This window comes from Ctenopharyngodon idella, chromosome 17 (assembly GCF_019924925.1).
Source record: "Ctenopharyngodon idella isolate HZGC_01 chromosome 17, HZGC01, whole genome shotgun sequence".
In the NCBI taxonomy this organism is placed as follows: domain Eukaryota; kingdom Metazoa; phylum Chordata; class Actinopteri; order Cypriniformes; family Xenocyprididae; genus Ctenopharyngodon; species Ctenopharyngodon idella.
The window spans coordinates 1,070,209-1,192,104 of NC_067236.1; the positions used below are offsets into that span (position 1 = coordinate 1,070,209).

At 37.0% G+C, this 121,896-nt stretch overlaps 6 protein-coding genes across 8 annotated transcripts in view; 3 read left to right on the top strand and 3 right to left on the bottom strand.

Moving 5' to 3' along the window:
* Nucleotides 1-20,631, top strand: part of runx2a (RUNX family transcription factor 2a) — a 70,420-nt gene extending 49,789 nt beyond the window's left edge. Inside the window, exons 5-7 of one of the 2 annotated variants that reach the window (XM_051867845.1) lie at nucleotides 5,446-5,622; nucleotides 6,948-7,109; nucleotides 15,353-20,631. In XM_051867845.1, coding sequence (XP_051723805.1) covers nucleotides 5,446-5,622; nucleotides 6,948-7,109; nucleotides 15,353-15,849 — 836 coding nt within the window. In that variant the 3' untranslated portion in view covers nucleotides 15,850-20,631. The remainder of the gene's footprint in view (nucleotides 1-5,445; nucleotides 5,623-6,947; nucleotides 7,110-15,352) is intronic. The other variant, XM_051867846.1, reaches the window with a different exon arrangement.
* Nucleotides 20,632-44,247: 23,616 nt separating this feature from the next.
* clic5a (chloride intracellular channel 5a) lies at nucleotides 44,248-53,759 on the bottom strand. Its single transcript, XM_051867857.1, has 6 exons — nucleotides 53,522-53,759; nucleotides 51,150-51,259; nucleotides 46,737-46,862; nucleotides 46,548-46,654; nucleotides 46,143-46,324; nucleotides 44,248-45,193 (listed from the first exon to the last, which is right to left on the bottom strand). Exons 1-6 carry the CDS (start codon nucleotides 53,570-53,572, stop codon nucleotides 45,029-45,031), a joined length of 741 nt encoding a protein of 246 aa, XP_051723817.1. The 5' UTR covers nucleotides 53,573-53,759; the 3' UTR covers nucleotides 44,248-45,028.
* A 2,094-nt stretch (nucleotides 53,760-55,853) lies between these two features.
* enpp4 (ectonucleotide pyrophosphatase/phosphodiesterase 4) lies at nucleotides 55,854-64,621 on the bottom strand. Its single transcript, XM_051868442.1, has 4 exons — nucleotides 64,460-64,621; nucleotides 61,798-62,663; nucleotides 60,657-60,827; nucleotides 55,854-58,441 (listed from the first exon to the last, which is right to left on the bottom strand). The coding sequence occupies exons 2-4, from the start codon at nucleotides 62,627-62,629 to the stop codon at nucleotides 58,071-58,073; spliced, it is 1,374 nt and encodes a 457-aa protein (XP_051724402.1). The 5' UTR covers nucleotides 62,630-62,663; nucleotides 64,460-64,621; the 3' UTR covers nucleotides 55,854-58,070.
* Nucleotides 64,622-64,761: 140 nt separating this feature from the next.
* On the top strand, nucleotides 64,762-76,714 carry fam167aa (family with sequence similarity 167 member Aa). Of its 2 annotated transcripts, XM_051868444.1 has the most exons (4): nucleotides 64,762-65,380; nucleotides 65,512-65,547; nucleotides 71,771-72,495; nucleotides 74,294-76,714. In XM_051868444.1, the coding sequence occupies exons 3-4, from the start codon at nucleotides 72,127-72,129 to the stop codon at nucleotides 74,552-74,554; spliced, it is 630 nt and encodes a 209-aa protein (XP_051724404.1). In that variant the 5' UTR covers nucleotides 64,762-65,380; nucleotides 65,512-65,547; nucleotides 71,771-72,126; the 3' UTR covers nucleotides 74,555-76,714. The 2 variants fall into 2 exon arrangements, with proteins under 2 accessions (XP_051724404.1, XP_051724406.1); XM_051868446.1 differs by lacking the exon at nucleotides 65,512-65,547 and having other exon boundaries at nucleotides 65,281-65,380.
* Nucleotides 76,715-76,969: 255 nt separating this feature from the next.
* Nucleotides 76,970-83,508, top strand: LOC127498757 (ras-related protein Rab-39A). Its single transcript, XM_051868443.1, has 2 exons — nucleotides 76,970-77,257; nucleotides 80,631-83,508. Exons 1-2 carry the CDS (start codon nucleotides 77,043-77,045, stop codon nucleotides 81,052-81,054), a joined length of 639 nt encoding a protein of 212 aa, XP_051724403.1. The 5' UTR covers nucleotides 76,970-77,042; the 3' UTR covers nucleotides 81,055-83,508.
* An 8,193-nt stretch (nucleotides 83,509-91,701) lies between these two features.
* On the bottom strand, nucleotides 91,702-118,176 carry xkr6a (XK, Kell blood group complex subunit-related family, member 6a). Its single transcript, XM_051869062.1, has 3 exons — nucleotides 117,507-118,176; nucleotides 101,323-101,519; nucleotides 91,702-98,020 (listed from the first exon to the last, which is right to left on the bottom strand). Exons 1-3 carry the CDS (start codon nucleotides 118,085-118,087, stop codon nucleotides 97,053-97,055), a joined length of 1,746 nt encoding a protein of 581 aa, XP_051725022.1. The 5' UTR covers nucleotides 118,088-118,176; the 3' UTR covers nucleotides 91,702-97,052.
* Between the last annotated feature and the right edge of the window lie 3,720 nt (nucleotides 118,177-121,896).

The window sequence follows — 121,896 nt, forward strand, 5'->3', positions numbered from 1 at the left end:
TATACCATCATTAGGCATTTTTGCATGAAAACAAAGAAAACCCCAAGTTTCTTTTGGAGGAAATAAACAAACCTCTAACCATAACTATTAAACCTCTTTGGCATGAATGATACATTAAATTGCGATTTTTGCCACCCCAAAAATTCCCATAGGCTTACACTATTGTTCAAAAGTTTGGCATTCTTGTTCTTTGAAGAAATTAATACTTATATTCAGCAAGGATGCATTAAACTGATCAAAAGTGACAGTAAAGACATATAATTTTGCAAAAACGTTCTGTCTTTCGAACTTTCTATTCATCAAAGAATAATGAAAAAATGTATAGAAAAGAGTTCTTTAAAATTGTGAAAAATATTTCACAATATTACTGTTTTTACTGTAGTTTAGATCAAATAAATGCAGCCTTGGGGAGCCAAGAGCTTAAGAGACTTAACAACTACCCAGATCACCCTAGCAACCCTGCTAAAACCATTCAGAACACCTTTGCAACATACATAGTAATGCCCTGGCAACCATCCGTAACATTGTAGTATTGTGCCAGCGAGTTTTGTAGAGGCTAACAGACTACTTTATTCCTTTATATCTACTTTAAAGTTTTGTTTCTCAGCCTAAATCTAATATTCCAAATTTTTTGCAGTAACTGGATATTTTTACTTTATTTGAGACGTGTCCATTTGAATATTTGAGCTCTACCTTTGAGAGATGTTTTTGGCACTGATAAGAGCATTCTGCATGTCTCATAGGATATGAGCATTAGGGATTTTCCTCTCCTTCAAGCTGAATCATTTACATCCCTTTTTTTCCATTCTGGAAATTTTGCATTGGACTTCAAATCTAAAGGTCTTTTGCTTCTGTCCTCTCCAACGGTGCTCAGAACATGTTCATAAGACACACTTGACAGTGATGAACATGATATCCATTTGTGTTAAGTGGCTTGGGACAAAAGCATCTGCTAAATGCCATAAATGTAAATATTTGGGTTGTCAAACATTTCTATGCGTGTCCCTCCAGAGTTTTAGAATTGCCAAAGTCCGTAATCAAAAGTCAGGAATCTCATGATGAACATTTCTCATAAGAATCTTAAAAAGATCTCTCTTATAAAAGTTCCATGCTTTTACTGTATGACAATAGCTATGTTTCCATTCAAAGTTGCGTATTTAACTTAAGCGCAAATTTTGAATATCGCATAAAACATTTGCGAATAAAGCACTGTTTCCATCCAGCGAGTCAAAGAGAACAAAAACATCAATTCCTGATACATTGGAAGTTTCTGCAATAGAAGCCATTGTATATAATAATTTTCATGTACCTGTATAATAAATTATTTGCGCCTCAGAGCGTGCAGATGAAACACAATTAACGCTGTCATGTTATCTTGCATTCAAATGCCTGCTATTTGTGAACGCAATTGTGTGAGGCACTTCTGGGAGGGAATTAAACCGAACCACTTTAACGACAGACTTTGCTCAGGCATTACAGAATGACCAAAAACAACATTTCAGATGCTGTGCAACGAGATCGGTCCGCTGGTTGGTCCAGTTATGCTGTTACATTGCAAAGTCACGTCTTTTTTTTATGCACTTCAAGGAATTTATTCGGTAAAAGTGTTTCCATCGTAGTATGTTTTCATGTTGCATAAAAAATGTATCCTATTTGACAAATACATTTTTTTATGCACATTTTTAGAATCTATGCATATCTTGGCGTTTCCATCCAGCGTTTTTTTTTTATTTTTTATGCGATATCCCAAAATGCGCATAAAAATAGGTGGATGGAAACATAATGTCTGCTTTTCTCAATAAATCTTCAGTGATCTCCTTTTGGCTATTAAAGAGCAATATACTCTGAACTGAACTGACTTGAGCTGAATAATGACAGTATTGTCTTTTTGTCTTTTTGTTTTACAGCAGAATTTGTCCCATATTTGATTGCATCACTGATTCTGTTATTTTCCTGTTTATAAAAAAACAGTTTATGACCTAAAGTTGTCAAAACGCACATCAAGCGTTTGAAAGCACACGGAAGTGTTTGAATTTGAAAGCATTTTGAAAGTGGGAGCGTTTGAAAGCAGGCGTCTATCAGCGGACTGGTCCACGATAGACGCCTGCTTTCAAACGCTCCCGTGTCTATCTGTGTAAGCGCTTGGGGAAGAGCGTCGTTGATGACTATTTACAACGTTTTTGAAGTGTTGATCATTGAACCCAATCACAGACTTATCCGATGAGCGCATCAACACAATGGCCAGTCTGTATGAACAATCTGTATTGCAGTGGTCCTCAACCATGGTCCAGGTTCAGGTCATCAGCTCATTAGTAGAGACTCCAAGACCTGGGCTGTGTTCAAAATTGCCCCCTATACCCCTAAATAGGGCACTGTCCAAAACCATAGTGGACGTTATTGAGTGCACTCATTCAATCCCACAATGCACCACAATAACGTACCACCGATGTACGCTCAATGGCTAGAGAATACCCACAATGCACTGTGATAGTCATGATGAATTCCTGCGTTTTGCCAGAAAATGGCGCCTGCAGCTGAATCATCCATCCAGGATCAAGGATGAGAACCATTGCTGTAACCATTGCTGTATTGTATAAAGCGCTATAGAAATAAAGGCTTGAGTTTGTAGACTCACAAAGACCTTTTACATTATGTATTGATGTATTCATATCAGCAGTTTGCAATATGTAACCCTTGCTGATATTTACAGCCAAAGCAACATGACTTTATATCCTTTGTAAATTTAAATTTGGGGAAAATATTGGCAGATTTGGTTTCACGTCACTCATAATAACATAAATAATGTGCGAGCAGCTCACCTTCATGCACACACACACAGGGGCTGTATTCATGCCGGGTGCTTAAACAAAATGAAAACGGTTCCCTTTTATTGATTGTGTTTCTTTTATAGTGTAGTGAGAGGGAATACTTTCAGAGAATTACTCACGCTCCCGACGAAAAGTGCTCTTGTGTGCAGCCGACATTCGCCAGTGAATGAGGAGCTGTGTTTGCTCAACTGAACTCCAGAGCACAATCAGGTTTTGCGAGATTGGAGGTAGCTCTGTCTCGAACCAACTGGAGAGTGGCCAAGCTTTTGCAGGAGTTTCTCTTTTCTTCTGTGTGATATTTACTTTACAGCTATTCAGGGCAACCGACCGGGGCTAGACAGACAAGCATGGAAAAAAAGACTCACAAAGTCCTTCTTTTAACACATATTCTTCTCAAGTATTGACACAACAGTGCGGCTCCAATGAAATCAGGCTCTTTAGTAGAGATGTTGAGCTCCGTATGGGCTGGAAAGGGTGGTTCATGTGTGATCGGTCCGAGCTGGGAAGGGGGTGGACGTGGGGGCATGGCGTGACTCGTACTCTTTATTGCAGGATAGAGGATTGAGTCTGTCCTCTTTTATGGGAAATGAATGAATAAACATTGGCGGGTCATGCTTTTGTTGTGACTCACAGACATACTTTTAAGCATGATAGGAATAATAGGGAAATAAAGCAGTTGTGTAATTTGACTGTGAATTCTTTTGGATGGATGCCACGGTGTAAAACAACAACATGTACGGGCAGGTAGAAAGTCGATTTACAGTACTTCCCCTCCTTTTGTGTGCTGGTCGCTATTGTGAAAACTGAGATCTCTGTGATTAGAGATGCAGAGATCACTGATGCATCTGACCCACACACTCATCTGCACAATTGTTTTGCTGGGTTGTTTGGTAAATAATTAAGTTTAATTGTTGGTTGTCCATTAAAGGGACAGTTCACCCAAATGTGAAACATTTACTCACCCTCATGATGTTCGGAAAAAAAAATAAAAAATTCTATGGATGTAACATAATATTTATGATTAAAGCATCATATATGCCTGGTTTCACAGACAGGGCTTAGATTAATCCAGGATTAGGCCTTAGTTCAGTTAGAACATTTAAGTCGCTTTTATAAATGTGCGTTAGAAAAAAACATTACTGGTGTGCGTCTTGAGACAAAACAATGGCACAATGGCAATGGCAAGTTGCTTTTAGTTAAAACCGCTCAAACACGTGGTTTAGGTTTAAGGCCTTGTCTGTGAAACCAGGGGAATGTATTTTATACAACCTGTGTGCTATATTTCATGTCTTCTGATGTTATACAATAACTTTTTGGTAGGAACAGAGGAACAGTCATTTTAATCTTGCCTTCAGCTGTAGATCTCAAATCTCACACTTCAAGAAAAAGCGGAAGAGTAAATAATGATTTTTAATGAATTTTTGGTCTGTTCCTCTCACAAATCTATCAGGTTTCAACCAATGTGAGGTTGTGTAGATGATGACTGAATATTCATTATTTGGTAAACTGTCCCTTTAAGAGTGCAGTTCACCTAAAAATTGCAGTTTTATTCACTTTGTCATCTTAAGATATTTTGGGTAATCTACAAACTGACCTTTTTCAGACAATGAATGTAAACACTGACCAAATATTGTCCATATGAAGCCATACGATTGCTTTGTGTTCAAAATTTAAGTCATTATTTGAGTTCTGAAATCTCATTGGCTCATTTGATCTGTTTGTCACACAAAACTATAATATAACTTAAAAAGGCTTGAAATATAACATTTATTCATCCTAATGTCATTCCAAGACATTTTGGAGAATCCATAAACTTCACTTTTCATACAATGAAAGTAAACAGTGATCAAACACTATAAAAAATACTTTGGCTTTTGTGCTTTATTGCAAGTGTTCTGAAGCAATACAATAGATGTATTTGAGCTCTGAAATCTCATTGGATCATTTGCGTCACACAAAACTATTGTATGACTTCAAAAGACTTAATAAATATAGAGCACTTTACAGTACTTTTACAGTGTTTTTTCACTTTCACTTTCATTGTAAAGAGCAGCATGAACATTTTGCATAACATCTCTTTTTGAGTTTTTTAGAAGAAAGAAAAAAAAAAACAGCTTTGCAACAACATGAGGGTGAGTAAATAATGACAGAATGTTCATAATTTGTTGAACTATCCCTTTAAGAGTGAAATTTGCCCCAAAATGATGGTTCTGTCACAGTTTATTCACTCTAATGTCATTGTAGGATATTTTGGGGAATCTACAAACTTGCTCTTTTCCATACAATGAACCATAAATTCGAGAAACACCATAAAAGTACCATGATAATATGTCTTTTGTGCTTGTCTGCAAGTGTTCTGAAGCCATACGATAGATTTGTGTCCTAAGTTTTTACTTAAGTTCATATCTGTCCGTCACACAAAACTTTCATATTACTTCAAAAGACTTTTAATATGGAGCATGGACTAGTTTTACAGTGCTTTTTTAACATACAGGTTTGCAGCAACATGAGGGTGTGTAAATGATGATAGAATCTTGGGCGAACTATCCCTTTAAAATTGGTCAGAATCGAGCAGTAGGTGTATTAACTGCAATTTCTGTCTGATATTGTTCGGTAGGACACAGACAGAAACTGGAAGACCCCCCAAAACCGCCGCTGTTCTCCGAGCGCCTGAGCGAGTTAGAGCGTTTACGCCAGACCACCATGAGAGTTGCCGTGCAAACCCAGAGTCCCCGGCAGTCTCTCAACGCCACGCCGAACTCCTTCAATCCACAGGGGCAAACTCAGATCTCAGGTAAACTGGCCCTGGCATTTTCCTTTCCCTTTAACGCAGCTATTTTAGCTTGTCTGGCCGTCGGCCTTCCTCTGGCGTGATCTTTAATGGCGGGTCCCTTGGTTTGTGTTCTGTACAAACATCTGTATTTGGAGAACAGGTAGGTTTATTCAAGGCAATGTCTAGGCCTGATTTGCTGAAGATAAGACTGCAAAGATAAAAAAAAAAAAAAAGAGTGGGCTTACATGATGCAAGAAATAGAAATGTCATTCAGTGGTTTTCAGAGTGAATCAGATATAAACAGGAGATACTGATGGACGTGCCAAGTCTGACAGTATCAAATCCTTTGTCTACTTTACCGGAATGAGGCATTATCTTTGTTTGGGATTGGCTGCTTAGATCATCTTAAAGGGATAGTTCACCTAGAAATTAAGAGTCATTATTTACTCACCCTCATTTCGTCCCAAACTCGAGTTTCTTTCTTCCATGAAACACAAAAACAAAAAAGCACCATAAAAGAACTCTGTTTACTATATGTTTCAAGCATTCAGAAATCATATGATGGTTTAAATTGAGGAACAGACCCAAATTTAAATCTTCCCCTTCGATGTATCTCTCAAATCACACACAACAGGTTCTGGCAAAGATTAATGAAGATTCCTCTTTTTTTTTTTTTTTTTTTTTGTTCCACGGAAAAATAACAGCTTATGGGTTTGGAACGACATGAGAGTGAGTAAATAATGACAGATTTTCATTTTTGGGCGAACTATTGCTTTAATTCCATCACATTTGTCCAAATATTTTCATTAGTTCCTGCTTCACTTTTGACATATTGGAGCTTGGGGTATTTTTTTTTTTTTTTTCGTCTCGTATGCGCTCAGCTTTATTGTTTGCATAATGTTTGCCATTCTCTTGGATGGGCTCCAGTCCCTCTCCTGTCAGAGCAGACGCTGTGTTTACTAGAATACTGTAGAAAGCAAACAGGAAACCGTTCTTGGCTCTGAATGTGATTAAGCTATTTACATACCATGGCCTTCTATACTAGTCATCTCAGTCTTGGTCTTCATATTGTTATAAAAAGAAAGGTCACCCCCTTTGTGTGCACAATGAGTCTCTTTAGGAAGGACTCTTCTAAGGGTGAACTATATATATATATATATATATATATATATATATATATATATATAATTATTTGTGATTTTTTTTATTTTTTTTTTTTATATATATATATGTGTGTGTGTGTGTATGCATAAAAATCACACACACACAAAAAAAAACATCTTTGATGCTATTGCAGATGTTGGTTCTGTCTGTGACTGGTGTCGTCTCATTTATTATCTTCATAGATCCGCGGCAGGCACAATCCTCTCCACCCTGGTCCTACGAGCAGCCGTACACTCCTTACCTGAGCCAAATGACGTCACCCTCCATCCACTCCACCACACCGCTGTCTTCCACCCGCGCCACCGGCCTGCCCACCATCAGCGACGTGCCAAGACGCCTCTCAGGTAAACAAACATAAACCTTATACAAAATCACAAACAAAACCTTTATTGTCTCAAATGTTTCTTTAAGACAACAAAGAGATTAAGAGCAGAACAAATGGAGACTTTGGCTTAGGTTTCCACCAGAATTTTAGAAAGTATTTCAACCATGTCTCATACTGTGCTCAGATACCAAAGTCAGATATATACTCAAGCATTTCTCAACAAGATCAAATGATCTGAGCTGCTACATAGACTTATATACTCTTAGGGCATTACAATGGTGTCTATATTTATTCCTCCTAAAGGTATTGTATGATAAACATTTGAGTCCAAATTGATATTTAAAGTCAAAATTTAGCTTTTCAGTCTGTACCTCAAAGTTAAAGAGAGACTCATTTTTATTATCCAGTTAATTAGAGATGGATAAAAATCACCCTACCTTTTTTAGCACTGAATATCCTGTTTCACACATATATACATCAGATTACAGAAGTAAAATGAGTTGCAAATGGCATTTCACTTGTTGACTCTTCATGAGTCATAATTGAGCTATAAAAGAGCAACCTATGAGCAATAAAATTCTCCTGTAGGCCTTATCGCTTTCTTAGCCAACCTCTCATTTCAGAAATGTGAGAAATATAGAGTGTCTCAATGTGTCTGTATTTACTTTCTTAGCTGATCGTGTTAGCCGTGTGAACATTTGTCTAAACACTCATTTGCTTCTTTCTCCGCTGAAGTCAAATCAAAGCATTTTTCCAGCGTTAACTTTCTGCTTTGTAAGCGTTTGTTACGTCGCCTGTGGGCAAATGTCTTCCAAGCAATAGCACCTTTAAAAATAGAGAGCATTTGAAAGAATATCTCTTCTAACCCCCATCCTTTCCAATGGAGTCTTTGAACTCAACTCCCTTTTGAAATGCCTTAAAAAGGAGCAAAAGTTTCTGACTCATGGAGCTCAAAAGGTAATGGGTAGTTGGCGCATAATGTGTCCATGGACTTTTAAAATTTATATGAATGCAGGGAAAGTGTGTGTCATAAGTTCTATAACTGATCACCATTTCTTTATTTTAGTATAGTACCGGTCAAAAGTTTGGACACATTACTAATTTTAATGTTTTTGAAAGAAGTCTGTTATGCTCATCAAGGTTGCATTTATTTAATCAAAAATACAGAAAAAAAAAAAACAGTAATATTGTGAAATGATATTACAAATTAAAGCAATGGTTTTCTATTTCAATATACCTTAAAATATTATTTATTTCTGTGATGCAAAGCTGAATTTTCATCAGCCATTACTCCAGTCTTCAATGTCACATGACCCTTCAGAAATCATTCTAATATTCTGATTTATTATCAATATTGGAAACAGTTAGAAACATGCTGCTTAATATTTTTTAATAACCTGTGATATTTCTTTCAATAATTTTTTTTCTTTTTTTGAAAGAAATTAATACTTTTATTCAGCAAGAATGTGTTAAACTGATAAAAAGTGATAGTAAAGATTTCTATTTTGAATAAATATTGTTATTTTTAACTTTTTATCATTAACGAATCCTGAAAAAAAGTATCACAGGTTCCAAAAAAAATTAAGTAGCACAACTGTTTCCAACATTTATAATAACTGAGTATCAAATCAGCATATTAGAATGATTTCTGAAGGATCATGTGACACTGAAGACTGGAGTAATGATGCTGAAAATTCAGCTTTGCATCTCAGAAATAAATTATGTTTTAAAGTATATTAAAATAGAAAACCATTATTTTATATTGTAATAATATTTCAAAATATTACTGTTTTTTCTGTATTTTTGATCAAATAAATGCAGGCTTGATGGGCATAAGATACGTCTCATACAAGCTCATAACAATTTATTTTATATATTTGTACGCTTTGTATATTTTATATATTTGTACGAAAAATGCTTTTTTTACACTGCAGGATCGTTTAAAATGATGACAAAGACAAAAATATGGGGAAAAAATGAATTGAAATGATATGTGAAATATTTGTATGTTTTAAAATTGCATTTCAATTCATATGAATGCTGTTTAAAATCGTTTTAGATGGGGTTTAGCTCTCTAAAAGTATTTCTCATCAACTACCCAAAAGATCTTGAGTCCAAACCTTTGGAAGAGTTTACTGTGACTGTGCCTTTATTAATGAAATAGGCACCAGATTGTGGTCCACCCACCCTTTGGGGTTCATTTTGAAACAAACACACAGCGTGGACGTTTTCTTTAATACACCTGTTTGACTCTCCGCCAGGTTGGTTTTTGAACTCTTTTTTTTTTTTTTTTTTTTCTTGCTTTCTTTCTTTTGGCTCCCCACCCTAACTGATTTCTTTGAGCCTGAAGCGAATGTGAAAGTTTAAATGACTTCTTGGTGTGGCTGCTTTTTGAACCCCGGCCAGCTGCCTCGTTGGGTTTGATTAGTTTAGATTTCACCCGGCTTTCATCTTGGAGATGTCAGCCTTTGTTCTTTCCTCAAAGAGACACACGCACCTCTTGGTCCTAACGCCCCCTATTCTTCCTCGGAGCGCCGCTGAATGGCTCAGCTTCGAGAGGACACATCCCGAATGCATCGCACCCTCTGCAGCTGCTCTGCGGCGCTGCACGGCTATTCTTCTCTACCGTGGGCTTGTGTTACACCTTTCAGCTGGTGACTGATAAGGACGCAGATGAAGGCATGAATAATATTACACAGAGAGCGATGAATTATCAGATTGGGATCACAGGACACTGGTGGACCGTAAAGAACTTTGATTTTGCCGGTTGTGAAAGTCTGTTTAAGGAGGGTGATTTAAAAGCACAGTACTTTGAAATATGCAATGCCACAGAATGCATATACAGATCAAATGTATACCTTTTGAACAGTACATGTACAAAAACACAACCTCTTAAAAGGACAGTTCACCCAAAAATTCTGTCATTAATTACTCACCCTCATGTCGTTCCACACCCGTAAGACTTTCGTTCATCTTAAGAACACAAATGAAGGTCTTTTTGATGAAATCTGAGAGATTTCTGTCCCTCCATAGACAGCTATGCGACTTACAATTTGACGGTTCAAAAAGTTCATAAAGAGATCGTAAAACTAATCCATATGAATTGAACGGTTTAGTCCAAATTTCTAAAGAGACTTCATCACTTTATATGATGGACAGTTTGAATTAGTAAGCCTGCAAAGTAAGCAGGCAGTCTTGTAGCAGGCAGACCTGAAGCAACCTGAGGTCAAAGGTTACAAGATCACACTGGTGATAGTTCACAATTTGAAACAGCATGATCCTCTTGGTTACCAGCCTTGAGCTTCAGCTACTAGACCACACCATCCCTGTAATACAAAGTGATTGATGTTGTATTAAGTTTAGCCAAAAAGAGTCTGGCAAGAGCTGATAGTATAATGGGTTCATTCTCATGAATGTCTGCAGCAAAGAGGGACTTTAATGGTGATTGAAGGTTGTATATGTGAATTTCTGTCATTGTTTTGGAAATGTGACTTGGGTCTCCTCTCTTCTGCACTGTCTGCCTGAAGTGTCTTTTTTGTTTGGTTTGAAATGTCAAGAGTTGATAATGTGGAGAGACAATCTGTTCATAATTGGCCACACATGTTCTATAAAGTTTGCCGAGCTGTCACTCATAAAGCAGCGCTCGCAGACGACACGCGACCGCTCCTAAACCAGCAGGCCCGCTGATGCAAAAGACTCTGGATTTATTGTCATAAAAAAGTACTTTACCTGAGCAACATGCTGAGAGGAGAGATGAGATTAGATTAGATGAGAAAGTGTTTGACGGAAAGAAAATTAGAAATGGAAATGGGAAATACAAAGGCAAGGCAGGGAGAAACTGAAAGAAAAGGATTTTGGTTGAAGTATAGGAAAGAAAAAGGGAAATTAAAAGGAAAATATCTTGGTTTGTTTGAAATTGGAAAGGAAAGGAAAGGAAAGGAAAGGAAAGGAAAGGAAAGGAAAGGAAAGGAAAGGAAAGGAAAGGGAAACTAAAATTGGAAAGATCAGGAAAGGGGAAATAGAAAGGAAGTTTGAAGTAAATGGGAAAAAAAGGAAAAATGGAACTGGGGAAAGTCGAAATTGAAAGGGAAAACAGGGAAAACTGAATAAGAGGAAATAGGAAAGCAAAGGTGAAATAGAAAGGTAAGAAAATGGGGAAAAGAAAGAAAATTTTTAGTTTGTTGGAAAGGAAAGGAAAGGAAAGGAAAGGAAAGGAAAGGAAAGGAAAATGGGTTTGTTTGTTTGAAAGGAAAGGAAAAGAAAAGAAAGGGGAAATGGAATGGAAAGGAGAAGAGGAGAGGAGTTTGGGATTGTTTGTTTATACCCTTTAATTTAGCAGGCGGCTCCATTTGAAAAGCAGATCATGATGAATACATGGTGCAAAAATAGACAGATGTGGAGATGAGGAGATGATAAGATGTTCCACTGGGATTCTCTCTCCTGGGGTTCTGGGAGTCACAGCCCATTAGTGGTTTATAATTTAAAAACATCTTGTGGTTCTAAGAGAGAAGATCGGCCCTTCTCTTTGGCTAATCGCAGACATGCCACCACATCTGAGACTGCTCATTATGCATCCTGTGGAAACTGTTTTTTCCTCTAAGCGTTTCCATGTGCGCTCCCAGTTTATTCCGACATTTCTCTTTGATATTCATATAAATGCGAGGATGCGTGTGTTTGTGCATGTGAGCGTGAGTGCACACGACGCATTCACATACAAACCCCTGGACAACCTTCAGTGAAGAAACAAACAGCCAAAAGTGAAACTCAAAACCTTTCAGAAGCATGTCAGCACCGTTTGACAGTTAGTTTGCATATTGATCTGCCCGGTGACATTTTTGCAGCATTAGTCTTTCATCTTGACCTTGAATCAACCCAAGTATTGTGTAATTCAGGCTGCAAATAAACATTTAATTCATGCTTATGTTTTGCTAGAGTAATTAAAAAGCTGGCAAGCAAGATCAGCACTTCTAAAGAGAATCTGTTCAGTACGGAATGTGCAGTTACAAAACTTTGTGAATTGATACGCTTTGGCCACATACACACAGCAGTTAAATTTGGTTGTCAGTTCACCTTTTAGTGCTTAATCCTGTTCTGTGCACACAGTTCAGTAATTTACAGGAGTGAATCTGCATTCTACAACCAAATGAAAAATTCAGGTAGTGACAACCGCATTTACAAAAATTCTGTGCAGTGTGTACGCAACCAACTGAACAACTAGTTGTTAACGTACTTAAATCTGCATCAGGGATGTAGGCTATATCTCTTCTGTATGTGTGTGGTGCAAAAAAAAAAAAAAAAAATCACAAAGAAAGAGGTACAAGGCTTGAAAAACAGCAAACAAGAACGAGCCCATAATAAACTGATTAATCCCAATGATTTCCATTGAAAATTACCAAAATATCGCAACCTGCCTACTTTATTAACTCCGTAAACTGGAACAAAGCTCAAACAGCAAGCCCAAAAACGTTTATAATAAGTGAACACAGCAACACTTCAAGGGCATGCTCTGCAAAGAAGCCTTACAAACAAACAAAACATGACGCCTGTGTAGAAGGTGGTTTAAAATTACAGAACATTTTGAGACTTTGCTCGCTGTAATATTGATTTGGTCAAAAATAGCGGATACCAAACATGCGAAACACCAGAACATTGCTATGGTTACCACACTGTCAACCCAGATGGTTTTAATATTGGGATATACGAAAGTCCATGGCTCTAGCATTGGAAAAAGCATAATGGCTAACTTGGATCACGTGCCTTGATAACCAATCACATTACAGCCTTTACGTCATTCAATTTTGCGACAGTCAATCACTGTTTGAGGATACCGTAGAAATGAATGAGAAGCTCCGTAAGCTGAATCATCTGCTGCAAAACTGTCCATGACTTCTCTTATAAAACAGCATTTTTTAGATCAATCTAAAACTATTGTTTAATGGCAAACATTAGCTGATAGGCTAACACACACAGTTTCTGCCAATCTCATATTAATCTTGAGTACATCTAGAGTAACAATGCATCCTTCATATCTCCAAAAAGTCTTTAATTTTATCATATTTATAAAAGATAGATACGCTAAACCGAGTCTTTCTGAAAAAAGCCAAGCTCCTGGAGGCGTGCCTGCCGTCAGTGCCGTGGGCGGAGCTAAAGAGACACGAGCGCGTAGAGAACGTATGCTAGCTGCGACATCATTATAAATACAAAGGGAACAAAAACATTTGTGGTGTTTACATTTTATGCACTTGCGCGCCGATTGCCAACAAAACACAGACATCTGATGCAGCTTTACTCACCGCCCGTGATCTGTAAATCCAGCGCCGAACTGGGACTTGTTTACAAAGTATTCATCACCGAAATCCCAGGAACAAAGAAACATACATGCACAACTCTGTTGCTGCATCGGAAAACAAACTTCATCCACTGTTCCCTTAACGCTGGGTTCTTTGGGAAGCTAAAAAAGGTCATCTTTCCCTCACAACCAAAAACACACTCCTTTGTTTACAGGAGATGTATCTCATTTCGGAGGCTGCGTCCTTCGGAGATGGCATTTGAAGGCTGAATACTTCGACAAGGACGTCATTTTTAAGAAAAGTAACCGTAATAAAATTGACTGATATTCATTGTGAGGTGTAAAATATTGTAATGTCTGTCTTACGTTGCAATCTAACACTTATTTTTCTTAAGTGAGACTGCCTCGATGATGTATGCAGCCTTCAAAGGGTGCAGCCATTGTTGAAAAATCTCTCGGCTTCCGCATCCCGAACGAAACGCATTAATGGGCGTGCTCTTGCTCTTGCTCTGGGTGGTGTGTGTGTGCACGCTTATCAGGGAGAAGTGCCTATACAAGGAATTCCGCTCTCTTTTGTCATACAGGCCATACTCGAAAAAAACTCTCCGAAACCGGAAGTAGTGTATTTGGCACAGAAATACTCTGTCATACGTCCAACTCATGTTTTGAAACTTTGGCCATGTTTAGCATGAGAATCCAACTCTTTAACAGAGTAAATAAGTCAGAATGCATGAAATAGCATTACACCCCCTTTAAATGATGAGCTGTTTTCCCCACAAAAGTAATTTATTCAGTGTAGTGAAGCCTCCATTAGTCTCGCGTAGTCAGACCTTAATACTGACAGCAGAAGGTCTGGTCTCTATCGCAGCTTTCATTGGCCAAGGACCGCCCAAGAAGACGTTTGACTGACATGTAACGCAACCAATCACAGATCGTTTTGTTCCGCATCAGGTTTAGGGTCGTGAAAATGTAAAGTCGATGTCCCTACAATAACAGACCGGTGTGCATCTAATAATAAAATATTCATTCAAGAACATTGTGCAAGTTTACTGCAACAGTGGAACTGCGAACTTCACATACTTTTGAAAATCCAGCGTTTAGTTGATCCTGGTAAGCGCTCATTGTCACAGTTGTAAACATGATAGCATTCTTCTTCTACGAGGGGGTTTGGCGTCACAGAATTTGTTTCCAGGCGGTTGTCACTCCTGAAACTTTACAGTGTACGTGGCCTATGTGAATTTTTTTTCTTGCACTGTGAAGTGTCATTTTACAAAGATATGATGCTTTCATGCCTTGGGATTTCTCAAACAATGACTCAGTTTATTTATAATAACAAAGACAAAATTGTGTTCACTCTAATCAAATTGTTTGGGAGAGCCTCTTCATTATTACGTCTATTATTTTTCACATGACTCTTTCATTATTTTGAAGCAAAGAGAAATGCAATTTATAAAGGGGAGTTTTGTGTTGACAGGCTAGTTACTTTGAGTTGTATGTAAATTATGTTTGACAGCGCCCTCTTCTGTCTGATTTAACAATGTCCCTTTAATCATTTCAGTCTCAGATGGTGTGGGTGAAGCTACTTTGAAACTCAGGATTAAAGCTACTCATAATTTAAAGTATTTACAGTCAAGCTAGTCTTTTACAAACTACTAACAAAAAGAAGCTAACTCTTTATTTAAAGGGGCTATATCTTTACAAATCTATAAATATCAAATTATATAATTATATAAATATTCAACAATATTATTGATTTGGCTGCATTTGACACTATTGGATAAGAACTGAACTGGATGATGACATCACTGTTTTCTGCAGAACTGCTTTATAGATTAAATGAACTGATGTAATAATTGATTATCTTTACAATGGAACTGAATCAAAACTAAACTGACTTCAGCTGAACAATTACACTTTTATTTTAGAGCTGCAAATTAAATATCACTGAAAAACTGCTCTTTTCTCTCCACCAGGTACGTCGGATCTCAGTCCGTTCTCGGCAGACCCACGGCAGTTTGAACGTCAGTTTCCTGGTCTGTCCACGCTCACAGAAAGCCGTTTCCCCAGTCCCAGAATGCACTATCCTGCGACGTTCACGTACACCCCCACGCCGGTCACCTCTGGCATGTCTCTGGGCATGTCCACCACCACCCACTACCACACCTACCTGCCTCCGCCATACCCCGGCTCCACCCAGAACCAAAGCGGGCCCTTCCAGACCAGCAGCACGCCCTATCTCTACTACGGCGCCTCATCCGGGTCGTACCAGTTCTCAATGGTGCCGGGCGGAGATCGATCCCCTTCCAGGATGCTGCCGCCTTGCACTAGCGCATCCACCGGCAGCACCCTCATCAACCCCAACCTGCCCAATCAGACGGACGGAGGCGAGGCGGATGGCAGCCACAGCAGCTCGCCAACTGTGCTCAACTCCAGCGGCAGGATGGACGAGTCCGTTTGGCGACCCTATTGAGACGGTCTGGTTGAATGAGACCTCAACGCAGCACTGTTAGCCTTAAAGACAGAGTGCGAGAGATAGTTGCATGTAAGCATGATCGGATTTGAAGCACAAACTCATTGGTACTCATTGTTGAATGGTTGCAGTGTATTTTATGACTACACTGATGTTTTTTAAAATTCTTTAATACAGATGACAATTTACGGCATTAGTCTGATTCATCTGACATTCCACATCTGCTATCAGTGATATAACAGACGCCAGTCACTGAATTTAAAGGAATAGTTCACTCAGAAATGAAAATATGCTGCCTCATATCGTTCTAAACCCATCCACTGCAATAAAGGATTTTTAGTACAACTTTAGATAGTTGTACTATCTAAACATTCTCAAATAAACATACATTTACTTGAGAAGGAAATTACTTAAGGTATTAAGTCTTGTTTCCTAAAAAAATAACTTTTTTTTTTTTTTCAAAATTGATTGAGTTTATACTTGAGGTATGGGGTAAAGTTTTTTTCCCGACCCCACTGGCAGATAATTGTCTCATCTCATCTCTCATCTCAATTTATTTATAAAGCACAATTAAAAACAACCACAGTTGACCAATTTGCTGTACAATGTTCTAAAAAGACTTATAAAAACCAATCAAAAAACAATTTAAAAAAATGTATATGTATAATACAAAAACAAAACAAACAACAACAGACAACAAAGGACATCACAAGTCATAGGCTTAAGTGAAAAGTTACGTTTTAACTTTTAAAAATATGTAATGTTGGTGCTGTTCTAATATGGATCGGTAAACTGTTCCAAACTCTGATAGGTAAACCTTAGAGTTCTCACAGGATGGTGTTTACACAACAAGTCAAAAAGGTAAGAGGGGGCGAGGCCATTTAAACATTTAAAAACAAGCAGAAGCACTTTAAATTGATTCTAAAGCGGACTGGGAGCCAATTTAAGACATTAAAACAGGAGCGTTTGCGAACACTGGTTAAAAGTCTTGCAGCCGCATTTTGGACCATTTGTAATCTACATAATGAAGAATTGTTTATTATTACAATATTACAATAGTCAATTCTAGAAGAAATACAAGCAGGAATTGCAGTTTCAAAGTGCTTAAAAGAAAGGAAAGTCTTCACTTTAGCCAGCACTCTTAGTTGGTAAAAACTTGACTTGACAACTAAATTTATTTGCCTCTCAAATTTAAGTGCACTATCAAATAAGATGCCCAATTTTTTACACATGATTTAACTGAAGAAGATAAAACACCAGAATTTAAATGAGAAATGTTTGGGATTTTTGGAAAAGCCAAACACGATGATCTCTGTTTTACTCTCATTTAGATTTAAAAAATTTAACGACATCCAGTCTTTGACATCGGAAAGACAGGCACAGAAGGAGTCTAAGTCATTTGTGTGCTTCAGAGGCAAATAAAGTTGAGTATCGTCTGCATAGCAATGGCAGTACAAGCCATGTTTTACAAAAATAGAGTCTAAAGGAAGCATATATAGAGAAAACTATAAAGGGGCCAAAATAGAGTCTTGGGGGACCCCACAAATCAAGGGGACCACACCCGAGTGGCATCCTTCTATATTTGTTATTGTTTTAAGCATTAAGTCACATAATTTTATGTTTTGTTTTTTCAGGTAAATAAGACTTTACATTATCTTATATCATTTTGCTTCTCAAGTAAATGTTTCTTGATTTAAGAAAGTTTTGACATTTTATTGAAAAAAGAGACGAAATGCAAAAAAAGATATCACTTTTTGCAGTATTTACTTCCTTTCTTTTGTGGAACACAAAATGACATATTTAGCGCAATGTTAACGCTGCACATTTAAATGCAATGAAAGCATATGGTGGTGGTAAAGCTCCAAAATGCTCTTTAATGTGGTTTTTGAAGCTTGATAGCTGATCATGTGGCTTTCACCACCAAAAGAAGGTGGCTTGTGTGCTATATATTCTAATTATTCTAAAAACATTCAGTAACTTTGTGTAAAGAGCAGACCAATATTTAAGAGTAAATGTTGCCAGAATATTCATTTTTGGACGAACTATCCCTTTACCTGTCCTAGAGTAAACTTTCATTGCAATAGGAATGCATACACACTATTGGCTCAGAATATTTTTATACTAACTTGGTCTAATTTAGCATTTCTTAACACTGAAAGCAATTTTTTTATTTATGCGTGTTAGAAGTCAGCTATTTGAAACCTTACTGGCTAATTCCCTCTGATTATTTTAATTTATGTATGAAATGGTAGCAAACGGTACTGACTGCGAAGCAATATAAGCCATATAAACTTTAAATTATGCAATGTGTTAGGAGGGACAAAATCTAAGACGTTTGAATATTATTTTTTGGGACATCTATTAATAACTTAATGAAATATTTACTCGTTTTGTAATTTAAATGTTTTGTTATTATTGTTATTGTAAAGCAACCAAAAAGAAAATCCAATGGTACGCAAGCAATGAAGGAAGGATATTTCATTGTAAGACTATATCCACAATCAAATGTTTGTGGATTTTTCTCGGAGTAATATCTCAGTCTGATACGTTTCATATTAATAACATGAAGTAAGCAAGCGTTAAGACATCCAGAAATGTTTTAGACTGAGTAAATCTGAGTGAATAACATCCATAACAAAAACAATCAATAAATGTACAAAGATATGTTACGAGAGGTGACGTGCTGCACTCTCCACTTGTTTTATTTTGGTATCCAATGTTTAGCAAGTTAATTTATTTTAGATGTAATTTTTATTTAATGTTTTTGGTGACTACAAGAACGACCAAACTCTTGCAGCAGTGGCCTAAATCTCTGCTTCTTCAGATACAGACATGATCAAATCTTGCGCATGCACTTGCAAAACGACCAGTTTCAATACAATTGTCAGCCTTCTCTTCTATAACTGGATGGTTAACTGCACTTTGTAGGTTAGTTAAATACTATGCAAACTGTACTACAACAATCACACTCAGAAATGTCTCTTTGCTGTGTGCTAATGTTCTTGAGGTACAATATAATCAAAGTACTTGGCATTTTAGACAACAAATGAAAACAACAAAATCTCTGATAGAAGTACAGTGAAATGAACTGTTTAAGATGAGATGGGCTGTAAGCAAACATTATACTGAACAGACAATCAAATTTAATTCCACAATGGAAAAGTTTATCATCTCTATTTCTAGAATTTATTTATTGGTCAGAAAACCATAACAAGATGAGATGAAATTATCACTGAAAAGAGAACTCATGCAAATACGTTACCAATTTTGAAACAATTCTGTTTGTAATTCTTTACACTTTGTAGTTGGCATCTTTGAAGATTAATGTACATGTTTCTGGATTCAACAAGTGGTACTTGATAGAATGTTTGTCCATATGTAAGTTAATAGGCTGCTGGCAGCGCCCTTCTGAAACAAATCTCACTTGTCTGCTTTATTTCTGTTTTTGTGTAGAACAAAGCACTTCTTCTTTTAAAGGGATGTAAAACAAATGAAGCCTAAATGCCAGATATAAAGAACAAATAGATATTTTACTCAAGAACTTATATTTTGCATGAAGAAAATGAAGGCTTTTTTGCATAATGACATAATGACAATTAAGGACATTTTCTTCCCTGACTAACCTTTCTGTTTTGGCACAATAAATTACATACATTAACATCAATTAAATCCAGTACAATAGTAACTAAAAATATATATGCATTTTTTCATGTTACAGTAATGAATAATTATTAAAAATAATGTCTCAATGCAAAACATAAGCCAAACATAGTCCTAAACTTCATGCAAAATATGTCATGTTTTTTCTCTTTGATTTTTGTGATCAAATGTAACTTGAACATGTTCTTGATCAGTTTTGAGAGATTCACCCAGCAATTAAACTGAGCTAAAAACAAGCATGTAAGCTTTTTTCACCCCATCTATTTGTTCTGTACAGTATTAAACCCCATTTATTTGAGTAACAAAAACATCACTTACACTGCTGTCCTTAACTGCCCTACTATTTGATTTTGCCTTTTCTTTACCGTGGTGTCTTCTGGTATGAGGAGAGCATTTATGTTTACAGAATGTTTACAAAAACTGCAAGCAGGTAACTGCAAATGTAAAGAACCTCTGCACTGTTAACTTTTTATGAATCCATGTTTAATTGCTTCAACATGCCTGATAACACAAGAACAACATTGGTCTGTCTTAATCAAACATGTCACAGGGCCAAAATATTTCTATGCTTTTGGGCTATAGACTATGTTTTTCATTCACCCTTTTTTATGTAGTACCCTTGCAAGAGTTTTACAACTTCTGGGTCAACTAGCAGAGATTCCTTCCATGAGACTATTTATCTCTGTTCTATACATTAAAACAAGCATTGAGAGTTCATTTACATATGTTTTGTCATCATCACAGACATTCAGAGAGTTTTGGGATTCTCCTTGGAATATCTATTTGCAAATTTCATGTATATTGCCAGTACGCAAGGTCAGTTTAAATATGAAGAAAACCAAATGCTTCTGCGACATATTTTGCGCTTTGTTATTTTCGTTTCTGGACCCTGGAAACACAATGCTATTGAAATATGCATCATTTTGATTCATCACAATGCTTTGTTTGTAAACAACTTCCTTGCACATACTGTACAGATGTTTCAGTTTCAACAGTCCTGTTTGTGAAACTTTAACCTGTTTGTATGGGACAAACAATCCAGTAAAAATATTGTGAGATTTTTGAGCGTTTCTGATGATTGTATCATTTGTCTTTGAGAATAAAAATGGCTTTTTGTTATAACTCATTGTTTACTTTTTTTTTCATTTCATTAATGAGAAGAGTTAATGAGAGTTTGATATACTGGTCAATGACATGGCGTGCATATTTTTGTGTCCAAGTGCATTTGATAAATTCATGACATATATGGCTTTATTCTACAAAACCTATTTAGTTTGAATTACATATTATTTTATATTTTGTTATCTTAAACCCCCAAAATGTCAGGTGGTGCAACTGTCCGAACAAATGAACAGACTAAGAAAACTCTTTAAAATAGTGTCTTGTAAATGTAAATGTAAATGTGTCTTAATAATAAAAAATTAAAAACGAAATACTGTGGCATGTTTTTAGGGTTGAAACCTTACATATAAACAAATGTTAAAGGTATCAGTAGTTTTTAAAGCTGTTGAGATAATTGAAAAACTTTTGTCCAGCTAATTGTATATTCTGAAATGTCAGGGTGGCACAACTGCAAACATGGCATTTTTATTACGAATTGAAAATAACGGTAAACATCATAATGCGTCTTCCAGAAGACCCCAACTGATCCATGCAGCAGAGTGAAAAGTTTTGTCAGTCTCTCTCAAATACTGGTAAGGTTAGGTTGGTCCCAAGCTGCAATCTTCTGTTCTCTCTCTTGAATCCAACATGGAAGTGACTTAAACTGCAATTCATCAACTGGCCGCTAGAGACAGGCTAAAAGGGATTCAATCCCATAGACCCCCCACGTTAAATTGCCCAACTTTACAGCAGAAATGATGATGTGAAGCAGAAATGAAGAGATGATAAGTGTGTTCATTAATTATTAGGGGTGCAACAGATCTCAGTTGATCATGATCCGTACAGACCAGGACCCGCGGTTCGGCATGCATGTGAGTCACGGATTAACTAAGTTTAACCATCATAATGTGAAAGTTCATCATTTGGACGTGTTTTGTCTTGCCAATTTACATGTTCAAACAATTTTAAACGCAGAAGAAGAGTCGAAAATCGGGATTCGTGCTCACACACCCGAAGCGCAAGCACGCAGAGAGAGAGAGGGGCTTTCAGACAGCGCTTGAACACTAAATTAATTCTTCTTTCACATTTACTTGCGCTTGAACGGACATATATACACAAAATTTTGTCAAAATACCCATCTCGGCAAGTATTCTCTCGGTTACGTCATAAGTGAACAGTTGAGAAAGAAACCAGATGTGTGTCAGTATATTCGGTCCGCACATTCGGTCTTAAAGTGACAGCAGCCATAATATTCCTGCTGTTGTCTGTGTCATTAGTGTTAATAAAATAAAAACAAAACAAAACATCATCATCATCATCATCTACCATGTTCGAGAGCAAAGAAGATAGTGAGGAGAGCAGTCAGGAGGAAAGTGATGACGACAACTTGTAGGAGTGTTGCGTAAAGTTTGAGTACCAAGCAGCGTCTCCGGTGCTCCTTTGAGAACCAGACCAAAAAAGTTATGCGCACCCCTTTCTATATAGCTAATTTTGCCCTTCATGACAACTGTGAGAGGGGTGAATTTTTTTTATAACTCATCTGTTTAAATTATATTAAGCCTTAAAGTTCTGCATTATTAAGGGCGTCACTTGAGTGACAGGTGGATTGCCGGTGCTGTCAGTACTAGCTGTTTGTCTGCTGTCTGTTAGCTCCACCTATGTCCTGCCTCTTTGCACATTTTCGGTTATCCGGGGATGGTGCGTGGTGACGCGCTGCCAAAATGGCAACGGCCGGCCGACTCCGCCCACTTTAGGCTTCAAAAATGCTCTTCAGAAACCTACGAGTGACGTCAGGGGCACAACGTCCATTGTTTTATATAGTCTATAATTGGTTCATGTCAGGTGGTACAACTACAGTATATACATAAAACTATTTGGTTGTACCACCTGATAACAGTCAAAAAATGAATTTAAACCCTGAAATGTTAACAACTGTTTTAACATCAGTTTTGAGAAGATTTTTGAACACCTTTTTTGAAGTTTTATTTGTCAATGACCCAAACACAAATGTGCAGTTTTTGTAGAGAAACTTTATGCATTGATTTAATCACTTCATGCATGAAGTCTAAAGGAATAGATTAAATGTGGGGTGACCAGAATTGAATTATGAAAAAACATTATGAATTTGTCCTATTCTAGGGACAATATGCATGAAAGAGTAAATTATATAGGCCAAATATTATACAAGTGCATAAAAGTTATAAATGTAAATTTACTTACCACCCCTTTTCAATAATAAAAAGTCTTGCCATCATGATTGACTTTATTAAAAACACCTCAAGAGCAGGTGCTTCCTAGAAAACTTGAACTTTTGTTGGAAGCACCAAGGGGAGCAAGAAAAACTTCTTTCACTGCTGTTTCACTGAGCTCCAGTTAAAAACAACCCCAGGCACTGCTGGTTTGACAGTTCTCTGTATTATATGGCTGCAATGGAAAACCCCCTCGACCAACAAGAGCGAATCATTAAGGAAGTACTTCATTAAATGTCTGTATTTGAGTCATGCTTACTAAAACATGTTCACAATCTGTTACATTTAAACATGTTGTTCAGCAGCCAGCAGTTTCATGGAACTAAATTACACTGAACTTAGCTGAACCCAACTGTATTGAATTGAAATGAACAGAAGATTTAAATTAAATTTAAGGGAACTGAACTTAGCTGTAGTAAACTGAACTGATCTTAACCAAACTGAGTGGAAATTAATTGAATTGAATTTCAAATGCAATCAAATTGAACTGAACATAGCTGAAATGAATTGAATATAAAAACAGAGAAAATAAGCTACATTTAGTTTTATTAAACTGAACCGAACTGACACTAGACTGAACTGACTCTAAATGAACTGAAGTGAACTGAATTAAATTTAGCTAAACAAAAATAAACTCCACATATAGACTGACTGGAAATGAAAACATGGAACATCTGCTACAGTTAGAAATGTTCTGTTGAACTTAACTAAATCTTAACTAAACTAAACTGAACCTAATTGAACTGAATTGAGCTGAATTCAATTCAAGTTTATTTGTATAACACTTTTCACAATACATTGTTTCAGCAGCTTCGTAGAAAATGCATGTTTCATTGTTACAATCAGGAAGTATTTTGTTATCGGGCAGAGAGCTGAACTAAATAGAACTGACTAAACTAAGCTGAGTTAAATCTAAGGGAAATAAACTTAGCTGAACTGAACCATGCTTAACCAAAGTAATTTTTTTAAGCTGAGTTAAAATGAACTGAACCAAACTGAATTTAACTTAACATAGCTGAACTAAATTAAATAAATAAATATTAAAAACAGGGAAGAAATGACATTTAGCCATCAGTTTACTAAACTGAACTGAACTTAACTGAACTGAAAACATAACGGAACATCTGCTGCAGTTAGAAAATGACATTTGCCAACAATTGAACTTAAACAGAATTTAACTGAACATACTATAGCTGAACTGAACTACAGTAAATATATATATTTACTGTACTGAACTGAACTTGCTTACTGAACTGAACTGAACTCAGCCAAACTGAACCAAACTGAACTTACCATAGCTGAACTGACTGGAAATGGAAACATGGAACATCTGCTACATTTAGAAATGACATTTGCCAGATGTTTGCCAATTTCGTTGAAACTTTGAAACTTGACTAAATTGATCTTAACTGAACTAAACTGAATTTAACTGAACAGAACCAAGGTTGTTCTGCTGGTTTTGTGGTTGTCTGGGTTCTATGAGTTTGCACTTCTTAATCTTTGCAAAGAATGAAAGACATAGCTGGGCTGCATTTTACATTACACTTCCCCATCATACACGCTGAAAATAAATAGGGCTTTCTGAACAGCTCTGATGAAAATCTAAGATAATCCATGAGAGGTTTTCGTCCCTGGCTTACATTGTGCAATGGTACTTCAACTTGAAGAGCATAGCAATGTTTAAACTTCTTCGAGTCAGTTTGTTGAACGGGCCTTATCTGCGCATATCTTGCCAGAATATGTAGGCCCAAATCTCCATGAGATTTTATATGATTTCCTGTCACTTTTCCTGACTATATTCTAAATTTCCACCAAAGACTTTCATAACATACACTTCAAGACAGACAAATGCTCCATTATGCAGCATGTGATGATTAATGCACGTTAATGTGACACATGAAACAGATCGGTTAATGCTGTGAGCTGTTCAAACATGATGCCAACTGTTTGTCTAAACCTGCACTGAGGGTCTTTAAACGGCCCTATCAATGAACGCAAACATCCATAAGTTCAGCTTGGATCAATGTTTGGTTTGGATCACCTCAGCCAGGAAACGACTCAATGGGCTTATTTAGGGCTACTTAGAGCGGGCTCGACACTATTACATTGTTTTAAGACAAAACACGTGTGTTTCCTTTTGAAAATGAACATTGTGCTGAATGTTCTGTCATCTTTATCAAGGCTAATTGATAAAAGTTCTCCAATTCTGTTTCCATTTGTGGGTTGGCACGCTGCCTGATGGTTTTCAGTTAAAATAAACAAGTAGTGATAGTGCAAATGCCAAACGCGGAGAAGATCTAAGTATAAGGAACAACATCTCTGACCTTTTAAAGACAAAACTCAGAGTGGTTACTGATAAATATAGCTTAGTTTCTTGTTGCCACACAATTTTCCACCTTAATTTGTAAAATCATAAATTTGCACTAGGACTACATGAATAAAACCCATACCACCAATACTAGAACAAAGACATAAATAAAAATATAAATATAACAACAATAATGAATAAATTATATATATAAAACGCTTAGTCTAACATAGTTTAATCTCATACTCTGCTAATTAAAATAGTTTTGAAATGGGTTTCAATTTCATTGCATCAGGTAGGAAGCAAAATTATTTTTTATTTTCAATGTTCATTCATGACTTTAACAAATTTGTTAAAATTATTTTGTTGTTGTTGTTGTTGTTGTTGTTGTTGTTGAAAATCCGTAATTTCATTTGGTAAATGCTTTCATCAATTTAATTTAGTTTAATTAAGTTTATTGAACTTTTTTTTGAATGCAAGAACTGAAAAGAAGTCTTTTCACCTCAGTGTCTTTCTTTCACTGATTTACGCATCATTTCCTATAGTTCTCTCTGGATGAAATAGGAGGCTTCTGGTTTCACAGCGTGTTGTAAGGGTCACTCATTTCTCATACAGTTAAGCCCCTGGTTGCTCCAAATCACTTCACAAGCAATCAAATCTGCATTGTACTGTCCCAGTTTGGCTGGAGGTGTGCCAAGGACAATGCTCCAATGCCTTTAACATGGCGAAACCTGCGGGACATCTGAAAATAGAGACCCTTAGTGTCCCATGGCTGTCTGAAGGTTGCAGACTGGCTTGTCGGGCCTGATGATTTATGCTGGCAGTGCTCGTGAAGTATTTGCTGCCGCTGGGAGGTTTCCGTACAAATGAAGTGTGAAGCTCAGGGGAACACGGAGATGGCGGGACACAATCCTTAAACACCTCCAGCGCACTGGCAGTAAATGAGACACTTTATAAGAGGAGGGTGGAACTAATGCATAGAGATGTTATCTAAAGCTGATCGCACCTGTAAGATCATGATTCATCCTCTGTTCTTTGCTGAAAAGATGTGACTGTGAAGTTTCCAATTAGGTTGTGTTCCTGGATCAGCGTCTTTTGTCCATGATCAACAATGCTGTCAAACAAGCACAGTGTTAAGCATAACCCTGACTCAAACTGAATTTGTCAGAGGAAAATGCAAAATGCATTCATATACAATTGAGTTGAATGATAACATCTTATACCTAATATATATAAGGGTTTTAAGGGTAGGGGTAATGACGTTCATATTAATAAAGCTTCAAACCACGTGAATATGATGCTGGTAGCATTATTTACCCGCTGCTGAATTGTGCTACCTACTAACACTGAACGCATTCTCTTTCACGCTTGAACGGAACAAAAATTATGCCAAAATGCCAGTTTTGTTGAGTATCCCCATAGGCAACAGTCTTAAATGAGTTAAATAAACACAAATGAACACAAAGAGTTGTGAGAAAATAGGATGCAGATCCGGAAGGAACTAATTCACTGCTCTTAACTGAATAACTTTTGTAGCTTTAATAAAAATGTATAAAAATTAATCAATATTTTAATCTAAATTATGCAGTGAAGACTGTGAAGTGTTTGATAACTGCTTTGATTCTGGATATTTCCTACCTGTTAGATCAAATATTTAAAATATACTGTCTTTATGTTGTTTCTACATTAATTTGAAGATTAAATGTGAAATTATTACAATATAAAAATATATTAAAAACTTTGTTAGTTGTGATTAATCACCATTAATTACAGAAAAATGTGTGATTAGTTATTTTTTTAATCAATTGACAGCACTAGTGTGTGTGCATGTTTTTGTGATTTATGAGGACACAAATTTGTATAATGGCATGGGTATTACACTGGTATTACGGCGTAAACATGAAATATGAGGACATTTCATGAGTCCTCATATTTAAAAATAGCTTTAAAAACATACTAAACAATGTTTTATTAAAAATGTAAAAATACAGAATGTTTTCTGTGATGGGTAGGTTTAAGAGTATAGGGGTAGTGTAGGGGGATAGAATGTACAGTTTGTACAGTATAAAAACTATATAATATATATATAAAGAAAAACGCCTATGGAATGTCCTCACTAATATAGCAAAACAAACCTGTGTGTGTGTGTGTGTGTGTGTGTGCGTGTGTGTGCGTAAACCATTGTGAATGAATGTAAGACCCTAAATGCAGCATCACCTCATTCCCAGTCCTGCTTCAAGGTCATGTTTGTGTCGAGCCAGGGGGCAAATTTTAAGAAACACTGCCCTCCTGTGGATAATCTTCCTTCCAACTTCCAGTTAAAACCATGTTTAAAAATCAGATGACACTGGGGCCGCAACAAAAACACAACATAAACATTAAAAATGTTGCAGCATCACAGTTTCACAAATATTTCAAAATGTGCATGTGCACAACAGTATGCATTCATGAAAAAGGGATAAATAAAAAAAAAAGTTGATATGCAGTTGCAAGGGTGTTGGCCACCCTGTAGTAAATATGGTATTTTGATGAAAACCGTACGCCTTGGTAAACTTCGGATTCCCTTTAGCTAAGGACAGGCAAGCATGGATAGAGGAGGTGAAGAGGAGATATGAGTGCAAGGAGCCAAAGCTCAGTCATTCACTCTCCATAAATACTGCTATGAGTCAGAGACGGTGGACGGCAGTCCTTAAAAAACAATGAAAAAGCCATTTTCTGATGCGCAAGCATAAATCTTAATCTGTGTCTGGTTATGGATGTCTCTAATCACAGTCTCTATAGTGGTTTCTAAATCAGTCGTTTGGAGAATGAAGTAAACTTTTGATCAAGTTTATGGATTGTGGTGAGTTGTGAAATTAGACAAATTAGATTTAATATAAATAATTATTGCTCTCAAGTCAGAAAACAAATGTCTAATATCTCAATATGAACTCTAGTCGGTTTATGAAGCAGCAGCTAGGACAAAACTATCATAACTCTGCAAACTTTACATATAAAGTGTACATGTAAATATATATATATATACAGTCAAACCAAAATTTATTCAGACACCTTGAACATTTAATTCATTAATACAGTTTATTCACTATAGTGTAAAAAAATGGTAATAAAATATGACAAGATCTCAGAGTTAAACTGTGTCAGGAAAAAATTATCTTAATTATGTCAGATAACACTTAAGCAAAACATGGTCAGGTCAAAGTTTCTGAATAATTTTTGGTTCCAAATTTTTTTATCAATTTTACTGGGAGTCCACTGTATGAAGAATTTTTGGGTATGTCACAGTTTACTTTATTTTGCTATCCTCACTTACATAAATGAACTATAGTGTCCTGCAACCACTAGTAAAAATAGAACAAAAATATAAAAAACGTCTGAATAATTTTTGGTTTGACTGTATATATAAACATGGTCCTTATCACATTATCATTATCGTAGTCATACTAGTTAGATTAATGAAATTTTACTGGTATTGGTATAAGAAAATGCAGCAATGCTTTCATCATTATTCTCAAGCCCTGCATGACATGCACTCTAGTTTCAGAAAAAGGACGTGTGAAACAGAAGTGAGGCTCCATTCTGACACCTTCTCTGGAAGCTGCCGAGTGCAAAAATCCTAAACAAACACACGTGTGTGAGTGACATTGTTCCACCTCATCACTCTCACCCTCTCAATCTTCCCAGCATGCAGCGGGGCCTGACACCACTGGAACCCTGTGCTCAGAGCAGGATGGCTCATATTAAGACCGCAGAAGGGTCATTCCACGCTCTGCAGAGCGATACAGTGACTTACTGCGAGTAGGTAGCAGCTGTTTACACCGACTGCAAAAGAAGATGTAGATCGAGGTGTTAAGTTGATATCACAAGCATTTTGATGGAATGTTTGGTTTCACATATCAAGTTAGCATAGCAGTTCACGTAAAAATAAAATAATGTCATCATGTACTTACTCACACGTTAATCCAAAGCCACTTGATTTTCTCTTTTTTGCTGCTCTTCCATAAACAACAGAAGTATATAGTGAAATGGGGATGTCAAGCTCCAAAAAGGACATAAAATGCACCATAAAAGTATTTTTTGACCTTTATTTGAAGTCTTCTTTTTCCTTATCAGGGGATTTGACTTCAGTCTATTTTTCACAAAGCTATCTAATGACTTGAAATATAGCAGACAAATTTTATAAACTACTGTTATTAAACTTTTTGTCTTGTTGCTCACTATATGCTTTTATTAAAAAAATATTTTTTCTATTTTGTTTTTAATTTTAAAGTTTTAGACATTTTTTTATTAGTTTTTGTTTTGTTTTGTTTGTTTTTTTTACATATTTTTATTCATTTTTATTTAAGTTTTAGTTTTACCAAATGAAAATGGAAAATGTTGCCTGGGCAACTAGCTGAAATAAACATTTTTAATATATATATATATATTATTTTATTTCAGTTAACATTTATTTTATTTCATGTAACATTTTAAATGGGTTACTTTAAATAGTGTTAGTTAACTCTGATACAGAAAACAGAGGCTTGAACATTTTTCAAAATATTTCCTTTTGCATTCCTAGAAATCAGAAACATATACTAGTTTGGCTCAACATGAAACTAAGTAAATGTTGACAGAATTTTAATTTTGGTATGAACCATGCCTTTAAGCTCTCTACTGAAAAAAATAAATTATATTGGGATGCAGATCAACATTGAGATGAACAGATGGAGAACACATGAAAGCGTAACATATATACTGGATATATATAAAGCGAGATGGAAACTTTAAGTAGATAGAAGCGTGGGTATGCAGCAATTTCGTATCCCAAAATCCCAAAGGCAAGCTGGCGATGGACAAAAAAAATATTTCTACCAAAGCAAACAATACCAAATGCCGTTTCATACACTCTCACCATGAAGACTTTTAATTTTCCACCATAAAATGTGAAACCTTTTGGATCTCTTCATGAGGTGCAGACAGACAGCATTGAAGTCTAAATCAAGATCTGACTGATGCATACCCACAATTACCCTGCTGTTTGAAATAGGGGCAAACTTCAACATTTGGTATCATTTAGAGCCCAGGCGATGTCACTGATGCACAACCGATCCACAGTCACAAATCCAACAAGATCTCAAAGGATATTACTGCGCAGCGATGCTTGAATCCAACTCTGTGCGTTAACCTATAATTATAAGACTCAAGCAAACGCTTGTTTTGATAAAACGGTCTGAGTGAACTACAGGTTGCCTTGACTTTACTGCCCTGAAATCCTCTGATGTTGGTGATCCGAGCTGAGTCATGGAGGAATCGCATGCCTCTTGCGTGGTGCGTTGGCAGTGTCCATGGAGTGGGCTCTGCTTTAGATTACCTTTGGGTTTTGAGGTATGAAAATGCAATAGCCACTTCAGCGTAAGTTAAATCAGGTGGGAAGTGAGTAATGAGGCCAGCGTCTACTGCTGCTTTGACACCCTTCAAGAAAGGTAGAAGCATTCAGGAAAAGAATCACTTTATTTTTTTTTTCCACGTAATTGCTGGTTTTAGGAAATATAATGTGATTCTTCCAGGACTGTAATGATATCATTCTTGCTTCCAACCAAACACAGTTTCCACAGTTTCTGTCAAAATAAAACATACTCCAGTTATTGTAAACACTGTAAAATCATTTTAAAAATTAGATTTTTTTATATTTCCTGAAGAACATGTGAGGGATAAACTCGCCTATGTGATGCTCGAGCATCTGCCAGGGCTTTGTAATGCGGCTGCAGAGGTGTTTGTTCTGAGTGGTTGTCAGCACGTTGCTGTGCGGTTGCTTACTGGTCCAAGGCAAAAGAGCCCACCCAACTCTCAATGGTGGTATTTACATGTACACTTCATGCATTTTACAGATCAGACACCTATCTAGACCTAGACCAAGTGTAAATGCATTTGCAATAAAATGCAATACAAGAAGCAACTCTGCTAAATTTAAATGTGTATGGTTTTTCAGGCCACATATGTAAACTTTACAATCCCTATTGCTGTTTATATCAGATAAGGCAAAATATTGTAAACTGTTATAACTTGGCTAGTTTATTTAATGTGATGCTATGCAAACAATGTTGATTTGTGTTTTATAAAGGGGGTACTGTTGCTTTCTCTTTTATCTTGCAAACTCTTTTTGGGTCAAGGGTTCAGTTGTTGTGGCTTTGAGCTACTACGACACCTTCCACTGAATATAGCATAGCCTGATCTTCATTCCTATATTTATGGATATGACATAAACACACACAACTGAATGACAGAAGTATGCCGTTTCCCAGGAAATTAATCCCAACAGCTCTAAATTATAAATAATTAATATACACCGATCAGGCATAACATTATGACCACTGACAGGAGATGTGAATAACACTGATTCCCTTTCGAAAGGGAACTCGCACTGCATCTAGCGCTATGGGGAATGCCTCAGCGGAAACTGGTGTCTGAAACGCTATCAAATCACGGCAATCGTATTGGCCGGCGACAGCCTGTGACGTCACTACTAGTGTGACCCGAACGCACATAAGGGGCGCCTAGAGAACAAGTCGACCTCTTTTCGTCTTCAGGGACTGTTTTGTCTAAACGTTGTTCAAACGCTGTTCTAGGTAAGAATGGCTTTTTTAAGCAGACGTTCCAAACGGTGTGTACATCCGTGTCTTAGATATTTGATGCTTGATGACACTCATGACTTGTGCGTCCTTTGTTAGAAAATGCATGTTCAGTAATTGAGAGTTCTTTACGTTTTTGTGAGAGCTTTTCCCACTGAGGAAGCTCCACTCTCGGTTGTCTCTCTTCCTGTGCTCGATCCACACAGAAGAAGCTCGACTGAAGTGTTTGTATGTGTTTATTTCATATGCTTCAGCGGCTGACGAGAGTGTTGTTCTGTTTGAGGATACTTTGTCTTTTGCATCCTCAATATCGGCAGTCTGTGCTCTTTTACGTTCGAGTGATGTGTGGATTGATTCAAGTTTTTGACACCTAATCACACACATTACTTGTGCGTTGTTTGTTTGGGTGAGGAGTGCGCGCATTAAATTTTTGAGGAAACTGTTTGCTCGCGCTGTGTGTGTTTCCCATGGCAACCCCAGTTGCGTGTTGTTTATCTGCACCTGCGTATATGTGCCTTCCTTTCCCTTTTGATCTCCGTTTGAGATCGTCAGTGCGTGGAAGAATCTGTTTTTGTCCTGCATCTGTTTACATTAGCATGTATTTTATGCAGATTTTGAAAGCTCTGGTCCTGCTCGTATATGGCAGGACATACGCGGCACCCTAAGGCTGGGTCGATGTTGAGTTTGTTCCATCATTTGGAACACTTCTGTTTTTCCGCATCGGGCTTGGTAGTGAGTGCATCCTTTCAGTCTGCATGAGTATGGCATTTTTTTACATTAAGTCCTCCGCTCTTTGTAGTCATAGGTTGAGTTTTGTAGGTCGCCTCACTTTTGTGAGAACGGTTATAATTTTGGCGACCTCAGCTTATAGAAAGGATTAAGAGGGGCATTTATTCATCTCAGGTGCTTTTACATCAGGCCTGAGGCTGGACCGATGGTGTGTTTTTTCCATCATTTGGATCACTTCGGTGTTCGGCACAGAGCTTGTTAGTTAGCACATCCTTTCTGACTGCAGAGTATGGCAGGCCACTTTTACATTTAGGCCTCTGCTCTTTAAGGTCTCAGGTTGAGCTTTAGGTTACCTCTCCTTTCGTGAGAGCCATTAAAAATTCAGTGACCTCAGCTCCGTCTAGAAAGGAATAAAGGGGTTGATTATTCGTTATTATGTGTTAGATTACGATATGTATATATATATATATATACTTATGTATTGGGGCGTTCAACTGCAGCCCTGGAACTCCCATGAATAGGGAAGGTTATCGTGATTCCCTTACTATGTGCCACCTCTCTTGTAAGGTTTTTATATAGTGGGTAACATTTAGAACGAAATATCACCTATAGTGAATGGCATGGCCTCCTCTCGTTCGGAGAGTCGGTTTTCTAGGCTGCCGCTCATCTGAGCTCCAGATAGTCGATATGTCAGGTGCTCAGGCCTTCGGGGCGGCCCTGATAATCCTTCTGGTTGAGTGAGTTGGCTTCCTCTCGTTGAAGAGAGTCGTTTTGCTGAAGCCATCGCTCTGCTGAGCTCCAGGTAATATCACGATTTGATGTGTATGGCCTTTGTTAGGCCCCCTTAATACCTTCCCTAGGTCGAGTGAAGTGGTTTCCTCTCGCTGAGAGAGTAAAAGGCGATATGCTGAAGCCTCCGCTCCCCCGAGCTCTAGATAGATCATGACTGTGGGTGTCGGCCCTCTCTGGGCCGCCTTGACATTACCCTGTGGTGAGTGAGCTGGCTTCCTCTTGTTTGAGGATCTCTATTCGAAGCTACCACTCCATTGAGCTCCAGGTGGTGAGTTCACTTGTGTGTTGTGAGCTGGCCTCCTTTCTTTAGAGTTGTTAGGCTGAAGTCTCCACTCCATTGAGCTCCAGGAAGGTCATGAGTGCATGTGTGTCTGCCCCTTTTTTTGGGCCGCCCCTATATCTGTCTTAGGTTAGTACTTTAGGAGTGTCTTTTAGACAGAGGCGGTTATGCTGTAGCTTTTCCGCCTCCTTGCATGCCGTGGCTTGGAGTAGGCTACACCTAGGTGAACCTCTCCAGCTTAGGACTGGCAGCTAGTGATCCTAGTATGCTTCCTCTCATTGTGAGAGTCGTCCCCGGCCAGGGCCCGCCTTCTGAATTAGGCTATTAATGCGAGTAGCAGGCTTTACGGCCTCCTTAATTTGCCTAGGTCAAGCTAGGGCTCCTCTTGATCGTAGAGTAAAAGCGCTTCCCTAGTGGTGTTAGGCACAGACAGATAGCCAGGTGTTGTAGGCTTTCGTAGAAAGCCTCCCCAGTGGTTATCTTTGAGCGTTGTTAGACTTCCTCTCATTTAGAGAGTGGAAAGCACTATGCTGAAGTCTCCGCTCTCTAGAGCTTTGGTAGTAGCTTTATCTGGTCAAGCTTAGAGCAATCTCTCAGCCATAAGCTCCTTGATTATTATCAAGTTGCGGGGTCGAGTGTTGCAGGCCCCTCCTGTGGAATTTCTTCCTGTTGAGGCCTCCATTCCTCCAGAGCTGAGCTCAGACGGTCGTTCTCATCTTGGAGCAAGAGATTTTGCTCAGGCTTTCACCCTTGAGCCCTTTTTCAGGTCTAGCTCACTTCGCTCCCAGAGCTCTGTGCCCCATATGTGCCCATCACCAGTGACGCTCAGGTTGAGCGTATCGAGTACTCCCTCCTTTCAGGGTGAGTTGAGCACGCTCCATTGGAGCTCGAGCATTAGCCCCAGGCCTGTGGCCGTGTTAAGCTAGAGTGGTAGGCCCTATCAGAGGCCTCCTCATAAGCCCGGTCGCATAGATTTGTACTCCCCTTGTTTTAACGGTAGAAAGCATTATGCTGAGTACACGGCTCGTTATGGCAATGCAAACGAGTATTCCAAGCCTGCAATATCTCTAGTGGCTGTTTCTGCTGGAGTTTGATTTGCTACCAAGTAGTTGGCCCTCCTTGGGTCTCCTTGAGAGCGATCCTCCGGGTTGAGCTAGGTTCCTGAGTGTCCTAGTTCCCTAGAGTTGAGCAGACAGTTATCAGGTAGCCCAGGCTCCAGTGGAGCCTCCCTGATACCAGCCCTGGAATTCTAGAACTGCTAGCAAGTAGTTGGCCCTCGAGCAGGTCACCTTGAAGGTGATCCTCTGGGTCGAGTAGGTCCTTAGCACTTCCAGCTAAGTTTGTATCCTAACTCTCTAGAGTTATATCAGAGTGTAGGCTCTTCAGGAGCCTCCCTGGTACTTGCATTGAGCTTGGTCAATACTCGTCTCGGTTGAGTCTAGTTTGTACTCCCCTCGCATTGAGGGTCATTCCTTAGAGTACAGCGCTCCCTAGTTCTGGTCGGAAGGTCGAAAGTCTTTTGTGAGACCTCCCTGGTAGATCAGTATTTTAGGCTGTAGGTACTCCCCTCTCTTGTGTGGGTCGTCATATAGAGGACCTCGCTCCCTGAGTTGGTCTTAAAGGTTTAAGAGATCCTTTTAGTAAGAACTCCCTTGGTAGATCAGCTCCTGTTGGAGCTGGAGGTATGCCTCTCATTAGGGACCCTATGTAGAGTACTCAGCCTCCAGAGTGCCTTGTTTTAGAAGTGCTCTGTAGATCCTAGGTGGAGCGGAGTAACTCCCCTCGATTGCAAGGGTTTTAAGTGCTATGCTGAGTCCTGCTCCCCAGGATGCCCATCTCTAAGATCAGGTCTGAGTTGGTTACTGCTAGTGTGCAGTCCCTCTTTCTCCTCTGGAGGCAAGTGCTTTAGAGACTCTGTTTAGGTAACAGACAGATTGCTGGCCAGACTAGGTTACTAAAGTAGGACCAGGTCGGCTTCCCTGGTAGCATTAGGGGTAGGCTATGCTCCCCTGAGAAGTGACTGGCTGGGGCTCCCTTTGGCTCCCTGGCAACATTCCCTTAAAGGGACCCCTTCTGTTTGAAGTTGTTGGTTCCAAACTTTTGAGCGGCCTTGGTAGGCCTCTGGATATTTCTGGGGGCGTCTTTGAGGTTTATAGCTTGGGTGTTGGCCATAGGGAATGCTGTCACTGACAGCCTATTAGACCCGTAGGAGGAGTGATTTTGGCATGCACTCCCCTCAGCATGGCGGTGTTGGTATTTCATTCCCCATAGCGCTAGACGCAGTGCAAGTTCCCTTTCAAAAGGGAACGTCTCAGGTTACGCATGTAACCATGGTTCCCTGAGAACAGGGAACGAGACACAGTGTCTCCCTGCTATGCCTCGGGGCCACCTGCTGAACAGTCCCTTCAGACAATAAGTGGTAGACTTGTTCTCTAGGCGCTCCTTATGTGGCTGGCCAGGCTGGGAGATCTGGCCCATGGCTGGCCCATGTGGTCCGATCAAACAGACAAGCTACTGTAGCTCAAATTGCTCAAGAAGTTAATGCTGGTTCTGATAGAACGGTGTCAGAATACACAGTGCATCGCAGTTTGTTGCGTATGGGGCTGCATAGCTGCAGACCAGTCAGGGTGCCCATGCTGACCCCTGTCCACCGCCTGATCGATTACCATAGTGATTTAGGGCAAAACCAGTTTGGAAGATTAATTTATGATGTATGTATTCACTTATTATTTAAAGGGTCATGAACTGCATTTAAAAAAATGTATAATGCTCTCTAAGGTCCAGTTATAATGCTATCAAGATTTTTACATCAGAAAACATCCTAATTTAGAAGTAATAGGCTTCTATACTGGTTTTGACCCTCTCTTTTAAACACTCTGTTTTGAGGCGTGCCGCATTCAAGACCTGGAAGTAAATGGCCACTGCTATGATTGGGTAACAGTTTTGCATATTAAAATAATTTTCCCAACTTCCCCACCATTACACGTGTGGAATTGTTTTGAAAAATATCTTGTTACATAATTGAAACATTAATGCGTGGCCTATAACATACGCTTTATAAGTCTTGGTGGTGGCAAATAAAGTTTAAGTACTTGGAGTTACCACAGTTATAGATGACGGATAACTTACGGTGTTTTGTGAATTGTGAATGAATGTACAATCGTTTGTCGCACTGTCATTCTTACAGGCTATTCATCATTCATCCTTTTCGATAAAGTGAAAAATGTACGCATTGTCTTTTGCAGTGTTGTGTTTTAAATAAAATGAAACGTCTTGTCATGTCTTACTGATGACAAAAAAGAAGACCTCGCTCACTGAAGCTTTTATTTAGGATTACAGCGAATGGCCAAAACACTTCTAAAACCACCAAGACAGTCATCTTGACAGACCAAAAGATTTAGACAGGTTTTATCTGGGGTTTTTTTATTTTTATTATTATTATTATTCTTTTCTTCAGCAGGGTAAAGAAATGTTCCAGGTTCAATACAAAATAAACTCTACAGAACATGTAACATATATAGCCATGCCACTGAAGATAAATTTCTACTAAAGGCCCGTTCACACCAAGGACGAGAACTATAACGATAACGATAGGCTAGTTCTAGAAATCGTTCAAAATATAAAAGAATAACAAATCCACACGATATCACTGGGATCACTTTCAGAATGATTTTTTTCCCAGCTGTTGAACAATAAAACACAACAGCCAATCAGAATTCATTCATATTTAAGGGCTTGTGCATTCAAATGGCAGACAACATTGCGGAGAAGTTAATCTTTTGATCTTTGATTAAGTCAAACTTCCTTTTCAAGGATACTTTAAACAGGCATGTGATTGGCTAATGACAAAAAAGAAGGAAAACCGGACACTACTATTGAATAATTCCACATTTTGACTGTGACCCTACAGTATAGATACTCATCAAACGATCTGTAACAGACAAAGCAATAGTGACAAAAACATTGTTACTCACACTTATTGCTGTCAGATCTAATATAGTCGTCACTGCATCAACTTTTATTTTTAGTCTCTCTGAAAAGCCTGCATTGAACTGCATTGAAATCCAGAACTTCGTTAAAAATAAAGTTAATCCAAGCTTTCTTAATGTTAGGATCACAAGGAAGGCAATGCAAAGACTGTTTTTCCGCATTTACATGACATGCACTAATCGGTGGGTGGGGCTAAAGAGGCAATGATGTAGAAGTAGGTGTTGATTTTCTTCTGCAGAGATGGATTTTTTGTCACACTATGACGTCATAATGTGATAATGTCAATCAAAATGAATGAAGTGACAAAGTAAAAATAAGCCCATATTCTAGTCACTCCTTTAATGCAAGTCTAGTGTAAACAGCAAGTCATAAAAATTAACAAAAATAAATTTGGAAAAAAACAGGTTGACACATATGTTGTTTACCTCACAGAAAAAACTGTTTCGGAGGGAAAAGAAAAGCATGTTGGAGATGGATTTCCATCTGAAGACAGATGATTGTGTTTTTGGTGCATTGATGTGTGGGGTGTGAGTGAGTCAACTCGGCCTTCATGCACTACTTCGTGACTGCAGGACATTTCTTCCAGAAAGGTGCAAAACTTACTGAAGCAATCAAGGAAGAAGCAGAGCGCATGTTTGACCGGCCCTTTGCCCCACTGCCCAAATAAAGACTGCAGACATAAATGCAGATGGTTTAAATTTGCAGTGAAAGAAATGTGTTGGACGGCTCTAAGATGGTGAAAGGGCTTTCTCAACAGGACGTAGGGTAATTAAAACCCATGAGGCCGAGCGACCCTGAGCTACTAGAGGAAAACTTCTCCTGTTTCGGCCTGTGTTCCAATCTGATCTCCATGCTTGTTTAATACTGAAGCAATATTATACTGCTGCCAGCTAAACCTGACATACAGACATCACATGTGCTGGAAATCAGATGGAACGACAGCTTTTTTCACACGTATTTGACAGTTTGATAGAGGGTGACCATTTGGTTTTCATGAAATATTATCTTAAGCTTCTCATATTGTATCCAGTTGTTGGAACTCAGCAGATGTTCGGTTGTAACCATGCCAAGTTATTTATGTCATATAAATATGCTACCAACTACAGCATCATTCAAGGTATATATTTAATATTAATTAATATTAATCTTTATCCTGCTGGGGAACAGAAAAAAAAAATCCAACAGCAACAACAAAAACCTTAAATCAGCTTAGGATATTTTTTAATGTGGTTTACTTTTAACCTGGCAAGCCTGGTGCTTAACTGGTTTAGCTAGTTATATGATCTCCCAGCCTGACAAGTGGCCAAAACACCTCTAAAACCATCAGGACAGTCTTGACAGACCAACAGGTTTTAAGCAGGTTTTTATCTTTTTTCAGCAGGGTAAAGAAAAGTTCCAGGTTCAATACAAAATAAACTCTACAGAACATGTAACATCCATGCCACTGAAGATAATTTGCGACTAACTCAGATAAAACAAACAAAAATCACGGTTTCTTCCAATGGGTCTATGGGGCAAAACAAGCACCAGAAAATTGGTTTTGAAAGTAGAGTAGTATTAACCTGTATTTCCTGTCATGACCACCACATCAAGTCGATAAACACGGTATCTCACAAAACACGAAAGGATACAAAGACAGGAGCTTAATTTAAAGGTGCAATAGGTGATTCTCTACAGAAACATTTTTAGTACACTGGTTGAAAGTCTCCTCGTATCCTGATAGCAATCACCATGTTAAATGGTCTAAATGTATTTTTATAAATATATATCATCTGTGGAAGGCATAGGACCATAAAATGTTCATCTAATCATTATATTCTGTACGAATGAAATAATACGATGCCCTACCTGCCTGTCAAGGTATGTTTCTCCCTGCGTTCCATTCGGAGGGGCTCATCCCTATGCCCTAATCCCTTTAAAGGGTTTACCCTCTGGAGTGAGAGCTTCAAAGGGATGAAGGGTGTAGGGGTCAAAAAAACTCTTTTTTTGGAATGCACTTCTGCGTCATCTTAACAAGACAATCAAGGAAACACCTTTGTCGCACATTTTATACGCTGGTTGACCCCCCAAAAACATGCTCTGAACGATGAGTAGATTGTGCAAGCTGTGCCTTTTGTTTAACGTTGGTTTATTTATTTATTTTTTGTTTATCACACCATATTGTATATTGTGTCTGTGAATTTTAAACATTTGAATGAACTGATAAAGGGAGCTGTAAAGTATTTTTGTTGTACAATGTTGTTTTGACCATAATAATGTACTAAATCTAACTCGTATAAATATTAGTATATAAAAATACTATACATACATTTATAGGTAAAATCAAACTCCGAGCCTCCTGTACCCATTCTATGATGCCAAACATCTTCCCTGTGCAAAGGATCATGGGGGCCTTCATCCTTCATGAAATCCTTCATTCCGAAGGGCCCTTTGAAGTGGCCAGTTTTGAGCACTTCGGTTTGGAACGACCCTTCAATATGGCGGTCATTATTGTTTTCACTCCTAAGTGCCCTTCGGAGGGCGATATATCCCGTTTGGAATGCATCTTTTCTTTTTACATACCCTCGTGCACCCTTTTTGCACAGACATCATACGTCATCAGCGCGACTGCGTTTCATGCTATGCAGAGTTTATACAAAGAATATACACTAACAAGAAGCCACACTCAATAGAACGTTCCATTGAAACACCGGCGCCCAGCAGCGGCCCTGCGTTTCCGCCATTTTGGGGTGAAAGCGAGTCGGCAGTCCACTAGTTTCTATGGCAAGATCAGCTGCCTTGTTAAAAAAAAGTACATTAAAGCTGAAATCCAACCTGAATGATGACAACACAGAATAAAATACTATCACTACTGATCATCAAATCCTTTTACAGTTTATTTTACACACTTTGTGTTTAAGTCTTCCACTTTTTTCACAAAACCTTTGCTCTCTAGAAACCCAGTCAGTTTGGGTTAAAATTCTCTAAAAGGCTTATAAACACTGAATTATTACCAACGTATGAAATTAAATTAAGGACATGCATCAGAAAAATTGGGAATGTTGGACAATAAATATATGAATATAACAGCTTGATTTTTGCAGTGTTGTCTAATGTCCGTTAAAGTAAAAGTGTACAAAAGTGGGAATATGCGATAACGGACACAGCAATGCATCATAGATCATTATGTTTGTAGCGTGATCCATTAAAACGTACAATATAGCCTATTTCAATTCAGACCTAGATATTATTACTATTATTCAGGTCTAAAATATATTGTTCGCTGCAAATATGGTGATCTTAAATTTATTAATTATTAATTTACTATTAATAAATGTGTAAAGTTGCATACAATGGAAATACTCAATAAAGAAGGCTAACTACGTTACCTCAGATGGTTGAATGGTTGGATTCCACAACTGGTAAAATAAAACATATATAAGACAATACAACATTTACTGTAGGAGCTATACAATTTACTGGTGACTTAATTTATATATAAAAAAAAAACTGTTCTATTGCGCTTCTGATTTGGCAGTGAAATTCGCCGATTTTGGGTGCGTAAGATGTGAAGGACTCTATGGTCCAGTTAGTATTTTCAGCCCATAATGACGACCGCGCTACCGGAGCGCTATCTAGTGGCTGTTACACAAAAAGTATCAAACCCTGCGTTCCATTCGGAAGGGCTCATCCCTATGCTTTAATCCCTTAAAAGGGTTTACCCTCCGGAGTGAGAGCTTCGAAGGGATGAAGGGTGTAGGGGTAAAAAAAAAAAACTCTTTTTTTGGAACGCACTTCTGCGTCATCTTAACGAGACAATCGAGGAGGAGTAGATTGTGCAAGCTGCGCCCTTTGTTTAACGTTAGTTTATTTATTTATTTATTTTTGGTTTATCACCATATTGTATATTGTGTCTATGTATTTTAAACATTTAAATAGACTGATAAAGGGAGTTGTAAAGTATTTTTGTTGAAGTACAATGTCGTTTTGACCATAATAATGTGCCAAATCTAACTCGTATAAATATTACAGTAGTATAGAAAAATACTAAACATACATTTATAGGTAAAATCGAACTCCCGAGTCTCCTGTACCCATTCTGTGACGTCAAAAAAAACAACCCCTTTGCAAAGGATCACGGGGGCCCGAAGTGTCCATCAGTTGTACCCTTCGAAATCCTTCATTCAGAAGGGCCCTTTGAAGTGGCCAGTTTTGAGCACTTCTGTTTGGAACGACCCTTCAATATGGCGGCCATGATTATTTTCACTCCGAAGTGCCCTTCGGAGGGCGATATATCCCGTTTGGAACGCACCGACAGTGTCGCCTCTTGGGTTCTAAGCTCTTTGGTTTATACCACCAAGCGTGCCACACGAGTCCTGAAAAGTGAAGCCAAAGTGTCTTGATCGCCCCCAGGTGGCTGGATGCAGTATAGGTCATAAACCCCACCCTCTCCATGTAATGTAATGAACGTGAGAGAAACTGAACAGTCAAATTACACGTCAAATATTTTTCTTCCAAAGATAGTTTCTGTCATTTTAGGCAGTTTTTATCACGCTGATGTTAGTTAAAGTGTTCGTTCTTTAAATAAGTTTGTTTTAAGCTAGTTATTTTATGCTATAAAAACGCGGGTTTGACGTCATGATTGACAGCTGAGATTACTGCTTCTCTGAGCAAAGTCGTCCCTTTAATTTCTACATTTCCAGAACTGTTTATTTCACACTGATATAATGTGTTTTTCTGCAATATTAACCGATTCTGCGGGAGTGCGGGCGGGACCTTGATATTGCGGCTTCACTTCGCGCTCACTACTGTGCAGACTTGGACTCTAAATTCACTATGCGCGCATTCGAGACTCAAGATGTCAGAACCATATTGACACACCCTGGCGGCTTCAGTTACTACAATGGAAGAGAGTGAAGGTGCGTCATCCATCTTTTTTTTACAGTCTGGAGCACTGCAAACAAACAGCAGCCACCTTTTACAGTTCCTACCGAATCAAAACAACTAGCTTATGCTGCATTCACGCCATACCTACCGTAATTAAAGGATTAGTTCACTTTCAAATTAAAATTTCCTGATAATTTACTCACCCCCATGTCATCCAAGATGTCCATGTCCTTCTTTCTTCAGTCGAAAAGAAATTAAGGTTTTTGATGAAAACATTCCAGGATTATTCTCCTTATAGTGGACTTCAACAGACCCCAAATGATTGAAGGTCAAAATTACAGTTTCAATGAAGCTTCAAAGGGCTTTAAACGATAACAGATAAGGAATAAGGGTCTTATCTAGAGAAACGATCGGCCATTTTCAAAAAAAAATAAAAAAAATAAAAATGTATATGCTTTATAAACTCAAATACTCACCTTGCAAGTGCTCACCTTCTGTATTCTTCAAAAAGCTTACGCTGTATGTCCTGCACCTTCCCTATTCAACTTACGGAACTAACGCAGCGCCAGTTCAGTTTTTTCCGTAATTTGAATAGGGAAGGTGAGCATTTGTGTTTATAAACCAATTACAGTTTCAGTGCAGCTTCAAAGGTGCAGCTTTATACATTTTTTTTTTTTTTTTTTTTTTGGAAAATGACCGATCGTTTCGCTAGATAAGACCCTTATTCCTCGTCTGCGATACCAGACGAGGAACAAGGGTCTTATCTAGTGAAACGATCGGCCATTTTCTAAAAAAAAAAAAAAAAAATGTATAAAGCTGCACCTTTGAAGCTGCACTGAAACTGTAATTTTGACCTTCAACCGTTAGGGGTCCGTTGAAGTCCACTATGTTTTCATCAAAAACCTTAATTTCTTTTCGACTGAAGAAAGAAGGACATGGACATCTTGGATGACATGGGTGAGTAAATTATCAGGAAATTTTAATTTGAAAGTGAATTAATCCTTTAAGAGAGGGCAACCCATGACGTACTAAAAATGGAGCTGTTCAGTCAGACTCTGAATTATGTGTTTCCATGTCAACAGTATCAACACCAAAATTAATCTGCAGCAGTCAAGTACAAGTTGTTTACGTTTGTTATTATTGTAATGTTACGTGCGTTCAGTGTTTTTTGAGTGCTCTGAAGGGAGGGTGGGATGTTATGATTTGAAAGCTAGCTCGCTATTTCTAGACTCTCCGAAAATATCCTATTGCACCTTTAACACGACTAAAAAAGCTGTTCCGCAGCTTCAAGGACGATTTCAGTCAACTTTACAGATCACATGATACATTTTTGTATTGTAAATAGCTTTTTTTCTCCTTTTAATTCCATATTAGCTTTGAGGGACGAGTGTCTGTGGCACATTTAGGCCACGCCCACACCGGGGGGTACAGTACAGCAAACAAGCTAAAAAAAAAAGTTTTTATAAGCTACCGAGCCGTAAATGCCAGCTCTTTAAGGAGAAAAAAGTGGATACAGGCAATAAGACGTGAAGCATCAGTAGGAAGAATGGGTATTGTTGGTAAATTTTAGTTTCTTCTCCTCTCAGGTTCACATAGGGTGGTGAAATAATCCTTTGACATGGTTAAAAATAATGTTTTTTTGTTTGTTTGTTTGTTTTTTTAGCATATCCTGTCACCGATGGTGATGGGCGTGGTTTTCAGATTATGACGCGGTCGCTGTCTCTATGATGACAAGCCTTGAGGTTTTTTTCTACTTGAAATATTTGTCTTGCAGTATGACACGTGACCATACACAAAAAAAGCATCACAAGCTTTATAAAAAAATATATATTTAATAAGAGACCATAATTATTGAGTTGATATATGAAAATTCCAGACAGGGCAGAGATACCTGAGACCTAAACGTGTGCCTATTTTGTGTGATGGCTTTGATTTGATTATAGAAAAAGATTAATCTTAAATACTATGTATACATTTTGTGTCAGTATTTGTATATCAGCTGCAGAATTAGGCCAATTTAAATAGCTCAGCTTCATTAATTTTACCACTAGGTGGGGCTGTGTGCTTAAATAGAATTATTTTCAAGCCAATCGAAAGAAATTTAATTCTTTCATTTTTACTTTTTTTTTTCTCCTTCAGAAATTCACAAACATTAACCATAATAAATACTAAAGTTAAATATCATACTTTCAGATAAAGCACACATTTATATTAGGCTACTGTTTCACAAACTAGCAAAAATAATCTATGCAACACAAAAACGTAAAGGGCTTTGCAGCAAGAATTTGACTTTAAACAAAGAGAATCACCATCCAACTCTGACAAGTTGTAGAGAAACAGTGGCACAGTGTTTTTTCTAGTCCGTCAAAGATAGTGACACTAATAGAGCAGTTTATGTCACTTACAGACAGTAAACATAATGGCAATAGTAATGGAAGTATACACACAAGCATGACGAGAGCAGGCAACAGTTAAGAATATTGCAGGACTGAGCCAATATGGCAAATTCTGCTCAAGAACTGCTGAAGAAAAATCATTTTCTCTTTCACCAGTTTTGCATATGATTATTAGAGTCACACTGCTTGGTTGGTGTTCATTTGCCCAGTCGCTTGGCCACGTCCTGATAGGCCAGTTCAATCTCTCTGTCTGCCGCACAGGTGTTGGTGAATTCATCACGTGCATAGGCATTCTGCAGGTACCTCCAAACTCCACTAAACTCTGATGGAATGTCAAAGTTACGGTATTTCTTGGAAACCACCTGAATGTGGGAAGAAAAATAATGATGAAAAGAAACTGTTTTATTCCAAACAAATCATCCTAAAAGTATTTTAATAAATGTCCTGTTGGGGCAAGTTATTACATGTGCTTAAGCTATATGTTGTAATTTTACGGAAATCGTCAATTACTTTATATCTTTGCATGTTGCTTTTACATTTTTGCTTCATGAATTGTTTTAATTTATCCATTAAATAGCATTTTATATATATAGATATCTGTGCTGCTGCTGCTGCTGCAAAAAAAAAAAAAAAAAAAAAAAAAAAGTTTTTCTACTCGTATTTCCCTGTACAAATATCTAAAAATTCTTAAATTAAGATACATTTACTTGTGGCATTGTTTTCTGAAACAGTATCAAAATTGGGTGAGTTTATGCTTAAAACAAGAAAAAAATGGAGTAAGAAAAATAGACTTGTTTTCCCTTTGATTTCTTACTTCACTGGCAGATATTTGTTCTTGTTTTAATATAAACTCACTTAATTTTGATCATTTTTTCAAAAAACATGACTTTATGTCATATGTCATTTTGCTTCTATTTTGATTTAAGAATCTTTATACATCTTACTGAAAAACATGTCAAAAATACAGAATTAGAAAAAAATTGCAGTGTAGAAGATGACTGCTTTTACTTTAGAGAGTATTTCATATTTCAGAAAAATGTATTCTTCTCAAATCAGTGGCAATAAATGACAATTGTGACAATTGTGACAATTTACCCCATACAATATACGTAGTGTGACAACTCGCCCCGGTGCATCTTTTATTCCCGGCAATAATGTTCAAAAGACTTTTAACTTTTTAAAAAATAATATTCAGTGCAATAAAAAGTCTCTCCTAGAATGTTTCAGGAATCCCCATTATTTTATCTTGCACTAAGTGATCAATTAAGTCAAGTCAAGTCAATTACACCAGATCTCCCAGCAGTACATCACCTTCACTACGTGCAGTTTAGGAAGGAGGTTGCAGTCTGCAAGCGTTAATTCATTGCCGTCCAAGTACTTGCGGTTGGAGCACTTCTCCTCCCCCGTACCATTGGCATCAATCTCGTCCGGGAGAGAGGAGTTAAGGAAGTTGTCCAGTTTCTTCAGAGCTTTCAGTAGCCCCTTCTCCAGACCTACACAGTCAACAGTTTGATATGTGCTTATGCTGAATGTTTTTATCTGAAGAAATATGGCGACTTTAAGTCAAGACAATCCCTGTAAAGGACTAGTGGAATGTGAATGAGCTTTGGATAACATGTGGCTCCATATTTTTCCGTTGACAGCAGAGCATGCATAAAGAGCTGTAGATATTCCTTCAACCTGTCTAATAAGTTATAGAGCAGACGTTAAACTCACTTGCATTGGCTTCTGGCTTTGTGTTCTTGACGTAGGCTGAGAACTTTGCAAAGATGTCATTTCCTGCTGTATTTGACTCCTTGTTCTTTGCAGCCAGTTTTGGATACCTTTGGAAGTGAAAGAAAAATATATAATGCTGTTCACATTACATAAACAGTCAATTCATCTATCAGCATCCTGTCAACCTACTTGGGAGGTGCTAGCATCTCTTCCAAGAATTCCTCGATTTTGTTGATGTCTGTCCGCACCTCTCCATTGAAGGTAAGGAATGGTGGGGGAGTTCCAGGAGCGAGATTATGGAGATCAGCTGGTTTCCTTGAAGAATAATAAAAAACTTTACATTTTACTGATTTTGATCATTACACAATGTAGAAGAGAAAGTAATTTTTGCAGACCAATTAAAAAGCACAATTTTCTTCGCTATGTTCATGTATTTCCTATTGAAAAAGAATATTTGGTTGGGACAAACATCTGTCTAAAGCAAAGGTTTTCAACCAGGGGCCGAGGGCCCAGTAGGGGGCCTCAGCAAACTTCCATAGGGGCCTTAAGATGACATGATTTAAAATAAGATAAAATAAGCATTAAAATAACTAAATTCAAGACTTTTATTATTTAATTGCCAGAATTTCCACAATACTGGAAGACCTGGATAGGGTAAATGCAGGTAAAGTGGGCTGTTTAAGCTTGTTTGTAGTTTGCTCAATGGGTTTGCACATGCAGATCATAACAACGGTGTTTAATTGAAGAGACACTATTTTTTTTTTTAATGATAAAATAGTTTTGGCTGATGCAATATGAAATTGGTGGGTGTGGCCACACCTCAAAGGATGAGTACCTCGAGGTAAAAAACCCTTTGACATAAGATTTTAATTTCTAACTTATAAGGTTGCTCACTAAATGTAAACAAATATTATTGTGACAGTTCCTGTTTTATTTTTTGCTACAGTTAACAGGGAATAAAATGCAAAGAATAACTTTTTTTTATTTGTTTTCTTGTAAGGTGTTTAAATATTGCTCGCCCACTTTGGCTGAATGTGATAAAGTGGGCCAGTGTGATTCAGATAAAGTTGGTGACCTTCAGCCTTCAGTAATTATATTAAAATTCATTAGATAAATTGACATTCACTGGTTATTATATAGTTGACATGTATAATTTACTTTTTTTTAGAAACAGAAATGAGTCAGGAAATTCAAGTCAGAAATGGAAGAAAGGAAAGAAAGAGCAGGCAAGGCAATAAATTCAACCTGTGGAGTGAGGAAAGGATGGAGCAAAATGCAGATGCGGAGTATTAAACTTTAAAATATAGACACAATTAAAGCTTATTTACAGTGTTTAGAGAAAATAGATGGGGGACTAACACACATAAAGCTAACACACAAACTAAAAGGCACTAAATATTGACCTCATGGGGTTTTTAACAGTAACCCTAATGCCAAAAATAGATTTTAAATAGGGCTGGTATTGAAACAGATGTCCCAATTTGATTCGATTCTAAATTGCAAGATATCTATTCGATTCGATTTTCAGTTCATTTCAATGAATAATTTTCACTGGCCCTGACACACAAAAATAAAAAACTTTAATAAATGCATAGTCTGTATAAATTAAATATAGATTAATCCTTTCTAAAGTTACAAAAGTTGTTCAGTCAAGAGCAGTGAGTGAATTTTTTTCTGTCTTAAGTTGTTCGATTAACATAAAAAACACAGACAGCAGCAGAAATATTAAGCTGCTGTCACTTTAAGACTAAAGGCCCGTTCACACCAAGAACGATAACTATAACGATAACTATATTTGCTATATTACACCAACGAACGATAACGGACTGATTATTGTAAGCTCACGCACTTCGGTTTCAAAGTGTGAACAACATGTTTTTGCTGTTCTTGTTGCATTTACACGGCTTTAACCAGCAGATGTCCTCAGCATGCTATGTTTCGAGTGAATAACTAGTGTAATCAATCTAATCTAACAGTGAATTTAGCTGACAAAGTCAATATAATGGAATAAAAACAATGTCTAGTCTTTTTCACTGCAACTTCAAAGGAAGCAAGAAAATGTTGTCAAAACTAGCACTGGATACATGAGGTAATTTTATGTTACACTGTTTGCTAACCTGGCATAATGATCTCTTTCCTACTACTAAATTCAGAAAAAACAAAGATTCTAATTTTTGGACCAAAAACTTCTTCACGTAATAACCTAGAATACTGTCTAACACTTGATGGCTGCTCTGTTAAGTCTTCGTCGTCAGTTAGGAACCTGGGTGTGCTCTTTGATACCAATCTTTCATTTGAAGGCCATGTTACTAGCATCTGTAAAACCGCATTCTTCCATCTTAAAAATATATCTAAACTACGACATATGCTCTCAATGAAAAATGCAGAACAGTTAGTTCATGCGTTCATGACCTCAAGGCTAGATTACTGTAACGCTCTACTGGGTGGTTGTTCTGCTCGCCTGATAAATAAACTACAGCTCGTACAAAATGCAGCAGCTAGAGTTCTTACTAGAACCAGGAAGTATGACCATATTAGCCTAGTTCTGTCAACACTGCATTGGCTTCCTGTTAAACATCGTATAGATTTTAAAATCTTGCTAATTACTTACAAAGCACTAAATGGTTTAGCTCCCCAGTACCTGAGCGAGCTCCTAATTCATTATAGTCCTTCACGTCTATTGCGATCTCAGAATTCAGGCCAGCTGATAATACCTAGAATATCAAACTGCAGGTGGTAGATCCTTCTCCTATTTGGCACCTAAACTCTGGAACAATCTTCCTAGCATTGTTCGGGAAGCAGACACACTAAAAAATCTAGACTAAAACTTAAATCTAGACTAAAAACGCATCTCTTTAACCTGGCATACACATAACACATTACCAATTTATATTTTCAAATCCGTTAAAGGATTATTAGGCTGCATAAATTAGGTCAGCCGGAGCCGGGAACACTTCCTATAACACCTGATGTACTCGTTACATCAGAAGAAGAATGACATCTACGCTAATATTAGTCTTTCTGTTTATCCCGAGGTTCACCGTAGTCAACCGGATCCGGGCCGTATCCAGGTGAGACCAAGGACCTGCACCTTGACAGGACCACAACGCAGCCCTGACGTATCAGCAGAGATTGAGTCAACTAGATCATCCACTGTGAGGGCCTCATCGACACGACAGCCACAACACAGTTCCTCAACAACCGTCCATACCGGCGTGATCCTCAATACGATCCTCAATTGGATGGAACTGGAATAAATACTTTTAATGTTGCGATCCTATTGGACTTATGATAGCAACCTGAATTGTAACAAAGCACTGTTGGCCAGAGGAGAACTGGCCCCCCGACTAAGGTTTTTTTCTCCACTTTAACACCAATTTGCCACTTGTCTGCCACCTGTTGTCACCTGATGGAGTTTGGGTTCCTTGCCGCTGTCGCCTCTGGTTTGCTTAGTTGGGGACACTTGACATTTGACTTGACATTTGATATTCAACAGTGCTTTGATCTGCCTGCATTGACACTATTCTTTAAGAGCTGCTGTGCAGCCAAATAATGTACCAGTTATCAATGTAAAGCTGCTTTGACACAATCTACATTGTAAAAAGCGCTATATAAATAAAGGTGACTTGACTTGACTCATCATTAATACTTCTCACCATTTATTCCGAGGGTATGACCAATTGTTTTCCATATATCCATTTTCTATAAAGTATCCTTGAAAAGGAAGGTTGACTTTTCAAAAAGTGGTGGCTTTTCTGGACCTCAGCAATTAACTTCTCCGCAGTGTCGTCTGTTATTTTAAAATGCGCGAGCCCTTAAATTAGAATGGATTCTGATTGGCTGTCAGTGTTTTATCGTTCAACGACTGAAAAAAATAGTTCTGAAAGTGATCCCAACGATATCATTTCTCTATATCATGTGTTGTCTTTCTCAGCTGTTTATGTTCACTTAAGACATAACCGACTGTGTTTACGATACTCACCGAGACAGGCATTTTGATATACTTTTGTGTGAATTTGTCCATTCAAGCGCAAGAAGACGAGAAGGAGAACTCAGTATGGTATTCAAGTGCTGTATGAGAAGCGGTTTTCTGGGCACGCACTTCAGATGTGTGCTTACACAAAGCGTCTCAAACAGAGTACGAGTACCAAATTGAGTTCTCTTTTGCGTCTTAATGGGCTTGAATGTTTAAATCAGCAAGCCCTTAAAAACACAGTGCAAATGATAAACTTTCATGACCATGCAACACTGGCCTGATCGGGACAGTGACAGTTCCTTCAACTGTCCGGAACATCAGCTGAAAGGCGCACCTGCATCTGCCATGTTAAGCATTGAATGAATGACAGGATTCCCATTGTAACATTCCGCAAGGTAAATAAGAAGATGACGTCTAGTGGGGAAGACTAGTAATAAGATTCAAGTTAATCGGATATTATGTTCAATGTTTGCGGGGAAACAAAATACGAAAAAAAAAAGAACGATTCATGGCTTTTGAGAATCAATATTGAATCGACCACATCTTAAAAAACAATTCATTGAATAATCAATTTTTGTTTTTTTGCCCATAGCCCTAATTTTAAAATACAATTGAAATTTCATTACCTTTTCAGATCGACAGTGGTGACGTTGAACACGACTCCCTTTAGCCACAGGATCATAAAAAGCCTCTGAGAGAAAGGACAGTTTCCAATACTTTCACCATCACTGCCAGCCTGAGGAACACAAACAGAGAGATCATTACACCAGACTCAATACATCACATATACAGTAAGATATATGAATATGATAATCATGACACACATCAAAGTACAATAGTTCTACAAGTTTGAACATGTTTTTTTGCCAATCAGCAATATAAAGATTCTTGCAATGAATTATGCCCTAAAAAATAAAAAAAATTGTATATATATTTTTTATATATATTGTTTGTTGTTGCAAATCAGCAATATATAGTATATTGCATTATTTTTAACAACAAGGTAATCCATTTTTTTTATTATTATTATTATTATTTTTTTTATATATATATATATAATTATTCAACTCACAAACCCAGACATGCATGTCAGAGTCATTAGGGCAAATGTGAGATTCTTAAACCCCTGAAAGTCATTCACCATTCAGTGCATGATTTGTAATCTTCAAAACAATAGTACACAATACAAAGAACGAATGGGATTCGGTGCCAAATTTCCATATCTGAAATTAGAAGATCAAGCTACCCAATAGCGTCCTTAAACTGGGCCAGTAACCTGAGCCGGACATCAGATCCGTGCTTGAGCTGAATTATGCATAGAAATTCCATTACCTGCCCCATTAGCCCACAGCAAAGGGGTTTTGGGTCATACTGTACCTGTCAACAGAACTTAGTTAGACATCATCCTCGCCACCTAAATTAATGTGTTTATCACTTGCTAGGATAAAATGCAAAGAGGTTAGTTTTCAAACACCCATCTGAGTTAAACGGTCAACGCTTGACTGGCTCAGATCGAATGTCCACCTTATTGCTGATGTTACACCTGTGGTTATACTCACACACGGAGACATTTACTGAATGTGACATGGAAGTTTTTCAATCTGACATTACTCAATCCACCCAACTTTATACCTTCCCATAGGATAAAAGCTATTCAGAGCAAGGACCAAATATAATTTTACTATTAAAATTAGTTATTTAGATTAAACTGCTCTTAGAATATATTTTATGACTCTCTGTGTATTGGATTTCTAAGTGCTCCTTGTCCATGCAAAACTCACCGACAAGGACGCTACAGTATAAACTCTTAAAAATAAAAGTTCTTTATTGGCATCTGTACCTTTAACATCCATAGAGCCTTTCCATTACACAAAAGGTACTTTATAGTGAAAAAAGTTCTTTTGATTATTAAAATGTTCCTCATACTTTGAAAAAACTGTTGTTCACTGAAAATTTCTTTGAGTGACCCAAAATGGCTCTTCTATGGCATTGGCTGTAAAAACTTTTTGGAACCTTTATGAGTGTCAGTAGTAGTTAAAGCTGGTTGCCAGGGCATTTCTATGCTGTTGCTATGGTGTTTACAGTGCTTTTTTGCATGTTGCTGTGTGGTTGCAAGAATGTTCTAGGTGGTTGCAGGTGGTTACCTACAGGCTTGATTTAAAAGAGCACCTCTAAATCTCTGTGATCAGTAACATTCTTGTGCTTGTTTTATTGTCTCCCAGGTACATAATCGTAAGTCTGATCACTTAGTAAAGTTACAGCACGTCTCTCTACAAGAAGACACATGATTTGAGGAATCATTAATGTCTGTAATGCAGTATATGTTAAAGTTTAATACTAAGAGTTAGGGGTTTCAAACACTAAGCAAATAAGCAACTTGGCAAACATCACTAATAAGGACATATATCAATAATCAGCAATTCTCAATCAAGCAGTAAACACATGCCAGCCAACAAAGTTTTTCTGTCACTATTAGCTCTATTTATAACTTTGACTCATGGAATAAGATGCCACATGAAAGAAATACAGTATCTGACCTTATGCGATTATGACGGTTCTTTGATTTACAAAGCTGTTAATGCTTTTAATAATGTCTTTATCAACATTTTCATTCTTTTCACCCTTTCAGCAATTTCAGCTGTTAACATGTCCTCTAAACGTCACCACATCTGCAAAACTTAATGCAAAACAAACCACAGTATGCAGCAGAAGTTCCCTTCAGAGGAATTAGAGCATGAGGCGCTGATAGAAAGGAAGAAATAATTCAAGAAGGACCCGGAGTTTCTGCTTTGAAATGTTACCTGCCCCTTTTGAGCCCTGTCCTGGGCCAGACGCCCATCTTAACCTCAACCGTTGCCAACAAACTTGAGCTACAATTGTCATAATGCTTAAAACAGGTTTTCAAAAGTAGTGCTGCCATTGATTCTTGACCCCTGACTATTGATTAAGTACACAAAACACAGTAAAATAGCTCATTAAAGCTAATCTTCATGCTTACCTTCACAAAAAGCTCAATATCAGGATCTTTGTCCTCTTCATTTGAGGTCATATCGCTTAAGCTCACTCAGATTCAGAGGCTGACAGAGAATTATGAAAATGTAACCTCCTTTTCCCTGGATGCGAGTTTGCTTTCAGGAAAGAGTCTTATATGTGTCCAGCAGGGTGTTGTGATGGTCTCGGCACTGTAACAAGTTGGTGGATGTGATGACGTTGTTTTGATTTGGCCCCTGCGGTCAGCTGTCAGTGAGAGCCGCTAGAACTGTCACAGGAGGGACAAAAATAGCCTCCACGCGGCGCAGGAGCAAAAGGGAGGAGTTCAGTGTCACCTACACCGTCATCTGTTCTCTAACTCACTCTAGCTCGGGTCCTTTATAGAAATATGATGAATCATATTTCACACCTTCGTTACAAATCCTGAGTCACAAAACACTGACCTCTCGCAGCGCTGGTGTGAAAATCCAAACGGGGTTGAGAAATGACTCAAGGGTCATTCTGTCAAATCAACCAAATTTCAAAAACTTTAAAAATGTTTGGTTTTGTTAAGATTTTTTTCTGATGAAAGACAAATATAAATAGTGATTAAAGCCAATATATTAAATGTCATGGATGATGATTATTTACTTAGTAATAAACTATTTTGTAGCGGAGGAGGTCAAAATGACTATTTTCACCTGAGATTTGGAACAAAATTATAGGTGAAAGAAAATGACTTTAGAAAGATGGAAGCATCATTATGTTATGTTAACACAGAGATTGGTCAGTCTATTAGTAAAATCTGTTGACCTTAGCAATCCTTGTTGCATTATATGCCAACTGTGACAGCTCAAAAATGGGAAAAAGCTCTTTTATTGCATTTTATTGTTAATTTTTTAGGGACCTCTGTTTAGGGTTGCCAGGTCTGTGTAACAAAACTAGCACAAAAGCCAATCAAAAATAGCCCAAAAGTAGCCCAATGACCATATCCCAAATATCAAAACTCAAAATATGCCACTCCCATACCTAAAATACATATTTTACACTGTTATACAAATTGAAAACCACTATATTGTAGTGATCATAAACAGAGCTTAAAGGCTCCTACCCAGCAGCCCTCCTTCAAAAAACTTAACATAGCAAAGTTTTATCATTGGTAGAATATAAAATATTTCAATACACACATCTCAGTGAAATATCATTTATGCAATGTGTCAAACCTTTAACCCTTAAAAACCTTTAAAAAATCAACCCACGGCAACAGTTTAAAAGTAGCCCGATTCCATGGGAAAACCACAGACTTGGCAATCCTGCCTCTCAGTGAGTTGACACGGAATGACCCTCTAGTATTCCAGTACTTTTAAGTCTTGTAAATGTTTTCTTCTCACTAAAATCACTTTTCTTCATAACTTTTTTTTCTCAAAGTCTTTGAATCATCTGGTATTTAGGTGACAAACACAATGCAATGGCATTCTGACATTCTTACAGTAAGTATCCTAATAGGCAATGTTTTAAGAGGTCACTGTCTCTCAGACCCCAGTAACGCTGATAATCAGCTGGCAGTTCTTAATGGATGCTGTTCAGTGTGGGTGGGTAATGGGTAAAACATTCCAGTAAGTTCTCTCTAAATATAGAGCTGTAACCTCCCTGAACACTCATTTACACATGATTACTGACCGACTGTACAGTAACAGTCACACACTAAACTGTTGCTCTGTATTGAACACCAACTAACCAAATAAGTATTTGTGGTACGTAAGTATTTGTGTTAGACTACACACATTATAAAATTCTAATTAGACTATATATACACACTGGTCCAAAAGTTTGGGGTGGGTTATTTATTTTTTATTTTTTTAAATAAGTTAATACTTTTATTCAGCAAGGATACATTAAATTGATCATAATCAACAGTAAAGACAATGTTACAAAATATTTCATTTTCAAATAAATTTCTCTTCTTTTGAAGGTAAGGGTAAGAAAACTAAACTTTTTTTTACTTTTTTTATTAAACAGTGGTTTACTTAACAAGTTGTGTCTCTGTCTATAAATTCATTCAATTGTATTTACAATTTTCTTAAGGATATAAAAATGTTGTTAATGCTGTAAACTAGGCTATTTAAGGAGCCCTTACTTGAACATTTCTATAATATTAAAGGTTACAGAATTAATTACTCATTAATTCTGTACATAAAAACCTTGAAATATCAACTGATTGTCCTCACAACAGTGTCATGATATACAGTACAGTAACCTGTAGTTGTACAATAACATGAAGTGAGACCTCTAGTGGCTGCTTGACATCTACAAAGAACTGCTTATACAACAGGCACACTACAAAAAAGAAACTCTTTAAATATCTGAAATAGATATTTTATTTCATTTTGATGACAAATGTCATGTCATTTTTGAGTGAGAAAATGTTCCATTTAGTTATTGCTTTGCATAGATTCATGAGGATTCAGAAAGCTCATACAAACATACAACCACAAACATTTGATAGCCAAAAACTGCACAAGCAAGGATAATGATTTCAGTAACCTTTCTTTTCAGTAACTAAAGACAGATGTTAAATAATTTTGACCATTGCTAGAGACAAAAGCCACATGAAATATGATTATGAAATGACAAGCCATTTATAAAAATTCAAAAAGAAAAACTCTGATTTCTGCAGCTTTTCAATGTCATTTTAAGACAACAGTATTAAAAGTCAAAAACACAAATTAAAAAGCAATATTTTGCTATTTTCCACTAAATGAACAACACTGTTTAAAAAGAACAACTAATTAAATAGGAAAAATAAAATCCCTTTTAAATAAACCAAATCATTTTGAAGCATGACAAAATTTCAAATTCTTAAATTCTTAAAGTAGCAGCGGATTCCCTTCTTCCAAATCTGACCACACAGATTATAGTGCAACAAGCAAATATAACAAGCTTTACAGTGTATTTACACATACAATAATCTCAGAGAAAGATTCAACAACATCCAAAATCATTCTACTTTACAAGAAACATTCAATCTTCAGGTAAAAAGCCCTCTTAAACCCTACAGAAATATTCCTCAGTAGGGATTCATGAAGAAATGATCATTCCTTTATTAGACAGAGCAACACTGAGATCTAAATGGGTCTCTCTTTTGTAAAGAAAAAAAGATAAGCAACCTATAAAAAAAAGAAATAAATATTCAAATTTAGCTGGTTGTGGATTCCCTGGCATGTAAAAACAGATGTAACGTGACTTAATAAATAAAGTTTCACTACAAACAAAATCAGTCCAGGAGTTTTCAAGTAACCTCAGCATCCTGTTTACAAACCTTAACCAGAAAAACAAACAAACAAAACATCAGAAAAGCTAGTTATAGGATTAATTTACCCAAAAATGAAAATTATCCCATAATTTACTCACCCTCAAGCCATCCTAGATGTATATGACTTTCTTCTTTCAGTCAAACACAACCGGAGTTTTATTAAATAGTATCCTCCTGGCTCTTCCAAGCTTTATAATGGGAGTGAATGGTGCCCGGGATTTTGAAGCCACAAAAAGCACATCCATCCATCATAAGAGGTCACTTATCTGTCAAAACTAGACTCGTGTACAGCCGTTACTGGAAGCCAGTGATTATAGTTTATAAAGTTTTAAATATGGATATTTTTTTTTAAAAATGCATCGCTTCAAAACCTTTATTAACCCCCTGGAGTCCTATGGATTACTTTTATGATGAATGGATGCATTTTTTTGGGCTTCAAAATCTAGGGTACTTTTCACTCCCATTATAAAGCATGGAAAAGCCAGGATATTATTTAATAAAAATACGATTGTGTTTGGCTGAAACAAGAAAGTCATATGCACCTAGGATGGCTTGAGTGTGAGTAAATTATGGGATAATTTTCATTTTTTTGGGTGAACTAACACTTTAATAATTATTATTGCTTATGTTCTAAGTTAAGTGCAGACCAGTTCAAGAGTATAAAGCATGGCACACCTCAGTAACCTGACTAGTAACATATAATATGCATAGTTATAAAGCAAGATTTACATGCTTATGATAATGCTAAAAAACAAGCATTATTGGAAGTTGCACAACTGAATCATTCTGAAGCATGCTTGTGCTTGTGAGGTTAGGAAAAATCTAACACATTCAAAATATTTTTAGTTTTCTTTTGGTAAATATTGGTGTTGTCCAGAGATCTCATAGCCTGGTTAAAAACGAAGCACTAAACATTTTAAAACTAAAGCATTTCTAGCTCAACAGCTGATGTTGAAGACATGTTTTGTCATGTTGTTTCATACTAATGATGACTAATCCTTATTGTGCCTACAGTGTATTTTACTGGTTCTACAACAGTTAAATTTCTCTCTTACAGTTTCAATATGATTGTCATCTCTGCACCATTTCAGCATTTAAAGGAACAGTTCACCTGAAAATGAAAATGCAGTCATCATTTACTCACCCTCATGTTTTTCCAAACCTGTCTGACTTTTTCCCTGTTTGGGTGAACTATTCCTTTAACATTTTGCATGTGCTTGAATCAAGTCAAATTCCCTCCGTCTAATAACATGCGCTTAGCACTTCATTCAAGTAAAGGTTCATCATCAGCGTCGTCATCTAACTCCAAGCGGGCGAATGGACGAGGAGACGAGGCATCTCTGTTCTTCATCAGTTTGAATAGGCAGGTGAAGGTGGTCAGGATTATTAAAACACCAATGACAATGCCCACCGCTAACGCTAGCTCTCCGCACTGCTCGTTAACTAGCGCACAGCGCACGTGAGCGAAGCTGCCGTTGTTGGCCTCTGGAGCAATCCCAATGAGGTGGCACATGAGTGGGTAGAGATCCACACTGTTAAAGCTCGACATCCTGTAGCCTTTACGGAACGCAGGCCCATGGGCGGCCAGGAAGGGATGCATGCTGGGAAGCGTATTGTCATAGCCATGATCGCCCACTGCAAAAGACAAGAAATAGATGAAAAATGCTTAAAGTGTCGATAATGCTTTTGCAGATATTACCTTTCATCTAGTGTGTAATACAGCAGTTTGTGAATGTAAAAGGTATGCAAAGTTTCAAAGATCAAAGTGCACAATAAATGTCTCTCAAAAGAAAGAACCGATTCTGAACTGCCTGAAATGAGTTGTCAGTAATTACAATCTTACTTCTTGCTTGAAACTACCTAGGTTTGTAACACATTTCTATAATGCCAGCCTATGCTCTTTAATGGCTGCCCATAAACAGCGTCTACTCTGACCCGCCCTCAAACACTGTAGCTGTAGCTGAGACTGGAAGAGTTTGGTTTGTGTTGTTGACATGCTGATAAGACGCTGTGTTCTGTGCTGTGAAAGCAAATCCACTTTGATGAGGCTCGAATTTATCTAGTTAAACCAACACCATCGTTACTGTTCCTATCACTGCATCTCAAATGCTGAGAAATGCTGAAATTCAGATATGGTAATGGGTGTTTGTTTCCCACATGTGCTGTAAGCAGTAGACCAATCACAACAGACTGTGCTGTCTGACCAATCAGAGCAGAGTAGGCTCTCGGAAAGGAGGGGTTTAGAGAGACACTTTCAGACACTGCAAGAAAAGAGGTAATGCTGAAATGTATATAATGAGAAAATAAGGCCTGGTCCACACTAATAAGTTTTCATTTGAAAACACATCTTTTTCCGTCCACACTGAGACAGCGTTTTTGTCAAGGCTTTTTGTCAAGCTTTTTGAAAACGCTCTCCAGAGTGGATAAATTTGAAAACGGCATTTTTGCATTGTAGTTTGGATAGTGAAAATGGAGGTACTGGAAAACGATGACGCATGTTAGGCATGTGACACATATTGTACCCATAGATATCTATAGTCATACCGACATTGTTTTGTCTGCTATTTACATTAACAGTATTCCTCAAGATAAATGCTCCTTTGTAGAATCTTCGTATTACAATTCCTGCAAAGATGACAGAGAATATGACAGTTGCATTTTAAACCCGACTTGGACGCAACAGTGAGTGATGCGATATTATGCTAATAAAATGATTGTGCCAGAAGAATAACGAGAACTTTATTATATCTGCTCTCTCGGCATCATCTTGTGAGCTTTTAGCATGTTTTACGCATGTGGAGTACGGTGATTTAAAGGGGTCATGAATTGAGAAATCAACTTTTCCTTGAGCTTTTGATTTAAGAGGTCATCGTACAATAAGAATATCCTGTAAGATTCAGAACTGAAAACTTCCTTGTTAGTCAAATAAAAGCTTTTATTGACACCAGGCCCATTGAACAACTGATCCTGGAATGTGATCAATTGTGCAGCCCTACTGTCATAGATAGGTTAAACGCCACCTACTGTAACGTCGCCTTTCGCTCAAGCCCCCCCGGGCCCCCAACCCCCCAATTTATTTATTTCTATTCTATTTGCACTGTTAGTGACGATGAAAGCATTTGTTAATGTGCAGAAATTGAGTTGCAATGACAAGATCACTGCTTTCATGCACTCAACTACATGTCTGTGATTGGCTGTTTATCACTGCAGCCTTTTAATGCCACAATCTAAATATAATGCCATAGATCTAAATGTAAATGCAGCACTTTTCACGATTAGTTAACCTTGAGAACTTAATAGAAAGCAGACACGCCCCTTAAAACAGAGCATTCAAAAAAGAGGGCTAAAATCAGGGTAGCAAAAATGCCTTTTATTTCTAAATTATGACAATTTTGGATGTAAAAACCATACTAACATTATAAGTGCACCCCAGGAAACATTATAAAACAATAAAACAATGCAGTTCATGACCCCTTTAAGCGTTTTCAGACATTTCAGTGTGGATGAGCAACTTTTGGAAAATGCTAGTGTGGATGAGGAGCGTTTTTAAATGAAAACTTTTTTGACCTTGAATGCATGTAAACCTATTGTAGAAGACCTCCAAAACAAAATTAGGAACCTTTAAAATAGCATAATAGGGGCACTTTAAAAGTGTCAACACAAACGCAAATTGCAACATTAACAATGCAATAGTGATGCTTGCCTTCGCAAATAACATTATTATTACATATAACATTATTTTTTAAAGGTTTAAATAGCAAATATTTTTAACATGGACATATGAATCAAAATAAGATTTCTAGGCAAATGTAACCTTAATAATTACTCAATGCTTTTAAGGAACACTTACGTCGTGGGAGTCTGCCATCTTTGACAATCGTCCAGCCTTCATCTGCCACCAAAATGATCGGCTGAATCCTTTCATTGTTTTTATAGTGCAGCCTGTCGGGAACATCTTCCTTCAGGTACACCTTCATGTGTCTGTGACAACTGGACAGGTTTTTGTATACGGTGAAATTATCTGTGAATAAAAGAAAAAATTAATATGAGGAAAAATGCAAATCCATGTGGAATCTGTGGACTTTTTCACATTTTCTTGGCTGATTTTGGAAGGAAAAATTCTAGAAGGAAGGAAGAATAAATATTATTTTATCCACCCTGATCTCTGAAAAACAAGCTGAAAACTGAATAGCAATAGTAATCCAATTAGCATAAAAGACTAGACAGGTATGATGTTCTATGGAATTGTTTTGATAAAAGGAAATGAGATACACTTGTAGTTTCAACATGATTTGTTCTTCAGACATTCCTCTTTAAAAGAAAGAAAGTATCAGCTGCATACAAAGTGACCCACACTGGTTTTTAACCACTGAAAACCACTTTACTCATGGAGCCACATTGAGATCCGCATATCTCTGGTTTTGAACCATATAGGGCCTTAGATACATCCATGCCATTTAATATTTTGGCTTTCATCACAGTTCATTGTGTCAGGCAAACTTTTTAAATTAAAAAATGATTTAAAGGTGCAATGTGTAAAATTTGGGAGGATCTATTGACAGAAATGTAATGGTGTATAAAGACCTTACATAATGAACCGTTATGTTTTTATTACCTTAGAATGAGCTATTTCTATCTCATACACCGCGGGTCCCCCCTCCATGTCAAGTTGCCATTATGCGCTGGCATGTTTCTACAGCAGCCCTAAACTAACATATGCTCTACAGAGTGCGTTTAGTCGCTATGTTGTTCTTCTTCTAAATCATTTGTGTTTTTAGAGGCAGCCTGCATCATCACTTGACTGTCTACTCTCTGCTGTCTCAGACGATGACATCTTTGTCTTGTGTCAGCCAGACGACCACCGTAGCTTCTCCGAAAGGGAGGGATGCGAGGGGTGTGCGCAGTCAGTTGCAGTTCGCAATCTCAGCACTAGATGCCTCTAAACATTTACACATTGCACCTTTAAATTGAGGATCAATGACAAACTGTACCTTGCAGTGGAATTATGGCAGCCACAGGAGTCAGATCCACTACTGTATAGCTGTTCGGAGTGATGCAGTTATCCAGTTTAATAAGACGCTCTTGAGAACACTGGGCCATACCATGATCGCTAGTGATGATAATGTTTATTTTCCCCCATAATCCCGTTTTGTTGAGATGCTCCATCAAAAAACCTATGTGATTATCCACCTCCCTCAAAACCTTGGCCATCTCTGTGATGTTCTCCGGGCCGTATTTGTGGCCACTCCAGTCGGGTTCTTCCCAGTACAGAGTGGCAAACTTAACAGATCTGTCCGTCGTCATCCACTGTGTGAGGTTTCCCAGCCTTTCTTGGAAGGGCACCTTTGAGTCATACTCATATTTGTATTTTAATGTGTGGTTTTGAATATTCACATCTGATCCTGGCCACATAGCAGATGCTGCCCTGTAGCCATTGTTCTCCACGGACACCCAGATCGGAGTGGCTTCGTCCCACCAGAAAGGGTCACTGTCATTTTTTATAGAGAAATGCTTTTTCGACACTGGGTCGTACATAATACTGGCAAGCATCCCATGACTCTCCGCGTACAGCCCTGTGACGAGACTGTAATGATTGGGAAAGGTTTTCGTCGTAAACACATTGGTTAGTTCATGTACAAGGACACCATCAGAGAAGAACTTCTCGAGATTGGGAAATGAGTATTTGTTTAGGTAGTCTGCCCGAAAGCCATCAAAAGACACCAGGAGTAGTGCCGGTGTGTCGTTGGCAGACTTTAGTGCCGGCACAGACAGGATTAATCCACTACAGATGATGAGAGCGTACAGATAACCGCTGATCTGCATCCTGTGGCAGGGAATGTGGAAGTCACTTTCTTCACTGTGAATAGACAAAAGCAAGTTATAACAGACAGACTAACTTTTGTTAAAGTGAAAGTCCTGTAACGTAATTTTTAACCACAAGCCCTCCCTATAACAATTTGCTACTTAACTCATGATGTTACAAACCATTACCAACCCACCCTGAACTTCACTGATTGCACACATATGGTCTTCAACAGCAGTTTTCAAATTCTTTTAAATGTGAAATATTTTAACTTTTGTAATTCATGTCATGCCATAGGACTATTTAAATGAACAATGACACACAGAGTATTCTCAAGTTAATATACTCAGTTGATTCAAAACATATGGTGATGACAGTGTTGAAATAATGTAACATGTTAGGGAGAAACTTATTAACAAATAATCAATAAAATCTATAATAATCAATAATAAAAATAATTGAACAATGTTTAATTGCACGTAGCCTACATAAATACATTCACTATAGTTGCGTCCCAAATGACAAACTATACACTGTGCACTATACACTATGTACTTATGCACTATGTACTCATCCACGTAGTGTATGAATTTTATAAGTTTATTTTGTCGTTCAACAACGGAACGTAATTAAAGCTGCGACAGCGGAGTGCATGAAGTGTCTAAAATTCCACACTTCGCTTTTTCCGTTAATTTAGTGCATCATCCGGGTATAGTGCACTTTTTCTTTTTGGAATTTTCTGTGTGAACGCACTACTTGCACTATTTATACTTAAAACGTCATAGAATAGTGCATATTTATGCGAATTGGGACGCACCTTATATTTGTTGCCTTAAAACTGCACAATGCTTGGAGGTCAACATTGGACAGGTTGTGGAATAACAATTTTGTAAATAATTTATTGAAATGAATTTTTCAAAAATATTATTTTTATTAATTAATAATTTGGGATTTTTCATCTGATTTATTGATTAAAGAAATGTAATCGATTAACAAAATAATCATATTAAAACCATTTCTTTTTCTTTTTATACATCTAAAGTTAATTGACTAGCTTACTGTTGTGTCAAAGTCTAAGTGTTGTCAAACCATCACACAATCTATATTAAAGCCTTAATTGGATCTTTATTTCTGGACATGTGATTTCACTTTTCACAATTTCAAGCAGTCAAAAGTGCTTTTATTTGAAGAATCATATTTCAAGAATCAGAAATCAGAAATCAAGATACTTTTTCCATACTTTAACTTAAAAAGATATGACATTTAAAATTATAAGTATAATAAATCAATATATAATAATTTTTCAAGTTTCAAGTTTGTCATATGCACAAGATGTCAGTGACAGTTTGTACAATGAAATTGTTGTTGGGATGCTCTCAGGCATTCTACAGCAGTAAATACAAATGATAGGTGTGCAAATGCTCAGGTAAACCATGGAATTGTGTATGAGAATATATGAATAGTAGAACTTCTATGTAATTTATGTGTTCTATGTAACAAGGAAGTGATACAGGAAGCGCCGGAGGACAAAACGTGGTTCTAAAATTAATACTAATGTTGAGCAGGTGCACAACATACAGAGTCCTGGATCACACTTACTGGAGCTGATCAATAATCAATATAGGCCTGATTAAAACTCATTTATAATATAATGCAATTCTTTTATCGGTACTTTCGATGCAAAATAGTATAAATAGATTACAAAAAAGAAGAAAATAACAAGGAAAAAATTGACAGTCTTGCACTGAATACCGCTTATCACATTACTGATTTTGGCCACATTACGTTTTTTGGCCAAACTTAGCCATCAAGGAACTCAAAAAAGCCGAAGGGAAGAAACATTAACATACCTTACGACTTGGGACGTTGGAAAGCGTATAATTTAACTCCAGTCACATTAAACTCTTCGATGATGTCGATGTGTTTTGTAAAGTCAGATATGTTCTGGACTTGATGCAGTTTCTTCTTGCGCTTCCTCAAACAAAATACCCGCATGACGTCATAGCATGACGGACAGATTCAGCAGCCAATGAAAGCGAGGTACGTCCCACTGCAGGTGCTTTTCACTCTCGGTCTCATCTTTTTTTTTTTTGTACATACGACACTGTTTTAATACATCCAGTGTATTCGTCTTAAATTAGAATAATTCATAATCGTTTTTCTCCTCCAAAGCAAAATTTTAGTATCATATCATTTAGCTGTTGGATAAACATGTGAACACAATAAAACCACACTAAAAACTTAAAAGTTTGTATAAGGAAAATTCGACTTTCAAAACAAATCTAGCACTTTAGTGGCCCCGGTTTCCGTTACTACGGAACAGAAAAGTGAGCAGATTTCTGAACAGCTTTTTTGTTACTTTAGATATCACACAAAAACTTGTAATAACGCATCCTGCTGACAGAAATCCAGCAGGTGTGTTAAACAGCTTTAAAGTGATGTTCGCGTTTACATTGTGTTTCAGGACGCAAAAACACAGGAATATCCGTATTCCTAGTCTGTGTCTGGAGGCCCTGCGTTTGACGCAGACAGTAAAGTCTACGAAACGTTCCTGTGCCTGTGTGACGCGACGCGTACACTGCAAGCGATGGAATCCCGACGTCGACCAATCAGAGCGCTCGTATTATAATAAGCAAAGCGCGACGCGTCTATCTGAAGTGACATCAGTACCCAGTCAACCAATTAAAGACCTCGTTTACGCGACGCGGCACGTTCGCGTTTATTTGCAGCAGATGGGGTTTGACTCACTCACTAAATGCGGTTTGGTGAAGGTAGGTTGTTATTCAAACATTTTTATTCCTCATGTCTCCATAATAACATAAAGAGGGACCACTAGGTGGTCTTCTCGAGCGCTGTCACTGCAGCTCTAATTTTTTACAGTATTTCTTCTGTGTTATGGTAGAAACGTCGTCACGGCTGCATTCGAGCTTCTCACACTGTAAGTAAATATGGGTTTAAGTTTTTAGAGAGATCTGTGTATGAATTAAGGATTATGATTTATTATTTTTCCTAAACTAGATCAGGTGCTGGTTAGATATTCTTTCCACCTGGTTTGGATCAAAGTACCATAGACAGAGAGGGAGACTCTGTCAATCTGTCATTTGCACTCTGTATGATGAATGTTTTTTGATGAAAAATATTGTTTTTAATAACAATTTATTACTAAAATTATATTATTAATAAAGTGTTAATATTTAAACATAAATAATTATATTTACATGCTGTAGCATAATTATATTTATTATATAAATATACTATTTTAAATATTTTTTATAATTATTTAAAATAATTTTTCATTTATAATGCCACTGTCATAATCTGTATTGACATATTTTAAGGAAAAGTATTATTTTAATAATATTTTAATAAAATATTGTTATTGAAATAATTACTAAATATTATAAAATAGTATTATTAATACGTTTAAAAGTTATTTTTATATTTTAAATATTTTAATTATTATATATAAAATAATTAATAATTATATTTATTGTATAAATATAAGTATATGTATTATATACATTTAAAATTTTAAATATTTTAATTATTATTTAAATAAATATTTTTTTTTTCATTTGGTATGAATTGTGAACTAGACATGTTCTTTTTGGGAGATTCCCTCATCTGAGTGGTTTTGGCAACATGACAGTGATACTCAGCATGTTCTCATTATAATCATGCCAAAATTCAGATCTTCTTTTTAATGGACAGTATCTTGTTGCTCAGTGTAATGGTGACTTTTCCATGAATCAGGACATTGCAAAAACACTGAGCAGCAGGAATCTTTTTGTGGCCATTCCATCCATTACATTTTCCAAAGTAGACTCTCTGTTTAGTTAGCCAACGTTTTCATCAGTTGGTCCTCCAAGCATTATGAATTTCTAATATAGTGACTTGCATTTCTCCATATATCTCACACAGTTTTGTGAAAAGTCTTTCACTATTAAAGGACCATGACAGAACTTACATAATTTGATGCAAGGCTTAACAGCCATATTAGGAGTTTGTTTGGTGAAGTTTGGTGTGCTCTGGTTGATGAGAACTAGAATCGCATAGAGACGGCAGGACTCAAGGGGTTCCCAGTTTAGCAGGCAGCTGCTGTGTCCTAGTTCCACTGCTCAACCTCAACTAAAGTAAGATGGAGTCCAGCAGACTGTGACTGATATCACTTGTAAACAATCTGCTTCTATATATGACATAGTACATGTACAGTATAAGATCTTTTATGGTGCAGGAAATATGATCATTAAAACTACAGTCCCTAAATCTATGACAAACTGTTTGGATTGTAAAAAAACAAAAACAAAAAACAAATAAACAAACAGTATTTTCTTTTAAAATGTTATCCAACAATGCAAAAATTATTTTCGTACTCAACATTTTTGTCTTGTTTTCTTAAATCAAGATACATTTACTGGAGAAGAAAATGACTTGAGATATTAAGTCTTGTTACCTGAAAAATGTATCAAATGAAGTGAGTTTATACTTTAAACAAGAATAAATATCTGCCAGTAGGGTAAGAAAAATAAACTTAATTCAAAGGAAAAACAAGATTATTTTTCGGGCAGATATTAAGCAAAAACTCACCTAATTTTGATACTTTTTTTTTTTTTTCTTCAGAAAACAAGACTTAATATCATATCATTTTGCTTCTCAAGTTAATGTGTCTTGATTTAAGAATAAGTGCAACTAAGATATTTGTACTGGAAAACGAGACAAAAAATACTTTTAATTTTGCAGTGAATAATCTTTAAAAAAAATCATTTTTTACAGTGCATATGGGAATCTCCTGATTATAATGAAGTGACTGCACAATATAATTGTTCAAATCATCTGTGCAAAAAGCATAGACAAATTGTCATCATCACAGAATTATTTTGTGCAGTTTACAATGGATCGGTTCATCTATTTATACAAAAAGCTGCTGTTTATTCATGCATTATGTTGCGTCATATGATGGCAACTCTGGTTTCTTCTGTTCAGTGCATCTAAAACACATTGCATGTTTGTTTCCAGAGGTGTAAACAGTATCTGAAAACCATACTTGAGTAAAAGTACAGATACCTTACAGCGAAAATTACTGCATTACCAGCCTGGTCTTGTTAATACGTAGGTATTAATACGTAACTTTCAAAGACACAAAACGTACATTTTTGTACGTTTAGAAAGGTGCTAAAATGTACAATACTGACGTAATTATGGCACTAAAACGTAAAAATACTTACGTTTTTACAGCGAAAAAACGTAAAATATTTACGAATCTTATCATGTCTTAATATATGTATAATTTCCTTTATCGTTTTGTAGATAAATGTAAGATCCCGAACCTAAACCTACCCATTTTACACAGAATGTTAAAAGAATAAAACATAATGGGCAGAAATGTGTAGGAAAATTACAATTTTAGTAAAAATATAACATTAAAACGATATTTTGAGCCACTAATCCTACACCTACCCCTAAACCTACCCATAACCATTTCTTTAAACTACCTACTAATATAAATAAAAGAATGACAGACAAACAAGCGTAATCACAATAATTTTGCGAAAATGTCAAAAGTGGTACCAAAAGTAGTTCAAATGATGATGAGTTCCAGTCACAGTCCTCTTTGGCTGTAATAGTTTTTTATAGGGTACAGAGCAGAATTTAACTTATTAATCCATGAAAATATAATGAATCCGGCTTCTCTCCGTGAAGGCGCGACACTCATTTCAAATGTCAATCCACTGAAACACGGCATGTCGTAATCTGTGACGAAGGTGAGAACCAATGAGCGTTTGATATCAGCCATAAACCTTGTCGTAACACTTCTCGATGGTGGCGCTACTTTCAAATTTGAATCATAACGAGCGCGAGCTTTGACTGTGATGGTCGCTGTTGCTGAGAATCAAAATGAAGATCAATGGATAAAGGGCTGAATTTGGATCTGTTCCTTACAAACATATGGATTCTAAAGATTGGGAGTACAGCGAACAAATAAAATGGATGTGATTTGTGAATTTATGTTGTGTTTTGGTGTATCTTATGGTTGTATTGTCAGTGACTGCATAGGAGAAAACGCCTTCTGTGTCGCACAGCAAACAAACTAAATATACAAAATGGTTAAACAATTACAGAAAATGTATTCATAAGGTTTTAAATTGTAGTCTTGTTTAACATTATGCAATCCTCTGAAACGAGCAGCACAAGTCACGAACAGAAATGTTATTTCATATTAAGTAGATGAGTAAACTGCTTTCAATAAATTCGACTAAAAACAACATTAAATCATTAAAGCCACGATTTTAATATTAATAGGCCTACATGGGAATTCATATACATTCACACTTTACGTTACATGATTTACGTTTTTATTGCTGTTAATACGTAAGTATTTTTACGTTTTAGTCCTTTAAATACGTCAATGTTGTACGTTTTTGTGTGTATGAAAACGTAAGTAAATGTACGTGTGGTAGAACCACAATTTACGTAAAAATACACACGTATTCTCATGAGATCACGTTGGCATTACAGGTCACCAATTCTAATACTTGTGTAAAAGTCTCAAGTGTTTTACTCGTACTGAGTGTAGGTGATTTGTGAGTAGAGCAATCACATGGTTATTTTGAAGATAAAAATCAAAACAAAAACTGAACACCTCAAAACTGCAATAAATCAACATCGACAGAACAGCCTCTTTAACATCTACAGACACTCAAGTCTCAGTTAAGCTGAAGTGCTCAAAAAGGGCTTAAGTAAACCAATATCCTTCAAAAAGGTCTCTTATAATGGATAATTAAAATAACTGAGTAAAATTGAATAGTTAAAGCCTACTTGCACTGGACACTGGTTTCGGCCTCATCACCGGCTGCAGTCATGTCCTCTTATATATGAAACACCTTCACATAAAGTACTCTTACAAGTTTGGGTGAGTAATGCTGGGAACACACTAAAAGATTTTCAAAATGTGAAGCCTTGTTTACACTGCACGCGTCTGCGGGGCGTTACGGCTCCAGCAAGGTTTTGTTCCGTCCTCTACACGGTGTCAACTCACACCAGAAGCATTTCAGAAGCGAAGCGGCTTGATTCGCGAGACCAGTAGCGGCTTGGACGCGGCATCTGTAAAAAATAGACTTGGTGCCTATCTTTAGCGAAGCGGCGCGGCGAGCCGCTTCTGAAACGTGCCGCAGCGCGGCTGGTGTAAACACAAGCATTGACTAAAGTGGCCGCGGATCAGCTCCAGTAGCCGCGTCGCAGCCGTGAAGCCTTGTTTACACTGCACGCGTGTGCGGCGCGTTACGGCTCCGGCGAGGTTTTGTTCCGTCTTCTACGCGGTGTCAACTCACACCAGAAGCATTTCAGAAGCGAAGCGGCTGGATTCGCGAGACCACGAGATTTGCCTGTCTGACGTTTTTTTCCTTGATTTTTCGTGGGTTTTTTATGGCTAAATGGTTATATTTTGTCCGGTTTAATTGTGTTTATTGCTATTATTTTGCTGTAGCATACAGATGAAGTTAATACACTTAAATGTCCAGTTATGGAAAACAAGAACAAAAAAAAATTCAAGTTTTCCAACTTCGAATTTCTTGTCATCAGTTTCAGGCGAGGCGCTATCTTTAGCGAAGGGACGCGGCGAGCCGCTTCTGGGACGCTTCTAATACGCGCCGCAGCGCGGCTGGTGTAAACACGAGCATTGACCAGATTGGCCGCGTATCAGCTCCGGTAGCCGCGTCGCAGCCGTAACGCGCCACACACGCGTTCAGTGTAAACAAGGCTTAAATAAGGGGTGAGAGACCACAAACATGAGGACAAAAAATTATCTTGTGGTGTGTACCCAGCATAAGGGGAAAATGCACAAGAGATAGTACCTTGAATGCCATGTAGATGGCGATATCACTTCTTTTGTGCCAGAAATAAACTGCTGCAGAAAAAGTTGTGCCATGCAAAATTTATCACAAATGTATTGGAGTGAAAAGTACATATACATATATGGAGTAAAAGTTGCTAATATCTTTGATACTTAAAGGGTTGGTTCACCCAAAAATGAAAATTCTGTCATTAATCATTCACCCTCATGTCGTAAGATCACACCCGTACAACCTTCGTTCATCTTTGGAACACAAATTAAGATATTTGATGAAATCTGATGAAAGGTACTAAAGACATCATTAAAACAGTCGATGTGACTACAGTGGTTCAACCTTAATGTTATGAAGCGACAAGAATACTTTTTGTGTGCAAAAACGAAACGAAAATAATGACTTTATTCAACAATATCTTCTCCTCTGTGTCATTCTCATATGTTGTTTATGTCCAGCGCTTCTGTGTTCTATGTCAGAATGCCGCCTCATTATTGGCCGGCTCCTGTGTCAGCATCACACGCATGCGTCGTGCTGCTCACGTGATCAGCTTTGACCAATACTGAGCCAGCATTCGGACGTAAACACGGAAGCCTTCACTATGCTTACTGCGGTAACTGCATAAGGATAATGACAGGGAAGAGAAGAGATTGTTGAATAAAGTCGTTATTTTTGTTTTGTTTTGGCACACAAAAAGTATTCTCGTCGCTTCATAAAATTAAGGTTGAACCACTGCAGTCACATCGACTGTTTTTGTCTTTAGTACCTTTCTGGACCTTAAAAATGTTGATTATATTGCTGTCTATGGACGAGTCATATACCTCTCAGATTTCATCAAAAATATCTTCATTTGTGTTCCAAAGATGAACGAAGGTCTTACTGTTGTGGAACAACATGAGGGTGAGTAATTAATGACAGAAATTTCATTTTTGGGTGAACTAACTACAGTAACTATTACATTTACTCAAATACTTTACACCACTGTTTGTTTCTAGGATATACTGTATTTGGCTAATTTTCTTGGTGTCTGTTTGATTTCTCTGATCCACAAGAATTAGTGCTTGTCATTTCTCAAGAATCAACGATGAATCACAACAAAGTTACAAGGAAGTAGATATTATGAAAGAAGACTAACTAGTAAAACAAGTGTTTGTGCAGTTGTTGATATAAACTGTCCTGATTACAGAACTGCACAGGTATGTTTCTTTTACAAGACGATTTGTAGATTCTAAGATAGTTTATCACATTTAAGCACAAATTAGATTTCAGTATTCACTTTTTGCATGGTATGATTCTATTTGTGTTTCTGTTATATTTCAGATCGTAATCATAATTTCAACAGTCTCAGGACTACATCTCTGCAAACTTCATCTGCAAGTCTTGTTTGGAGAGCTTCTAGAAAGCTGCTAGAGAACATCAACAACACCATTTTTTTTAACATATCGTCTTCAATAATAAATCTTAACTAGTGTGTGTGAAATGAAAGTTCTCTAAAACGAAAGATATTTGCATTTTTGAACATCCATGAAATCTGTGCAGATTTTGGCTTGAAATCTGAAGAGCCGGGACAATTGCTGGAGCCATGCAGGTCTCTTGAACAGTTTCCAACAGTGATCTGCCAACTTATCCCACTTTTCCAGTGAATGATTTTTAGTTTCCCTGGACGTGTGGAGTAAATGTCCCTAAAGCCAATGGCAATGTCACATGCAGCTAAGCCCTTAAAAAGTTCAGAAAGCCTTTCTGCATCACAGGATGACCACCTTTCCAGTTTGAAGGCTTTGACTGAGAAGCTGAAACTGGAGACCAGCAAGCCGTCTTACCTGGACTGGAGAGCCCAGCTGGAGGCGATGCTGGCCCAGAGCCACAGAGTCTCAGATGCGTTAGCCGCACCGGGTGACACGGAGAAGCAAAAAACATCAGGTCCTCTTAAGTGGACGAAGCCGTCACTGGGCGCTGGTGTGATCCATGAAGGGAGGCAACCATCAGTGAACAGACTGGGATTTGGAAGTATAGACAGAGCGTTGGAGTGGCTCAGGAAAGAGCTGGTGAGTATTAATGCGTATTAAACAATATATAAACATATAAAATAAATAACATAAAAGTGTGTATATATACAGCACATTACCGGCCGAAACTTAATTGATTTTTTTTTTTTTGAAAGAAGTCTCTTCTGCTCACCAAGGCTGCATTTATTTGATAAAAAATACAGTGAAAACAGTAATATTATGAAATATTGATAACACTTAATAATAAGGTTTCATTAGTTAACTTTAGTTAAACTTAGTTAACATGAACAAATGCATTTATTAATCTTAAATAATGTTAATTTCAACATTTACTAATACATTATTAAAATCAAATGTTGTATTTGTTAACATTAGTTAATTCACCATGAACAAACAAGGAACAACTGTATTTTTATTAACTAACATTTACAAAGATTAACAAATACTGTAAAAAAATGTATTGCATGGTTAGTTCATGTTAGTTAATACATTAACTAATGTTAACAAATGAGACCTATTATTACAATTGAAAAGAACTGTTTTCTATTGTAATATATTTTAAAATATAATTTTTCCTGATGGCAAAGCTGAATTTTCAGCATCATTATTTCAGTCTTCAGTGTCACATGATCCTTCAGAAATCATTCTAATATGCTGCTCAAGAAACATTTCTAATTATTATCAATGTTGAAAATAGTTAAAAGGTGATAATTGTTTTTCAGGATTCTTTGATAAATAGAAAGTTCAAAAGAACAGCATTTATTTGAAATAGAAATATTCTGTAAACATTATAAATGCCTTTACTGTCACTTTTGAACAAGTTAATGTGTCCTTGCTTGCCCAAAACCTTTTAATGGTTGTGTTTGTGTATCACAGTTTACACAAAAATATTAAAGGGTTAGTTTACCCAAAAATGTCATTAGTTTTGTCATTAATTGCTCACCATTGTGTCGTTCCACACCCGCAAGACCTTCGTTCATCTTCAGAACACAAATTAAGATATTTTTGATGAAATCTGTGAGGTATCTGACTCCTCCATAGACAGCAATGCCAAAACCAATTTCACGGTCCAGAGAAGTAGTAAAGACATTGTTAACTTTAATGTTATGAAGCAATGAGAATACTTTTTGTGCGCAAATACAAAACAAAAATAACGACTTTATTCAACAATTCCTTCTCTTCCCTGCCAGTCTCTTATGAAGTTGACGTAGTTATTATTATTGGCCAGCTCCTGCGTCAGCATCACACACATGCGTCGGCCAATAATAAGCCTGCGTTCGGACATAAGCATGAAAGCTCTGCAATGTGTTCACTACATTAACTGTGTAGGAGACTGACATGGAAGAGAAGAGATTGTTGAATAAAGTTGTTATATTTGTTTCATTTTTGCACACAAAAAGTATTCTCGTCGCTTCATAACATTAAGGTTGAACCACTGTAGTCACGCTGACTAATTTAACAATGTCTTTAATACCTTTCTGGGCCTTGACCTATGGAGGAGTCAGACAGCTCTTGGATTTCATCAAAAATATCTTAATTTGTGTTCCGAAGATGAATGAAGGTCTTATGGATGTGAAACGACATGAGAGTGAGTAATTAATAAGAGAATTTTCATTTTTGGGTGAACTAACTCTTTAAAATCAAAATTTAAAGGATTAGTTCACTTTCATATAAAAATTTCCTGATGATTTACTCACCCCGATGTCATCCAAGATAATTAATTACTTTTTTTAGAGTAACTTACCTAACACTGGTTGCCACCAACTGGTGTAACAATGTAAAGGGCCAGGAAAAGTTTTAACGTAGTGTTCCTCTGATATTATTCTTTTTGTTGCAGGCAGAGATGCGTTTACAGGACCAGCAGCTCGCACGTCAGCTAATGCACCTGCGCAGTGACATTAACAAACAGAGAATCGTGCAGACGTGTAACCAACATCGCAAGATGCTGAACGATGCCACATTTGAGCTGGAGGAGCGAGACGATATGTCAGATTTATGTGACGTCCCCATGTCTCCTGGATTAGGCCTCTCCTCGACACTCAAGGTCATCGGGGTCACCAAGATGAACATCAACTCTCGGCGGTTTTCCCTGTGCTAACAGCAGGACACAGAGGACCGTGTTTTTATCTTAAAGGGGTCATGACATGGATTTTTTTTATTATTTTAATATGTTCCTTTTGGTTCACCTATAATGTTATTTATGTTAAATATGCAGAAAAATTATTATTTTCAGCCTTCATCTTCAGCCTCTGTCTGAAAGGCTCCTTTACAGGCCCGTGCACACCAAGAACGATAACTAGAAAGATAACGATAAATATATACTTCTAAAAATCATTCTAAATATAAAAGAATAGCTATAACGATAACGTTATAGAGAAACAATATCGTTGGGATCACTTTCAGAATAATTTTTTTCCAGGCTGTTGAATGATAAAACACTGACACCCAGTCAGAATCCATTATAATTTAAAGGCTCGCGCATGTAAAATAGCAGATGACACTGAGAGAAGTTAATAGCTGAGGTCCAGAAAAAGCCACCACTGTTTGATAAGTCAAACCCTCTTTTCAAGGATACTTTAATGAAAATGGATATATGGGAAACAATCAGTCATACACACGGAATAAATGGTGAGAAGTATTAACGATGAGATCATTATGCCAGTTTAGCAAACAGTGTAACATAAAATTACCTCAGGTGTCCAGCACTAGTTTTGTCAACATTGTCTTGCTTCCTTTAAAGTTGCTGTGGAAAAGATAAGGCTTTGTTTTTATTCCACTATATTGACTTTGTCAGTGAAATTCACTGTTAGATTAGATCAATTACATTATCTATTCACTCGAAACATAGCATGCTGAGGACATCTGCTGGTTAAAGCCATGTAAATGCAACAAGAACAGCAAAAACATGTTGTTCACACTTTGAAACTGCAGCATGTGAGCTTAGAATGAACAGTTATCGTTCGTTGGTGTGAACACAAATACAGTTATTGATATAGTTATCTTTATAGGTATCGTTCTTGGTGTAAACGGGCCTTTAGGCTTGTCAGCAAACTCCCACTGTTATAATTGGCTAACGTCATTGCATAGGAAACAGTATCAACACCCACTCGCTACTGCATGATCTCAGTGAGTGTTATATATATATAATTCTCTGATAACATATAATTCTCTGATGCATTCTGGGACACCATTAAAAATAAACCATTTAATTGCTCCTGATGCTGGTATCCTTCTGAAGTCTGTACAGAAAAGAGCAAATGAGCTGTTTAAACTGGACTCGTCAAAGCAAACGTTCCTTTACGCTTCAGTTTACTCTTCCATTTGTCCTCTTGTCGGCGGACTCAAGCACGTGGAATACGTCAGAAAGTAAACGGCCGTCTGTATACTGTATCCAGTGTAGACAGCGTCAGTGATTATGTTGGTTTCTGTTTGCTTTTGATGCGATGCGGTGCTCACATCCGGTGTATGTCACGAATGAACGCCAGTGGGCGGGGCCTATGGTGAGATGATGCACCCGAGATGACTAACATGCATTAGTGGTTCGGGACCGCCATTAAAAAAAGAGACACCTAATCATGACTAAATGCCAGTGGGAGGGCCCTATGGTGATGATGCAAAACTATTTGTTGCTGTCTTGCTCTGGAGGTCACATGCAAACATATTTGCCCGTGTGACGTCACAGATCCCACAATATCCAAAAAAGCCATTTTTTGCAGCTTGATTAAATAAATGCTTTGTTTATAATGAGGATGCAGCTATGAAACTTGCAGGATGTTTTAATGGTAAAAAGACCTCTTATATATCAAGAGATCAAAGCAAATTTGGTTTCTCATGTCATGACCCTACAATTGAATGATTGTGAGTGTTTTTATAGATTATAGAGCATTATTAGGATAATGGTATTTTCAAAATGTCTCTGACCTTGTGCTTTCATTGCCTTAAGCAAACATGAAAAGACGTTGATTTCAAGTCGACTTTAATCTTAACAATCATGTGTACAGTCAGTGTAATTTGTGTTTGATATTATGACATACGCCTATCATTTTGGGGGAAAACTGATTTTAAAGCTATACAAAACAGAAAATCATATCAAAATTTAGTGAGTTGATGCTTAAAACAAGAAATATATATATAAAAAACAATTAAAGGGAAAACAAGATTATTTTTCTTGTTAAAATATTTTTTTTATTTTAAGCATAAACTCTTAAATTTTAATACATTTTTCAGAAAACAAGACTTAATATAATATCATGTCAGTTTGCTTCTCAAATAAAGGTATCTTGATTTAAGAATGTTTTGTAAGAAAATCCTTTTGCCATGTATTACACATCAAGTTCTCTCACAGATATACTGTATCTTATTGTGCAACAGTAAACTATTTTTTTGTTGTTTGTAATGCCACGTTTCCACAGTCCACTATTGTTGTGAAATAGGTGTGTATCCATCATTATTCTGTAAACCTCTCCCTCTTTTTGCTTTTTAACCTGTTTGTTCAGTCACCAGAGGGTAAGGCCTATAGTAAAAAAGTTTTAACACCAGTTCTAACACTAACAGAACTGCTTGTCATCGTAACAAAGCCGTTCACAATGCAAGTGCCGTGGAACTTAAGATTTGGGATAGTCATTCTTGGAGATTCAGCTGTAGGGAAATCATCTCTTCTGCATCGCTTCACTGAAGGAACATTTGATGAATCCCGTCAGTCTCCACTAGGAATTGATTTCAAGGTGCATAACATGAACTTTGACCCTGATGTTGTGATCAAACTCCTTCTGTGGGACACTGCAGGCCAGGAAAGATTTAGGTGAGTGTTTGTCAACTAAACACACCCAAAATTATACAGGAAAAGTTTACACTGATGGTTCTCTGTGCTCTTTGTTCTTATTCAAGGTCGATTTCTGCTCACTAATTTAGTTTCCTTTCTTTTTAAGACATGTATAAAGTTTATGTGAACTGAAAACCTGAAGGTAGATTAGAAATTAAAGCAGAACTGTGCTCTTTGGGTAAGTGTTGGGGGTAATATTACAAGTACTTAATAAAGATTACTTTTTTCAAGTAACTAGTAATGCAATGCTTTACTTTTAAATTTACAACACAATATCTGTGTTACTTTTTCCCCATTTATTGACACCTCTCTTGTCCCCATGTTGACAGAAATCAGATAGTTAACCCTCTGGAGCTGTTCGTTCATTTTTGACCAAAAAAAACTTGGTACGAAACTTGGTAAAGGTTTTGGCACTTGCTATGTGAACACACACACACACACACACACACACAAAATCATGGACATATTTGAAAAGGTCCTAAAAATAGTCACAATTGTATTGTTGCATTGGAAATGAATCAGAGACAAATTTCTGATTCAGAAAAGTGGAAAAGTTTGGTACTGCACACAAACAAAATCCTACTGAAAGCTCATTTTTTAAGATACCAACCTCAAATTTGGAGCACATCCTGTTTTACATTTATGGCTTTGATTTTCACACTGTTTTAGAGTAGAACATGTTTTAGATAATATATATATATATATATATATATATATATATATTTATTTTATTTAAAATATCTATATAAAAGTCTGTGCTCAAGATTTACTATAGTTTAAGTTGGAATTTTCATTTTTAGGTCTACAGTATGTTCAAAAAGTGGGTAACAGGTAATAAATAGATCATAACTATTCCATAAATATAATTTCTTACCATAAAATCCCCTAAAAATACAAAACATTACAGGGGGGTTCTAATGCTATTTCATGCATTCTGACTTATTTACACTGTTAAAGAGTTGGATTCTCATGCTAAACATGGCCAAAGATTCAAAACACGAGTTGGACGTATGACGGAGTATTTCTGTGCCAAATACAGTACTTCCGGTTTCGGAGAGTTTTTTTCAAGTATGGCCCTTTATCACGTAATAAAGGGAGGAATTCCTTGTATAGGCACTTCTCCCTGATAAGCGGGCACACGCACATCACCCAGAGCAAGAGCAAGAGCAAGGGCACTCACATTAATGCGCTTCGTTCGGGTTATGGAAGCCGAGAGATTTTTCAACAATGGCTGTGTCCCCATTCAAGAGCTGCACCCTTCGAAGGCCGCATTTGAAGGCTGCATATATCATCGAGGCAGTCTCATTTAAGAAAAATAACCGTTAGATTGCAAAGTAAGAAAAAAATTACTGTATTTTACACTTCACAATGAATTTCAGTCTGTTTAGTCTCCATTAAGAAATGGATGGCAGACAATTTTCTGCAACTTAATACAGGTAAAACTGAGGTGTTGATTATTGCCCCAGACAACATTACCCCTAAGATTAAACAGGTCATTGGTGGTCTATCATCCTCTGATTGTGGTGACATAAGAAATTTGGGTGTCATTTTTAACAGATCTATGTTTTTTAACAATCATGTAAAGTCTGTAGTTCGTTCCTGTTTTTTCATCTCAGGAACATTGCCAAGATTAGATTTATGGTTTCGAAAAAAGAAATGGAGATTGCTTGTATTGCTTGTTCATGCTTTTATTTCTTCACGATAGGACTATTGTAATGTTTTGTACATGTTTGAACAAATCTTCTATGGATCGATTACAAATTGTACAGAATGCAGCTGCCAGGCTTTTGACTAGGTCCAGCAGGAGGTCACATATTACTCCTGTGCTTAAAGCTCTTCATTGGCTTCCTATTAATTTTAGAGTGAATTTCAAAAATTTTAATTATTACTTACAGGGCCTTGCATGGTCAAGTACCCTCGTATATTCAGGATCTTTTGCATGCACACACGCCTGTTCGGTCTCTGAGGTCTTCAGGCCAAGTCCTTTTAACTATTCCCAGAACACGTCTTAAGACAAGAGGTGATCGTGCTTTCTGTGTAGTAGCTCCAAGACTCTGGAATTCTCTTCCTTTAAAGTTGAGAACTATGGGTTCTGTGGAGTCTTTTAAAAAACATCTAAAGACGCATCTTTTTGGACACGCTTTTAATTAATAATACAATTTGCCTGTTTGTATTGATGGTATTTGTAGAGTATATTTATGTTTATTTATTTTATTTTTATTGCAAAGCACTTTGTGACCCCTCCTTGTCTGTGATAGGTGCTATATGCATAAACTTTACTTACTTACGTCAATTTTATTACGGTTACTTTTCTTAAATAAGACATCCTTGATGATGTATGCAGCCTTCAAATGCGACCTCTGGAGGACGCAACCTCCGAAATGAGACACGGCTCCTGTCACCAAAGGAGTGTGTTTTAGGTTGTGAGGGAAAGATTACATTTTCCAGCTTTCCAAAGAACCAAGCATTAAGGGAACAGTTTGTTTTTCCGGGGCAACAATGGAGTTGTGCATTTATGTTTGTTTGTTACTGGAATTTCGGTGATGAATGCTTTGTAAACAAGTCCCAGTTCAGCACTGGATTTGCAGATCGCAGGCGAGTGAGTAAAACTGCATCAAATGTCTGTGCTTTGTTGGCAATCGGCACGCAGGTGCATATAATGTAAACAACACAAACGTTTTTGTTCCCTTTTTATTTATAATGATGTCGCAGCTTGCAGACGATCACAAAAGCTGCGCACGCTTGTGACTCTTTAGCTCTGCTCACGGCACGCCTCCAGGAGCTTGGCTTTTTTCAGAAAGACTCGGTACAGCGTATCTATCTTTTATAAATATGATAAAACTAAAGACTTTTTGGAGATATGAAGGATGCAATACTACTCTATAGGTACTCAAGATTAACATGAGATTGGCAGAAACTGTGTGTGTTACCTACCTTTTAAATAAAAAACATAATCGAACTAAAATATAGGCTTATTCATTTCACTTTTTTTTTTTTTAAACAAACAAGCAAACCCAGCCCAGGTGAGAAAAAGCAACACAAAAGGAACGTAAGTTATTTATTAGTTATTTATTACTTTGCATAAAAAATAACTAAGTAATGCAATTAGTTATTAGGGAGTCAATATTGTAACGCATCACTTTTAAAACAATTAGTATTTCTCATAAATGTCAGGTTGGGCAAGTTGTCACATAAGTTTTAAATGTTGTCTATATATGTGTGTGTGTGTGTGTGTGTGTGTGTGTGTGTGTGTGAAGGTGTGCTCAAGTGTGAAATCTAGCCCCGGTCTTCCATACATTTTAAGAGTTGCTCAGCTAAAACAACTTCAACATGCATGACATTTTTGCTGCAGGTCCATCTGTAAGTCTTACATGAGGAATTCTGTGGGCTGCATTCTGATGTTTGATGTCTCACAGCGACAGACGTTTGATCGTGTTTGCAGCTGGCATCAGGAAGTCCTGGACTATGTGAAACCAAACCCCATGTTCTTCTTGCTTGTGGGTCATAAGTGTGACCTGGCTGTGGGACGACAGGTCCGGAAGAGTGAAGGAGAAGCGCTGGCTAAAAAACTCAACATGGTGGCTTATCTTGAGGTGTCTACAAAGGAGAACATTAACGTCAGCGAAGCGTTTGAGACCTTGACCAGAGGAATATATAACCTCTTCAAGGAAGGCAAAATACCCACCCGAGATGACTGGCAGGGGTTAACGGTTGGGGCCGCCATTAAAAAAGAGACACCTGAGAGTAAAAAGTCTGCCTGCTGCAACTGTGGATGAATTTAGTGTGTGTTTAAGGGTGTAGGCTACTCACACTAAGCACGGTTGCATTGAACCGAGCCCGAGCGCGATTGTCCCCTCTCCCCCGCTGACCTGCACTCATATAGGCCTTTTTCACAAGAATCGGAAATCACGTGACGCGGGGAAAAAGTTAGTTCCGCTATGGGTCTACGGCTATTAGATTGATATGCTCTTTTCTCAAATATCGCTTCTTACCTTTTCTGTTTTGTCTGTTTTCCAAGTTGCTGTTGTATAATCTACAAAGAAATTATTTTCTACTTGTTTGTAGCTTATATGGCCACTCAGACCGTTGCTCGAATTTACCGGCAGGTGGATTTATTTTACCAGCTGTCATACAGTATAGGCTATGCAGCTACTCATTCAGCAATTCCCCTGATCGTATCATGTACGACGAACATTACTTATATCATTTATTCATTAAAAAAAATTAACTCTCAATATATACTTCAATGGGGGATATAAAGTCGTGAGATACATAATATTGTCGTGAGTTTAATACATTTTAAAAATATACAGCATGTATTAATCTCATATGGCATTACATCCCACATTCAAGCATATGTTATAACTAATCCTGATCGATTAAAATGATTAAACTAAGACATATTAATTTCCAACACCACACTGTACACAACTATCAGTCTTTGCATTAATGTTGCAACAGCACAATAATACTGTGCATAATACACACTTTAAGATGATGACGACAGAAAAATATGAGAGATATGACTGAAGTGTTTATATATATCCAGAAATATCCAGGGTGCGAGCGGTCCATGAATCAAAGGATCAGGCTTGCGTGATAAGGGAGCTGCCAGCTGATCATTTCCCCAGCACGTCGCAAAAAACACTCTATACATCCCAAATGTGCATACTATCCACCCTAATAGTACTGAATATTACTAATGTCACATAGACTACTATTTAGGATGGATAGTATGCACGTTGAGACGCAGGCACTGTCTTTACAGCACATGGAGCGCGATAATGCACAGCTGCGCCAAACAGACACGAAGAATATAACCAGTTTAACCGCCATCACTTCGAATTATTTATTAAATTTAGCTCTTAATGAGAGCTCTGTAGTCTCACCAATAATTCACCAAGACCGTTCAAACATTTTCATGACATTTAATTCGTAAAACGCCTTTGCTTCCCGAGCTGGTTCTGATCGAGGCTCGGCTATCTATCACTGTAGCCAGAAAAACTTTTACCCGGCGTGGATCATTCCGGAAACTAAAAACGAGGAAGTGTGCAATAGGCCTATTGCACTTAACGTTCCGTGCCGGAGCACGCTTACGTCATATACGATGCAACTTTTTGAATGGAAGAAAACAGGAAGAAATGCACTTTCGCGCTAATATATTTATCATTTATGCCGCGCAACGATTTTCACTTGCACGTATCAGAGGATTATTACAAAGGCAGCTGATAATGAAGGAATTTGCAGCTTTACTCGCAAACTACAATTCCTGTTCATCAATCAGGTGAGAAGCAGACCCGTTATAAACCCAAATACACTCGAATTAATTACATGAATTGATAAGTGTACTATCAAAGTAGTAATAAAGATGTTTGCCGTCGTAATGATGACAGTAGTGCACACAAAAGTACTAGCTGTTCCGTGCTCCGGCGCGATTAACGCTCACACTGCATGCAAACCGTGCTCTGGCCCACCTCTTCCAAGCGGGCCAGGGACGGCTAAACGAACCGGAGCGATCACACTTGTCAAACGAACCGGGCTTTGGGGGTCAAACGCGCTCGGGCACGGTTCAGAGCGCCTAGTGTGAGTACACCCTAAGACTCAATTGGACAATAAAATACTGAAAGTATTTTATTGAAAAAGATGTTTATTGCAGTATTTAACATACATACTAAAATAGCATTGAACTGCATAAAGGGCTCATATCATGATATATCACATCACACCTTAGTATTTTTGTCTTGTTTTCCAGTACAAATATCTAAACATGCTGAAATCAAGTACATTTCATGCTGAAAAGATACATCTACTTGAGAAACAAAATGACATATTAAGTATTGCTTTCTGAAAAATGTATCAGAAATGTATAATATTTAATATTTTCTGACCCTTTTGTCAGATAAATTTTCTTGTTTTAAGCATGAACTCACTTCATTTGATACATGATACAAGTCTTAAAGGAACGACAGCATCATTTTGTGAAAAGCAAAATGAAAACTGTTCTTGGTGCAAAAAGAAAAGGCATATCAGTGAAAAATAAAGTAAAATTCTAAAATATGATATGAGCCCTCTAAATTTCTGTGAACAACTGCAATATGTCACAAGGTTCTTTCTCTGTGCATGTGTTTGTGGTTCAGTTTGTGATATAGAAAAAGGAAATGGCAATTATGAACCTGTTCAGAGGAACTAAAACTGACTTCATTTTTATAGTATTTTGTTAAAGGGATAGTTCACCCAAAAATGAAAATTTGATGTTTATCTGCTTACCCCCAGGGCATCCAAGATGTAGGTGACTTTGTTTCTACAGTAGAACACAAATGATGATTTTTAACTCCAACCGTTGCAGTCTGTCAGTCATATAATGCATGTCAATGGGTACACAATCTATAAGAGTAAAAAAAAACATGCACAGACAAATCCAAATTAAACCCTGCGGCACGTGATGACACATTGATGTCCTAAGACACGAAACAATCGGTTTGTGCGAGAAACTGAACAGTATTTGTATAATTTTTTACCTCTAATACACCACTATGTCCAATTGCCTTGAGCACACACACGGCATCCGGTGTTTAAAGGATTTTAGTCCACTTTCAAATAAAAATTTTCCTGAAAATTTACTCACCCCCATGTCATCCAAGATGTTCATGTCTACATTTGTATATGACCGATATTTTCACTAGATAAGACCCTTATTCCTCGTCTGGTATCGTTTAAAGCCCTTTGAAGCTGCACTGAAACTGTAATTTTGACCTTCAACCATTTGGAGAGACCACTGAAGTAAGGAGAATAATCCTGGAATGTTTTCATCAAAAACCTTAATTTCTTTTCGACCCAAGAAAGAAAGACATGAACATCTTGAACGACATGGGGGTGAGTAAATTATCAGGAAAATTTTATTTGAAAGTGGACTAATCCTTTAAACTACGCCAGAGCGCGTACGCACCTCAGGCACCGGATGCCGTGCATGCACTCAAGGCAGTTGGACATAGTGGTGTATTAGAGGTAAACAAATAATATAAATACTGTTCGGTTTCTCACACAAATCGATCGTTTCATGTCTTAGGACATCAATGTGTCGTCACGAGCCGCAGGGTTTAATTTGGATTTGTCTGTGCATGTTTTTTTTTTGACTCTTTTAGATTGTGTACCCATTGACATGCATCATAGGACTGACAGACTGTAACGGTTGGAGTTAAAAACATTTGTGTTCTACTGAAGAAACAAAGTCACCTACATCTTGGATGCCCTAGGGGTTAGCAGATAAACATAAAATTTTCATTTTTGGGTGAACTATCCCTTTAAGAAAAAGAAAAAAACAGCATCAGGTGCAGATCATTAATGTGTTTTCAGCTTTCATTTGCACAGGTGAAAACATGCTAATAAAAACCTGCACATTTATAAAATTACAATATTAATGCTTTGTTTAATGATGATGGCTTTTCACAAATCATGTTTCCATAGAAAATGGTCTCAAATAATATAGCACCACCTAGAGGTCATGATAAGCAACTTCAAATTGTAATAGTTTCATTTTATACAGAACGATTGATTTTATGCACAAGAGAATACAGACAGACATATATTTTAGAATGTAAGCTGAGATCCAATTTTTTCTTACAGTAAAAGCATCTGACCAGTTTCACATTATAAGCAATAACAAAGACGAATTTGTTAAATAACTTTTTTGTAGTTTATAGCACTTTTGAGCACTTTTTATATATTGTGGTTTTTAACTTGCATTAAAGGTGCAATATAGGTGATTCTCTACTGAAACATTTTTGTTATCCTGGTTGAAAGTCATCTTATATTCTGATAGCAATTACTATGTTAAATGGTCTAAATGTATTTTTATAAATATATATCATCTGTGGAAGGCTTAAGACCAAAAAATGTTCATCCAATCTTTATATTTGGTCCGAATAAAATAAAAATACGATGTCCTACCTGCCTGTCAAGGTATGTTTTTCTTTTTACATACCCTCGTGCACCCTGTTCGCGCAGACATCATACGTCATCAGCGCGACCGCGTTTCATGCTATGCAGAGTTTATACAGACAGACGTCAGTCACGAGCACTGCAAACAAACAGCAGCCACCTTTTACAGTTCCTACCAAATCAAAACAACGAGCTTATGCTGCATTCACGCCATACCTACCGTAATTAAGAGATGGCAACCCGTGACGTAATCGGACCTGTTCACGTCCTCGTTTCCATGTCACCAGTGTCAAGCTGAAATGAATCTGAAGCAGTCAGGTACAAGCTCTCTTAAGTTGTTTACCTTCATTATTATTGTAATGTTATGCTTTGAGACATGCCGAGAGCAGCTGTCTGTGTGTGTGTGTGTGTGTGTGTGTGTCTTCTTGTGTTTGAGGAGGCGTGGCTTTGGACGGCGATTTGCAGGGAGGGTGGGGTCTTATGCTTCCAATGCTAGAAGGGTAACATTAGCATTTCCCAGATCACCTACTGCACCTTTAATTTTGAACAAAAAAGTTAGATAGTGTAGCCTACCTTTAAGCTCTATTGCTAATGTCTATTTTAGGCTAGATTCTGTGTTCAAGTAATAAACTTTAATTCCTCAGAAAGCATATAAAGCAAGTAGGAAAATGAATAGTTGACAGTTTTCATTTCAGTCACATTTTATTGTATTAAAATGACAAAGATACAAAATTTAAGCATTTGTCCATGTGTATATTTGTATCTTGTTCATCTGTGGAATCTGTACAATACATATAAGCTTTGTATCATCTTCATAACAAAACTTTAGATGTTGCATAACATTTTAAACAACAGAACAGTGATAGAGATTTGAACTCGTAATGGCATGTCGCCTATCTAAAAAAAAAAAAAAAAAAAAAAAAAAAAAAAGCAATGCTTGAAAATCTGGCACATTCCCTAAATCCATAAACACTGTGTAAAAAATAAATATCTGTACATCTCACTGCGGGACACATTTGCCCTCAGAGACAACTGTACTCTATTTTATGTGAGTTACAAAATAAAACACTTAACTATGCTGCTATTTACCCTGATCTGCCTTGTACACACCATGAACACGATGTGTATCGGCCAGCTGATGTTAGTCCATTAAAATACAGTTTGAGGTTTAGACTGAGATGTAGCAATATTGCAAAACAAAATGAAAACTATTATCTTTCTATTTCAGAATCATAAGACCTGCGTCAAATCGAAAACAATAAAATTATGTTGATTTTTTGCTGGTGATTATTGAAGAGCAGCCTCATGAAACCAGATACTTTGACCATATGAGACAACGAGGAGTCGAGAAAACCATTCACAATCTGACATGATAAACAAAACAATAAATCCTCTGAATTACGAAGACACCAGACAAAATAAGACCAACATGTCATTAAAAAAAAAATAAAAAAAATAGATGGATAACAAAACGGATTAAATGTAAATATACCCGAATCTTCAGAATACCCTTTATGCTGTTAAATCATCAACTACGGCAAACCCATGCAAAATTACACAGACAATTATTTTTAAATATCCTTTTATGGGCTTCTCTCTCTTTTTTTGAAATATAAAATCGTAAAAGCTACTGAAACAGACGGTTTTTCATATCAAAGACACAGCCAAATGAAACAGTCAGATATCTAAAGCATAATATACCTTTTCAGATTTTGTACGTTTAGACAATACGTCACACAAAATTAAAAAATAAATTTATACCTAGATTTCTTGAATCCATTTTAACATTCGAATAAACGCAATACAATACAATCCATAGATCCAATCAAAAATAAACTATAATCAGTTAGACAAGTAAAAAACAGCCTTTTCTCTAAAAACATAAACTACAAAACTTTTCAAACACATACTTTAGAATATAAACCCTGACCAGACAACTAATTTCTAAACTACCTTTCAAGTAAGAGAATATCCTTACAAACACATTTATAGGTAAATACAATCACCCCTTACTGAGAAATCAAATGTGGTCAAATGTCTTTTGTATGTAGGTACTTATGCTTGGGATCGCCCTGCACAGCTTTGTTAATACATGGTTAAAAAAAAAATATTAAAATGTCTTATATTTGGTCTCATAAAATTGATAAACTGTATGTCCTTGGTAAGTATTTATAATTTAACTACATCACATTTTCAAGGAATGTTCCATGTTCAAAACAAGTTGAAGTCCTACTGATAGCATCAGAAAATAATGATTTGAATTCACAGCAAACAAATATAATTTGTACAGTAATGCACTTAGAATGGAAGTCAATGAGATGAGACATTTCACTGGAATAAACAACTTACACACTCTTTGAAAACCACAAGACTACCTGTGTTAACAAGACTATGTCTGAAAAAACTGTTTACTAACCTTGTCTGTACAAAATTATTTTATGAAAAAATAATAAGATATTATGATGATTAAGACATTACAGCTAAAATAAAACACATTATTGGTGAGAGTGTTGGGGAAAGTTACTTTTAAAGTAATGTGTTACAATATTACATTACTCCCTAAAAAGTAACAAACTGCATTACTTGGTTACTTTTTATGGAAAGTAATATGTTGTTACTTTTGCGTTAACTTGTCTCACCTGGATTTGCTTGTTTGTTATTTAATTAAAAAAAAAAAAAAAAGTTTTGGTAAAGGTAAAGGCCCTTTCACATCAAAAGTGAAATGAATAAGCTTTGGGCTGAAGGAAATGCAAATTCACACCAGTACAGTAGAGGGCGCAGCTCAAACAAACCCTTCAGCTGTGCTGCCATTATGGATACAATATTTAACATATTTAATTATTGCAGGTTTGCATAATATTCTGAGTTTGCATTTCACGGTTTTTATTCATATTGAGGAATACTGAATCTGTTTTTGTGCGATAAGTAAATTCATGCTCACATTTACACCGTGTCTACACCGGACGGACACGAGCGGCGTCACGTGAGCATGAATTTACTTATCGCACAAAAACAGATTCAGTATTCCTCAATATGAATAAAAAGACAATAGAACCATCAAAAGACAATAGAACCCGTTATAATCAGTGATACTGTCTACACTGGATGCGGCACGACAAATTCCTGACAGTAAACGGATTCCCCATTCTATTTCTGACATAGTCCAAGTGCTTTGCAACGGTCGACTTGTCGCGTTCAGTGTAGACAGCTTTTAGCTGTTGCGGCGCAATGCGACACGATAAAAGTCTCGTCTGGTGTAGACACGGTGTTAGAACTACAATAACCATCATGTTTACACAACACCTTTGCACCTTACACCGTGTCTACACCAGACGCGACTTTTATCGCGCCGCAACAGCTAAAAGCTGTCTACACTGAACGTGACAAGCCGAGCGTTGCAAAGCACTTGGACTACGTCAGAAATTGAACGGGGAATCCGTTTACTGTATGGAATTTGTCGCTCTGCACTGCGCTGCATCCAGTGTAGACAATATCACTGATTATAATGGGTTCTATTGTCTTTTGACGGGTCGCGTCGCTTGCGTCCGGTGTAGACACGGTGTTACTCCCGATTTCTCTCAGCATTCTCTCAACAGAGCAGGTGTCTAGTCAGTAAATTGGAAAACAAAGTAACTCAGATATTTTGTTATAAATTTAAAAGTAATTTGTTACTGGAAAAATGTAATCTGATTACATAACTCGCATTACTTGTAATGTGCTTTTAAAGAATGTCTTGCCCCATTGACTTCCATTGTAAATGCATTGTTGTTCTGATGAGTTTCATTCAGTCTTTAATTGACAACATACCACACTTCCTGTCCATAAAGCTTAACTTGTTTTGAATGCACAATTTCTCTTACCATATTTCTCTCTTAACATATTTGACTCTATTTCTTGATGAAAGCTTTTAAAATGCTTTTGTTTTTTGATACAAAATAAAAATGCAACAAGAAACAAACACAAATTTATCAAGTTGCATTCCCTGCATGTTTCAACAGCCAGTTTGGAGTTGATGTGCTTCACTTTCAATACAGACTGATTCATAAACACACAAAACATTCAATTTCACATTCTACAAGGATGCATATAGCAAAATCTAGGATTCATTAATACATACAACAGAAATGTCTTTTACACACCACAAACTTTGACCACAGACAATTCAGACTCCTGCTTGGAACGACTACACTGTGCGAATTACACGTGTTGCATGAAATAAAAGTTATATATATTACATTGTGATGTATGTTGAGATTTTACTAAGTGAAAACGTGAAAGAAATAATCCACGTCTCACCAAAGAACCTGAATAACTGTTTGAGGCCATAAGAGAGCTAAAACACTTTATATTCATTATCCAAACATAACCTGTAGTTCTGCTCAATGTTATTTAGATATTACAAACACAATTTATTATTTATGCAAATCCCAATATAATTCAAAAGCTACCATGAAATGTTCATGCACTACAGTATATCACACTTCTGTCTGTCGAGGGCAATCAACAATTTAAAAAAAATAAACATTCATTGTGACGAATTTCAACACCGTCCAGCAATTGCAATAGGAATTTATGTGGGAATGAACTCAATATGCAGTTCACCTGCTGTATTTTCAAATCTATAATAGGAACCTGCCATTATTGTGCTGATCTTTTGTCCCATCAAGTCATTCTTAATAACTTTTGAAGCAAAGTGAATCTGTTTTATGACAAACATAATATTCAGTTTCAAAACTGACATGGAATTAGATGTACAGCACATAAAAGTTTATCATGAACAAAATATTCAGAACGTACAAATTAGCTGTTATAAGAAATGTTCAGTATTGGTAAAATATTGCACTGTGCTTTTCAGCATATATATACACCGATCAGGCATAACATTATGACCACCTTCCTAATATTGTATTGGTCCCCCTTTTGCTGCCAAAACAGCCCTGACCCATCGAGGCATGTTCTCCACTACACCCCTGAAGGTGTGCTGTGGTATCTGGCACCAAGATGTTAGCAGCAGATCCTTTAAGTCCTGTAAGTTGTGAGGTGGGGCCTCCACGGATCGGACTTGTTTGTTCAGCACATCCCACAGATGCTCGATTGGATTGAGATCTGGGGAATTCGGAGGCCAAGTCAACGCCTCAAAAACGTTGTTGTGCTCCTCAAACCATTCCTGAAGTATTTTTGCTTTGTGGCAGGTCGCATTATCCTGCTGAAAGAGACCACAGCCACCAGAGAATACCGTTTCCATGAAAGGGTGTACATGGTCTGCGGCTACGCAGCCCCATACGCAACAAACTGCGATGCACTGTGTATTCTAACACCTTTCTATCAGAACCAGTATTAACTTCTTGAGAAATTTTGAGCTACAGTAGCTTGTCTGTTGGATCGGACCACACGGGCCAGCCTTCGATTGTACATCAATGAGCATTGGCCGCCCATGACCCTGTCGCCGGTTTACCACTGTTCCTTCCTTGGACCATTTTTGATAGATACTGACCACTGCAGACCGGGAACACCCCATAAGAGCTGCAGTTTTGGAGATGCTCTGACCCAGTTGTCTAGCCATCACAATTTGGCCCTTGTCAAACTCCCTCAAATCCATATGCTTGCCCATTTTTCCTGCTTCTAACACATCAACTTTGAGGACAAACTGTTCACTTGCTGCCTAATATATCCCACCCACTAACAGGTGTCGTGATGAAGAGATAATCAGTGTTATTTACATCACCTGTCAGTGGTCATAATGTTATGGCTGATCGATAATTATACTATATTGTATTACAAGTTTTTATACTTTATGTGAATAAAGCATACTGTGTGGGATAAACATAAAAGTGACATTCCTTCTCAAAGCAACTTCACTCTTTGTACTGTTTGGATACCAAAGAATACGCTCTTGTGTTTGACATGATTAGTAGAAAAACATTTCCACAGGTGAATTCATCACCACAACAAGGGTAATATTTATCATCTGAAACTTTGGTTTGCCACTGGGATCTACAGTCATCAGATGTGACAACTGAGGTCTTTATAACAATATATAGGAGGAGTTTCATATCTGGATCAATGTTCAAACCTATACTGAAGCTGAGTATATACACATTACAGCTTAGCTTGCTTTGTATTCTACATTGAATACTTTCACAAAAAGGAAAACAATATGTTAGTTTGCTAGTAAATATAAAGCTCAACTAATCTAATAAAAATGGATCAATATGAGATTTCCATTTGAGTTAAACTGTTGTTCCACCAGCTGTACTCATAAATCCTTAAAAAGAAACTATTCAAATACACTATAATTGTCCAACTTATTTTGTTAATGTCTAAAGAAAATGAAATAATCAGAAATCAGAAATACCCAAAACGCAAAAATATAAAACAAACTTAAATCACCCGCCAAGCAAGTTTTTTCATGCCTTGACTTAACAAGAACAAAAGGTTAGTAAATCAAGCTTAAAATGTTCAGATCCTTTTGAAATTGCATAGTCTGGAATTGAGGAACTGTATTTTGAATGCTGAATTTGTACTAATTTACTGTTGTTGAGCATTGAACCTGTTCTTCGCACAAAACTGCTTGAACATAAAGTAACTTATTTACATGTTGTATAGAATGTTAGTAAAACACATTTATGTGAATCACTTTCAAATTGAGAAAGAAAAGATCAAATTAATGTAACCATTTTAGTAAAAAAAAGTCTTACATGAGGTGAACAACAAATCCTCTAGTATTTCAATGCCAAGGAGAGTTTAAAATGAAAAAACAAACAATAAAAACATATTTCGACGCCTATTCTAACTGCTAATGTAGCATTACAGGGTTACCAGAAACATTCTATACAAAAGCAACACTGTAATGTCTATGTCATATTCATCAAGCAGTTCCCACCGAATCACAAAAACAAAACGATATAATTAAAAAAAAAAAAAAAACTTTTTTGTCTGTACATAACAAAAATGTATTTCTACTGTACATTATACACTGTTCTGTAATTTTTTTTTTTTTTTGGATGAACAGTCTGATACGTCGATCGGTACAAGGTAAGGCTTTACAAGAACAAATCTATACATTTAAAACATAATATACAAAACATGGTTCAGTTTTAGCACCTTGAAGATATTGTTCTCAAGAATGGTGAAGCAATACTGGACATCACATACAGAAATGAACTTTAGCCCTAAAGTTTGCCTCTCACAATGGACCAACAATTGTTTATTCTGTCATTTTTCACAAGGCCAATGTCTAGTATTGCTTCACCGCCATCTGTGAAGCGTCTATTCCAATGCAGTCACACCCCAGAACCAGAAGTGCTCGCGCTGGAATGTTTACATCATCATTCTGTCGTGTTGCTATGTTACATGTGTTTATGTACAGTTCCATTTACTGCATTGGCACATTTGAAAGAAAAAAAAATAGAAATATACTGGCATTGTTGTTTGCTGAACTGGTTGCCTTGGCGGTTAGATAAGGCACCACAGGGTAAAATAAATGGGTGAAAAATGAAATAATGGCAAATGAACATTTCTATCGAAATCACATCCTAATGATGACATCATTATGGATGCCATCTTTAAGATGTCTGTGAAAATCCCATAGGCTATAGTCCATGGTGGCATTAACCAAATGCTTCATTAGAATAATACAATGTATAATAATGAATGTTTCATTATAATATACATCTCTATTATTAACTGAACGCTGCAATACTGTTGCGGTTTTCTGTCCATATCAAGGAAGCCCTTGCATTTTCTGATGACAGCTGATGAAAATTTCAGTCTGTCAGAGGAAGGAGAAAAAAAGGCCTGAGTAAACAAAAAAATCGATTTTGACTTCATACGTATCATTGCAGGTACTGTTTAACAGGACAACAGTAATATTTGAGGTGTTTTCAGCGTGGTTTTATTTCAAAAGTCAGTCCTCAGCAGCGGAAGCTTGTTTCGAAACGTTGGACTCAACATTAACAAGCTGAATGCATTTGAATGTTTACTGCTTGGTTAGAAGGAGAACTAATCACAGTGTATTAGCGCCCAGAGGAGGCCAATAGGTGACTAATATTTACAGCACAGATGTGCGTGAGTGAAGATGCACCAGTGAACATACGGCACATCTGGCAGCCATCAAAAACATAAAAAAAATAAATAAATAAAAAAACACTAACCATGAAAAGATGCAGGTTTCTCCAGCAAACAACAGTGGTCCAGAATGCTGCGGATGAGCAAAATCAAAGCAAAACATGCAGAGAAAACACACACACAGTCATGAAATGAACGCTGGAGGAGGACTGTCCTAGAATACCTCAGAATGACCTATTACTATAGATTTATACTTGAAGGGAAATCTAAAACATAAATATCTGCACCAGAATACACCTGAGCCACACGTTAATGTGAGGGAAGGGCTAGCAGCAACCAGGGAGGAAGCCGAGTCTAGAGAGAAGCAGCGTAAAAGAGCTTCCAGCAATCCAATGACAACTTTAGGGAAAATCACGCCAATTAGTGATTATTCTCAAGCTCTTTTTCCAACCTGGCAAGAACCCTTTTCACCTGCTGGATGCACCTGTATGGCATCTGGTTGTTGGGATCAAAGCAGGCACAATGGAGTCAAGGACATAAGTGATCTCCTGTGCATGTATGTGGTGCACCAAGCCAGCGCTGCTTTAGGTTTGCTCTTATTTGGAAACTTAAAATTGCAATAAATTTGTGTGAAAAGCAAGTGCCATGACATTGGAGACAATTCACAGTTAAAGGTGCACCAAGCTTTGAGTTTAACTGGCCAATGCAGCCAATTTAAATGCTGCACTGACCCAAAAAATAAATAAAGCAAGGTTACTTTTGAATATAAATCATGCTTCCTTCTAAGATAATAGTTGCGTCTCAATTCAGAGGCTGCATCCTTCAAAGGCTGCTTGCATCATAGCAGCCTGAAAGAGGCCGTCCTACAAATCCCTCCTTTTTTCCTGCATGGGTCACGAAGGATAGAATGAGTGGATCCTTCACAGCCTAGCCTATCCCAAGATTCATTGCGCACTGGTAACGATTGGATTTTTTTTTTTGAGAGAGAGAGAGAAAATGCCGGATTACACTTTTATATGCAAGTATTGTTGGGTTTCAACTTACTCGAACATCTAATGATACAAATATTTTTTTAAATATACACTTTAAAGCTGTTCAAATGTTGACATATCTTATCAATATGTGATTTTATAGACAGTTTATACTCTTTAATATGTACATAATATACATAATATGGACCAAGGCGAACATATTGTTTTCAGACAGTTGAATATTTTGACCTATAATTGACAATGCTAGGTTTGACCTTCGCAGACATCGAAGGATGCAGCCTCTGAATTGAGACACAGCTAATGTCTTTTGGTCAAATTTAACAAATTCAAAGGGTAGCATTTGATGCACTGTAATGCATAAGCTCAGTGAAAAAAATCCATTCGAGATGGCAAATGTTGATTGTAATTATACTTAATTTATTCAATACCAAAATGCATTTGTTAAAATAGTTCAGCCTCATTAAAAATGTGCTATTTTGCTCAATATTTGTGAGCTTTTTATTTTTATACTTAAATTAGGCTATTGCAACATGTAACAATGTCAAGCCATAGTGAAATCGATTGACACCTCATGCATTTCGCAACAAGAGCACGGTTTCTTTGTATGTGCGTCATTTTAAACATTTTTCAGAAGTTTATTTATTTATTTATTTAGGGGTAAAATGTTTTTAAAGTAAAAAAAAAAAAAAAAAAAAAAAAACTTAGTGCACCTTTAAAACTTCCACATGGCAAAATAATACAAAAGAAATGAATAAATGTAGCACCAAAAAACTGTCTGCATGCTTAGTTGTTAAGAAATAAATGCTTCCCTATAAGCACCAATCAGCAAGGAGGATGAGCTTGACAGGCGGCCTGGTGCACCAATAGCAGAGAGAGACAGTAGTGTTACAGTAGAGGATGTGATTTGGCTTTGTTTCGTGCTGCGGGCAGCAGCAAGCCCTGTGTGTTGAGGCAATTATCATCCTCTTTTCAGACGATCGCAAAATCCTCCTATGGTGAGACTCTGCCACGGTTACTTGTGTAAATACACTCAGGTATATTCAGGCAAAGATAACTTCAAATGCCATTAGCTTAGCATCTTTTTGCACCTTAGAATAAAATAAATGGTAAAAAACTGACAATTAAGTCATTACACATAGGAAAAATATGTGGGCCAGGGTTCCTCAGAGAACCACAGCCACATTTCTGCACCTCACAAGTTTATTACTTGGAATTTTAGATGACGACACTAGACAAACAGATGAGAGCAGCAACCGTATACACTATGCAGTCTAAATGCTCGAAAAGAGGTTGAAATAATGGAGAGGACCGTTCATACAACGCCACCTTGTCAAGGGTTTTCTGTGCTTATTTCTGCTGAGATAAGGAACACGGGCTACGTTCACACCGCAGCTGAATCTAGGCCAAGTCTGATTTGTTTTCTGCTCATGTGTGTGAACACAGTGCCGACCATTTGAACTCAAAATTTGTCATGATTGCACACTTTCATCCTTGGAGTGAAGATGGGGAAAAGCAAAAATGGTCAGTGGCACAATGCTAATTCTCCTAAATAATAATAAATATAAAATTTCTGCTTATAAAAAAATATATCATATAATTTAAAATTACATAAATAAAAAAAATAAATAATATTAAATGACAATAAATACATTAATTAGAATAAATATTAATAAATAAATAATATTATTAAACTTTTTTTTTAAATAATATTTACTGGTATTTAATATTATAAATATTATTTAAAAAAAAGTCTGAGCTGAAAATCAGAATGAGAGATTTTGGCTTGCGGTGTGAACATAGCTATAAAGCAAAAACATATAACCAATAACTAAGAACAAATAATTTAAAATCATCAATTCAATGTGCTATTCACTGTACAAAACGGTTCCTTCAAAACCACAAGTTATGTGCTTTATTATTATTCTAAATTCCCACTAAACTATACAGGTCTAACATGATTCTCAGTGCAAGGTTCATTTTAATCATATTGTGCAAAGGGTTAAATGGACTTAAACTGTGCTATACAGAGTCAATGAGGTATTTCTTTAATAACCAAAGAATAAAGACACTTTAACAAGCTAAATACAGATTTTAAGGCAAACAGACAATGAATGCCACTTGGATTTTGTCTGACAGGAAGTAGAATCTTGCCTGTAGAGGTCAGTCTAAAGAGGCGTGTGCAGCGATTAATTCACTAGAGGTCGCCAAATCGCTCTACTGTAGTTTGCTAGAAGGCGAAAATCTATAACTCTTACTGAAAATAAGTGACTTCCTGTTGCATTGTCCATGCAAATCACTGTCAATGTGAACGCCCCTTTATTCAAGTGGAAAGTTCTAGGTATAGCAGGTACTTTCTGTATATAAACGTCAACTTGAGCATATCGATCGATGAAAGTGTGAAAATAAGCTCTGAAATATCAGATCAGTTAGTACAGATTAATAAAAGTTGTTAAAAACCCAAGGCGGTGTTGATGTGGTCAACCGATCTCCATTTTTCCAATGTAATGGTTTCCGCTGGCTGTAAACACCATGACGCATTCATATCCCTTCATGGGGACACATTTCACACAGATATTGTAAAAAAGAGACAGTATATACATACAAAATATATACACATCTTCAGGAGGCTATTCACGTAAAAGAAAAGTGTAATGCTTGATGCTTACACTTGCTGTTCCTCTTTTACATACATTTATATAATTTATCTGGAAACCAAAATGGCATGCATTTTGAGAAATGTGGCAGATCTGAAACTAAATGGAGGAGAGAGCCAGCCATCACAGGGATGACTCATACTGCAGGAGCTCGTACAGCAGCGGTCCGTCCCTGTACCTGATTCCGACGGTCGCGGGCGTGATGAACTGCAGGATGTTTATCGTCCTTCTCAAGCGCCTGTCCACGAAGTGCGCATCCCAGGCCGGGTAGCGTTTCCTGGGCATGTCGATCTTGATCAGAGGTCCCTCCGGCCTGTAACGGCCCAAGGGAGTGGTGGGCTCGGGCGAGCGCACCTGAAACACGGGCAGGCAGGTGTCTCCTGTGGCATCATCCGGCAGGCCAAAGGCCCCCGTGGAAGCCCGAGTGGGAGTGCGTTGGGACGCTCGCGGACCAGGAGTGGGTGCCATGGGCTCGGCCTCCGGGGGTAATGGAAGTCCCCAAAGAAGCTCAGCACAACAGGAGCTAGCTAGCACCCTTATTTTAGGTCCCATCGGATGAAGGAACCCATAGTAGATGCCCATGAAAACCACCCCTGAGGCGAAGGTTAGGTAAACTCCGCAGAGCACCGGCACTGCATAGGAGTCAGTAGTGACTGGGTCTCGGTAGGCGTACCACAGGCAAGTAAGCACCGTATTTTCGGCAAGCACCACAAAGTAGTAGATCACCATGCGGTACCGGGTTCGGCCCTCCTTCACGTTGAACCAGCAGAAGATGTAGACAATGCCCACCACCATGTTGAAGAGCACCTCTTCCCATTTGGACATGCAAAAATCTGTGCCTCCGTGCACAATCCAGAACGCCATGGCACACCAGTGCACAACCACGAATATGCCGAAGTAGATGTGGAAGATGGAAGCGAAGAGAGCGAAGGAGAGCACCCGAGAGGATATTGTGAAAAGCCTCCAGAAGATATGGATCAGTGCGCCCCTGTAGCTCATGCTCTTTTTGTCATCTCTGGAATCACGCAAGAGCTTGTGATACGAAGCCATGACCCAAGCCAGTGAGAGCAGGGAGGCAACAGAGGAGACACCTGTAAGGTATTCATGACGGGAGACATTCTTCAGGACTTACAATATTACTCTTGCCACCATTTTACAAAGCAAACTGGTTAAGTCGGTCATGCCTCACAGTTCCCAGGTTCAAACACTCTACCACAGTGGTCTCAAACTCAATTCCTGGAGGGCCACAGCACTGCACAGTTTTGCTCCAACCCTAATTAAATACACCTGATCCAGCTAATCGTGGTCTTTAGGATTACTAGAAACGTCCAAGCTCAGCTTTTATGCAGGGTTTGGAATGACCCAAGATTAACTAGTTCAAGTGTGAAAAGCCCTAAACGGTGCTAAAATGGTTTGCTCTAGAGCAGGGGTCTCCAACCCTGCTCCTGGAGAACTACTGTCCTGCAGACTTCAGTTCCAACCCTGCTCAAGCACACCTGTCTGTAATTATCAAGCAGCTCTGAACACCTTGATTAGCTGATTCAGGTGTGTTTGAGTTGGGTTGGAGCTGAAATCTGCAGGACGGTAGCTCTCCAGGAGCAGGGTTGGAGACCACTGCTTTAGAACTACCAACAAATCGTGATCCTAAACTTTATCTCCATACTGAAATCTCAGCTGGCTCAGTTGACAATAGGGCTGTGCGATCAAGTCGAGTCGAGTTGCAGCAGAAGAGTGACCTCTGACCCAAAGTATGACGTAGGATGTAGGAGTAGCGTAAGTTGAGGTGAGAGTAGACGCCTCTCGCGGTTCAAACAAATAGGGCTGGGCAACAAACTCAAGCTCCTCTTCTCTTATATCAAAATCCTCAATTTTTCTTTAAAAATTCTCTTTTTAGACTTCTAATTCATGACTGGTGTTCTGTTCTTCCGCGTTTGTCAATACGTCATGCGTCAGGTCAGAGGTCACTCTTCTGCCGGAACTAGACTTGCGTGCGGCCATTGCCGGAAGCTAGTGATTATAGTTTGTAAAGTTTTAAATATGGATATTTTTCTTACAAAAACCCATTGCTTCGCTTCAGAAGACATTTATTAACCCCCTGGACGTTAAAGTATGGATTAGGGTTTGGCCGATAGACCATGCCATTGATACAAAAAAGCCAAATTAATTATAGGCTACTAGATGTTTTACATGAACTAAACCACTAATATTCAAATGGCGGAACGTGGTCCGCATCCGGACCCCAGCATGTTTCCATCCAGACCGCGAGACAGAACGGTAGCACCATTTTACTGTTTCTAGTTAAAGTGAACGTGTCAAAACAGTGGTGGGAATCACACCACAAGCACTCAGGATCATTTGTGGTAATGATATTTCAGCGCTATATCCTCTAATAGTTAAAGGAACACTCCACTTTTTTTGAAAATAGGCTCATTTTCCAACTCCCCTAGAGTTAAACAGTTGAGTTTTACCATTTTCGAATCCATTCAGTCGATCTCCGAACTTTGCTGCCGTATCATGGGTGCAGCAGGCGCAATGATATTGCGCAGCGTCTCTCACAAATGTCTTCATGGTTGCAAGGCACGCTCCCTGTGCAAGCAGGGGGTCACAGGCGCTGCGTACTATCATTGCACCTGCTGCACCCATGGTACAGCAGCAAAGTTCCTTGATTATTATGCCGGAATGAGAGTATAGTTCCTAGACATATCGGCCTAGAAAATCGCAACTTTTCATTTTCCGGTCGGTCTTAGTACACAATGTAACTACAGAAGAGTTTTAAATAGGAAAAATATCGAAACTCTTTGGTCATTTTTGAGCGAGATGCTAACGGTCTAATCAGATTCAATGAACTATGCTAAGCTATACTAAAAGTAGTACCGCCAGATCCGGAGATCGGCTGAATGGATTCGAAAACAGTAAAACTCAACTGTTTAACTCTAGGGGAGTTGGAAAATGAGCCTATTTTCAAAAAAAGTGGAGTGTTCCTTTAAAGCCAAATGCGCATCATTCAAGCCCTTTAAGCTCTGTGAGCTTTCTCCCTTTCTCCAGACGCGTGCCACATTACGGTGCGTGTCCACTGCCGTGGAGCAGAGCAAGCGTTTTTAATTAATTAATTTCACTAAAATTACTCATCTCATGAATTAAGACTTTGAACATATCACCCACCAATAACCGTGTTAAATAATCGTGATTTCAATATTGTTCAAAATAATTGTAATTATGATTTCTGCCATAATAGACCAGCCCTAGTTGACAACGATGAATCTTTTCTGAATTGTTAAATAAATTTGTATGGGACACCATGAGCCTGGAGACTATTGTACACTTGAGTTTTTGAAAACTTAGCTTAAAATGTCCTATAAATAGAGAATTCTCCTTTGACATGGAGTAGAGGCTTGGACCCGGAAACATCTTTACAATCGGATTCAGACCATACCTTACATGCAGACAGCATAAAGCACAGCCTCGAGTGACTTATTGCTTTAATAACATGCATTTTAAATCACAAACATCACAGAAACATGCAGAATGATGACTGGAAATGTTTTGGCGACATATTTCAGATGGACATCTTTCAGTGCTGCAGGGATGATGTATTTTTTTGTAGGCCAACCCGTAAGTTAGCATCACCTTGGTTCCCTTAACAAAAAGTTGTAGTGTTTTTAAATAGTGTTTTTCCATTGGCTTTTGGAAAATTGCAGAAAAATAAGCTCTGTGACTAACAAAAGTTTATGATTCTTACACATTTTGTTCATCAAAATAAATGAACAACTTTTGTGAATACTGAAGCCTAAACAAAATTAGCAGAAAAGCTAAAGTTAGGCTATAAACAAACTAAAACCTGGTCAACATGACTTCAACGTGACCATCACTATGCTTCTGACAACTCTTTATTTAAAATATCTACAAGTTGGAAAGTTTGAGTTAGAATATTTTGCAAGAGCGTGAGTATAAACACAATGAGGCTGTGAAAGCGACTAGTGAATTAGATGAGCTGTTTGCCATAATGCTGTTTATTTTTCCCAGACAACCTCTGTGGTCCCATTTAGCCACTTGTTAGCAACCGCCTTTTAAAGACATGTAAACGCTTGAAAAAAATCATGAATGGGGTTTTACTGATGCATTTTATGTAATGTTATGTAACGTGAAAATAGCTTGTGTTAAGACTTTATTTCAGGCATTTAACCAAAAGCTCTTTCAAAAAGACCTTTGACTTCAGGATGATGAAAACGGAAGTGCAAAAATGCCAACTCATTTCTGAGTTTCAGGATCAATCCTGCAGCACTCTACAGCTGTCTAGATGATGTAGAGGGATCTATTTAACAAATTTATTGTGCATTGTGAAAGTTTACAATTGCAGTTTAACTAACTCCACTAATGAATTGTTCACACTCACACTGCAGTGTCTCGGCCCGGTTCTTCTGGATCATTATGCAGAGTTGTAGCACCAGTTGGGGGGCACTCTCCAAAAACGTCTCCAGCAGACGTAGCATGTTGACGTCAGCATACTCGTACATCATCGCCCAGTAGAAGCGCCGCCTGTGTTCCTTCTGTCGCCGACTCTGGATGCCTAGGTACATCGTGCGGATATACCTGTTCAGAAGATCATAAACATTACTACAAAAACATATACTGAACCTGTGATTACTAGAAGCTATAAAACCCAGCACTATTAAATGCTCAATTAATTGGTATCTCATCTGAAATGGTCCCATGACTCATTTCTATGAGACGCATAGCCAATAAACATGTATCTCTGCACAAAATGTTCTTGTAAATGGATTTTTTTTATTTCAATGTCACAATCCTGTGTTACACAGAAACCACAGGAATACATAAACAATCTGATACCAATAAACAGCCTAATTTGCACACAATTTTAAACATTCCCAAACGTTCCACCATCACAATGCAGTAATTCCCACATGCATATCTTAACTATACAGGTGCTGGTCATATAATTAGAATATCGTGAAAAAGTTCATTTTTTTATTGTAAATTATTTTAAAAAATGAAACTTTCATATATTCTAGATTCCCTACATGTAAAGTAAAACATTTCAAAAGTTTTTTTTTTTTAATTTGTTGATTAGAGCGTACAGCTCATGAAAGTCCAAAATCCAGTATCTCAAAATATTAGAATATTTACATTTGAGTTTCATTAAATGACCATCCCTACAGTATAAATTCCGGGTATCTTTTGTTCTTTGAAACCACACTAATGGGGAAGACTGCTGACTTGGCAATGGTCCAGGAGACAATCATTGACACCCTCCACAAAGAGAGTAAGTCACAGAAGGTCATTACTGAATGGGGTGGCTGTTTACGGAGTGTATATCAAAGCATATTAAATGCAAAGTTGACTGGAAGGAAGAAATTGGGTAGGCAAAGGTGCACAAGCAACAGGGATGACCGCAAGCTTGAGAATACTGTCAAGTAAAGCCAATTCAAACACTTGGGAGAGCTTCACAATGAGTAGAATGAAGCCGGAGTCAGCGCATCAAGAGTCACCACACTCAGACATCTTCAGGAAAAGGACTACCAAGCCACTTCTGAACCAGAGACAATGTCAGAAGCATCTTACCTGGGCTAAGGAGAAAAAGAACTGGACAGTGAACAGTGGTCGAAAGTCCTCTTTTCAGATAAAAGTAAATTTTGCATTTCATGTTGAAATCATGGTCCCAGAGTCTGAAGGAAGACTGGAGAGGCACAGAATCCAAGCTGCTTGAAGTCTAGTGTGAAGTTTCTGAAGTCAATAATGATTTGGGGGGGCCATGACGTCTGCTGGTGTTGGTCCATTGTGTTTTATCAAGTGCAAAGTCAATGCAGCCATCTTCCAGGAGATTTTGGAGCACTTTATGCTTCCATCTGCTGACAAGCTTTATGGAGATGCTGATTTCCTTTTCCAGCAGGACTTTAGCACCTGCCCACAGTGCAAAAACCACTTCCAAGTGGTTTGCTGAGCATGATATTACTGTGCTTTATTGGCCAGCCAATATGCCTGACCTGAATCTATGGGATATTTTCAAGAGAAAGATGAGAAACAGTCAATCCAACAATATACAGATGATCTGAAGGCTCAATAGTGCCTCAGCAGTGCCACAGGCTGATCACTTCCATGCCACACTTCACTGATGCTGTAATTTGTGCTAGGAGCAAGTCATTTGCTGTAATATGTCCTGCCGATCAAGTATTGAGTGCACAAAAGAACATACTTTAAAGAACTTGAACTTTTCTGTTTTGCAAATCCATTTTTTGATTGATCTTAGGAAATATTCTAATATTTTGAAATCCTGGATTTTGGACTTTCATGAGCTGTACGCTCTAATCATCAAAATTAAAAAAAAAACTTTTGAAATGTTTTACTTTACATGTAGGGAATCTAGAATATATGAAAGTTTCATTTTTAAAAATAATTTATAATAAAAAAATGAACTTTTTGATGATATTCTAATTATATGACCAGCACCTGTATCATGTGGGTAAAATCATACATCCCGATGTGTATTATTAAAAAAAAAAAAAAAAAAAAAAAAATGAAAAAACCTGAACAATTATACTTGCAAGAATTACATTTGCAGAAAGCACATACTTTGTGCTCAAAATGAGCCAAAAATTCAAAAATAAAGCTAATTACAGAGAAAAGATTCATTTCCAAAAATTAATTTACTAAAAAGTTAAAATAACTTGAAAATGAACACATTAAATACAATTACAAAATGTTAATTAAAAAAACTAAAAATATTATATATATATATATATATATATATATATATATATATATATATATATATATATAATATTTTTAGTTTTTTAATATATATATAATGATATATATATATACTGTATATGTATGTGTGTTTAACATTTTGTAATTGTATTTAATGTGTTCATTTTCACAAACTGAATATGATGTATACAATAGTTTAGTTATTAAATACAGTAGTTATTAACGTTATTAAATACAGTTATCATATTTATCATATTTATTTATTTTGTTTATAATGTTATGTGTTATAATACTATTTTGATCTATTTGCAATGGTCCATTTGACTCATAAACATCATAATAAGTATTACTTATAATAACAGTATTTTGTTTTTTAATTCATAGATAATATCGGATAATATCAACAAGTGAGATTTCATTGATATTTTGACAACTGAACTGAAATGTCTCTAGTTTCTGTTTCAGAAATCAAGTCACCTTATTGTACATTAGCATTAATGTACATTAGCAGGTTAGCGTTTATTTTGGTTAAGGTGAAATAAATCTCCATTATATGTGGTGCTGCACCCAAGAACTATCAATTTAGCATCTATTTTTCCAGTTGTGCACTTGGAATGAGGAAAAGAAGCATCATCATTATCTGACTTCCCATCAATGCATTTTATCATGGACATAGTTACAAAGCATTAAAGGTCCCCACTGACCTCAAAACTATGGGGTGTGTATGCAAGTAAATATGTAAACAAGTAAATAAATAAATAAATGCATTGAACTAGAATTTTAACAATTTTGGAAAACACAAATAGATGTGCAATAAATTGTAGCCTATCATTTTCACAGGCTGCCTGAGGCACAGAAACTCTGGCAGCACATCAGGACGTGAGTGTGAATTATTTATGTCTATAAAATGAGCTCGAGCACATGGCAGCAGGAGTTTCCCATCAAGGGCAGACTTATTACATCAGTGTTTCTCAAACCTGTTTCTGGAGGACCCCCAAAATTGATCTCCCTTATTTGCACACTCGTGTCAGGACAAATGCAATAAAAATAGAAATGCAATAATCACATTGCGACAAAATATGGTTGACAAGAAAGTGTCACCACTCCAGTGTTATTTTAGTACCAGTGAGATACACTATTATAGTTTATTTTAATATTTTGAATTTTTTTTTTTTTTTTTTTTTTTTTTTTTTACAATAGGTCTATAAAACTTTTTATTAATTTTTATTTAAGTGTTTGTTTTAGTTATTTTAGTACATCAAGTTAAACTAAATGAATAGGAGAAATGTTGCTTTGTCTACTATAGATAAATGAATTTAATCTTTTAATTTGTTTTTGGTTAATTTCAGTCAACGTTGATTTAAGTAAAAAAAAAAAAAAAAAAAAATATATATATATATATATATATATATATATATATATATATAAAAATATAAATTTTTTACGATTTTATATTTATTTAACTATAAAATCCCTGCAGCGCTCACATACTCTGTAGAAAGCTCTGAACACAGACAAGCAGCGTGAGATATCACACTATATCACATATTTCACAGTTTACATATAAACACGGCATCCATTTATAGTCAGTGTAGGACGTTTCTGTGATATAATGATTAATGGCCAATACTGACTGTATGCAAACACATGAACAACCCTCTTTATGTTGATATATACCCAGAGGAAACTGCACTGCCTGAACCGGGATATTCTGTGCGATCCAGTAGGCTTCACATTGTCAGACAGAGTTAAATCTCAAATCTCTCTAATAGTAACACCGGAAGTTACTCAGTGAACGGCCTTTATTTACTTTATATTTCCAGCTGAATGAGTCACTGTACGCAGCTGTGCCACAGATATCGACCCGGATGGGATGGGAATGGGTGCAGGTTACAGTAATGTTTGGTTTCATGTCACCCAAGCGGTTTCTGTGTTAATCAATACCGCCTTAAAAGCATGGAGTGCATGTACCAAAATCCCACAGTATAAAGCTGATAAATTTAGCCACACAAATTCACAGGATGTACTGTGACATACAATTAAATGTTTTAGTAACACTGGGCTTCAGAAGACAAAGTAATTTTAACCACAATGGAAAGATATGTAAGCTATCTCTAAAATCACACATGTGCTCTGCAGTTTTCTATTCACCAAAGAATCCAGAAAAAAAGAACAGCATTTTTTTAAAATAGGCTTTCCTGTCATATTTGATCAATTTGGTGCAAAAGAGCCAATTTCTTTCTTTCTTTCAAAAAAAAAAAAAAAAACACCACTGACCCCAAACACAACACAGCTCAAGATGAAGTCATCATAAAAAGAAACACTAGAAAAAACACAGCAACATTTCTAGAATGGAGAGAATTTAGATGTTTCATATTCATGCAACCTTCACTGCATTGATCTACAATCTCTCAGATGCCATGATATGAGCAACACAACTGTGAATGAAAATAAACACATTGGCACAATCTTTTCCAGAATAGAATTAGAATTAAAATAGAATTACAGAGATTTGCTTTCTATTCTCTATGTAGATGTTTGAAATCTCAGATGAAATACGTGCACGCCTGTAAAATCCTATGAGGAGCTCTGGAGTTTTCCCACTAAATCCCTCCTGGGGAATACTATGAAAAAAGGGATTTCCAGTTTCATAACACCCAACAAACACACGGAGAGAGACAATAGGAAATGACTGGGAACATTACGCATGTGTGTGAATTTATTCTCATTTAGTCTCACTTTGCAGCACTTTTTGCACTCAGTTTTTGAATTAAAGTAAGTTGTTAGAAGCGGTGAAAACTGTGAAACAAATAGTTGCTCTAATAATACAGAAACAGATGGAAAGGAAAGAGGTAAATTAAGAGGAGTGTATAGACAGAGAGGTAGACTTACACTCATCTTGGCCCGTTCCAGAAGCCTCTTTCTGTCTCTCTTGCCCTCCGCTATGTGAGCGAGTAAAACTCCCTGTCCCAAACCAAACTGCTTCTGTCTAGATCATCAGTCCATCAGGGAAACTAAAGCAAAACAAACAGAACAAAATGGAGTCATGAAATGAGAATGGGGTGAGGGGAGAACACACAACAACCAAACTGCAACAGAATTATGGGATCGAGCAGACATCAAATGAAAATGGGTAAAATGACTCCAAAGATAAAAAGGCATAAATTAGAAACTTGTAAGACTGAAGGACAGATGTGCTGTTCAGAAAGAGAAATGAATTCTGAACCTGAACACTAGGTCTGAAATCTTTAGGCTGTTCTGTTTCTTTTGAACTATTGCATACCTGAAGGTAAATATATGCATACATGTGCATATATTCATCATAAACTAAATATGAATACTTTGATATGATGATACAATGGCTATAGAGCAGCTCCACAAGAGTAAATAAACATGAGCAGGGTCAGAAATTAACCCGGGCTCTGAAAGTGAAAAAATGCAACATAGGGTCATTGGGAAAAAAGAAATGCTCTACTTATACATTTTTGCAAAACTCCACAAAAAAATGTGCCTATACATACAATTCACTAAAATTTCCAGCTGAAATGAACACTAGTGGTAGTAAAACAACAATCACACAGATCGTAATAATGTAGGGTTGTTAAAAGTACAGACGTCCAAGTCGGTACTGAAATTTTAAAAATGTGACGATACCAGCATTTCCCCCTAGTATTTTAAACAGTGTGTTAAGCAGATTCTGACTAACACCGTGTCCTAACCAGACGCGACGCGATGCCGCGGCACGCGATAAAAGGTATCTTTTCGATGTTAATCTGAGTTTTTGTCCTAACCAGTCGCGACGGCGACACGCGAACGTTCTATTTCTCTGCGACGTCGCGGCTGGAACAGCAACACAAAGTATGGCAATGATAATATCAGGTACTGTTTATGTGCTTTATTTAATGTTAAAAGCATCTGATAAGTTTGAATATCATTCTGTGTTCCCAGCTTTTTAGCTGTAATGAAAACAACACTGGCTAATTCACCTCAGATCTTGAAAATAAATAAACGGGCACAAGAACGTTCAAACTGTCAACTCAATGCGAACAAACAAGTGTATTATATGACAAAGATTGGTTCAGTCACTCCGAATGTACTTTAAATAATGTTTAAATGGTGTGATATTTCTGAATTTTACTATGTACTTGCCCATTTCATTGTGTCTGCTGTGCTCTTGCCGAGAGAGCCCACCCATACTCTCTTCTGATTGGCTGTGGTTTTTGATTGATTTTATCGCTTCTCATTGTCACGTCGCTTCTAGTGTGGACAGTCAAATTTGCTCGTCGCTGGAATCTTATCGCATCGCGTCTGGGTAGGTCATGGTGTAAGTTAAACACACCTGATTGGCCATTGTTCACGTGCTCAAAAGATATGTCTGTGTTTGGCTACAATGATCAATGCTTCAAAAACATGTTGTAAATAGATATCTTTGAGGCTCTTCATGGAGCGCTTACACAGATACATACGAAGCGTTTGAAAGCAGGCGTCTATCAGTGGATATATTAGGGTTCCGCTGATAGACGCCTGCTTTTAAACGCTCCTGTGTGTATCTGTGTAAGTGATCGGTGAAGAGCGTCAAAGATGTCTATTTACAACATGTTTTTGAAGCGTTGATCATTGCAACCAATCACAGGCATATCTGTTGAGCATGTGAACACAATGGCCAATCAGAGGTGTTTAAGAATCCACTCAACAGCGCTCAAAATGCTAGGGTGAAATGCTGGTATCGTCAGATTTTTTTAAATTTCAGTACCGACTTGCTTGTATTACTTGTAGAAGCAAGCTAAAATGACATGGCTGCTTCAGCAAATGCGTTTTTATCTCACATTTGCTTTTGTTAAAGGGGTCATGAACTGCATTGTTTAATGTTTCTGGGGTGCACTTATAATGTTAGTATGTGTTGTACATCAAAAATGCTCATAATTTAGAAATAAAAGGCATTTTTCCTATCCTAATTTTAGCCCTGTTGTTTAAAACGTTCTGTTTTAAGTGTAAACACCCACTGCTTTGATTGGCTGACATCTTTACATTTGAAACAGCTTTCCATTTGAAAATGTTTTCCATCTTTCCATTTGAAAGTGTTACTCTCTCAAAAATTTTTAGCACATTTTTACTATTACAGTTCTCAAGGTTAACTAATTGTGAAAAGTGTTGTATTACATTTAGATCTATGGCATTATATTTAGATAGTGGCATGAAAGGTTGAGGTGATGAACATTGTAGCTGATCACAGACATGTTGCTGAGCACATGAAAGCAGTGATCTCGTCACTGCAACTCAATTTCTGCACACCAACAAATGCTTTAAATCACACCTAACAGTGCAAATGCATTGTAACTAAGAGATTTGTTGAATAAAACGGGAGTTTTTGTGCATGACCAGAACTCAGTAAATTGATAAACTATACTATAAATTTAATCACAGTTTAAATTACAGATTATTTTCATCCTACTAAAAGAAACAACATGAAGTTGACCATTTAGTCACTGGTTTGATTTACTGACACATAGACAAAGAAAATCTGACTTTTTCATAAATCATTTCTTCAGATCAGCAATTAGAATTAACACAGTTACTTAAATGTTGTTGCATTACTGTCGAGTCCATATCATAAAAGTCTGTTTGCAAAGCCTGCGTCGAAATGTGACTGATTTGCCAAAGAATCCACAGTGAACTCATGATAACAAATAAATAAAGCTCAACTGAGACATTCACATTGTTGAAAATAAATAACCATATTCCAGGAATTAGGATCCTTTGAAAGGTAATGTTATTTTTGTCCTGTGTCGCTATTCTCTCCTCCTCATCTCACTAACACACCAGTGGGCAGGGCTAACGTTGCAGTGATAAAGTAGGCATCGATTTCTTCTGTGGAGGCAGCGTTTCACCTATATAGGCACATTACAGGATCAGTCGTTCGATGGGCCTGGTGTCAATAAAAGCTTTTACTTGACTAATAAGGAAGTTTTTGGTTCTGAAACTTACAGGATATTCTTATAGTACGATGACCTCTTATATATCAAAAGCTCAAGGAAAACTTGATTTCTCAATTCATGACCCCTTTAACAGTATTGGTTAGATTTAGTGTAGATGGTTTGTTATTTTCAAATGCAACACTCAACAGACATTTCATTCCCAAACTTCCTTGATATATACAACATTGCCAGATTCACGTCTGTTTCAGAAAAAAATGAACGTGCTTTTAGCTCCACTGTCCACTCGATGGACATTTGACTTTGAAAGTGTCACAAAACGTGCAGAAGCAACATAATATCATTTTGCCGAAATTTCACCACAGGCACATTTTTTCTAATGAGCCTGGCTTGGAAAAATGCCCTAGAAATTCAAAACGTGAGGGCAAACAATATGCCGAACTCTATTCTAGTTATGCTATACGAATATCACATAAAATATGACAGTCAGTCATTAATCACAGAACAGCCTCCTTCAGGGTGATACGAGATATGAGACTGTACATTATCCCGCACACATTTATTAACAAAATAGGAAAATTATATCAAATGATAATGTGGCCACGTAAGAGCTCTGTTAAAGCAAATAATGTGAGCAGAAAATCAAGGCTGCTTGGTTGGTTGATGCAAAAATGCCACTGAAAGTGACGAATCTGCCCCAGAAATGTAATATGCACAGTTGCACACACAAAAAATGCCCCTGCAAATGGATTATTATCTAGGCCTACAGAGTTGTACAAATATTGCATAAAATATCAGCTGGAAAAACACTGAATACAAAAACATTCTGACAACTTCAAAACTGTAAATACATTCAAATTCATGGTGACAGATTTCAGTAGAGACCTGCATAATTCAACACAGGGACTGGCAAATTATTTCAAATGTATTCCAGCAGAGCATTTATTGTGTTGTGTTGTGATATGTCATACATTATTTGAAAACACTTTTGTGTTGGATATGTATTTAATTTGTCTTCTAGTATGTCACAGTCAAAATTTAAAAAAAGAGAAAAGTTGCAAGTAAAATTGCAATTATGTAAACAACGGAGAGTTTTCCACATACAGAGACAACTGCGTACTGTAAATGTCAGCGGATAAAACAACCTTCATGCTCCTTTATCCTAACTCTAGAAAATGCAAAAACTACAGGAATGCAACTTACAGTTTGGCTCTGCACATTAAAACCGGGATGCAAACAAGAAAATATTTCAACAAAGAAGTTGTTTTCAACCCAGAACATTTTTTAAAGTCACCATTAAATCAAAGTTGACAATTCTTTTTTTTTCTTTTTTTTTAAAAATGGAATATAGCACTATTGTTCATGTAATCTTTAATCAAAATATCTTCCCCTCCCTCTTGCAGTGACATCTCTTCTCTTCTCTGATGATGTGTTTACTGTTGTGAGGGCGGGGCAACCTGTCACTCACATGAAATCCACCAATAGCAAACAACCATCCAATCAATTTCCCATGGAAAAAATCAAGTCCCGGCCTAGATTTTTTTCTTTGTTCAAGAGTCCGTTTCATGTATGCGTCACAATATGGAAGGAAAGACTATCGCAACTTCTGTTTCATGCCGACTTATATTACAGTCTGGTTGAAGATGCTATAGTCAACTGTCTGGAGATTTGTAAAAGAATAAAATTTTCAAGGTTGCTCATCCATTTGACCCCTAGATGAAGAATTCAGGTGCTATTTCTTGCAAGTACATCATGACTAAGAGAAAGATCCTGCTGAGACACTGTAAACTCTCTCTCAGCCGTTACTGAAACTCCCGCAGGGAGGATAGATTCAGTACACAGGCTTTATGCTTGCTTTTACCCTGAAACTTTCACAGATTGTGCCTGCAATCAATAATTGAACACAACTTTAACACTGAGGCTTGTGCACAGCACCTCAGGTTTTCACAGCAAAATAGTCAGGGTTTACTCCATAAAAGCTTTAACAACTGAAAAATCTGTTGAACACTTAGCAATACAATCTGAGAAAACAGACTTTTAGACTGCTTTCTAGCTATTGAGACTTGTTTCTGAGCATCTATTAAAGGGACACAATCATAAAAATCTAAACAGATTAGGTAAATTGGATGCAAAGCAGTTTGTTGCATTATGAAAACAGACTATAACTTTCAGAGCACAATGAAAACATTCATTCAACTTTCTTTCAACAAATATTATGTATAACACATAAAAGTCTCAACATAAACAAAAACAGCCCGTTTAATTCCAACAGCTTGCACAAGAAATGCATTATATGAATTATTTAAAAAGAGCAAACAGCTTCACTATAACTTTCTCAATGTAAAGTACTTTCTGTCTAGCTAATGTCAATCCCTGAAAGTTATTCATTATGCAGCAAATCCCATTTTTAATTTTCTGGTATTTTTAGTTGCAGCTGCAGAATGAATTCAAACATCATAATCCTTATGAACAGTGTTAAGTGCAGAGGCTGAAAACTATAGTGGCAGTCTTCTCTGTTTTTCACTGAAAGCCCAATAAATCTAATTCCTCAATAAAAAGAAACAACAGTTTAGGATATTTCAGTAGTCAGAGTTATCTGAAAGGTTAAATGGATCCTGGAGGATTATATGGCTAAGTAGACGTAAGGCTACTCAGCACTCGGACTAAACACATTATTAGATAAGAAATAACTAAAACTAAAACTTGCACTATAAAAGAAACATTTTCATTACTTGTAATAAAATAAATGTTATAACGTAAAAAAAAAAAAAAAAAAAAAATACTTTGAAGGGTTAGTTCACCCAAAAATGAAAATTCTGTTATTAATTACTCACCCTCATGTTCTTCCAAACCTGTAAGACGTTCATTCATCTTCGGAACAAATCTTTTTAATGAAATCTGAGCAATATCTGTTCTGAATCAGACTTTTTGAACAACTCTCTTGACTGAATGATTCAATGACAAATACAGTCACTTGTCGCCATCTACTGGCGTAACAATGTAATGATACAATCATTGTTTGAAGCGCAAAGTTACTTTCAAAAGGTGATTTGCTTTATTTTGACCGCTACTGTAGACATCAGTGTTTATATCCAAACTGTACACTTTTAACCCAGTACTTCTGTGATTATTTTAATATTTGCAACACAGAAATAATGATACTATGTGGTTGAAAAGACTGTTTGTAAAGTGCAGCTCTATCAAACATGCTGCGTAACACACAAGAATGAACATCACTGGTTCTCACGTGCATCAAGCAAACATGCTTGAGCTTCCGTTTACCACAACTGATGTGTGAGTTGATGAATATTTATGTGTGAATAAAAGCCTAAATTCAATCTGTTCATTATATAAAATGATCATGTCTCTTCAGAAAATTTGGACTAAACTGCTCAATTCATATAAATTAGTTTTATGATCTCTATATGAACTTTTTGAAGCGTCAAAGTGTCAGTTGTGTAGCTGTCTATGGAGGGACAGAAAGCTCTCGGATTTCATTAAAAAGATCTTAATTTGTGTTCTGAAGATGAAAAAAAGTCTTACATGTTAGGAGCGACATGAGGGTGAGTAATTAATGACAGAATTGTCCTTTTTGGGTGAACTAACCCTTTAAACTTATTTTATTTATTTCAGCTGGTTGCCAAGACAACATTTCTAATTTTCCTTTAGTTTAACTAAAACTTCAACTAAAACTGAAATAAAAATTAATAAAAACTATACAGACATTTAAAAAATAATAATTAAAAAAAGGCAAAAAACAACAACAAAATGACTAAAAAGGTAACAAAGATTAAAATAAAAGCAAAAAAATTAACATCTAAATCAAACTATTAATAAACACTAATGATACTACAATACAAATGGTTACTGCATGTTAAAACAAATCTTCCTCATTGCATTTCACCTCTGCTCTAGCTTTCTAATAAACCTGCCATTGTACACTATGAATATTGCTTGGATCAGTGATGAGTTGCATATGTTCCTCTATTGTAAGTTACTTTGGATAAAAGCATCAGCTAAATGCATGAATGTACATGTAAACTGGAATAGGGGCAAGGAATTTTAACATCAAAAACATTACACAAATCAACTAAAAGTGCCATGACCAGTGCAATTTTCAACAAAGGGACTGATATTGGAGACTTTGTGTTACATTTCTCATGTCATTCTACAGAAAGAGCTCAAGCAGAATAAATGAACTGCACAAATGGTAAACACAAACAAGGTAAAGGTTGCAGGTGGAGGCTTGTGAGAGGGATACGTGTCCCAGGAGCCGCTCACACTGCGGTTAAGTGGAGGCTGTAAAAGCCCTGTAACAGGCCGGTGAAAGGCGTGAGCTCTGGGGCTCAGGGTTACTGAAAGTGCAATGAACAGATAGAGGAGAATTCAGGTCAGTGTGTCAAAACATCTACAGCCACACCAACTGCTGGTCTGGTCTGTGCTGCGCTTTAGAGATCATGCTTGCATAACAGGTCCATATGAACCCAGACCTCACTGTTTTCATAAGGATGTTGGCCAGAGGCTTTAATAACAGATGCTAGAATGCAAATTAGATTTTTGCATTTTCTTAATAGGTCAATTACAAGTTGCTGGTTTCTTACTGGCCCTATAGTGAAAAGTTCACACTCAAGGCTCTGTGGCATTCTGGTCTCATTTTTATTTTAAGCACCTCTCAATAACAATTCATGTCTATAGCACAAAAACACATTTCTTACTCAGTATTTTTGTCTTGTTTTCCAGTACATATATGTAAACATTCTTAAATGTAGATATATTAACTTGAGAAGCAAAACTACATGATAAATATTAAGTCTTGTTTTCTGAAAAAAGAAAAAAAAAAAAAATATCAAAAAAATATCTGCCAACATCAGAAAAATAAACTTAATTCAAAGGGAAAACGATTATTTTTCTTACTTTTTTTTTTTTGGCAGATTTTCTTCTTGTTTTAAGAAAAAAACAATTTTGTCATTTTTTTTTTAAAACAAGACAATCTTGTCATTTTGCTTCTCAAGTTAATGTATCTTGATTTAAAAATGTTTACATATTTGTAATATTTATTATTATTATTTATTTTTTTTTTTTTTTGCAATGCAGGATGAATTTCAATCAATAGTCCAATATTTATGGTTAAGGGTTTCTTCAAATACACTGTAAAAATGTTTTATTTACATCTTTAAGATTATTGGAGTATGTTTTATAAGGAAATATATTTTAGTCTTTCAACTTCAACATTTCAAGTTTAGTTACTTGCAGCAATTTCTTTCTAATTAAATAACTAGCAATTTCTGAGTGTTTTTTTTTTTCAAAGTAGATCCTACACCATTTTTTCTTCTTCTTTTTGCAGTGTATAAGCAATACCCATCATGCCTGTTACAAAACGGCAACAATTAAATTCTCTATGAAAACACCAAAATATATGAAGAAAAAAGTCAGTCATTTATCACAAAACAGACCCCTTCAGGGTTATATGAGATTTATTACCATGACTATACATTATTCCTCACACATTTATCAACAACAACAACAACAACACATTATGAAATATAAATTTATAATATGGCCAAAAAAAAAATATTTATTTGTGAAATTTACTAGCAGTGAAAATGGGTTCAAAGTAAATCCTACACCAATTTTTTTTTTTTTTTTTCTCCAGTGTATGCACAATACTATGAATATGCCTTACAAGCCACCACCGATTAAACAAACTCTACGGAAACATCAAAATTTATTCTACAAATTAAGTGTTACTTTGTCAATGGGGTCCAAAATCCTCTTGGTAATTCGCTTGATCCTACAAGCCCATATGTCACAGAATAACAACTGGACATAATCTGCATTTGTAAACTAAAAGCAAGGAAGGGCTGAAAGGATTTTCATGCTGTGAGAACTGTGAGTCAAGCTGGGGTCTTACACTCTTAACACTGCAATCAGCCCTCATCAGTGTTAGATCTCTGCCAAGGGAAGCATATGTGCATCCAGAGAGTGTGAGCGCCGCCGACGGGGAACACATTTTCTGCCTGAGCTTCTGGTCACCCCTGAGCCTGACAGATGATCTTAACCGGCGTGACAGTCAACTAATTGTCTTATTCAGGCCTGCAGACACTGACTACATTTCCTGTCACCCTGCTAAAGAAGTAAAGCATCAACAACAAGCTATTCTTACATGTCACTGGATACTCTCAGTAAACAGGTTCCAGTGCTGTATGGAACTAATCACAGGCATTTATAGATACTGAACATAACAGAGCATTTCTTATTTGGAAATGCTGTAATCTGACAATTGGATTGTCTAGAAAATCATACAGCCTAGAACCTTTCTCTAATCCATTACCTGCCTTAAAACTGAAATGAATCCAAATATCTATGAAATTGCTATTTAAAATAAATGTACCGTTTTATATGACTGGTTAAACCATTCTGTACCATTTCATCTAAAAACTAAAATACTGCAATAACTAAGTAAACAAAAAGCAAATTAGAATAATTGCACAAAATCTGTAAACATCATGTTTTGCATTTCAGTAGTAAAAAAATATATTCCTTAAACAAACGTAAGCCTAATTTTAGGATTATTATTATTAACATTGTAATACTTATTTCATGACAATTAAGCACATTTACACCCATCAAAATCCTCACAATAATTTAGTTCTCATTATTTTATTCCAGAAAAAAAATTAGAATTTATCACTAAAATTTTAAAGATTTTATACATTGTGACAGTATCATTTTACTGTATTTACTTTAATCCACACCCATTCATCTTCGGAACACAAATTAAAGTATTTTTGATGAAATCCAAGAGCTTTCTGACCTCGCTATAGACCGCAACATCATAACTACACAATCTCCTACGCTGTTGACATTGTAAACACAGTGCAGTGCTTCCGTGTTCTACGTCCGAACGCCGGCGTTCGGACGTAAACATGGAAGCGCTGCACTCTGTTTACTACGTCAACAGCGTAGGAGAATGACAGGAAAGAGAAAAGATTGTTGAATAAAGTAGTTATTTTTTTTTTTTTTTTTTTTTTTGCGCACAAAAAGTATTTTAGTTGCTTCATAACATTAAGGTTGAACCACTGTAGTCACATGGACTATTTTAATGATGTCTTAAATATGATGACATGTTTAAGTCATTCTGCATTTAGATAATAATAGCATTTGAGTGCAAATCTTTGTGATGTCCAGCCTTGTTTCATGCTTATCTGCTCATCACAATGTTTCTATTCGACTCAAGAGCAAACAGCCTCTCATGGACGAGACACATCGGGGTCCCCACATCAGGCTATGCAACCCCAGACCAGAACACACATGCTTCTCAATCAGCATAAAATATGACCTTGGAAGGACTAAAATATTTACAACATCCTGAAGACAAACCTGCTACAAGACTGAATGTACAAGCAACATCCTACAAGATCAAGCCCAAGCAGGATGCAGCAAAAACAACCCAACCACACCGAGGTTTGTTTTCCTCTTGCAGAGGTCATTCAAGTAAATTAATTACAAGCTCTATCGATTTCACACTCTCAAGCCCAAAGTGAGCCCGTCATTCTGCTGAAATGAACTGTTTGGCGTCGTTACACAGATGGTTAGAGGACACAGAACGAGCCTTAAAGCGAGAGAAAGAAAAACATTTGTGTTTCAACCGAGCACTGCCTCGGAGGTGATGGAAATATAAGGCATCTGCATGCGATATATGTGTTTGTTCAATGTGCATCATCTCTGGAGCGCGTGCACAGTGATGTGATGTCATGGATCAGCCAAAACAACCATAAACCATCCTGAGCATCTGATCAAAACAAGCAGGTTGTTGCCTGTATAAATCAGCACATTCTTCTGGTCCATAAACTGGATGTGTGCATCATCCAAAAAGCGTTTCAATGGACTTTCTATCACCATCACGTCAGCGTCTTACCTCCACACTTGTCCCATCTGAAGGATGTGCACACAGGCATGCCATATCCATATCGAAATCACACAGCACCTGTCCCTGCCGTAGATGCGCGAGCTCAGATCCGCCGTGGCTTTCCTGCTGAGCCCCTCCACGGCCCCGAGCCCACCGCCCGTGTAATCCTGGACGAACCACCTGAAGCTTAGAATCTGGACCAGCACCGACGGCACCAGCACGAAGAACAGCGTGAGCCCGAACCACAGATAGTCCCGTTTGGAGTAGTAGTCTATGGCCAGCCACAAGTCCGTCCCGACGTCCCAGAAGAAGACGAGCAGCGCGAGGACGATCCAGAGGCAGTCCAGCCACAGGCGCTCTTCCGGCTGCTGCTGATGCTGCGGCCGCCCGCGTTCTCCAGCATCCCTGTCGCCCAGCAGCGACTGCAGACACGCGCTCCTGCAGCCCCAGTAACACGACGACGTGTTGCAGCAGTGACAGATGTGTATGGCCGAGCTGTCCAGCGCATCCTCGTCGCCGACCGCTTCGTCCAGGTTGTGCAGCTGGGCGAAACCGGCAACGACCCCCACGCCATCGGATTTTGCTGCCATCTTGCTCTCTGAAACGCTTCATCCCCCCCTCCTTCCGTGCTCCGTGTCGTCACTTCCGCGATACCTGTGCTGGTGTGTGTGTGTGTGTGTGTGTGTGTGTGTGTGTGTATGAGACGATGCTACTTAAAATTGTTTATAGGACTCATGAATAAATTACCAGTTAAATGTCTGAAAGCATACATTTTTATGACCATTTTCACATTTTGCAATGGTAGTTGGATACATCATGTAGTGACAAAAATACACTAGCCTATATATTTTATGTAGTGACGTATAATAATAGGCCTATATATAATGATTTTAAGACAATATCAAATACCAAATGTATTGTGTAAGCCATTAGTCACACTTTTATAAACATTTTGTGAAAATTTCTCAAGGTGAATTTATTTTTAAATTTCTGTACACAAACATTTAAAGGGATAGTTCACCCAAAAATGAAAATTCTGTCATTAATTACTCACCCTCATGTCATTCCACACCCGTAAGACCTTCATTCATCTTCAGAACACAAATTAAGATATTTTTTGATAAAATCAGATGGCTCAGTGAGGCCTCCTTTGCCAGCAAGACAATTAACACTTTCAATGTCCAGAAAGGTTCTAAAAACATATTTAAAACAGTTCATGTGACTACAGTGGTTCAACCTTAACGTTATGAAGCGATGAGAATACTTTTTGTGCGCCAAAAAAAAACAAATATTGACTTTATTCAACAATATCTAGTGATAGGTGATTTCAAAGTCTACTTCATGAAGCTACGAAACTTTACAAAAGTTTTTGTTTCGAATCAGTGGTTCGGAGCGCCAAAATCACGTGATTTCAGTAAGCGAGGCTTCGTTATGTCGTTTAGAAATTTCAATAGTTCACGTGACTTTGGCAGTTTTATAAGTGCTCTGAACCACTGAATCGAAACAAAAGATTCGTAAAGCTTCATGAAGCAGTGTTTTGAAATCGCCCATCACTAGATATTGTTGAATAAAGAATAAAAAATGTTTTGCCGCACAAAAAGTATTCTCGTTGCTTTATAATATTAAAGTTGAACCACTGTAGTCACATGAACTGTTTTAAATATGTTTTTAGTACCTTTCTGGGCACTGAAAAAGGAAATGATCTTGCTGGCAATGGAGGCCTCACTGAGCCATCGGATTTTATCAAAAATATCTTAATTTGTTTTCTGAAGATGAACGAAGGTCTCAGGGGTGTGGAACGACATGAGGGTGAGTAATAAATGACAGAATTTTCATTTTTGGGCGAACTAACCCTTTAAGGGTCTTATACTAACTAACTAAATAGTGTATCAATATTATATATTAATATTAAATACTATAAAATAAATGAAGTTTGTTTCCAGGAAAACCCATAGTTTATTTGTCACAATAAATATTTCTCAATTAAATATTTCTCAATTATTTCTCAGTTACACTCAAAAAAATGCTGGGTTAAAAACAACCCAAGTTGGGTTGAAAATGGACAAACCCAGCAGTTGGTTCAAATGTTTGCCTAACCTGGGAAGTGTTATTTAACTCAACTATTGTTTAATAATGACTGTATTGCTTGCTTAAAATGAACCCAAAGTATGTTGAAAATTAACATTAATTAATATGTTTAATAAATGAAGATTTATTAATAAGTTTAATTAATAATAATTAAACCATAAACATTTATTAAATTGCTTAGTAATAAATGTTCACCTTTTGATTATTATTGTTGCCTCTAGTAATTATGTGTCTGATTTTTAATTACCAACCTATTTTGGGATCATTTTAAGCTAGTCATATAGTAATTCTTAAACAATAGTTGGGTTCAATAAAATTATTTGGGTTAAATAAAGCATTTTTTTTAGAGTGTACAGTTCATTTAACATGTTGACCTTTTATGACAAGGAAACCTGCCATTAAACTGCCTGTTATTGGGTTTTCAGCAAAATTTAAACAGTAAAACAAGTATGAAATACAAAGCGAATGTTTATTTTCATTTAAATTCAGATGCTGGCATACATAGGATTTTGCACAGCATTTTTTAGAGTTCCTGTGCATTTGTATTAATGTTCTTTTTAAAACAGCATTATATTGTTGCTCTATTCATACAGTATTTAAACCAGTTGTTGTTAAAAGCTGAACACTGAAAAAAAAACAGCCTCCTTGAACACAATCCGTGAGCTCCATAAAATCCACTGCAGTTGCTTTCAGCACATGGGGAATTTCCTAGATTAGCACAGCACAAGCAAAACCCTCTGCCACAGGAATATGACAAAAGCCCCCGTCTTTAGTTCCGTCCCAATAGAGAGAGTCCAAATCTTCAAACAGACACTGCGGCGCATCTGACAGAGATACTGGGCGGCTTAACCGCTCTACTCTAATTAAACTGTCATGATAAAATGAGAGGAGGAGATGTGGACACCTCATTTTCAGTAACAGGGAAAGAAAAAAAGAGTGTGAAACATGACTATATTTAACCCTTTAATGCATGAATTATGAAACCACAAAAGAAAAAAAAAAACAGAACAAATGTTTATTTGTAGCCTACTTAAAATCAACAATATAACCATTTCAATCTTGAAATGTTGGGGTGAATATATATATATTTTTTTTAAATAAATGTTAAATATATTTTGAGTAAAACGAGTAAAACTGGCATTATGTTCCAATCAGAAAATCCAATCAAATTTGCATTTATAATTCCAGTTCATTCATCACATTGGAAATGGAAGCTCAAGTCAAGAGCATTGGATCGTGAGATAAAGTATTTGGATGTAACTGTAGTAGACATCATGTTTTCAAAATGTTTTTTTCACAAAGGAATAAATGCAAATGTAAAACAGAAAAGAGTTAAATAAAGAATGAGAGATACAACACAATTGAGTTTTGAGAGAACTAGTTTAGGCGAGAAATTCTTCTAGTGTCCAGCCTGACTGCAAAGGCAAAACCCATTTACACAAAATATGATATAAAGAACCGCATATGTTTCAGCAGCCTGTCTTCTCTGTTCAGAAGAGTGAATGTAGAGCTCTCTACAGTGGGTTTGAACCAAACAGAAACGCTACTAAATGCAAAAGCACAAGGGCATGAAATTTTTATGAAAGCTAATGTTGTGACTGTAGGGGCAGTGAATACTACAAGTGAGATAATTGCCTGCAGATCCCTTGAGTTCTGGCTTGCTTTCATGTGCTGCTATTGAAGCAGACAATAAATGTATATTTCTTGCATGACTGCTGCACACAAATGCTCATGCCATGAAAGACACACCATTGATTCATTATGCACAGGACATATGACCGCTGCTCCGACTGACACATCTGTCAATATGTAATAAGGCTGGAATCACTGATTCTTAAGACACGGACAAAATCATTATTTTATCTGGTATTATTTTTTTAAAATAGCAACATTTTCACTTCATCAGATAATTCAGATTATCTGAGAATCAGATAATTTTTTAGCATAAATGTACAGCAACGCTACATTTTATTTTTATTGTATATTCTATATATAGACAGATTTACAGTAGACATTAAATGGAAGTTGCAATAGTCTTTTCTTCCCTATCCTTAACAGCTTCTGGAACAAGAGCAAATGTATGGCGGGACTTGGGGAATTGATTGGATAGCTGGTTGTGGTTTGCTATTTGTTGATCTCATGTGAATGACAGGTTGTAATAAACACTGCAGTATTCCATAAAAAATTAAGAAATGATTTTATGGTGACTTTAGTAATATGCATTTTTTTTTTTTTTTTAAATAATAATAATAATTTTTCAAATTATTTTATCAATCAAAACAAATATGGTTTGTATTTGTTTGTTTTTTTA

Excerpts from the sequence above, each read along its gene's own strand:
- xkr6a (XM_051869062.1), bottom strand. The coding sequence starts at position 118,087 with ATGGCAGCAAAATCCGATGGCGTGGGGGTCGTTGCCGGTTTCGCCCAG. Across the intron at positions 101,520-117,506 it reads CAGATGGGACAAGTGTGGAG|GTATATCCGCACGATGTACC; the intron begins GTAAGACGCTGA and ends TCTTCTGAACAG. Across the intron at positions 98,021-101,322 it reads CCGGGCCGAGACACTGCAGT|GTGTCTCCTCTGTTGCCTCC; the intron begins GTGAGTGTGAAC and ends AATACCTTACAG.
- clic5a (XM_051867857.1), bottom strand. The coding sequence starts at position 53,572 with ATGACCTCAAATGAAGAGGACAAAGATCCTGATATTGAGCTTTTTGTG. Across the intron at positions 51,260-53,521 it reads ATATTGAGCTTTTTGTGAAG|GCTGGCAGTGATGGTGAAAG; the intron begins GTAAGCATGAAG and ends TGTGTTCCTCAG. Across the intron at positions 45,194-46,142 it reads CTAAACTGCACGTAGTGAAG|GTGGTTTCCAAGAAATACCG; the intron begins GTGATGTACTGC and ends TCCCACATTCAG.
- fam167aa (XM_051868444.1), top strand. The coding sequence starts at position 72,127 with ATGTCCCTAAAGCCAATGGCAATGTCACATGCAGCTAAGCCCTTAAAA. Across the intron at positions 72,496-74,293 it reads AGTGGCTCAGGAAAGAGCTG|GCAGAGATGCGTTTACAGGA; the intron begins GTGAGTATTAAT and ends TTTTTGTTGCAG.
- LOC127498757 (XM_051868443.1), top strand. The coding sequence starts at position 77,043 with ATGCAAGTGCCGTGGAACTTAAGATTTGGGATAGTCATTCTTGGAGAT. Across the intron at positions 77,258-80,630 it reads GCAGGCCAGGAAAGATTTAG|GTCCATCTGTAAGTCTTACA; the intron begins GTGAGTGTTTGT and ends TTTTTGCTGCAG.
- enpp4 (XM_051868442.1), bottom strand. The coding sequence starts at position 62,629 with ATGCAGATCAGCGGTTATCTGTACGCTCTCATCATCTGTAGTGGATTA. Across the intron at positions 60,828-61,797 it reads TGCCATAATTCCACTGCAAG|ATAATTTCACCGTATACAAA; the intron begins GTACAGTTTGTC and ends TTTTATTCACAG. Across the intron at positions 58,442-60,656 it reads AGATGGCAGACTCCCACGAC|TGGGCGATCATGGCTATGAC; the intron begins GTAAGTGTTCCT and ends TGTCTTTTGCAG.